This window comes from Dermochelys coriacea, chromosome 7, assembly GCF_009764565.3.
Source record: "Dermochelys coriacea isolate rDerCor1 chromosome 7, rDerCor1.pri.v4, whole genome shotgun sequence".
Lineage (NCBI taxonomy): Eukaryota > Metazoa > Chordata > Testudines > Dermochelyidae > Dermochelys > Dermochelys coriacea.
The window spans coordinates 62,798,410-62,942,588 of NC_050074.1; the positions used below are offsets into that span (position 1 = coordinate 62,798,410).

Consider the following 144,179-nt stretch of genomic DNA (forward strand, 5'->3'; position numbering starts at 1 on the left):
TGTTTCAAAACTAAGCAACTTCTGGTTTAGAAAACAGTTAACTGCTAGTATATTAAAACATATTGGGACTCATCTCTTTGACTAGGAAATAAGTCCTGTCTTATTTTTGCAGTTGACAAGAAGAGATAATGCCTCTCAATTTCAGCTGTATTGAGCCCTTGGCTCAACTGTGGCTGATTGCAGTTGCTGCTTTTGTGGGGGGAGGAGGATGAAATCCTAGGACAAGTACATGGGCAGAAGGAGGAAGATGGCTTTCTGCTCTTAAACTAAGGAAATTTCGAGATAAAAGTCTGTTTGTATGCATAACTTAAAGATAGAAATCCTTTCAGGAAGGTTGCAGTTTGCAAAAACGCACAAGAAAATTTAGTTAGAATTAAAAACTAATGAGAAATTCCAAACCCTTCATGCATGCAGTTAAAGGTAGCTGAGTTGCTCTTAGTCTGCTCCATATCAATGCCCTGAGAAACTCAGACTGCTTTATCCATCCGTTTACAAACACTGTTATCAGACACTACTAAAAATAGAATGTTTTATTCTTAATTGCCTCCAGGTTGTGCCGCCTTTACTCAGCAAACGATTTTACTACATTCATACTGTTTTCCTAATGAGGAACTGGTACTCACTCCTTATTAAGGGCCTGATTCTGTCTAGTACAGAGGGTTCCTTATAGTTCTATGTGCAAGTGCATGATCCATGTGACAGATACAGCATGTGTACAATGGAGACATCAAACCAGTGCTATGTACGGCACACTTTCAAATTGAAAGCTTTATAAGTACATTGGCTGTTCATATTGCATGCACAGGCTGGAGGATTTTTTTCTAAATCTGTGATCCAAAACACCACTATGTCTTGCGGGGGGAGCAGAAGTACACCAGGGAAATTGGAATTGTTAAGCAGGGGGCAGAGTTGACATAACTTAATATTTAACTGTTCTGTATTTCCAAATATTTGGGTTTCTTGTAGATTTTTAACCTTGCAGGTGACTTGCAATCGACTGGGAAAAAGAAATGGGCTTTTTCCTGTGTGCTGCTTTCTGATGCATTAAGAAAGCCTGAAAAGTTTTTGGATTTTAATGTATTTTTTTCTGGCTTGCTTCAAAATGCTTACTGGATCTCCAATTAGAGAGAGTTATAAGTCCACTCATTCGTGTTAGCATTCCTTTGTTCTGATCAAGGTTTTGGGGAAGGGAGTGAAATCTAAATCACTTTCAGTATATGGGATCTTCATTTGATTTTATTAGGGTAGTCAGAAGGGACTTGGTAGCTTACTGAATCTGGCCTCTTTCCCTACTGAGATCCTTGTGGGCTCAGACAAAAGAATACTTGACTTCCATATTCTTTCTCTCTGTTAGGGGGAATAGTTTTAGTCGATGAAAATAATAAAAATGAAAATAAGATGGTCTCTTTCATTCTTCACTGTCTTCCTCCAAAGGTCTTGTCTCTGATTTTACTGATTGCTCTTTAAACAGCTAGGATTAAGGTAGCTTCATTTTCAAAATTGCACATTTTTTCTCATGTTTATGGCAGTTGGTCTGTTTTGGGCAAAAATACATCTTGTGCAGTATCTCTAATCCTCCCTCTATCTTTAAGGGGGGGGGAAAGCCATCATCGCACTTTTCCTAAATGGCTATCTCACATACATAGCATATTTTTTGCGTGCGAACTACAGTGCGGGAAAGGGCTCATTTCCATATTAGTTTGAGTCAATAAATGATCTCGTAAGTCCAGTATATAAAATGTGCTTCTTATATAGAATTTGCATGTTTTTTTTTTTTTTTTTTTTTTTTAGTTCCATGTGAAGCGGTTGCGTTTTATATGCCCCCAGATAGTCATTTTGGTATCTACAATTGTTCAGCTTAGTTTTGTACAACTTTCTTTTAAAAGCTGAATGGAGTTGATGTACGTAAGTGGAAATTGCTTTAGAAACTTGCTTTACTATTGAATTACTACCTTGGAAAGAGAGTATAATTGAACTTGGACTTGTGATTGACACAATAGTTACCACTTTCAGATTACATGTTAACACAGGATTGTTTTAATCTTACAGGTGTGAAGCTTACACTCTCCGCCCTGGTAGATGGGAAGAGCATCAATTCTGGAGGTCATAAACTTGGTCTTGGTCTGGAGTTGGAAGCTTGAAACTGCTGCAAGGAAGGGATATCAGAAGAATTCGGCCTTAAAAATGTATTTCCAATGTGATCAGCAGGCTTTTTATCCCAAGAGGGATGACCTAGAACAAGAGCTGTATTCAAAGTATTTTAGACAGTTACTTGTTAGCTGGTTTCTAGTTAAATTGGTTACCTATCTAGTTATCAATTCTGCATTAGTGCAGTCACTTATACATTATTTAAATGTATTGAGCTGTTTAATGCGCTACCCACAAATAATGAAATAGACCTTTATGAAAACTGTACAATTGTGTGCATGTTTGTTTTATGTTCCTTTTAACATTTTGATATTGCCATTGAATGAGAAATGGATCAGTGGATGTTTTGAAATGAGGTCAGCAATTTTGTTAATTCACCTTAATTAGGAATACTTTTGGTATCCCAAGACAACTCAAATTATGAATAAAACAAATACACACACACACACTTGTGCCTCCAAATATTTTAAGAGTTTAGCTATTGATAGGGCTCAGTGAGCTTTAGTTTACTTATAAAATGGTTGTAGTGCCACACACCTCAGCCATCAATGATCATGAGCTTCCATTATGGGCCCAGTCCTTTTGACCACATATTGAAGCAAGGATGTTTCTGCTGAGGACGATTGGATGGGAACTCCTTTAGGAGCCAGTGAACCTCGCCCTTAATCTATTGCTATGGTACGACAAGGCCCTTTTTCCCTGTTCTCCTGTCCCTCTGTGAACGAAGTGAACTTTGTCCAGTACTCTGTGCCTACTGGTCTGGAGAGTACAATACACTCCACCATCTGACTTGAAAAATGCCCCCTACCTCTCCCACTAGTGTCTGGCTGCAGAGTGGAGGCCCACTCAGTACAATCAACTGGCCATGTGAGCAGGACTATGCTAAGCTTCTATTTAGAATGTGTGAAAGATACAGTGGCTTACTTTTAATCCTTAGAGTGAGAAATAGAAGATAAAGTTTGCATTTTCCCTTTGATGTTACCGTTCTCTGCAAGTATCAGTGATTAAATGTGGTAACTCCTGAAGTTGTTGCAGTAATGCAAGTGCTAAAAAGATTTCCTATGTATTAAAATACAGCTCCAAGTGGAAGAGAACCTTGCTAGAAGGGATACTGGAAATGAATGTGCAGTGATCCGCCTAATGTGGAGATGCAAAGTCTGACTTTAAGGTCACAATTCTAGTTCTGAATTTGACGTATAAATAAGGTAAATATATATACATATATTTAAAAAATGCAGTCACATGCTGCTAAACAGACAGCCCCCATTCAGGGGGCTGTCTTGGGGAAATTCTTCCCCTTGCATACATTTTACATGCTTTGAACTATATAGCCACGTTGGTGTACATCTGAATTTACACTACTAGATGGGAGGAACAGCCTGGAAGACAGCATCTGTTCTGGGGTATTAAACAGCAATGTGGTAGACTTTAAGCTATTTAGATATTTACTAGCATTTCCTACCAGTCACCATTGACAATAGGGTGGTTTCCTGGTGGCTTTTTTTTTTGGTTGCACGTTTACTCTTGTGATAAGAGTATTTTACATTGAATATTACCTGGTATGAAAGGTGAAAGGGGGAAACGATAAAACATCAGATTAGAGCTGAACAAAGGCGTATAACTTGTTACACTCTTCCCCAATTACTGTGGTGACTTAAGATGATACACGTAAGCCTTGTATTTTCATTAAACTGGTTTAAAGACTGACTTTTTTGCAGTAATTCTTTTAGCTATAGACCAGTGTACACAGAGATCCTAAATGCCAAAACGAACCAAACTCAAATCTCAGATGCACTTACCAGATATTCAAGCTAGCTTTTTGAGAAGTGAAGAGTTGCCCCTTCAGTGTGCATTGGGTTCCCTGCTCCATCCATAGGCTTAGGGAAAACAGACTAAGCTCTTGGGAGTACAGTTCTCTCTGCTGGATAATTTTTTAATCTTTTTACGTTTTAATATACAAAGTTCACTGACACTCCAGGATAAATACTGCCCTCATGAATACCTATGCAACTCATCATGGTGTCAATGGGATTTGTGCACATCTATCTAGAGTGATAGAGATGATGTGTGAAAAATCAGGATGGGTGTGTGTAGAGGTAATAGGTATAAGAAAAAACCCTGAATATCTGGACTATCCCTATGACAGTGGGACATGTGGTCACCTATATATATATAATATATGGAACTTGCAACATTTGGTCTCCACCTCCTAGAGCTGGAATGGAACCTGTTTGCACACCATAATTCAATAATGTAAGGATGTTCACACTGAAGGATGAGATGGTAGGTCTTGCGTGGCCTAGAGTTAGTCTCACACCTGAAACTATTAGCGATCACGTAGTTTAAAATTTTCAGAACATGACACTTCTAATTATATATGGATGGGGGGAAGGGAGGCTAGGTGTTAGGGCCTCATCTCTGCTTTATCCCAACCATGGCTGTTGCTGAGCATTCTTCACACAAGGCAGCTGTCGCAGTGAGCCTCATACCCCCCATGTTCCACTGGTGACCATATGCTGCTTATGGCAAACAGTAGCCTACCAGGCACAGTGGTGGATGTGAATCTATTCTAAAGTGGTTTTATTTTTGTAGTAATGAAAGCGGAGCAAATTACTACAAAATCATGCATACAAATCAGTGTTTGATTCAGCATGCTCATTCACTTTTGTAGGCCTGGTTCTTTCACAGAACGAGTTGGGGAAATGGGCATTTTTGCTTGGGAGCAAGGGCATGAATATAGACATTTATGTCAAAGGTTCTTGCCCTCCTATTTCTAGTGCCACCTAAAGAGGAAGTGGAAGCAATACATCTCACTGAAAGGACCATCACATGTCACAAATATTGGGCCTTATCAAAGTGAATTAAGTCCCAATCAGACCATTGGCGGCTACGTGTTAATGCCACTTATCTGAAAAATTAGAGATCAAATTGGCAAAAGCCAGAGTCTGGATTCTTGAACAGGAACAAGTGCTAAATGTGTTGGATAAAGCATTTACTACACATTATTTTATCAGCTGTAGTAAAATGGTTCTTGGTTTTGATACCTTCATTCTTTTAATTTTGGCCTCACACCTGGGCTCGGAGTAAAATAAAAACTCAAATCTAAAAATTGAGTTAACTGATTTCTTTTGCTGTATGTCTAAGTTCCTGTGATTGCAGGGCAGTAGTTGTTAGGATCTTCAATTCTCAGCTGCCTGTGTGTAAAAGTCAAACAAAAAGCAGTAAAATGTTGGGAAGCTTTTGATATTCTAAGCCAGCCCATATAGTTATAGTTTTAGTTTCTCTGTAGATTGTTGGCTTTTTGCAGTTTAATAGTGACCCTTGTGCACAGTTAGGCAACTGTTTACATGCTGTAGTCCTGTTTGTGAATTATTTCCAACTTTGTGGTCTTCTAAACACTAAATGTGCCAAAATGCAGGGAAGTGTTTTTTTGGGAGGTGAGGGCATGGGGAGGGGGGAAGTTCCCATATGAGCCAATGGAGAGAAGAGCTGCTGCTAGATGTGTTTGCAGGTGCAGCAGCTGTGGATTTGTGGAAAATCGGGCTAGTGTCATAGTGTGTATTTAATTTTTGTGCACTGTGGCATTCGCCATTTCTGAGCAACCTGCTATGCTTGAAATGGACACAAGACTGTCCACATGTAGCTCCTTTCATTCAGGCATCTCTGAGCATTTTAAGAACACTGAGCCTCAAACATCCAGTGGGCTGGTGGAGCTGGGGATAGACTTCAAATGTCCAGCTTGCTATTCTAACTATTAAAGGACGTTTCCTCCCCAAGAGTGTGAAGCCCATGGGTTAAAAATGTACCTGTTAGCAGCTGCAGTGGAACTAGTGAGTTGCACCTTTAAAATATGATTTCAGGCTTGCTCGGCTTTCTTCCTGGACTAGTTGCTTAACAATATGAATTTGGATTGAAAAGTAATAGCTAGGTTTTATGGTCTTGTCTGTATGACTATATAATGCTGACCTGGAGATCTAGGATGTGCATGGCTTCAGTTAACAGCCGCCCCAGGAGCAGGTGCTGAAACTACCAGCAAGAGGCTGCAGCTGTTTTTACCTGATTCTATTCCTGGGTGAACCAGCTTGTGCTTACTGCAAGGGGTGGAACAGGAATGCTGCTTCATCTCAGAATATGGCAGCGACCCTCAGTGTTTTCTCCATTGATCCACGGACCATAAAGAAGCAAACAATTATACAGCTGCAATTTCATCTTGGATGTGGGGAGAGGGGAAGTTCTAGAAATATTGACTTAAGTCCTACTTCTGCAAAGCCTCACTGCATGTGCTGGAGGTGGCCCTACTGAAGTCAATAAGCTAACAATGGGACTATGCGACAGGGCATAACGTTAGGCACGTGTGACGTTATTTGCATGATCTGGGAATTGCACTTTGGAGAATTGCTGTCATCCTGAAAAGTGCTAAAGTGCTTTCTAGAAGCTAAAGCAATAACTTCACCTGCTGTTTAAGACGACTCTCATACTACTTACTGCTGAAATGCAGCCACCTCTGTGCTGGAAAGGAACTGTAACACTATACCCAACACATCAGGAGATGAAGAATACAAACCAACTAAAACTATATAGAAAAATTTAGGTAGACTATGTAGTTACATAAATTTAGAATTTGGTTAGGATGCCATGGTTACACCTGTTCCCTTAGCTATTTGCCTTATGAAAAGTACAGAGGGATCTTTAATGACCACAAGTGGTTAGGATTTGTCTCCCTGCCAAATATTTGAGTATTATTGTTCTTTATGGGCCATATCTATCCATCCATTTTTTTTTAAAAAGCAGAATTTTCCACTGAAATCAACAGGGAACGTTGCTCTAAAAATCTGTGAGCTGATGATCATAGCATAAATACTCAATAGCCCCAGAATTCATCAGTTTTAAAAGGTGCACTCACCCCGGATCTGTGGGCAGGACCAACAGGCTCAGGTGGTGGTTAATTGCTGAGTTCCTGTAGTATTGCTTGACACTGGGTGATTATTTTACAGCTAACAAGTATATTCAAGCATGTAAAACAATCCAGTACTATACCAATTCTCTCATAAAAGTTCAAAAGCTGGGTGTGCTTCACTGAAGGAATCTAGGCATGTGGCATTCTGCTGGTTACAAACGTTGCATCTGCAGCCAAGATTGTTCACGTGAGTTGGGTGAAGGCAGCAACTTGCAAGGAGCTAATGAACTTTATCCCCCATAGGTTTCCATCCTAGTATTGTTAAAAACCAACCATAATCATGTCTTTATTTGATATGTGTATTTTTGCTGTCAGAATCCTACTGAAGGCTACATGCAGTGTTTAAGGAATAGATATTATGTTGGTTTGGGGATTTTTTTGAAGGAGTTAAGGCACCTTTCATCTACCCTCTGCTAAAGCAGCATTTTTTAAGTGGACTAGTCAGTGATTGGTGATGCCCCTATCTTGCATGTTACTCCACGGCTGGGAGCCCCCTCCCCCATTGAGGTTGACAGGGGTCTGTGTGGGCATGAGCGGGCACTTGCACAGATCCGATTGCAGGATCTGGGCCCAGCTGCACTCTCCTGTGATTGTGATACTGGGACGGTTGATAGGTCTACACTGCAATTAGACATTCATGGCTGGCCCATTCAGGCTAAGGGGCTGTTTAATTGCAGTGTAGATTTCTGGGCTAGAGCTGGGACCCTTTCACCTCAGACATCTACACTGCAATTAAACAGTTTCTTAGCCAAACCCAAGTCAGCTGCCACAGGCCAGCTGTGCATTTTTAGTAGCCATACCTGATAGCCATACCTAGTAGCGTAGCCATATCTGATGCGGGCAGGAGCAGTCACTTGCAGAGAGCCGATTGCAGGTGCAGGGTCTGGCTGTGCACTCTTGGGAATGTGACACACTTTCAAGGCTTGCAAAAAGAACAGGAGGACTTGTGGCACCTTAGAGACTAACACATTTATTTGAGCATAAGCTTTTGTGAGCTACAGCTCACTTCATCAGATGCAAGGAGCTCACGAAAGCTTATGCTCAAATAAATGTGTTAGTCTCTAAGGTGCCACAAGTTCTCCTTTTTCTTTTTGCGAATACAGACTCACACGGCTGCTGCTCTGAAACCTTTCAAGACTTGGGAATTGGCCCTTCTTTTTTTAGAAGTAAAGCTGGTTGCTACAAGGTGCCCACACCGCTTTCCAGCTTGGCTGTATGGAGCAATTGTGCCATCTGGTGGCCGTTCAGTTTTCCCTTTTTGACTCTCCCTCAGAACTATTCTAAAATGCTGAAGCAGCTTTTTTCTTTCTGTGGCAGTTTGCTGTTGCTCAGGCACCACTGCCTTGGTCCGTGAGCTTGTTGAGTTATTTTTAAACAAACATAGTTTGCTTTCAACATAGTTAAGCCAGATCTTGAGCGAGTGGCATCAGTTTTAATGTGGCAGGGGAAAAAAAATGACCCTAGCGAACAAACACTTCCTGCAGCTTTAGTCTGGGGAGGTTTTCTTTCAGTGCCCATTTCCCCAGGCTTTCACATTACCCCATATTATTTCTTGGATAATGCAGGAGACCATGGAGCTCAATGACACTATCCAACCCAGTAGTTCTGGGCTTGATGCTGTTTGCACAAGCTGATACCTCACCCTGCAAACGTAAGGTCTGGATCTTGTGGTAAGCTCCATGTACGCGATTGAATCCCTGTGTGTGAAGGGACCCTGCCCACACAGAGCTCATTGAAGAACTGGGGTTCTGGTTTGGAGTATGCTAAAACATCTCGGGGACTGTGAAGACAGCTCGTGATACTGCATTGCAGATGGGACCTTGTTGCCAACTCTCATATTTAATTGCAAGCTCCGTGATACTTGGTGTTTTTCTTTGATGCTCCAGATACTGAAATCAAGAGATTGCACAAGCATTTCAGTTTTCATTAAAAAAAAAGAGATTGCTAGCCCTCTAGGGTGTGGAGAAAAGCTTGCAAATGTGAAGCGAGTGCACCCTAAAGACTCAGAAACGAGAACACAACATTAATTGCTTTAAAAAGATTTTTAAACCAATCTCATGATGGATGGATCCTGACACCTGAGTTTTGAATGCTTGGGGTTGGCAATACTGCACAATGGATAGCTCTCTCTCACACTCTGATCTAAGTGCATCTGGTGGTGGCACTACCCCAAAAGTGTGGCATTGCCCAGGTCCGGCATGGCATTGCAACATAAGAACTGACCTTCATCCCAGCACAGCTGTACCTGGTCTCGAAATATTCTCAGCAGTGACCAATTTAGGTCTTAATCCAACAATCAGCTCCTTGGGGGTGCAAGAGTCTGCATAAACTGGGATTTTTGATTAGGTAGCAGTGTGTGCTCACTCCCATCACTCAAATGTGTCTTGAGTTTTAAATGTCATGGGTCTACTTCTTTGGGACATGGGCTATTAATAGCAACTAGCTCCACAGGCATAAATATTTTCATTAAAACCACTTTTTACATTCACAAACTGAAAGTGATTACAGTAAGTTTTCAAAATTTTGCAACATTTCCCATAGCCTATTTGGTATTAAGATGAAATTTGCTAATCTGACCCTTTTTAGCATTGCTTTTTTGAATTTGAGCACATTAGGCAGGTTACAATTGACCATAAAAATTACATGGTGTCATTTCTGGTTCTCTGAGGTTATCCCAGGTGGTCAAGGTGGGGGGTAGCAGAAGCCATTCTGACTTTCTTTCTCAACAGGAATGGTTGTTTTTTCTCTCTGTCAGACAAAAGCTGTCTGCAACAGGGAATGGCTTGTGGCTGGTCATTGGGCCATTGCTTATGTGGGGACAATTTAACATTGCACCCCATGAAGGGTGTTCAAGATTTTAGGGAGCAGTAGTTCTGCCTTATCACCATGAAAATAGTGAGCTGGATTGTTGGCTGTACATATGGAAGGAGGTGGCAAGTCACTGGTCCTTCCTTGGCAGAAGACAGCACCAGGTAAGGTTGACTGGGTATCTGAATGGGTCATTAGTGTTTCCAGTGTGACTGAGGAAGTTTTTAGGAGAGTGCATTTAACTAACAACAAGCAATAAACAAACCATTAAACTGTGGTTCTAGCTGGCTGTGTTCTCTTGGCCTAGTATTTCAACTGGGTCCTTTCTGTGTGTTTGAGAGAGGCCAAGGGAAATCTGGCAGAGCATTTTGTCTTGCAAGAGGTGCAGTACTTTTCACTTTGAACTGAGGCTTAAGCTTTTGCAGTACAAGGTCCTCTATAGTTTGGCATTCAAACTGGTTTGCGGCTGGCTTTTACTTATAGTTTGGCTGGAGTTTGTATGTTTTATCCTTACCTGTTTGTTCTTCTTCCTAGTGCTAGTTCATAGGAGTGCTCAACGTGTGGGGGCTTGGGAATTAAGCTAGCTTATCTATTGCTACATCACAGCCATGTATCCTCATGCACTGACAGAGCGTGAGGTTCACGCAGCTTCTCCTTACACTAAGTTTGCCGTACGGGGCCAGATCTTCAAATGAGTTCTGAACCCTCAGTGAGGGCTGAATTCTCAGAATTGCTCTGCTCCAATACGGCACCAAAACACATGGCCAGGTTTTCTAAAAAGTCCAGGTGAAAATCTTGAAAGTCTGGGAAAAATGCCACGAGGGTGCGGAGTCTTAGCGAAAGTCAGGCCCATTAAAAACACACATGAAATGTGCCATTTAAGATCTTAGCCACCAGAGGGCGGCCCGTGTAATTTTTCTTCCAATGCTCTTCCCTCCTCCATTTCCACAGTGGTCTCTGCTTAGGCTCCCTGAATTTCTTCTTCAAGCACAGAATCTGAGTGAGAACATAAATACAGCACCTCACCCACCTTAACCAGCAAGCAGATACAACTGTTCTGGATGCCACACTGCTAATGTTTAAGATTTCCTTTCAAAATCACTGTTGCAGTATGTGCTGCCCAGAATCCACCCATGTCATCTGCTCTAGTAGAGCAGGGGGGAGTTTGGGATTTGACTTTAAAAAAAAAAAATCATATAGGATAAAATGAGCGAAGCGCATAGCTCCGTACCTCACTTGTGCAGTGGATGCTTTGATTTCAGGAGTTGCAGGAAGCAGCCATATAAATCTTGGGTATATTAGGAAATGTTCTTGGTCTGATGAAACTAACCAAGCTCATGTTTGTCAGAGTCATGGGTCTTCCTTCTGTTTCAAAAGTGAGAGAGAGAAAAATGCAATTGGAAACAGTATTACAGCACTTAAAATGTACATATTCACTCAATGCTTTTAGAAGATCTCCTGGTTGTTAGACACTTCAGCTTCTGATTTGTATATAAGGAAGAGATTTCTGTGTCTGGAATGTGGTCGGTTTTCTTCCTCCCCCTAGTGAAAGCCCAAGGTCTTCCTCTCCACAAACAAAGAAGAATTTCAAGTGGAATGGCTTAATTCCAAGAACTAATTAGTTACCAAGAAATTAGCCAAATGGAACCCCAAAATGGAGCCACTAAAAATGCATTTTAAATTCTTATTCCAGCACTTTGGACAGACCTTAGTTCCCCCCACCCCCAATGCAATTCAAAAGTAGGGATGATAAAGCTGAGGTGAAAGCTAGGCGGGAGATCCGTGACCAGCAGCAGGGCCATCGCAAAGCCATCTTGCACCAAAGCACAAAGCCTTCACCAGGCATCGTATGAGTAGTTTGGGGGGTTTGACCTAGGGGCTATTCCTAGTTTATCTTTAGCATGACGAGGTGGCCTGCCTTGATTGTGCAAAGCCTGTCGTAAAGTGCCTTTGTAGGGACCTTACTAGAGAATACCAGGGAGCAGATTCGTGCCCAGCCTTCGCTCCAGCTAACTGTTGATTCTCAAACAGCTAGAATGATTCCTAGAGGAGGGAAAGGACATAGGGCACTTCTCCCCCAGTCTCTCCAGACAACCTCCTGCAGGCATCACTGTTCTCTGATCCTAGAGAGTAAGAAATTAAAAGATGTCTTCAAGTGGTGAAGTGACTTCAGGTTCAAGGAGGCAGCTTAAAAACAGCGGTCCTATTCTTTAAAGCTCACTGAAGTCACTTAGGAGTCTTTAAATTGACTTCAGCGGGTTTTTGATCAGGACCTTTGACCACTGGTTCCTATTGTCTGGTCCAATGAACCCCAGCAGGTCCACAGCAAAGCCATGAATCATCACTCATCTGCAGAGCTGTGTGGCTGCATGGTGCTGGCTGCTTCTCCTTACATAGAGCGGCTAAATTGCATGAAAAGAAAACTCGGCATACGGTATGCACTATCGCCTTCAGCCCCCAACTAAAACCTCTCCAATGCATCATCAGGGATCTACAACCTATCCTGAAGGACGACCCATCACTCTCACAGATCTTGGGAGACAGGCCAGTCCTTGCTTACAGACAGCCCCCCAATCTGAAGCAAATACTCACCAGCAACCACACACCACACAACAGAACCAGTAACCCAGGAACCTATCCTTGCAACAAAGCCCATTGCCAACTGTGCCCACATATCTATTCAGGGGACACCATCAGAGGGCCTAATCACATCAGCCACACTATCAGAGGCTCGTTCACCTGCACATCTACCACTGTGATATATGCCATCATGTGCCAGCAATGCCCCTCTGCCATGTACATTGGTCAAACTGGACAGTCTCTATGTAAAAGAATAAATGGACACAAATCAGATATCAAGAATTATAACATTCAAAAACCAGTCGGAGAACACTTCAATCTCTCTGGTCACTCGATTACAGACCTAAAAGTGGCAAGTCTTCAACAAAAAAACTTCAAAAACAGACTTCAACGAGAGACTGCTGAATTGGACTAAATTTGCAAGCTGGATATGATTAACTTAGGCTTGAATAGAGACTGGAAGTGGATGGGTCATTACACAAAGTAAAACAATTCCCCCCCACCCCCCACTGTTCCTCAGACTTCTTGTCAACTGCTGGAAATGGCCCACCTTGATTATCACTACAAAAGGTTTTTTCCCTCCCGCTCTGCTGCTGGTAATAGCTCACCTTAAGTGATCGCTCTCGTTACAGTGTGTATGGTAACACCCATTGTTTCATGTTCTCTATGTATATAAATCTCCCCACTGTATTTTCCACTGAATGCATCTGATGAAGTGAGCTGTAGCTCACAAAAGCTTATACTCAAATAAGTTGGTTAGTCTCTAACGTGCCACAAGTACTCCTTTTCTTTTTGTGAATACAGACTAACACGGCTGCTACTCTGAAACCTAATATAGGCAGTGGCTGTCCCTGCCACAGGGGATGCCATAAAACTGTAACTGGTTGGGGAGACAGCCCTTTTCCAATACCTGAGCCAGAGGGAGAAAGTTAAGGCTGAGGGTCCTGTCTTCATTTTCCAGGACAAGTGTTCAAAATCCATGTCCTCTGTGGACTGAATTATGGACAAAGTGGACATGAAGGGGGAATATCCCACCGAAGGAGGCTCTCTGCTGGACCCCACTCCAGGATGGGGGACTCTGGAAAAAGATCTGGGGTCGTGGTGGATAGTCAGCACTACATGAGCTCCCAGTGCAACACTGTGGCCAAAAGAGCTAATCCAATCCAATAATAATTGGATGTAGAAACGGGGGAATCTTGAATAGGAGCAGAGAAGTTATTTGACCTCTGTATTTGACTTCTGGAATGCTGTATCCAGTTGTGGTGCCCACAGTTTGAGAGAGGTTGATAAATTGGAGAGAGTTCAGGGAAGAGCCCAAGAATAGTTAAAGGATTAGAAAACTTGCCTTATAGCAATAGACTCAAGAAGCTCAATCTATTTAGTTTAACAAAGAGGAAGGCTTAGGGGTGACTCCATCACAGTCTATACATATCCAGGGGAAAAAATATCAATATTTGATAATGGGCTCATCAATCTAGCAGACAAGGATACAGCATGATTCAATGGCTGGAAGCTGAAACTAGACACATTCAGACTGGAAGTGGTTATATCAAAGGCTTGTAGAAACATTCTAATTTTCTATTAAACTCTATTGGGCTTTTCCATAGGAGAGGAGGGGAGAGACCTCAAACTGGGGTCTCCTGCAGTCCAGTGGCCTTCCCTAGTTGGGGTCTGAGGAGTCTCCCCTGTAAACTTCTGAGAGTTTGGGAGAGAAGAATTTCAGCCAGACTGTAAATTCTATAGCGCAGGGACCACCAGTGCCTGGCAGTGTTTGGGCCTGATCTCTGCTGGGGCCCTGAGGAGCTATTGTAATACAAATGATGCAGTATTATTATTACTCTGTATTTATTTGCATTACAGCGGCACTATGGCCAAGCCCCACCAAGATCAGAACCCTATTGTGCTATGTGCTGTATAGAGATCTAGTAAGAGACAGTCCTCTCCCCAAAAGCTTATAATCTAAATAAGACAGAAAAGAGTGGGAGAGGGAACAGTGGTGAAGTGACTTGCCCAAGGTTACTCAGCAAGTCAATGGCAGTGCTGGGAACAGAGCTGGGTCTCCTGATTCCCAATCCAGTGCCCTACCCATTGGAGCACACTGTCAGGCATGTACATACCTAAGTGCTGATTTTTGGGCCCAATCCTGTTCCTACTGATGTCACAGACAATGTGTCTGGCGATTTTAAGGGCTAGAGACTCAGATCCAAGAGGTGGGATTTTGGTGTCTGGTAAAGGAGCTCCCATTTGAAAGCTGAGCTCCTCATGTGGGTATCTTTCTGCTGGTGGATTTTAGTCAAACTCTTAACACTTTTAACATGCTGCAGGTTGTTATTCTGGTTAATGAACACTATATTATTGTAAGGATATGCGACACCTAGACATAATATTTACTGGTGACATCAGTGAAAAGATACTAACTATCTTCTGCAAATCTAATGCTGCAATGTCAAAAAATGTTGCAAGTCTCTGATGGTCAAAAAATCTCTACCCAACATAACTCATAAAACCACTGTAAGAAAAACACTGAATTTCTTTGTTTTTAGTAGGTAAGTAGAAGTAAAATTATGAGCCTTTAAACTAAAACAATAATTTTTTCATGTAGCTTGAGACCCGCTCAATCAATAATCTTTCTGCTAACACTGGGGAGAATTTTAGTTGTTTTCATAAAATGTTTTAATTATTTAAAATCATAAAATATAAGTAGGCACAATTTGCTTGGAACTCATTAGGGAAATAGATGAATAACAGGAAAAGATAATGTTTGCTTCTGCATTAATTTAAAGCAGTCTACAATATGAAATCTTAATCTGGAAAGCAGTGACTGATCATCAATGTTTACTTTTCATATAATAGGAATAAATATTAAAGTAGCTAGTTATGTGCTTTTCCCTACAGTATTGTGCTGAGGCAAAGAAGTAGATAAATAACTTGTTTGAAATCATACATTAATTTCCTTCTTTTACATGTTATATGTTTATTCATTTCCTCTTTCAAAGTGGTACCTTTAAAATTATTATGGTAAAACAGGTTATTTAGAACCCACGAGTAGCTGCAAATGCATGGGACCAATTTCCGTGTGATTGGAGTTATGCAGGAGGAATGCTTTGTATTTATACAGTAACTTTCATCCTGAGTCAAATCACAAAGAATGTAAAGTGCAGTACATACAGCACTAATGAAGTACAGCTACCTCTAGGGTGGCACACAGCAGGCTAGGGAACAGCTGTGCACAACAAGAGAAGAAACAGAATTTTCACCTTTAGTTCCTCTACTGCTGTAGTGGAAGTTTGCCAAACAGCTCTACAGAAGCGTGTGTTTTTACTGTGTCAGGTATGCACCTTCTTGTACTTATGACATAAGCAAGATACTGTGCCATGGATAATGTGAAAAGGCAGCAGATAATATTTTACCCTAACTCCTGCATTTAACCTGCTGAGAATTAGATGGTCTGGAACAAATCCAGCATAGCATTTGATTTGGAAGTGAATTCACTGCGTATTTGATGTTGTCTGATTGTTCAGAGACAAGACAATAAATCTTTCCACCAGTACTTTAATTTATTCCCCATCTCCCTGTTGTATTAACATGGCCCAGGTTGCAATCTCAGTCCAGATTTACACCAGCATGACTAATTCCATCAAGTCCACAGCCCCTTGATGGGACTCTCAGCCATGTCCACCACTCTTGCATCTGAAAATCCGGTGAGCACAGACTTTGTCAGTTACTGTCTGATCCTTCCTGCTTGTGATGGGGCTGGAAATCTCATGAAAAGCAGAGGAACTGGTAGCAGGTCATCTGTTCTCCCACAGTGCAGCAGCCACAAAGAGAATGAAAAACAGTGAAAGCAAAAGTCCACTGAACCTTTCTGAGTCTGGGTTGGAGCTCTGGGGCGTGAGTTCTAACTTCATCTAATCTAACCAGTTTGCTCATCTGTAGATTGACACTGGATGCTACTGTTTATTTATGTAGCTAGAGTGTTGGGGCGAAGAGTGTGCAGGGTAGAAAAAAGCAATTCTTTTGGGGGCCCACGCCTGGAGTTCTGAGCCTGGGACGTGTAGGTTTCCTCATATTAGTTGAGGTTTTTATTTCAGTCACGCTGAGGCTGCTTCCTTAAATATACAATAGTAAGGGCCCAACCGTGCCCCCTGTGACTCGGGTATTGTGGAAGAGAACATGAGGAACATAGAGCCAGCTTCAATAGCCAGAGAAGTCCATGGGAGTTTTGGGCATTGGATGAGCCCCTTACTGGGTTTGTCTAGATTAGGAAGGGAATGTGTTCTAAAATACACCACGGCCTACTCCACCTGCCCATTGCTGCTGCAGGCAATAGGGCTGGATTTCTTCCCAGCACTGGAGAGCATGCAAGAGGCACCCCCAGCTAGCAATGCACTGGCCTGTGTGTCATATCCCCAAGCTGGAGCAAACTGCTGGTTAGATTGACCTGGGCCATTAACTCGTTCCTATGTATATTAGAACTAGCAGTCAAGCTCCTTTTAGCCTAGCAGCAAGGACTACACCCCTGTGTGTCTCCTCTCAGCCTGCCCTGGAGGATCCTGCTGGCTAGGGACTCCAGCAGCAGGTTTCTATTAGACAATACTCCATTCATTGCATCATTAGGGGCTCTTTCATTTTAAGCTTTCTCACTCTCCTCACTCAATCAGCTTCTATGAGCAGCAGCCCAAATACAACAAAGCAGAAAGTCACGTGATAAACATGTGCAGCCATCAGACAGGCAAAGAACCTGGCAGGCGTTAATTGAATAAAGAGAACACGGCAACCTAACCTAACCTAGCAACCTCAAGCAAATGAGAACTATCTTGCTTCTAAAGTCTCCACCCAAAGAGCAAATTCCCCCTCTGATATGCACCATTATTCTCAGTCCTGTATGCTGTACTTGGTTCAGTGATATCAGTTCAAGGGCTGGATTGTGACTGGCTTAGGAACGGGTCCTGAGAATGAGAGAGGCCCAGCGTGGCCTGGAGAGGAGAGTTTTCCTCTAAGGTTTCAGAGTAGCAGCCATGGTAGTCTGTATTCGCAAAAAGAAAAGGAGGACTTGTGGTACCTTGGAGACTAACAAATTTATTTGAGCATAGGCTTTCGTGAGCTTACAGCTCACTTCATTGGATGCATTCAGTGGAAAATACAGTGGGGAGGTCACTTTTAGTTCTGTAATCGAGTGACCAAAGAGATTGAAGTGTTCTCCGACTGGTTTTTGAATGCTCCAATCGGAGAACACTTCAATCTCTTTGGTCACTCAATTACAGACCTAAAAGTGGCAATTCTTCAACAAAAAAACTTCAGAAACAGGCTCCAAGGAGAGACTGCTGAATTGGAATTAATTTGCAAATTGGATACAATTAACTTAGGCTTGAATAAAGACTGTGAGTGAATGGGTCATTACACAAAGTAAAACTATTTCCCCATGTTTATTTTCCCCCCCACTCATCCCCCATTGTTCCTCAGACGTTCTTGTCAACTGCTGGAAATGGCCCACCTTGATCATCACTACTAAAGGTTCCTCCCTCACCCCCCCCCCCCCGCTCTCCTGCTGGTAATAGCTCACCTTAAGTGATCACTCTCCTTACAGTGTGTATAGTAACACCCATTGTTTCATGTTCTCTATGTATATAAATCTCCCCACTGTATTTTCCACTGAATGCATCCGATGAAGTGAGCTGTAGCTCACGAAAGCTTATGCTCAATAAATTGGTTAGTCTCTAAGGTGCCACAAGTACTCCTTTCCTCTAAGGTTTGGAGCTGTTGGTTTAGTTCTTTGTCTTTTCCAAGCTGCATATAATTGTGAGTTTCTAGTGTCCTGTGTCTGGGCACAGCAGAGGGAGCCATAGTGTCCTGCAAAGGGAATGCCAGCTGTGCTGCTGAGATAGATTACTTCACCTTGATTCATTATCTCGTTTGGTAAAATCTGTAAGACTTTGACATTCCAGTTCTATTTGTACAGCACCTAGCACAGTGAGGCTCTGAATTCCGCTGAGTAAGGATTGCAGACTTTTTACTCTTGGGTGCCAAACCACTAAAACCACAGTCTGCTCTTGTGCCCACTGATGCCAAGGACATAACTCCCTTGACAGCACCGGGATCTTTGCTCGTGCAATGATGCCCCTGGTCAAGTCATCCATGGGGCCTGAACTCCGGACCTTGTGACCCCAAAACATGCTTCGACTGCCTGAGCTAAAGGATCAGGGTTGTTGCCTTACAGGCAGTAGAGGGCTCTATACTCCCGCTAGAGGGGGATAAAAGAACCATGCTTTTCATCTCATAATCAAAGTGCAAATCCCCATTGCCCCCACAAATTCCCCAAAGCTGATTTACCACTTGAATTAAACTACAATTATGTGTTATCAGCAGTCACTTTATAGTAAGGTTGCAGGATTAAATGCAGTTAGCTGTGATGAATTCCAGACACACAGGACAGAAGTCTGAAGAGAAGGCCAGGCTCTGAATAACTGGAAGGTAGAGTGCAATGTATTCTAAATATTTGATTCAATTAAGCTTCCTTCTGCTCTTTGTTTCAGTTTACAGATGGCTCATCAATCTACAGTTCAGGGACACACCGCTGTTCTTTCTAATGGTAATTATGTGATCAGGATGGAGACAGGTTTGATTAAACACTTGCATGATGCTCTGCATATTTTAAATGGAGCAGCGTCCAGAGCAGAGGCGATACACTGGCCTTGTGCATGCAGATTTAGCCTCATTCACGTAGTACACCCCATCTGAGCGAAATGAGTGTCTAGCTCTGTGTGCTGCTCCTGTGGGCATGAGGGGCCTTTGTGGGTGAAATGAGGTGGTTCCTAGGTTCTAAAAAGAAACTACGGGAACTGCTGAAAAGTAGAGTGAGTGGAAAAAACTTCACTTGAAATTATTTTTTTGAATGGCTGGACTAGTAGACAGTCTCTTGAGGAAGGGTCATGGTCCACAAGTCACACACAAGTCTCTGACTAGTGTGTGACAAATCGAATGATGAATGTAGCCAGTAGCAATAAGTACCTAGATAGCTAGAGCTTCACGAGACCAGTTTTGCTGGAAAACTGTAGGATCCTCACAGTAAAGTAAAAGGGGGGGGGGGGGGAGTCTCCTCTCTGAGTTGCTCTAGGCACAAATTGAGACCAATGTTCTGGAACAGATGGGTACTGAGGAAATAGTTTCTATCGCAACATGCATGAGACAAGCACCCGAGCCTGCCAGAAAGCGCAAGCTGTACAGCAGTGGTCTCCAACCTTTTTATGCCCAAGATCATTTTTTGAATTTAAGGGCAACCCAGGATCTATCTGGCCCCTTCCCCAAAGCCCTGCCCCACTCTCTCCTCCCACTTCCCCCCCAGTTGCTTGCTCGCCCCCATCCTCACTCACCTTCACCGGGCTGGGGTTGGGGTTCTGGAGGGGGTGCGGGCTCTGGGCTGAGTCTGGGGCAGGGGATTGGAGTGCAGGCGGGGGTGAGGGGTGCAAGATCTGGGAAGGAGTTTGGGTTCAGGAAGGGGCTCTGGGCTAGGGCAGAGTATTGGGGTGCAGGAGGGGGTACATAGTGCTGGCTCTGGGAGGGGGGGTCAGGGCTGGGGCAGGAGGTTGGGGTAGGGATGCAAGAGGGGGCATGGGGTGCTGACTGGGAGGGGGGTCAGGGCTGGGGCAGTGTTTGGGTGCAGGAGGGGGTACAGGGTGCTGGCTCTGGGACGGGGGCTCAGGGATGGGGTGTGGCTTCCTGCCGGGAAGCACTTACCTCTGGCAGCTCCTGGTCTATGGTGTAGCATGGCTGCCACTAAGGCAGGCTCCCTGTCTAGCCCGCCCCCACACCACTCCCAGAAGGGGCCAATGCACCCCTGTGGCCCTGACGGAGGGGTGGGGGACACATGGCTCTGCATGCTGCCCCCTCTGTAAGCACCACTGTTCCTGGCCAATGGGAGCTGCGGGGGCGGTGTTTGCAGACAGGAGCAGCACACGGAGGGAGACCCCCGCCCCTCTGGGGCCACACTGGCCACTTCCGGGAGCAGTGTGGGGCCAGGGCAGGCAGGAAGCCTGTCTTAGTGGCAGCCCCACTGCGCTGCCGGAGATAGTGATTGACTGGTTGGTGACCACTGCAGTGTACAAGGGGATACTGTATCAAGTACTGGGCATGAGCAGCAATGCTACAGGCTCCATGCTGTTTGAGAAATTGATCTTACCGGGAGCTCACAGCCTGATTACACAGTGCCCATCTCTTGTTTTCTTAAGTCTTCACAACCTTGTATGTCACTGCCAGCCATCATTTTGTACCCACTGCATCCCCACCTCTTGTTCAGCAACTAAGATAACGAGGAACAGCAGCACGCATCTGGCTATGTCCTCTGCATTGTTTAAATCAGCAACACTAACACAACTGTAGAGTGGCAATCCTCTAACCAGAGTATGTGTCCTCCTACCTCACCAGTCTCCCGGCAACACTAATGTTATGCTACCTTCCATTCTTCGCTTTGTTGCAAGCATGATCCTTTTGCTCTTCTGTCAGTGGCACACAGGTTTCATTATGCTGGGTTACAGCTGCTTTCCTCTCCTGGTTACTCATGCTGCTTCCTGGCTTCATTTCTAGAGTGATTTACAGGGCCACTCCTAAGAGATGGTGAGCACTGTTGAATCCCTTTCAAGACAATGAAAGCCAAGGAAAGAAGGTCTTTTGGTTAACACACTGAACTGGGCCTGGAGACATCAGGACTCCAGTCCTGGCAGTGCTACAGATTCCCTGTGGGATCTTGGGTAAATCACTTAATCTTTCAGTGCTTCAGTGCCCACCCTTTGTCTGTCTCGCCTGTGTAAATGTAAGCCCTTTACAACTGGTAATGTCTGTATCTCCTTCAAGGCAATGAATGACTTTATTATTTGTATTATGAGTGGGCCCTGAAGGAGATTCCTTCCTTCTTTCTTGTCTCTTACAAAGACAACCTACTGTGGGTTTTTCTTTTTATTATGATATAAAATTATATTCAATTTTAATATAAATCTTTTTTTCTACCGTTGTACTTAGATACCTGTGGTTTTTCTGTTCATTTCAAGGGCTGTTTTCCCAGCTTTCTGCTATTCTGCTGAGACACAAGTTCACAGCACAGCTGCTCCTCATGCTCCACCTTAGTTTTGCCTGATGATTTGGTGCTTCTCCGTCTCCCTTCCATTGCTCAGCATTTTTCTCCCACTACAGCTTGAACGCTAGTGTCACTCCATCCCCCATGGGGAGCATGCTGATATTGACCCGTATATCTCGGAAGATCTTCTCATTGAGGTGGTGGAGGCTTTGGGTTTCCAGATCGTTCTTGCTTGGCTTCAACACTTTCCCGTGCCATAAAACCTAGTGTAAAAAAAGAATCACGTGCACACAATCACCCTCGTGTTCAAGGTGCACACTACTTCTGACCAGGCTGTGGATGGCACTGAAAGTCCAAAGGGAAACGTAGGGTCAATGTAGGGTCAAGAGAACTTTCTTATTAGAGTTTACAAGACTATGGGTTTCTCTACGTGCAGAGTTGTAAATGTTTAATTAAAAGTGTGATTTTTAAACTGATTAAGTTAGTATAATGCAAAAGGTTGTGTGGACAATCCAGATTGATTTCAGTTTATTTTAAACCCATTCAAAAGAGGTTGGAGCTAAACCAACATAAGCCTGGTTTAAACTCATGTAAGTCTTTCCACGCAGCCTTTTTACAAGCATGTGTTGACAACCCCTTTAACTGCCTTTTGTTAGGCCTTGTCTACACCACAAAGTTTTGCTAGCATAGTTATGTTGGCTAGGAGAGGAGGGGTGGGGAAGCTAAGCTGGCAAAACTCCCACTGTAGACATAACTATGCCAACAAAAGAGTGCTTCTGTTGGCTTAGCTAATGTCACGCAGGAAGGTGGTATAGCCATGCTGGCAGAACTCCTTCTGTTGCTGTATACTGTGTCTCCAATAGGAGGGTTGGCTGGCATAGCTATCCCAGGCCAGGCTGTGGTAGTATAGAAAAGCTCTTGATTATCACAGTGTATCAGATCACAAAGTAGTTGGACAAATCAGGAGTTTGGTTGAAGAGTATTATAATATTTTGCATTTATACTGATAACGCACCACACAGAGGCAGCATACTCCAGTGGGACTGGAAGTCCAGAGTCTAATCCCTGACTTTGTGACTTTTGGCAAGTCACTTAATCTTTCTGGTCCTGATTCAGCAGTCCATCCCTATTCAGCCTACCACTTAAGCACATGCTTAACTTTGGGCATGTGCTTGAATCTCATTAGTGTCAATGGAACTTAAGCTTAAGTGATAGGTTGAATAGGGACAAACTCCAGTACATATGTAAATGCTTTGCTTAATTTGGGCCTCTCTGTTTTCACATCTATTTATTGGGGACACCTATACCCACCTACTTTCATAGTGTGCTTTGATATCCTTGGGCAGAAGGTTCTATAGAAATGCAACATATCTCAGAGCTCTTTGCAAATATTAAGCCTCAGATCAGCCCTTATAAATAAGTTAAGCCTAATAGAAATAGGTAGACATATGAAAATGTATAGACAGTCCTAAAACAACTAACACTGATCCCTCTCTCTTTTTGAGATATACACTTCCATAGTTTCTCTTAAGTATTTGGAAGTCACTTGTAACATGATGATGAATAAAGAAAATGTAGTTTTAGGTATTATGAACAATTTACAATTGTAGAAGGATATAACTGTTAAATACCAATATCCTATAAAACATTCTTTAGGTAATACATGAATAGCTTGATAAGATGTTGGTATTCTACACTTTGGGGGGGGGGGGCTGAAGTGTACATATATACAGGTTAATGCAAGGTCCTTTTAGTTGCTGCAGATATTAGCTGTGTGTGTCATTAACAGGTAAATAGAACAATCATGTTGTCTTTTTTTTTAATCACCTTTATATAACTTGGAAAGTGAATGCTGTGTTTCGGATCTATGTCCCCTGGGTCCAGGTTGTTACTGGAACTATCTAATGTGACTTAAAGTGGGGGGTCCCAGTGGGTTAATACTTACATTAGCAATAGCTATGATTCCCCCTTTCCTTACGAGACGTAAACATTTTTCATAGTACTCATTGTAACTCTGTTTATCTGCATCTATGAAAGCAAAGTCATAGGTCCCAGCTTCACCATCTGCCAGTAGTTCATCTAGACAGGAAACAAAGTGTGTTGTGATGCCCTGGTTTAACGCTGAATAAAGGGATGAGACAATCCATGTGTGTCAAGGCTCAGAGTCTATAAGGGTCTGGAGAAGCTATCCAATTTTAAAAGCAGCCAGAGCCATAGTGTAGACTGTAGACATGATACTCCTAAATTTGGATGAGTAAGAGCAGGTCAGGATCCTTTAAACTGGGTTTACACTACTTCTCCTGTTAGTTTTAAAATCAGCTTGGCTGAACTGGTTTAAAAGCTGGTTAGAAATTTTCTCCCTGTAGAAAGGCCCTGGATGTTAAATGAATTTTCAGATTGATCAGTCAACTGCTGACCACAGTGTTGTAAGTTGGGTCAATCAGAATTCTTACCTAGAAGGCCTTTGGTGGACTTTGCCTGAACATGCATAACCTTTGTGTAATCACAGATGGCAGCAGGTGGTGGTTTTCTCAGGAGTCTCTCATTCCATTTTCCCTTTTTTGGGCCAAAACAAGCAGAACTGGGGTCTGTTAAAACTTTCTTATGCTGCATTCTGGCTGACAGCTCCAAACTGGAACTGTCAGCTGCAGAGACAATGGCTCTGATCCTCCTGAGGGCACTGGAAGCTGAGAGAGAAGTACTTGGCTGTTTATAGCCACACCCACCATCGTGTGTTTTGGGAGGGGACCCCATTTGGAATCTCACTCCCCATTGCAGCATCTCAGTAGGGACCTCCACAGAGGAGAAGGGGAAGAGAGGTAGGGTGTTGAGAAGGTATGAAGGAGCAAGGAGCTCATGCAAATTATCTGCCCCTCTCAAATTGCTCTGCACCCTCTTGTTTTGGAGAACAACTCATGAGGCCTTTTCTGCATGGGGTTAAAGTCAGCAGACAGCCCTGTTGTTATCAGAGTTTGTATGGGTACGCTGGAGAGCAGAATGTGGCCCAGACAGGGCCAGAAGAGAGTGGGTGACAGACCGCATTAGTCTAGCTACCAGCGAGGACAGCAGCATCAGTCACACTAAGAAGACACTGCCCCATGTGCTAGACTGCTGCTGGACAGTTATTTCTCTTAAAGACACTTCTTCTGAAAAGCTGTGTCGGCAAAGAAGCAGCATCCGCTGGTGGAATGGTTCATTGACATTCACAATGGGAATAAACTGCTTTTCTGACAGAAACTTTCCCTTCCTAATGCTGCTTCCCTGTGAGACAGTGCTTCCTATTATACAAACTTGCTCTGCATCTGCCTCTTCCAAGGCTTTGCTTCCTCCTGACCACGAATACCAAACTTCATTTCCCCAGATCAGAAATGTCCTGCCCCTGATGCAGAGGGAGTTGAGAAGCTAGTGTACAAGCATCTTTCGCTCCTCGGAGAAGACTTTGCTTGCCTAGAATAAACTGATAATCACTTAGAATAGACACTTCATGGGAGAGAAATTGGGCTTTGTCCAATTTAAATCCATCTTAAGCAGCTTTCCCTGTGATAGAAGCAGCAAGACAATACCTCGTTTAATATTAAATACAGCAATGGGTTGTTTGGGTAAGTGACCAATCTAACAACGGATGGTGGATGAACAGTTATCCTCTCTCTCTCCCTCCCCAGTATCTGGAAACAGCTGAACTCTTCCTAAATTTCCTTTATATAACAGAGAAGCTGCCCACTGTGACAGAAACTGTGTGTTCACCTTTGCTATATAACTCCCAATCTCAGACTTCACTCCTCCCCAGCCTAGGTCTTCAGCCTGTACTTTTCATATTTATTATGTTACCTACCAAGTGTTTGAATTGCTGGTTTATACCGCAAGTCTATTTTATGCTCCACTCCTGCCTGAAACGAAAGAGGAAAGGGATTTGATGAAGTAGTTGTGAAATATCTTAAAGTGGGATGCACTCAGAAAAGTCACCATAAAATTGGAGATCCCATACCTACTCTCCCTGTTATTTCGAGAATTCGTATAACATTTGGTCGAACAACAAGCCAAGTTTACCAAGTTGCCTCAACCCTGCCTACACTATAGTGCCTAAAGTGAATGCTCACATTCCATGACACTTGGATTTGGGTGGATAAGTTGGGTAACCCTCTAACTACCTGATTCTTTCCTGCAGCTGCCACATATACACATCTGAGACTTAGAGGGAAACAGAGTTAAGCCCTCCTGGAACATACTCCTACAATTCTGAGCACTCCTACTCGGAGCATGCAGCATTTAGGGACGGGCAAAGACTATTTACCTCTTTCCACAGTGGCTTTCCAATACTGATGTAATCTTCATTTATATCGCAGGCAACGACTTTGCCATCATCTGGCAAGACTAATGCCATGTTTAAGGTATTATAGCCTGTAAAAACACCTAGGAAAGACATGAGAGAAAGACGTAAGACTCATTCGACCATGAAAACTGATTTAACTGTGAACAAGAAGGGTTTTTTTATTAAATAATAAAACCCCCCAGAAGAGCTGAGGATCCCACATCACCCATGAATTAATGCTGTCCATCCCATTACCATGGTAGCATTGTGTAGCTGCTGAAGCCCAATGGAATAGTGGTTGTGAACTCATTAGTTCTCTAGCTAAATGAACAGCTTACATCTGTCAAGGGTCTCCTGGCCCCAGAGTACCATCCTGTATGGCATGAATTTGACTTTAGGGGGATCTCTGAGGGGGAAAAAGGAAGAGGAGGGGAGGGAGCCATGGCCAGCATGGCACACTGAATCCTCGTGGGCTGTCTGTTGTTCTCCACCTGCAGTAGTTGGCAGCTGCAGTGGATTCTCTAGTCCTGAAAAACAGGAGCTTGAGAATCCTTCCCTTAGGTCCATCCAAGCCAAGCGCTTTCACTTGGGCTTTGCTTTCTTCTTCTGTTTTTGTCCCATGGTGCTTTCCACGTAAGCCGCTCACACTGCTGTACGGTCAGTCTTGAATCAGGCTTCACCACACCCCTGAGAGGCTGGTATTATCCCCATTGTACAGATGAGGAAACTGAGACAGGGAGGTCAGGGTCAACACTTTCAGGAGTGGCCACTGATATTAAGTACCCAAACTGTGTCCCCTGGGGCCTGATTTCCAGAAGTGCTGAGCACTCGCCACTGCAGTTGATGTCAGTGGAGGCTGGGGATTTACAGCACCTTTAAGAATCAGGAACAGGTGTCTCAACTTGGTCACCCAATATCAGTGGTCACTATTGAAAATTTGACTTGCCCAAGGTCAGAGGCAAGAAGTCAACTGAAGAGTCCTGCTCTGACAACCTCCCATCACCCTTGGTGTTCTTTGGTAGGCTTGGTGAAGCAGGGAACTATGTTGATATAGCTTCCAAATGATCGGTGTTGGGCCATGCCCTAGGAAACGTACAGTCTTACCTATTTCAATAGCTTTCTTGGCTTTGATGAGTTTGGCCAAGTTTGCCATAAGCTGGGCCTGGTCACAAGACACCATCATTCTACTCCAGGGATGGTCCAAGGTGAGCTAGCAAAGGAAATGATACAAAATTGAAAGGAAACAGGAAAAGTAAAACTACCCTGAAGTTGTTCTTTCAGGCAGACCCCAAGAGCCCAATGTGATCCTCAGGGTGAGGACAGCATTGGGGTTTATTATTACTGTTGATCTCAGAGAAGCAATTTCTGTTCATTTACCAAAGAAGATACATGTATAAGCAGCTACCATTGTTGTGGGCAAACTTAACAGTGACGGTAAGTAACCATAGGAGCAACTTACGTAGGGATAGGGGGCATTCTCTGTCACTTGAAGTCTTGAAATGAAGATTGCTGTCTTTCTACAAGTCATGCTCTAGCTCAGCCAGAAGCTATGGGCTTGATGCAAGAATTGCTGGCTGGAATTCTATGGCTGCCTATGACTAGAGGATCATAATGGTTCTTTCTGGCCTTAAAATCAACACATTTGTTTTCTTTTTAAATATTTTCTATAGGGAGCAATGCAATGATTATGGAGGGGTAGTTTGGCCCAGTGGATAAGGCACTGCCCTACCCTGGGACCCAGGAGAGCTGGGTTCTATTCTGGCCTTCTGGGTGCCATGGGGCAAGCCACTTCAGTAGTGGGAATCAGGTACTTAAAGAGCTTTGAGACTCTGGGCCTTAGATGCCACTACAAATCTGCATACCAGTGGATAGAGAAAAGGCAGTTCTTTAGGGACTAGTAGATCTATGTACTGGGTACAGACAATATTGAAATGCCTCAATCTATTTAGCTTCACAAAGAAAAGGTTAAGGGGCGACTTGTTTACAGTCTGTAAGTACCTACGTGGGGAACAAATATTTAATAATGGGCTCTTCAAGCTAGCAGAGAAAGGTCTAACATGATGCAATGGCTGGAAGTTGAAGCTAGACAAATTCAGACAGGAAATAAATCATGCATTTTTGGCAGCCTAATTAAGGATCAGAACAATTTACCAAAGGTCGTGGTGGATTATCTATCACTGATTATGTTTAAAATTAAGTTTGGATGTTTTTCTAAAAGAGCCACTCTAAGAATTATTTTGGGGCAGTTCTCTGGCCTGTGTTATATAGGAGGTCAGACTAGGTGATCACAGTGGTGGCCATGGACTCTATGGATCATGGGACATTAATAGCAGTACTGTATACACACCACGCTCCACAAAACGTATCTTGAAAAAAACACTGACCAGTCGCAGCTTCTTTAGGACTGGATGCTCCCGAAGAGAGTGATTCAATATGTATTGCCATAGTGGGCTCCCTTTTCCAAGAAGAGTCTTGGATGATCGGGGAATTCCAAAAGCTAAAAATGGATATTTTTTACCTAGAAAAAAATTAAGATATTAAAAGGTTTTGCGCGTCAATGGAAAAAGTTTGCAATGACCAGTTATGCCTTGAGCAAATAAAGGCCAAGAAAACTGCCTCTGAAGGCTAACAGAACCTTGCTCTGCAAACCCCCAAATGAAGATGGTGAAGGGCCTAGACAGCTCAGGGGATTGGCAGCAGGATTAGAGGTTTTTCACCTCTAAAGCGTCTGTTCAAGTCCAGCCCGCGTCTGCAGTGACTGTAAACTGATGCTGATGTCGTTCAGTGGCTGATTTTGCCATGAGATGGCACGTTGAATTCAAGGATCTCAAAGCATTTTTTCTAATGTCCCTGCTTTACAGAGGGGCAAATTGAGGCACAGAGAGGTCTGGTGACTTGCCACGATCACCCAGCGAGTCAGTGACAGAGCGAGGGACAGAATGCGAGCATCCTAATCCCTGCTCCTCTGCTCAGACCCTGCTTCCTCTCACCCCAGATGATGGGAGAAAACTATCACCTGCTCCTCTCACCAGAAGAAAAAGCCAAGACCAGGATGCTAAGATGGCAAATGTACTTAGGAGGATACATGTCCGTCTGCAGTCAACCTGCAAGGGGAGGGCTGAGACAGCTCACAGCAGATTTGCTAAACCCTTGGCCTTTTAATCCTGAGCAGAAGAGCTAGTGGGAGGTGTGCTTTGCAGCCTAGTGCAGTGCAGTGGTGTAGTGGGTTATACAGGCAGACTGGGCCCTTAACAGCATTGTATATTTACTGCCAGAGCTTAGTCAAATCCTGGCCTATAACCCAGTCTTTGTGTTCAGTTCTTGCTAGAAAAGGTCTTTTGGAGAGGACACTCTATCTTGCTATTCACTCTGAGTAGGTTCCCATGTATACATAAAAACAAGGAGTCCGGTGGCACCTTAAAGACTAACATTTATTTGGGCATAAGCTTCCGTGGGTAACCCCCTCCCTTCTTCATGCATCTACATGATGATGCATGCATCTTCCTGCAACCCAATCTTCTTCATGCAGCTACCCCTCTGATACTTGGCACCATGTATACATAATGCAACCACAAAATGGGGTAGACGTTTGCTTTTATTGTTCAGCTTATTGAGAACAGACAGAAGTACAAACTGTGAAGCTAAAGCTCAGATCCTGATTTTCTTATACGGGGTCTGTTTGGAGCCTGGATTTTGGCTCACGATATTATGGAAATAGGCGCTAGTTGCAAATTGTTGATAACTCTTGTGAGTTTCACAATATTTGGTCTCTTTCCCAGCTGCAATCAGATGATTCCAAGAGAATCTCAACTTTTTTTTTTTTTTTTTAAAAGAAAGTTTAGCTCTTATGGTTGCAGAGGAAGAAAAAAAAAACTTGAACATGGGACTCCTAAAGGATCAGAACCCAGAAAGCAAATAGAACCCAAGTTTTATTTTTCTGCAAACCTCATGATTTGTAAGCCAAATCTCACGATTTTCAATGCTTGGGGCTAGCTATGCTGCAGGATGTGCAGCATGCAATCTTGCCCAATGTGCAGAGGGTTTGCCATGGATTTCTATAAATGCTAATCCTACAATGAGATCTGCTAGTGCAAACCCATGCAGAGTCCTAAGACAGGCAAAGGAGTCCACGCGGGCCACTCTCATTGCAGGATCAGGATTTTATTTGGTCTCCTGCCTCAGGCAGTGGCCAGCTTCTGACACAGGAAGGTGAACCAGCCAGCATGCCCCTGGCCAGTGCTTGGGGACTGGAGTAAGGGGAATTGCTTCCTGAGCCCATGCCCAACCTGGGAGCTGTCAGTTTGTGACCTGAAGCATAAGATTCCATTATTCTCATTAAAAAGGATATTTCAGAGTAGCAGCCGTGTTAGTCTGTATTCGCAAAAAGAAAAAGAGTACTTGTGGCACCTTAGAGACTAACAAATTTATTTGAGCATAAACTTTTGTGAGCTACAGCTCACTTCATCGGATGCATTTGGTGGAAAATACAGAGGATTTTCTGTATTTTTCCACCAAATGCATCCGATGAAGTGAGCTGTAGCTCACGAAAGCTTATGCTCAAATAAATTTGTTAGTCTCTAAGGTGCCACAAGTACTCCTTTTCTTTTTGCAAAAAGGATATTGTTATTCTCCAGGCCTTTTGAAAAATTTTAAGCACAACCTTTAAGTCTAGAGAAAGCTCTCTCTCTCTCTCTCTCCCTCCCTCTCGCTCCCTATACAATATTTTACACCTTCACTTGGCTAACTTTCTAGAAGCCAGCAATCTTAATTCCAGCATCTTCACCCTTTTTCCTCTCCCCTTCCCCCAGCATCTAGTAAATTACTTTCTAACCCACACAAACACGCACACACTTTTTTTTTTTTTTAAATGGGTGGTAAAGTGCAGCTGGCTTGAGCACAGTTGGTGATTGTGCTTTGAATCAGACTGCTGCTTCCTTCTGTTCAACGGGAGCTCACTTCTGGCCATGGGTCTGGGAATTGGGAGGGTATGTTGGATTTTATAGATCAGAGAAGAAAACAGCGCTTACCTGCTAAGACTCCAGTAGCAAAAGCAACCCCTAGGACTGCGGTTCCAATGGCTATTTCTTTAGTTATACTGGAAAAAGGCATTTTGGGTAACGGAGGAAGAAGAAAACAGCAGCAAGATTCAAAATGGATGTTGTTGGGTGCTGCAGCTTTAAGACCAATGAGTAACTCACTGAGTGGATTAGGGTTCCTTAGCTAGTGAGCACCACGTGTTTGCAGGGCCCAAGCAAGCATTGCAGCCACCTGATGATCACAAACTACAGTGGGGAAAGAGCAACATCTACAGGCAAGAACAAACAGGCCTTGCTGTAATTCTTTTTATTTATGAGCATTGGCATCTTACAGTGGAGAAGTGAGGCACTCTGAATGAGGCATGAAATCATCATAAACTCAGGTTACAAGTCAGTGCTTGCAAAATTAGCATTTAAATGTTCTAAGGGAATCCAAAGCAATCTCCACTGCAATAGTGGAATTTAATTTTGCAATTACTGGGGAATCTCTGGTTTGGATTACAACAGCCTCAGGCTCTGGGAGATGTAAAAATAGTTAGCAGCATGACTATAAAGGTCTGCAATATTTATTGTTTTATAGGCAGGGTGTTTGTTTCTGTTAAGATGAATAAATAACTTTGCACCTAGAGGTTCTCAAAATTAAAGAAGATGGTGTAAAATACTTCCAGGGTCTGCAAGACCCAGCTACGTAGGGGCAGTGCGGTCGGGCCATTGGACTCAGAGATTTGGGTTTATTCCCAGCTCTACAACGACCTGCTCTGTGACCTTGCACAAGCCACTTCTCTTTGTCTTTGCTTCCCCTCCCACTCTGTGTCTGTCTGTTTTGATTGTAAGCTGTCTGGGGCAGGGAATCTCACACCACTTGTATCTAGTCCAGTGGGGCTCAGACAGAAACTGCAGGTGCTACTGTAGCAGGTATACAAATAATAAATAATGCAGCACCTTTCATCTGAATTGCAACTATATCAAGAAGTACTCTGTAATAGGGTGGCCTGCTTTGGTAAGGCCAAGAGGCCAGGTTCTGGCCAGCCCTCTTCAGTCAGCCCAACCTGTGCCATTCTTAGTTTCCTTCCATTCTAAGGGGACTGGACTAATTGGGGCCAGGTGACAGCCTGAAACTCTGGGCCCTCATAAAAGGGCTCAGAAAAGTCTGTAGAACTACAGGGAACAAGCTAGGCTCTTAGGGAAAGCCTGGAAGTTGGGTCTGGAAGGACTCCAGGGAAGAAGCTTGCAAGTCAGGGCTTTGTCTCAGAGGGGCTGAGTCTGTGAAGGGGGAGAGGGCTCCAGGGAAGTAACCTGGAAATTGGGCCTCCATCCTGGAGACTTAAGGGTAACCCAGGAGGGGCTGGGAACGGAATCTGAAAATGAGCTCAAGTAGGGTGGAAGAACCTTTTGTTGGTATAGGATGTCTGTTCTCCTGGAAGGGGATTGAACTCAGCCAGAGGGCTGAGCCATATGAATTCCCTGGAGAGACAGAAAACCTTGGTGAGGGGAAACTGAGGCAGGGAGTGCCACGATTGACCTGTAGGGGATGCTCCAGGGCAGGTATACCCTATTACATACCCTTTATGATCCCATTTTACAGGTAGAGAAAGTGACATATAGAGAAGTGGTGTGATTTGTCCAAAGGATGAATCAGCCTGAGTCAAGACCAGAAATTGGGTCTGTTGATTCCCAGTCCCCTGGTCCCACTAATGTGATCTAAACCCCTCCAGTTCTGTTAGGTTCTCTGTTTTCTGTCCTGCTGGGCATAGAGCTATAGGTGACAACATCTGAAGGCAAATAATAATAATACCTAAAGGGTCAGAGGAGGTAGAAGGGACCAGCTGTTCTAATCCCTCATAGAAAGAGAGGGGAGGTGACTTTCTCTCTGAGGCATTTAATGGAGGATAAAGGCTAGTCCCATCTCACTGTTTAGCAAAGGTACTGCCCCTTATAAGCAAAAGCACAGGCCAGCATGCAGGGTTCTGCTCCTGGGAGCATCAGCAGGAACAGGGAAGGGCACCAAACCAGAAAGGGAAGGAAAAGGAGTCAGTGAGTGCCCAAGGGCCAGAGTCACTCCTGGCTTGTGCTAGCAGATGCTATGATGTATGCCACTTGGGAGCGGTTACAATGATGTCTGACAACCTCAACTTCGTTCTTCAGGGCGGGGCTGCCCACTGCCTGAGGAATGGCCAGGACTGGGGAGGCCGTAGGGCTGGCCAAGTTGCTAGAGACATGCATTGATTCTGTTTTTGTCAGGTTCTTAGCCCACCTGCCTCACCATGCTACCTGAGCACCTGCCGCTAGTGCATGAAGTGTCATGACTAACTTCTGTCACGTGTGGTTCATTCTCTCTCTTCACCTCCCTGGCAGAGACCTGGGTGTGCAGGGGAGTGGTTGGTGGCTGTTTTCAAATGCTACACTGATTCAGTGTAGCCTGGTGCTAGACTCTGTGGAGGGACTCCCAATGCACCCCTCCCCATCCCAGTGGAAACTAAGGCTAAGGCTGCCCTCCCTAGTGTAGCCCTCGAGAGAGCCACATGGGGACTGCTACCTATCCTTCCCTGTCAGGGACAGTTGCTCCCAGTGGGGTGCAATAGGCTTCACGGGCACAAGAAGGAGCCTGAACCTGCATGAATCTGATCCTGTATTATGCCTCGCCCCCTCAAGAGGAGAACAGAATTTCTCTTTAAAGGGGAAATAATTAAAAAACCTGACTGTGCTCCCATTTCATTGTAGGGTGCACATGTAGGCTTCTAGCATACACCAGTGCACATTAGAGATGGGCCTGGGAGCCCAGGCTTTGGGATTTGGAAAACTCAAAGCAAGGATGGCTCGGGTGTGTGATGTTATCCAGATAAGTGCTGCAGGGGCTGAAATCAGTGGCAAGTCAGGACAGGGGTTTGCTCTCACAGAGCCTGCTGAGCGATGGGGTCCTACAATGTGGGGGAGGGATGGGATGGGATGCAAGTTGGTAAAAGGTTACAGTTTTTGCACATCCCTAACTCATAGGAACAAAATAACTGACCATCAGTTCCTTAGTGTAGACCTGGCCTAGAAACTTTGGCAGTATAATATCAGTTAAGGATGTGATTTTTTTTTTTAAATGAGATTTTTAAACTGGCAAAAGAGTGCTTTCACTAGTACAGCTCGTTTCATTCAGGGAACTAGTATAAACTATACCAGCAAAAGCACACTTTTGCCAGTGGAAGCTGTCTTCACTAGGAGCATTTGCTGGTATAGCTATGTGGATAGTAAAGGTTATCTAGCATAGACTAGACCTTGCTTGACAAGGACTTGAGTTCAGAGCTCTGCGATTCTCTTACAACAGCTGATTGTTCAGGTGTTTGCCATAATCTGCTCTGCTTCACCACTTGTAGGAGTAACACAAGAAATCTAATCTTAGGTTCTTGGCAAACAAACGATCTTTCGCAAAAAGTAAAGGAGTACTTGTGGCACCTTAGAGACTAACAAATTTATTAGAGCATAACTTTCGTGAGCTACAGCTCACTTCATCGGATACATGAAGTGAGCTGTAGCTCGCAAAAGCTTATGCTCAAATAAATTTGTTAGTCTCTAAGGTGCCACAAGTACTCCTTTTCTTTTTGCGAATACAGACTAACACGGCTGCTACTCTGAAAACTATCTTTCGGCTCACTTTTAAAATGTATTTGATTTTCGAAGACTACACGAGTGTATATTTGATTTGGGATCTCACCACTTTCTCTGTGTTCATTTGCTTTTGGAAATGAAGGCATTTCAGTCCCTCTTTTTAAATTGCTGGCTTACCAAGGAAGCAGCCAGAAGACATCCTTTTCAAGGCAAGCAAAAGCATGTGAGGCAATCACAGTGCAACAAACTCCGCTGGGGCTATAAATCAGATTTGTGACTGTGTAGCTCCATCTAGTGGTTATTCTGAATAACTATAGGGAGAGATTTACTACCGGAAATACTTGTGTTTACATAGAATAGTCTGTAAATTTCAACACTTTCTGTATATGAGCACACTGGATTGTGCTTTCAGGCCCCATTTCAGCAGGGTACTTAATTATGTGTCTAACTTTAAGCTTGATGGTAGTTTCACTGAAGTCAGTGGGACTATGCATGGAATGGGATTACTTATGTGCGTTGTTAAGCATTTGCTTCAGTACCTTGCTGAACTGGAGCCTGAATGTTCTTACTAAGCAGTAATTACTCTCCCACCTGGGGGAGTATTGGCATTTGCCAATCTACAGGGTCTAGCAGTTTTTCCTTTGGTTTAGGTAGCTAACTTACATGCATCTAAACTATTGGCTGTCACTGAAGTATAGAAGTTTGAGGTATAGCTCAATCGCTAAAGAGTTAGTTTCTAAACTGAATAGAAGGCAGCCACCCACTTTTCTGAGACATAATTTCCATTTTACGTAGCTCAGTGATATGCCAACTGAACAGGAAACGTTAGCTGTCCAATGTGCCTGCAGTTATCTGAGCACTCGAATGTTTTGGTAGAAGTCTAGCAGGAGAGGAGTGTAGGAAATAGGTACTGAACTAAGGTTGGCTGGTCTGTTCAGATAAATACACTAGCCAGTCTGAACTAGACTTGAAAGCAAAATCTGCCCTCGTTTATGTGCAATCCTACTGCAGTCAACTGACTGCCCCATGAAGGACGTAGGGTTGCACAAGTTGTAAGCAAGTTGTTCCCCTGTGTATTTAGTTTAATAGATATAGTGGTTCAATGCATGTTCACTGGGACCAGTTCCTGAAGCACAAGGTAGCCTGAGGACTTCCCCGACTGGAAGCCACCAAGAGTCCATATTCCTGGAGCATAGAGAGCAGGCGGGGTTTGAGTTCAATCACGGGACAGTAGTAGAATTTGTCCTTTTTTGCTTCTCTTGTTAATTAGTCATAGGGCTACTTTGTCTGGGATATCTGATCATTTCTTTGTTAGCCATGAAATCCTGCACCTGTAGTGAATACAACAATCCATGTGTGGGGGGAGAGTAGGCTGCTTGACCACCATCCATGCACCCCTGCAGATAGGACTGGGGAAGCATATGCCAATGATAAAGATGAAGGGCATCACATCTGATCTTCTGGGGTTTCACATTCTTGAGCAATGGGATTCCTGTGGCTGCCCCTTAACCTGGATTTCCAGCATGGCACAATGTTACTTGGTCACTGAGCCACCAGCAGAGAATGTTAAGAGAATTGCAATGGGGTTCGCTTCTAGCTCTTTTTCATTCTATTATTCTTCCATGTATCAGTTGCATGAACTGAATCCCAGAATGCAATCAGCCCTTTCCGAGACACTAATACTGTTCTGTGACTTCTTCTAGGTGTTGCTAAAGGGTAAGATTGTCACCTTCTCAGGTCTCTTATGGCTATAGCTTAGAGATGCAAGACCTTTGTGGTCTGCTCAGTAAGGACCAGTCCATGCTATGATTGAAAGGATGCCAACAACAATCATGTTTTAAATATAGATGTTGCTAGCATGGTTTTACCAGACCGGGTGGATGTGGATGACTCTTCTGAGAATGGGATTGTTACTGTATTTGAATATCATTACATACTATAGACATCCTTGAGGGGTCCTATATAGCACAGCTCGGGTACCACGGCTCATAGAAAATAATCCTTATCCACACTCTTCGAGGCTAACTAGGGTCTTGAGCCTGCAAAGACTCCAGTGGGACTACCTATGGTGTTTGATGCTAGCATGTGTGAAATTTGTTTTCGTTCTGAATCTGAACAAAACCAAATATTTTCAAAATCTCCAATGAAATGGAAACTCTGAATTTTTGTTTTAAAAAGTCAGTCATTTTGGGAAAACACTGTTTCAAAACAAATTTGTTTAAAAATTTATTTTTTATCCTTTTAAAAATATTTTTGTTACACCATGATATGCCAGTAGTAATAGTGCATAATGTCATACTATTTGCAGTGGTGGTGTAGCTGTGTTGATCTCGGGATAAGAGAGAGATGAGATGGGTGAGCTAATATCTTTTATTGTACCAACTCCTGTTGGTGGAAGGGACAATCTTTTGAGCTCCACAGAGCTTTAACCCTTCATTGTCTTATGACTGCAGAAATTACTCACTTCATTATTCATTTCATTTTAAGTGGTTTCCTACCACACGTGTGAACCCCTGATGCTTAACAATCTATCCCACCTTCTATTTAGCATGGGTATTCTGCTTTTCTTCTCCAGATCTGAAAAAAAGCTCTGTGAAGCTTGCAAGTTTGTCTCTTCCACCAACAGAAGTTGATACAATAAAAGGTATTACCGCACAGAAGTTGGTCCAATAAAACATATCACCCATCTTGTCTCTCTCATGTCAAAATATGATGGATGTGAAATATCCTATCAATTTATTTTATTTTAAAAATCATTAATGGCACCTGCTAGTTAGTACTGATTGTAACATCTTATCTTTTCTAAATCAAATGTCTCCTGTTTATGTTGTAATGAGAGTTTTTGCATTTTGAACAAGAAAAGGAGATAAGTACACAGTGTACTGATTAGAGGAGTAGCTCTGCTCAGTATCCTTGTGTTAGCCTGGAATGGTTTTTTAGGGTGCTCATTACAAACAGAAGATCTTCTGATCCAGAAAATAAGAGGTCTCCACCAGTAATAGGTAGCAACTTAATGATTTTAAAAATAAAATAAACATATAGAATATTTTGACCAGGATAATATGACATCAGTAGTGCATAACATGACTGGACTTGAAAGTTTAAGTTATATTATGCACCATTACTACTGGCATGTCATGAAATAATGGAAGAAATATAAAAATGACAAAAACACAAATTTCATCCTGAATCAAATTTTTCCAAAACAAAAAACAATTTGTTTTGAAATTTTCCCCAGGACATGTCATCACAATCAATAAGATTTTTACAAACATGGTTGAAACATCATTTTCCAAACACATAGAAACCTGCTTCTGCAAAAAAATTTCCAACTAATTCCGCTAAGTATAAGATTAGAGACAACAGGTGTATACAGACAGACTGATGGAGCACAAGGGAAACAATGAGACAATATTTGTCAGCTTGATAGGCAGTGATCTCAACACACCAGCAGCCTAACCGTGGTCAAGCTTTTCCGTAGGCATGATGGAAGAGGAGAGTTCTAAGTGGGGATTTGTAGGAGGATAAGAAGGTAACTTTGTGCATGTTTACAAGCTCCTCCCAGGTGTGAAAGATGCTGGTTTGAAAATCAGTAGCCAGATGCCAGCTTCCAATTGGAGGTGAGAGCTGGCATTGTGGTAGTGAATCAGAGATGATGGGGAAAGAAGGTGGGGACAGGTTGTGAAGGGCCTGGAAAGTGAACACTATTGGTTTGTTTGGCACAGTAGAGAAGTGGGAGGGGGAGCCAGTGGAGGGGTTCACAGAGAAGAGTGATGTGGCCAAAATGATGGGCTAGAGAAGTGATCTTTGCAGCAGCATCCTGAATGGATCTGAGCGGGACAAAACTGCGTTTTCCCGGCCAGAGAGAAGGATGTTTCAGGATGGTGAGAGCCTAGACAAGAATTTTAGTCGTGTGGCTGGATAGTAAAGGCCATTTCCTAGACATGCGCTGCAGAAAAAATTTACAGCAGTTAGATATAACCTGGATGTGAGAACCTAGAGAGAAGTCCCAGTCAAAGATGATGCCCAGTTTACAGGCTTTAGTGACAGGTAGGGTAGCGGTGGTGTCCACAGAGATCAGGGAGGGAGGTTAGCAGTCTGTTTTAGTCATGTTGACCTTGAGCTGCTGGCTAGACATCCATAATATGTCAGAGAGAGAGAGGACAAGATTTTAGTTTGGACAGAGGGAGCCAGGCCTGGAGTAAAGAGGTAGATTTGTGAGTTGTCAGCATAGAAATAGTGGTTGAATTGTGTTTGTAGGTGCAGAGGAAAAAGAGAAGGAGATCAAGGTTAGATACCTCTTCCCTTCAGAAAATTCTAATAAATTCACACGCAATCTAACGCATCAGTAAAACTCAATATATATGCCAGAAGACTTTACCTGTTCTGTTACCTTTACCAAAACAGATTTTCACAGAAGAATCTGGTTGGTTTGAATTTAGTGTAGTATACTTTTATTTACTTTTTTTGTGTTTGTTTATCAGTATTCAAGTTGTTGGTATATTCTATACCATACATGTATAGTATAACATTTCTTACACTTTTCTGGAAAGCTTAGGTAAGAGTTTAGGATAGCAGGGTATGTTAAGATAGTATATGAAGTCTATATTTTTTCATGTAAAAATGACTTAAGATGAGAGAGCCTGTATTCTATTTCCATTCCAGTTTGTGTTATAGTATTTGACATTTCCAGCTGTATGATCATTTACTGCATGAAGTACACTCAACAGTTCTTCTGGATCAATGGTGGGTGCTGTGCACACGTATTTTACTTTGTGATGCAGTGTTTGCCACTTACTGGTGTCTACACACAACGGCTTTCCTCTTAAATACTTACTTCACGTTTTCTCTGTCATATAAACTTTTAATAATGGCTGTTCATTGAAGGGTCCACATTTTGCCATCTGAATACTTAACAGTGGTAAGAGTGTTATGATCTTACCAATTGGTACGGAATAGAATTACTGAGAAAGTATTCATCTGATAGCTGAATTCACTAATTTGAATTAAGTCCTGATACCTTCCCCAAATGCTTATCATCACTCGTAAAGGCATCTGGAGTTATCAGACAAACTCTAAGAATCAGTGCTTCCTTTAATATGTTTCCTGACCCAGACAAAGTGTCATTCCTATCACAGAACTTGGATGTGCACAATGACTCAAATTAAGCTGCTCCTATTACTTCCACCTGGTCCAGCCACTTCTCTGGCATTCAAACTTCCGGAGGAGCTTTTAAAAGTATGTCTTTCCCTAATGACATGTAAAGGGTGTTGTGCTTTCACATCCATTTCAAGGCTAAGGTATCAACATTTCAAATGCTGCTTGCTAAGAAAGCTGGTGATTCATGAGCCCATACACCTTAAGCCATTAAATTTGCAAACTGTGCATGCTTTAGAAATGGTTTTCAGCTAGAAGCATTTTGACATATTGGTAAATATTTCCAGGTCTTACAGGTTTAGAGGCCAACATTTTGAATATATATGACTACTTTTATGCCATCTCATTACAAGACTTGGTTTCCACTTTGGATGTGCAGATATAGTAGGGGGAAGAGAGCTACCGCCAACCAGAATAATTCCCAGTGCAAAATAAGCAAATGGATCCTCTGAAACCAACCTACAACTATCAAGGACTGAAACCCACAAATTGAGTTTGACTGGGGAGACCCAGCCAAAAAAATGGTTTGATGGTTCAGCTTGACAGATTCATTGAGAGATGCAGCACTCCTGACAAGGAGGGTTTGTTGCTGAAGGATATGGGTCAAGCTTTTTATTTTAATTACTCAAAGCAGCTGATGAGATTGCAATGAATCATCAGCATACTGCATGTGCGAGGGCTTTGAAGCAATTGCATATAGGTGTGACTGCTATCATGAGCACAATGCAGTGTTGGACCACTCATAGGGCCAAATCCATACTTGGCAGAATCAGGTGCAACTCCATGGAGTCTTATTTAGATTACAGAAAGCTTTGTAGCAAAGTTCTAGATGTTCTAGTTTAAGCCTAGAATGAACAGTCCGGAGGCAAAATGTGACAAATCCAGCCCCAAACTGCTCTGATACACATAATAAAACTAACTATGCAGCCAAGCAATCGCATATAAGAACAACTCATCCTCACTAAAGACCGAACCCAGGCCATTACCTCTCACCTCCATCCCAGAGCCTGAGAAAACACACCCGTGTTTTGTAATGAACCCTGAAGACGGTGTCTGTTTCACATCAAATGAGGGAGTGAATTCCTAAGAGGATGGCCACTCTTGGAGAACACCAGATAATCTGCCTGCCTTCTTTCTGAGCTGGGGGGGAGGTGGTTCCCACTAGAGAGGCTCCACAGATCACAAATGCAGCAGCATCACAAGAGAAGAGGAAATGTGGGAGTAGGGCTTCTCAGCTAATTAGGTCCCAGGCCAATAAGAGCTTTAAAGGTTTGGGGACACTCATACGAGAACACTTAGATCTCTGCAGAGTTACAGGCTCAAATCAGTACTGAGGTCTGTGAAGTATCTGTTTTAGGCATGTAAGTGTCGCTTTAAATTAGAGAAGTTTTTGAGCTGTGAAATTCAGGTGTGAATTCTGAATATCCAAAGATTCAGGGCAGTGTAGAAATCTAGAATGGGCGGGGGAAGGAGAAGGGGCAGATTTGTTTAGGCCCATCTCTCACTTAAATGCTCAAACATAGCCTTTGATGCTTATATTTGAAAACTAAGGTTCAATTTGGTGTAACCCTCCCTCTCTTTCCGGGGTTACTTGGGAGCAGGCAATGCTCACCTGTGTGCCAAGGAACCTGATCTTGTCAATAGAAAAGGAGATCCAAGAATTCCAGTTCTGATGCTTGATAGGTGGAAATCCTCTATCCACCCCTCTGCCACAGTCCTTTTAGGTATAAGCAAATTAATCTTGGTGATGTTTGCACCTGGCTAGGCCCTGTACACAGTCATGGGTGTGCCTTGGGAACCTCCAGGAATAAACCTGAGATAATCTATGCAGTGAGTCTAACTCAAAAGTACCAATTATAAACAATAAACTCTTACGCTGGAGTTAACACGCTTTTACTTAACACAGAAAAATCTGATATAACAGACTGGCACAGCCACATTAAGTCAGAAGGGGCACTTGAATAAATCAATTAATAAATGCAATTACAGTAGTAAACATGTAACTAACTTACATTTACACTGGCCCCAATTACCCCTCCTCTGAGTGTGCATGCCTCTAATTTCCCAAGTTCTAGACGCTTGCTTGTATGGGCACGCTTGAAGATCTTGAAGCTGGGGACAGCACTCTGTGGGCCTGGTCAAGTAGTCCAACCAAGTTGGACCAGGGGCAAAGCGATTCCAACTGGGGATGAATCCAAGCTGCACGACCTCTCTGAAGATGGGAGGTGCAATAACTAGGAGGTCAGTAATCCTGGATCCGGGTTAGGTCAGTAAAACGCTTCTTCACTTCTCAGATGAAGGGAAACCACTTAAAGTTCTCTTTGCAATTCCCCTTCCCTCGAAAGCATTTTTCCAAACAAAATATTGTGATTATTTTCACTGCATGCCAGCCTCAGTCAGTTTTGGTCACAGCCACAGCCCTTGGCCTGGTTCCCATGAAGCCCAGCAATAGCCACCTTGGCTCCCTGCTGGGTCGAAGCCGCACCAGTTTCTTAGCAGTGGGTACTGGCTTTCTAGCAGCAGCTTAGCAGTAGCTTCTGATGTGGACCGAGCTCCACAAAGCAATCTCCTGTCCATTGACTTGGGGAGCGGTAACACAGTCTCAGCTCCCAAGTCAGAACAGGGGACCACGGAAGCAGGCTGGTGTCCCACTTGGATGGAGCTCAGAGAAGACTCCTACTCATTCAGCAGCTACGCTTTCTTCACCACCCACAAAATGGAGCACACCACATTTGAGCCTCCAAAACGAGGCTCTCACTTCTGGCAGCAGCAGTCTCTCTCTTCCCATCACAGCACTCAGGATCCTCTTGGCAGGGAGATTTAAATTCAGAGGTTCCTCCAATAGAGGGTGCCTACATTGATTAATATTACAGTAGAACCTCAGAGTTATGAACACCTGGGCATGGTGGTTGTTCATAACACTGAACAAACATTATGGTGGTTCTTTCAAAAATTTACAATGAACATGACTTAATACAGCTTTGAAACTTTACTATGCAGAAGAAAAATGCTGCTTTTAACCATCTTAATTTAAATGAAACAAGCACAGAAAGAGTTTCTTTATCTTTGTCAAATGTTTTAAACTTTTTTATTTTTTAGTAGTTTATGATTAACACTACTGTACAGTATATGCTTTTTTTATCTCTGCTTCTTGAGGTCTGTTTGTAACTGTGGTGTTCATAACTCTGTGGTTCTGCTGTAACAACAATTTTAGTCGTGCTTCTTTATTCTTTCAGTTTTACAGCTCTGCTGTCAGTTTAAAAACTGCTCTCACTAACAAAACACATTTCCTTCTTTTGTTACTCACATCCTTAAAATCCTCAGATAATTTTAGACCTTTAAAAGGCAGCTTTGATCTCTGCTGTTTTTGTTTTTTGCGTTTCTCTGTGCTTGGCCAGTGAAAAGAAATTAAACCAGCTTCACCTTTTTGCTTATATTGATTTCACTTTCAGTCCACAGTGCTGCAATCTTTGGGTTGCAAACAAGACCGGGGGATGTTTTTTTGCTTAAAACCATGGAAATATTCTCTTGGTCTTACGCTTGTTTTAAAAAAATAATCCAAATTTGGGTGAGCTTTGAATTTCTGAACTTTGAGTGTGCTGTTCATGATCTAAGGGTTCTCAAGACAAACCCATATAAGGAAACACTTATTTGAAAATAATGAATTTCATTTACCTGTTTCCCTTTAGCATGGAAGATGAGTTCTCCTCTGTGTTGTTCACTTGAATCATAGTTTAGCTTTTTTTAAAAAATAGAATAGGTAGAAAATTTGCTTAAAAAGTCCTTTTCTCTTCATTCATTTATAGCCTGGGACTGTTTTCATAAGAATCTCTGAGCCATAACTAGCTTATATAATATCACTTTTCCTTGAAAGTCATATCTACTTCAATGGCCAAGTTTTGTCATGTGTTAGATTAAGATGCTCTGCCTAAAATCAATATGCTGGGGTAACAACATTGGTTTCTGCCAGGCTCTCGATTACTTTCTCAGTTATTTGTCATAGGAAGAATATATGATCAGCTGTTTCCCCTGGCTGGCTATAAAACCAGCTGTTCTTCTTTGATCACTTCTGCATACTTCACTTTTACTCTCCTAAGTGTAACAACAGATTTTTAGAGCCTTGGACTATGAAGTAGCAAATGATTCTTCTATAGTCCATTCGCAAAGGATAATAGTGTCTCTGTATAAAACATCATAAATATCCCGGACAACATTCGACTCCTTTTACCTTGCACAGTCTGTGTGGACTCGTATCCTCAATTTGCCAAGCTCTATGGAGAATGTATTGTCCCTTTTACTTCACATCCTCCTCTCCTAACCATTTCCCCTTCAAGTATTCCTGTATGAAGTGCCTTTTTAATATTCTCTGTACCAGTTTGACAAGTGGAATCTTTGGTATATGTTCTGTGACACTCTTACAATGTTTTTTGTGTATTGCAGGCTTCACATTTTTAAGGTTTGCAGGGGCAGCCTGCCATTTTGTTCTCAGAGTTTCTGCAGCCTGCTACAGAAGAGAAATACACTGTGCTGTTCCATGGGGACTTGCCTTTTGTTCTTCTTTCCATTAATCTGAAAAAAATTCTTGGAAAGTAACTTTATGATGGCTGGACTGTCAGTCTAGCAATTGAAGTTCTGCTGAGCACGGGAAAGCATAAATAAACCCTCATGCATGCCTCACATGATGACTATGCCATTTCAGTCTCCCACTGAGGCAGCAGCAGCCTGCTACAACAAAAGTTCTTCCATCCATCTACAGAGAGCACATACTCAAGGGAGGATGACCACAGTGAACAACAAAAACTGAAGCTGAGGTCCCATTAGTTCACTGACGAGAAGCTGCTACTGTTGTCCCTGGTCCTCAGCCATGTCAGTGGGTAGATATTATTATACCTATTCCTTAGATGGGGAAACAGAGGAAGAAAGCAGAAAGTCAGTGGTTAGATCAAGGTCTTCTGATTCTCCAGGCTCTAACCATTAGATCAGAACTCACCATGCTAGGTTGTATGTGGGAGGCGGGGGACTCAGTTTTGTGAATTTTAGGACATACAGAATATTTGAGCTTTGCCTGGCAAAACCCAATCACATATTTCACATTGCTGGGTAAATTTTGTGGTTAAAAAGTTATTTTCCTAATAGGGTATTTGTAGTACATATAAACAGTTACTGTTGTAACTGAAGCTTAGACTACAATTCTTATAACCCCAAATGATGCCCAGCTGGTGGAAACTTTGATTGCGCTTTTCCTTTGTCTTCTGCCTGATTTATCAAGGCAATGGTGGAAAAATGCCAGCGTCCTTGGGCAATGTGCCAGGAGGTGGGTTGATGTACAGCTGGTCTTCTGTCTCGCAGATTGAGAGAACATAGGTAATTATTGTGCACCGAACACCTTCCTGATGAACACTTTTTGGAAAATCAATGCTATTGTTCCATTCCAAGGCAGAGACCATTTCTCTGACCAAATGAGGATAGTAACTCTTTGAACCGAGCGGCAGAGTCATTCATGAAATGTTTGCCTATTTGATGGTTATGTGTGCACAGAATTGTTGTATTTCTAAAGCAGGGCATGAAATGTGGAATCAATGTTTTTTGCACAATTGGCGCAGATGTAAAAGGGCAGGAGACTATACAGCCTTAACACCTGGTCCATTAGAATCCTAAGAAGTTGGCTATTCCTTTCATAGTCCCGCAAGCATTCCTTCTGAGAATACACCCCCGTGAAATTCATGGATGAAAACACATTGGTGCTGAATCAAGCCTCAGATCCCCCATATCCCTGAAAATGTAGGGAAGTTTTGATGTGGTCCAGATACTGTATCAGACCTGGTTCTGGTCTTAACATATATAGAAATTACTGTTCCTACTAGACAGGCAAAGTCATCAGGGAAAGAGGAGGCATGATGAGACCAGAGAGGTTGAAAGAAGTTTCCTTTTAGTTGAAGCCAGATGGGCTGGATTGAAAGGGAATTCTGGCTAGAAGATAACAGGGGATTATGGCCCATTACAGAACAGCTCTCTGTGCCACCGAGCAGAGTTTGAATGGAACTTTGGAAACCTGATGGTAATCAGAAGCCTAGAACCCCTCGGAAACCCTGTTGCCACCCAAAGAATGCTAGTGCTTTCTTTAAGCTGTTCAGAAGCACAAAAGGCTTGGTTATAAATCTCTGCATTTGAAAGGTTGGAATTCTCCAGCCTATGGGGAAGTTGCTTTCCACACTACTATTGCTTGTGGATCTGTGATGGACACCACAGGTTTCTTAGAAGTAATCAAATATGGCCAGTACTTTCTCACCGTTTCTCAGTGCCTAGCCAAAATCAGTGGCTGAATGAAGAGCAGCTGGCCTAAAGCTGAATCCAAGCAAGATAGAGAGGATGCTGGTAGGAAAGAGGAAAGCCCTTTGAAGAACTTGCCTTCTCTGTAGCAATAGTGTATGGCCATCAGATTGTCAGTCCACAGCTTCAGCATCCATCAACTCTTCTGTACCCATGGATGCCCAAACATCCATGATAGCAAAGAATGCCCATTTTTATCTGGGTCTGTTCACAGTGATCCATGTATTTGTGACCTCCTGGCTTGATTATTGCAACTCATGATTGCTAGGAAAGAAGCAAGACACCCTAAAAAAGCTCTACTGATACATAACTGAACTACTCATCCTCTTAGCATCTACAGTTGCTCTGCTCTCCCATTGAGCACAGAATCCAGTTCAAGGTCACTATCCTGATATCAAAATACTTCATGGGTTTGGGCCTACCTATCTGGTGATTGCCTCTCCTTCTGCAACCATGATCTCTTGTGATAACTACATTCCGCTGAAACCAAGAAACTGTTGACCAGTATGGGGAGGCTGGCAAGCACGTGAGCCAGAACTTTTAGAAGAGCTGGCCCAGAACTCTGGATCTCGCTCCTGCAAAAGATAAAAAGGGGATCTCAGGATTCATGCTGTCAGAATTCAATGCAAAACTCTCCTCTCTTTGGCTTGGGTTTCTCTTGCTTTTAGGTTGTTTATATATAATGCATGTAAACTATCAAGCCAGCCATGTCTTCTAAAGGCTGGGGTGGAGGGTGGGGAAAGGGAGTTGGCAATTTTTGAATACTGGGGAGGTCTTCTGGTATTACATACAAGTACAAGTTCTAAGATCGAGATGATGACCATTGTGGTCTGAGGATTTTAGTAAACTGGAAATACCAGTTAGGATGAGTGCAACATTGGTTTTGTAGGCAGAGGCATATGGTGTGAAGATGGACATTTTAAAGTTACAAAGAGCTCTAGCAGTTGTGTTGCATACCCACGCAGATGAAATTCTGCCCTCCTGCACCTATGTGCCAATCCAGAATAACTCCATTGGTGCCAATGGCCTCAATCTGGATTTTTACACTAGCATAACGAGAAAATAATTTAGCTCCAGGGCTTTTAAGGTGGCCAGATTTGTTGTCTAGGCTGAAAATACTCATTTTCTGACTGGGACACAATAGGTCAAATTTGGCTGTTACTTTGTAAGAAGTGGAAATCACTGAGGGAGCAAAAACGCTAAATATGGTCGGGATTTGGCCATATACCAATCTAATGAGTTCATAAAGCATGTACACCTGGCATCCATTTCACTAAATAAATATTCCATTAAAAATGACTCTGTAAATAAGTTCTACTCGGAATCGGTCCAGTGTCCCAAGCAGTTTTAAATCATTTTGAAATTTTAGCAGTTCACTTCAAGAAGTAACTTTAAAAGCCCCACTTATCTGTTTAACAAGTGGTTTTGGTAAAAGTATCTAGATGCCATTTTTATAGTCAGGCTTGGAAATTTTTATAACTTGTAAAACCCAAAATGAACAAAATCTGCGGTAACGTCCCTTGGTTTCTTCTTGGAAGCAGCTCTTGCCGTCCTTGAGGAGGTCAGGGCAGAGAAAGGATGGCCATTCTGCATCTGCTGCACTGACAAGCAACCAAATGTACCTTTTGGCCAATTTGAAGGGCATTTTGGCAGCAGAGAGCTTCCAGCTCCCCACCCTTCTGGGGTAAATTGCAGAGCTGTTCTGTATTGCTTGTTGGCATCCAGGTTAAGTACATAGGCTGCATCTGCGTCAATGCATCTGAAGTTATCCTTTCAGCTCACTGCCCAGTTTTCTAACATAACCTTCTTGGAACAGCGCTTGGCATGCACTTCTCCCTTTCTCTTGGCACATAGGGCTATTTTTTTTTAAGCTGTAATTTCCTGGTGTGCGCTAGTCATCTTGAACAGTGACACCGGCATCTGAAAATGAATGGCCAAATTGCAATCTGGAGGAAATGGCATGTCTCTGTGGGGTGGACTTTGATTGCTGCAAGTTCTAGAGGGGTGTGTGCGTGGGTTTAAATTGGTCTTTGCTGTAAGCAGGCATGGAAAGCTGAGCAAGAGCTATGTCCTTGCCTTTTCCAGGCCTCTGAGAATTAAAGAAGCCAGTAGCATAAAGAGTGGAGCCAACTGTGGGCAGATAAGTGCCTTTGCCTGTTGTAAAATTCAGAGCCGCCTTTCAATCCCTGTATCCCCTTATACCCCCACTGCTGAGTCACTCTCCCACTGCTAAGAGCTGCCTGCTTGCAAGGGCACTGTGGAGCATCTGAACCTCCTTATGGTGAGGGCTGTATTGCCATGCTCCTGCCTCTCCTAGACCAAAAGCCTGATTCATGGTTTCTGTACAACCCCTTTTTGTTGCTTGTAAGCAGCTGAGTGCAGTTTAGACCAAGTGCGGTCCATGAAAACGCCTTTTTCCTGTACCTTACCTCTCTCTGCTGTCTGCTTCATCCCCTAGTTCCTCTTTTTTCAATGCAGGCTAATCTCTTTGGGGTCAGGAACTCTCCTCCTATATGTGTGTGAAGTACCTGGGACAATGGGGCCGTGTGCTGGTTTGGGCCTTTAAATGCTACAGTAATACAAAGCTAACCCTGAGTGGCTGTAACCAAACAAAGCACAGAAGAGGCTTAAAATCCCCTTCCTTTCTCTCCCTGTTATTTGGTGAAGGACCTGAAGCTCATCCAGATGCAAGAATCTGGACCTGGGATTTTGATGTGGGGGACAGGGTCAAGGATCCTGGAGAGGAGAGATTTGGAGGGATGCAGGGGGTGGAAGAGAGCTGGCTTTTGGGAGCTCTTTTTTAGACTCCATGAGAAGCCCCAGTTGTAACCGGAACTAAGTTGGGAGAGGATGGCTGGTGCATTGTGTGACTTCTCTGAAAAGAAAAATGACAACGAGTGAGGCAACTTGGATTCTAGGATACAGAGCCTAAAAGTCCATAGTTCAAATCTTGCCCAGGGCAGCGGCAATGGAAACATCAGTGCTGTCTGATAGCTCTTTGGTCTCAGTCCAGTTGGTAGCAGTCTCCACAGAGGAGGCAAGAAATGTGTAGGCATGAAGAATTTGCCCTTGAAAGTGATAGCTCCACCACTGGACATAAGTTCATAGCCTGGGCAGCGTAGAAAGTGGGTGCTTCTGCCTGTGTGGTGTGTTTTCTGTTGATATGAAAGACTGCCTTGGAGTGTGAAGTTATCTGCCACCTTACACCAGTTTCTGGTTCACCTAAAAATGAAGGGAAGGGAAAGAAATGTCTTGTTCTGAATATGCTGCCTCATGTGGGCTTCCAGATGGGCTACAGGCCTTGCTGATGGGTGTTGCTTAGCAAGTGTCATCATCTTGCTTGTAGTGAGAGTGTCATAGAATGTCACTGTTGCCTTCTACCAGGTCCCCAAGGAAGTTCTCTACCAATGGTTCCAGCTCCACAGAAGATGCTGGTTCAAAAGATGCATAAAATGAAAACTCTGCTAACTGCAAGCAACCATAAAAAATGCTCACAGCCTGATAATTTCCTCCTGTGTCCCAGGGTGAGGAATGCCATTATGACCGGCTGCAGTTCTAGCTCATCCAACTCAGATGTGGTGGAAGAATGGTCCTATGGTGAAGGCAGTAGAGTATGAGTTGAGAGTTCTGTGTTCAGTTCTGTGTTCTGCCATTGACTTCCTGGATGATGTTGGGTAAGTCACTTAGCTTTTCTCTGCCTTAGTTCCCCGTCTGTGCAATGGAGATACTAATCCTTCTTCTCTCTCATGTAATTACATTGTAAGCTCTTGGGGACAGGTCCTTTTTGGGATTCCCTCTGAGACCTTTCCACTTGACTGATCCAGAACACCTTGAAAAGCTCTGGAAGAACAGTTCGTCCAGTTGTCTGGGACCAAAAAACACAGTTTGACTTCAGCTCTTTACTCAGGTAACTTTTATTAGGCATGTGACAGCTCTTTGCCTATGCTGGCCGGACCCAGACACAGCAGGTTTAGGTGTAGGATGATACCACAGTTCCAATTCAAGTCTCACACTACCAGTTTATATACATCTTTCTAAGCTACTAAACTCTGTACTTCTCACATGTAAGGACCAGTCATTTTGCAGATTGGGTAAGGCAAGTTTATCCGTTCAGTATGTTTCTGCCTATGTTTAATATAAACATTCCCACAATAGTTAGTTTTGGTTAGTTTTTGCCTCCCCTATTTACTATAAACATATTCACGATAGTTAACTATTTCAGCTTAATTTGGACCTGCTCAAGCTAAGTTATCTAAGTCAGAGAGACAAGGTGAATGAGGTAATATCTTTCATTGGACCACTTCTGTTGATGACAGAGACAAGCTTCAGAGCTTACACTGAGCTCTTCTTCAGGTCTAAGGCCTGGTCTACACTGTGGGGAGGGGAGGGATTGATCTAAGTTATGCAACTTCCTATGTGAATAATGCAGCTGCAGTCGACATACTTAGAGCTACTTACCGTGGTGTCTTCACTGCGGTAGGTCGACTGCTGATGCTCCCTTGTCAACTCCACCTGTCAGCTCCACTCTCACTCTGGTGGAATATCAGAGAGCGCTTGGCGGTCAATTTATCGCATCTTCACTAGACGCGATAAATTGACCCCTGTTGAATCGCTTGCTCTGGAGGTAAGTGTCATGCCCTAAGTCAGCTAAGTTATCCCTACACCCCTGTCTCTTATTGTGTGTATGTAGAGCATCTAGCACCAACCTTGACTAGAGTCTCTGTAATACAATAAATAACAATGGAGAAGAAATAGAGGTACTGTATTGTCAGCCCTTTCCTCTGACCAATGGGGACAGCAGCTGCTGCAGCTCTTGCTTTGCCTGTGGGCTCTTCCACGTTGCTTTTGGGGGCTGACACAGATGTGGCAAAGTCGCTCAGTTGTTGTGGGACAGGTGGGAGGAGGAGGGAGCTGGTGTCTTCTCAGTGAATGATGATGTGGAAGCTGGACTGACAGCTTTGATGTGCTTTTCTCTGAGAGAAATGCTGCCATGGAGGATGAAAGCCCAGTTTGCTTGGCATTTGGCTGAAGGCGGTGCTGCTTAAGGGTATTCAAAAGACAAGAGGAAAGGTTGCAGCAGCAATCTCCTTGGACTATTGTCTTGTTCTTGAAGCAGCAGGAAAGTGACGGCAGCATGTAAATGTAACAGCCTGCATATTTCATACTGCGGGGGATTGCACAGGGTGCCCTTGGTGTAGAGCAAGGTTCCATCCTGCTACAGTATTCTTAGCATCTAATGACTTGTCATTAGAGGAAACAGGACTTTTTATGTTATCTGGAGCCTCCCTCCTCCCCCTGCTTACTTAACCCCTCTTTAAAAGCCTCATTCCAACAATAATGGGTAGTTCCTTGGGTGATCCTGCAGGAAGCAGGGTCAGATTGGGTCAGTATCGGGTGTTGCAGGAAGTGATGTGGTTGTTTTTGTAAGTGGCTTTCTTGCCCTGTGTATCAGTAGTGATTCAGTTGCCCCGGCATTGTGCTGCCAAAGGGTGCTGTTCTGCTCTCTTTCCTGAGAGTTGCTACGCTGAGGACTCCATCAGTTGTGGCCATTAACACGTGGTGCTTTTTGGAAGTATGCATGTGGGGGTATGTGCGTATGCATGTGCGTAACCATATTCCAGCTTGGTTTATTACATTCCCTGAGTTCTGCCTGCGTTTTCAGCTGGATGCAGCATCATTCTTCATTTGCTGGTTAAAACTGCAGTGTAGCGTTAAAGTGCACCATTAAACCATGGCCACATTTCAGTCTGTGGGAGGCTGCTTTCCAGTGGTGAATGAAGTGCTGGCTGTATCTGGTTTGTATATCAATTCAATTTTGTGAGCTGCCTTGAGACGTAAGGTGCCATAGTATGTAGGGCCTTGATGGCTAGGTGGCCTAGTGGTTATCGTCCACTCAGCAGGAGAGCTCGGGCCCACCCACTACACCGGGTTCCAACCGAGGGGCCTAGGAGGGTCAGCAGCGTTGACCTCTGGGGAGGGGCGGTGCACCCTATTGTGTTACGCTCTTTGGATCACTTCCAACCACTGCTCTCTCTGCTTCTGGTCCCCGATAAGGAACAAGAAAAAATAGAAAGGAAACCAATCAATCAGCCCCAATCGGGCTTGGCATCAGTGGCGTAGCTAGGAGTGGAAATTTGGGTGGGCCCCGACTTTTGGGTGGACGGGCAATGACAGACCATGCTAGTTCAGCTTCTCCCCTGATGCCATGCCCTCTTCCTAGCCCTGGTGCCCCCAGACACAGGGCTTTGCCTGCCAAGCTGGGCATGTGCATGGGGCGGCTCAGAAAATGGCAAGGCAAAGTTGCCGGAGTGTAGCTTTCTGAAGGGCGAGTGCAGAGGTCCGTCCTGGATTTCAGGTGCCCGAGTGATGCTCTGGACCACTGTGGCAGCACTACACCCCTGCTCAGATTTGTGTGGGCCTGGATACTACCCAGGACCACCCGTGTCTACATTCCTGCTTGGCATCCAGCCCTAGTATATCTCAGAGGCATGTCTAGCCCCTTGTGCAGGAGCCTGCAGGATAGGTCTGCACTCCTTCCTCAGTCTGAGCTGGGTTGCTCCCTTTTTAACCCTATCCCCAGCTGGAGCATGTTCTGCAGGGGTGGAGAGATGGGGCTAGCTGGGCCCAGTATTGTCTTTTAACCCCTTCTGTCCTAGTGTGGGGTTTGTGTACCCCTTCACAATATGTGATATATTATTATAGTGTGTTAGTGAGGCAGACTACACAGAGATGTTACTTTCTGCAGAGGAAATTTTTTTTTTTTAATCCTCTGTGCTCAGATGGAGTAAGCAGGTAACAGTCATGAACACTAATGGCAGCCTTAAGTCTCTACAGTTGCTAGGGAAAAACACCATATGCCTTACTCCAACCTGGAGAAAGACCAAGGTTTTTGAAAGTTTTAACAAGCTGAAGAGGGAAATAATCATCCCAACTTGCTCTGAATTGCCTTATTTTTTTTTTCTAACATGGTTCCTATATAAAGCCTAAAGAACACTGCTGGGCTGTACCTCTGCATTGATTAGGCAGCATTGTAAACTGTGGGTTTCAACTGGAGTTTTACAATTGACTTCAGTGGGAGTGGAGTGCTTTGGAAAATCCTGCCATGGATGTCTTATCTGCAGTCTCCAAAGGGTTAATGGAGCAGAGCAAATATTCAGTAATACAGACTAAACAATCACATACTTAATAGTGATCTAAGTGCAACTACAGAACTAATATCTCAAGCCTCTATTGGCAAAGGGCCACGGGATACAACATGAAAAGTGTCTCTCGGTACCTCCTTATTTATAGAGTTACTTATGTATTAGCAGTTTGTACATTACGACACACAATGAGTGCATTAGGGCGTGAGATGCTCACCTGAATACGAAGGGTCTCCTATGGATAGTGTTTTTAAACACCAGCTACAGAATCTGAAAATCAATATATTACCTGCCAGCCAAGTGCTGCTGATTTCTATACAAAGGGAGATGTTGCAGGTTGTTTGGCTTTAAACTGAAAACCAGGCCTCTGAGTTTGATAAACATTGCAATGTGTGAAGAGTGGCTTCGCTGCAATGAGGTGCAAAACTTTCCAGCCAGGAAAGGCCCACCACAGCAAAGATTAATCTTGTAGGAGAAATATACTGGTTGGAGGGGATGGTCTAGTGAGCTAAGAGTGGCAGGGGGCTGTTTTGTGGACTCCATATGGACTCTAACAGCTCAAATAAATTTGTTAGTCTCTAAGGTGCCACAAGTACTCCTTTTTCTTTCTTTTAACAGGATGTAGGCTAGAGAGAGACATGGAGACAGACAGCTTAGACAGGTGTTCTCTGAACATAATACTGAGTACACTACTAAATAACAGGTAGGAAATCTGTGGCAAAGCCAAAGAACTCAAAAGCCATGACTCCCAATCCCCGGTTCTAAACCCTAAAAATATTCCTTCTCTCAAAGAATATAATATGAGACAGGAAAGGAGTGTGCCTTTATCATCTTCTCCAACACAGTGACCCCAGATCCAGGAGTTCTGTCAAATACCAGAATAGGCAAAAATCAGATTTCTGGTGCCAAATGAACATAAGTTATTGCTGACTCACCGGAACAGTGAGGCTCAACTTTTCTGGAGACATGCAGGCCACACCGAAAATTCCATATTAATAAAAACAAATGGATGGATTAAACTTAATTTTTTCATAAAATGGAACAAGGCTGAAACAATCCCCATCCCTCATAGTGCAAAACTTCAGGATGACCTGTACTCCCAAATGCCTCCCAGCAGAGGATCTCAAAGCACAAACTAATTAAGATTCGTAAAACCTCTGTGAGGAAGGTTACTTGCAGATAAGTGACAGAGATACCGAGGGGTGAAATGAATTGCTTAATGTCAAGCACAGACTATATGGAACCAAGGTCAGCAGAGACTCACTGTAGCTGTGAGGCCATCATTCCCCTCCTTTTGCAAGGGACTGGCAGGGAAGCACTTATTGCAATGCATGGGAGGGTTTATAGTCTATAAAACCGTGTAAGTGCTGTAACAACCAGGTTTAATAATCTGTTCAGAGTTTTCCCTATACTCATGGGCTTATTCCTAACTCAGTGGTCAGGCTGTGACTTGCTCTTCATACACGTAGCTGGGACTTGGGTTAAGAATGAAGCAAGTTACTAAGAAGAAAGTGAATACTCTTTAAATACCAAAGCTACCAGTGGGCATGTTCCATCTAGAAAAGAGATGCTCGCGCCTTGCCAGAAACATTCCAACCTCTAACTGAGGGGCAGCTATACCACAGCCAAGCTGGCTCTGGAGAAAAGACACAACTGTTTGATCTCAGCTGTGTTACTACCTGTGTCACGCCAGAAAAGCTAAATGTACCACTAGAGCTCCACCTACAACGGATTTTTATTTCTCTTACTGAAGAATGAGTTGGTAAATGGCTGATGAAATGAGGGAAGCGGTGAGCAAGCGGGCACCCTACCATAATCCCTTCTTCTGTTTGGAGTGACTAAGCCTGGCACCATTTAAAGAGATGCTGCTTTGTAATAACGGCAACAGTATGAAAGTAAGGCAATGGCCAAGTTCCTACCATTTGAAATAATAGGATGAAAATCTGATCTGCAGCAAAGGCATTTGGAACCAAGAGCAAAATGCCATTGCTCAGTGACTTGCTCTAATGTTCTTCACCTCTGCGGGCTAACCGTCAGTTCTGAAAGACCCTCCTTAAACATAGGGACTTAGAGGGGATATTTTGGTTACAATGCGGCAGAAATGCAATAGGAACCCATGTGTTACAAGTGACTGTGAAAGGGGAAGCACAGTGCTGGGCATTTCTAGGGGCAAATAGGAGTATGAAGTATCAAAACTGAAGTAAATATTCACACTATCCCAGACTCTCACCTCTGTTTTCTGCTGTCACTAAGCTGGATATGTTCTCCTCTAGGCCCATGTGCCTTGTGTTAAGGGGCTGGTTAAGTGGACTCTGCTTTGCTCAAAATCTAGTTGAAGACTGCAGTGATTCCTTGGGTTAATGCATGCGGCTTCTGACTGTGAACAAATACAGTATGTAGCAGCCTGATCTATGAAAGGGGGTGCTAAAAACTGTGAATTGAGAGCAATAGCTAACTGAGCATGTGGCCGTTAAGACTGCCACATGGTAATGAATGAGTGGCACTAAATTAAAGGACTCTTTTTTTTAATTGAGTTCATCAGATCAGATTGCTCAATGGCATATTACAATCTACAGGAATCAATAACCTAGGGACTTTGCATACTGGCTCAGAAGCCAATTCTCGGTTGAATTCTCTATGAAATCCCCTCATTGCCTATGGTAGCTAATAGCATAGGTAAGAAGAATATTAATAGTGGGGGATAACGTGTCAGAGGCCTTAAATTATTGAAAATGTACCTGACAACAAATCAGTTAAAAGTCAGCCATGTGGGTTTCCCCCGCAGTGTTTCCGTGTAAGACAGCAAGCATAATGGGAGGGAAACCTCTTAGTCTTCTGAAATGACCTACTTGGCTGGTATAGGAGCAGTGTTTATTAAATTTGGGTGTGAGGGGTGATGTACCCAACTAGAGCGGGTGGAAAAGTTTTCTGTTGAAATTGTTTTTCAACAGAAAATTGGGTTTTCAACTAAAAAAGATTCACAAAAGATTTTTTTTTTAAACTTAGCCTTTTTTCGTCCAAAAGCTGAATGCCAGGGAAACTGAAATATTTTGTCTGAAAACTAAAATATTTAGATTCTGAAATGCTGCCACAGTGCCTTATGTAATTGTAGTTTGAGCTCCTGCGGCTCCCATTCTTCTTTGTGGACTTCCCATCAGGACTTCCTCTCCCAAGATGCGCTAAACGTTCCCTGGTCGACTGTCATGATGCATGCCCTTCCTCACCAAGAAGGGAGACCATGGTGAGAGAGGTAGTCGAACCAGAGAGCCTGGGCTGGAGAGGGGATAGGAATATGAGCAACCAAATTCCAACTCTGATGAAGCACCCTGGTGTAGCACTTCCAAATCAAAATACTTCTGTTTTCAGCCAAAATATTTTGGATTTTGATTTTTTTTTCTCCTGACAAGTTGTAATTTTCCATGGAAAACGCTGACAAAAATATTTTTATTTCATTTGCATAACATTTCCGTAGTGGGGAAAAAACATTTTCTGATCAGCTCTTCAGCAGTCCTTCTCAGGTAGGACAGATGTCATGACAAAGGATCTGCAAGGCTGAGAGAAGTCACAGGATCTCAGAGTACTCCAAGTCAGGGTAAGTCATCAAAAGATATTTAAGCGAACAATAGGGCAGCATTTTGATTTCTGTATCTCTTGTACTGGTGAGCAAAGAATCAAAAGCGGGTAAACTCTCCAGAGAGAAATGAGGCAGACTGGAACGAAGGAGAAGGCGGCAAGGAATCCAGTTTTTCCTCGCTTCCTTTAAAATATATAGTCAAATAGATTTCTGGTTGGTAACTTGGTTCCACTCTTTCTTACCAGGGCTCTGCACAGGACAAACATTCCCTGCTTACTGATCATGTACCACGGTCATAAGAGTGGAATTAGCAGATAGTGTGGTGAGAAAACAGCATTTCCAGATGTGCCTTAGAACAGGCCGTTCTCACCTCTTTATGTGACCAACTATAGCATATTTCTGCTCAGAGGCACTTAGATGGTAAATGAATCATTTGACTGAATGGCTGCTGGCAAATCTAATGGGTCACTTCAGTCTGTTTATTGTGGGCCAAAGTCACCATTTTTGCTTTTTGTGTATTGACCATAAAGTGCTAAACTCTTCTTCCAAAGCTCCTTTTATATAAACCAAATACTACAACCAAAAACATGTCTCTCCCCCTCCTTCTCCTCCAGCCCATGGAAAAGTCTGATAGAAGATAATCAGGATGAAACTGTTGAGATTTTATAGAAATTACTGTAAAAATGCATAGTGTTTAATAGAAGTTTTCCATATTTTTTGGACCATCATATAGAATTCTAGAGAGACATTGTTTCTATTGCATTCCATAGAATTACACAGATCGGTGTTTTGGAGGTGAAGGAGGTACTCATTGCAACACTCTGGCTGTGGCCGAGGGGGTACGGTTGCTTAGTTTCTCCCTTTATTAAAGAGAAAAGTAAAAAGAAAAGCAAAAAAATAAAGCCCCCAAAATTTGGCTTGTGGAGTTTGAGTTCCTTGAATTGCAGCAGTGCTATAGCTGACACTACTAAGCTAAGATTTCATGTTCACTGTTTCTGTCCATTAGGACTGGGATTGCCAAAGGGGCCTAAGGGAATTAAACACTCAACTTCCATTAAATTTAATTCCTCTGGAAATCCAAGTCTAAGCCTTCTATGGCTTGGCTAATCCAGCTCCTGAACCTTGGGTGTGTTTTGAGTTATCTGAGTTCCTGGTCAGCACACATGTAAAATGTTGTGAATCATTATGATTTTACTTGAATAATTCAAAACGGGCTGGCTAACTTTGGTTGTAACTTCAGCCTGAATGGAATTGTCTGGAGAAAGCAATGAGTAACCAGGGAACCCACTGCATGAATCATATTTCTTTGATAGCTATGTGAAACAAATAACTTGGGTGTTGGAAACAATCCAGGAATTGCTCTCCTCTCTGGTGATAAAAGGCTTGACTTGCTATTACCTATTAGTGTGGTGGCTGCCATGTAACAACCTGGATAGATAAACAGTATCTAACCTCTGGGCTGGGATATTTTAGGTCACCAGCTTGTGGCTGGATCTTTGGCCCATGTTGCTTTGCTTTTGTTGTTCTGTACAGCTAATGTCTGAATTTCCACATGCTAAAGAAGTTGCATTGCGTAGTTACTGTACACATGAAATCATGTCTTCTGTGATGTGCCACTTTGGCTTGGTACTTTACTCACATCCATTTTCCCCCTCTGAAGTTGCATATTTAGCATTCCCTAACTGCAGTGCGGCTCAAATCCATCTCTGTGAAGATGAGCAATTGAACTTGATGGCGAGTGAATGATTGACGAGGTGCAAGTATTTTTGTGTCAAGGCTGTGCCGTGTCATTTGTTGAAAAAGCTATTCAGCTGAACACTGTACTTGTCTGGAAAGCTATTCAGCTGAACATGTACTTGTCTGGAAGCTGCCAGTGAGGAATATGCCAGATTCCTGAAAAAATTGCTACTTGATGTCTAGTGGCACCATTAGTGACACTTTGATGTTAATGAATAAGGGAGCACTTTCTGCTATGGAAATTACACTTTTAAGGGTCAGAAGAGGATACTTTATGTCCATGCTACACAGTTGTCACTCTTAGAAACTTCCAGTTTTGCCTTGGATCATCAGTGAGCCACAGACAATCACTACATCATCTGCAGAATACCATATGAAAAGACCACATGAAAGATGGCTACAATAGATTAAATAATTCCCTGCTATGACTTTTCCATGTAGGCAGTTGCTCTAGTTGTTACAGGAATTGTGACTGGGAGGCAGGAGTTGTCAGGGAGACAATCTCTATGTTAAGCTGTAGTTTGCAGAATGAAAAAATTAAGAATTGCTGGATAAGTTGACTTCAATCTATAGTGAATACCTATAATGTTGCAAATATTCAGTAAGATTATTCCGTTGTCGAAAGCATTATGGGCTTGAGCCAAAATCCATTGACTTCAGTGAGCTTTGTGTCAGGCCCTAACTGAAGCAACTGGCAACTTTTCAAGCATGACCATTGTATATGAATTTATTAACAGGAAACGGAACAGCAAAATTTTAGTGTCTCCTCCTGAATATAATTGGTATTTATTCTCATTTGTCAGATTATGACACTTCCTTTCACATTTGAGTGTTCTCCAATAGTTACCTTTTAATAAGATGACTTTTACCCACAGAGGTATCTGAGATGTAAACATGAGAATGACCATACTGGTTCAGACCAAAGGTCCATCTAGTTCAGTATCCTGTCTACCGACAGTGCCCAATGCTAGGTGCTTTAGAAGGAATGAACAGAACAGGTAATCATCAAATGATCCATCCCCTGTCACCCATTCCCAGTGGCCAGAGTGAGATTCTGAAATATATTTAGAATAAGAAATAATTGTGGTATTTGATTACATTGTGTGGTGACTGTGGTTTTGTTTTGACTTGATAAGAGTGATTGCTGCAATCTGATGCAAGCGCCCTCAGGACCATGTTTGTAGCTGGCATAGATCAGAACTGATTTACACCAGCTGAGGGTTTAACACTGAACTATGAACAGTGATATGGTGAGGTCTTAATCATCTGCTGCTACATCTCAGTTTGTCGAAATGGAATAGTATGACCAGCTTTCTGACATCTCTGCATGTGGAGAGGGACTGTGAAGGAGAAAACCCTGTTTGAAAAGGACCGTGTCCACCCTCAAGTTAACTTTAAAAATACAACTTTCATTACCTGCGTAGCATCTCCTTGATTATTACATCTGAATTCGTTGTTTAGATCCAGTTCACACTTCACCATTACGCTGCTTATCGGACTGATGGAAGCTGGAGATGTAAAGGTTTCTTGGGTCACCCTGTCCATCTCACAGGGCCCGGTTCAGGATTGATCCCTAGTACATTTTTACTAGTGCTTGTCTAGTCTTGTTTTAAGTGTGTCAAGCAGTGGGGCTTCCTCCTCTTGCCTTGGGATTCTCTTCATAGACCTCACCAGTAACTCTCCTTGTCATGCTTTCATTTCATTATGTTGGGCCAGATTCCCCAGTCTCCACCGAGAAAACACATGAGAGAGCAAATTGTGCAGTTTTCCCTGGATTGTTCTGCTGGGGACCAGGACTTGCCCTCTTGCAGAATGAGTGAAGGTTAACCCCAGTCCTGATGGATTTCCTGAGAGCTTCAGTGGAGGCCAGGGGTCATCTGTGCATCTGATGGGTGTGAGGCTTCCCTTCCCTTCAAAGCTCCCCAGCACTGCAGCTCCAGTAATAGATCTAATCAGTTATCTTCAGGTATTTGTGTAGTGCCCCTCTCTGTAGTATCTAAGCATTGCAAGTAGTCTGACTAACAAGAGCACGCAGAGAATGAAAGACCAGAGCACTGACTATGCTTATCCATAGCCATTGCCATTCCATTTGATGAATGCATATGCTGGTTGCTTTGCATTGGGTGGGTTGGAAACAAAATCCATTAACATCTTTTCACTGCTCTTGTTTTCAGAAAAAAACAAACAAAATAAAACTCGTGTTTTGTCTCCCCAAATTTGCTGGTGGTAACAATGGCTGGCATACCAGTGTCAAAAATGGCAACAATGTAAGTGATTTTAAAAATAGACTTGAGTATGTTGGATCTCTTAAAGGGACTCTGCCCTTTTGGTTTTGGCCCAAGGTTTCTGTTTTGTTACCGTCAGTCATGCTATCTCTCTTCCAAGTTATCCTCCAAATTGGCCAGTCCTGCAATTTGGTTCAATATGTTTTACATATGGACAAACATTCTTTGAATATAGATGCAATATGGTTTTATAAAACCCATTAAATAGATGATTTATTTGTCTGTGTCTGTTACCATGGAATTGCTGTGAAACTAGCTCTCTGTGTTGGTGTCGTAGTCCTCGTATTTAGTCCTCATGTTGTCAGATTACCAGCCCTGAGTCCCGATAAACCTTTGAGAATATAGCCCTGCTCTCTCCTTCTCTCCTCCAAGCTGCCCCACTGACTAGGAGCTTGCTCCTCTCCCCCTCCCCAAAATGGCTCCCACTCACTCAAAGCAGCACCGCAGAATGTGGTGGGGAATGGAAGCAACACAGCCCCCGTCCTCAAAATGGCTCTGCTCTCTGGGCACCCTTGAAGCCTGTAATAACTGACAGCGTTCAAAGGAATGAACTGAATTTTTAAAATGATAAAACTCTCCCAATTTCCCCCACCAAAAAGCCCTATGGCCTGAGCTCCTCCTCTGCTTATAATTATCTTGGCCTGCAGTCTTGCACCTAGGGACTTTTGGTTACTGCTCCTCCTCCACAACCAATACCTTGAGGCTTGGAGCAAAGCGAGTAAGAGTCCTGCCACCAACCCTGGGAGCAGAGTAGCTGTCAGCATATGCGCAATCTTCCCAGCCATCTGATGGCGTCGTCATCAGCCAGGCGGAGAGCTGCTAGCCCACCATCGAAATAAGTCAGCGGGCACTCATCAAGGATATGCAACATCACCGATTACGTCAATACTCTGACGAGTGATCACAAGGCACTACTGATGCTGCGGTTGGCTGCTGACCGGCCCTCAACGTGAAGCTGAAGAATTCGAAGCGCCAGTCCAATAGCTTGAAAGTCAAAGGATGGTGATACACTGGGGTCACAGTCAGATGGCACTTGACCAGGATTCATCACCAAATTTGATCCGCTGGTTGGATCATTAGCTTTCTCAGCCCGGGCTGGGTACTGATGGGAAGAGCGACATGTACGTTGCTCTGTTGAGGAGCAGCTGTGGGCTAGCAGTGACTTCAGCAGGGGGCAGATCGTCAGGAGGACTGAGTTCCATTCCCAACTGCCTTTGGCCTTGGGCAAGTAACTTAACTTCCCCAGTCTCGCCTTACCTGTATGTCGTTCTTGCTCCCCTTTGGGCAGGGCTTAAAGATCTGCAGATGCAAAGCACTAAGCTAGTGCATGTCATGGTAACGGGGCAGCCTGGAGAGTAGGCATTGTAGGAACATGACTCCCCTATGCTGACAGCTAGTCTCACGTTAGTTTCTTCCCATTTCTCCCCCACCGCGCACACACTAATTGCTTCCTTCTCCTCTTCTGCTTTATTGCCTTTCTGCAATGTCATTGCTGCTCTTTGACATATCCCATCTCTTATATCACTTATCACTTCCATCTAGGCCCTCTGGCCTCTCCTTGGCCTGATTTCCACTTGTCTAGGCTTTTTTTTTTTATTAATATTATTTTCTTGCTGCCATCATTTTCCTCCTGACTGAGTCTCCTACATTGATTTTAATTAGGGCCACACCTGGCAAGCCTAGGTGTAATGAAGGCTTCCTCCAGCTCTAGCTAGATCTTGTCCACTTCAGTTCTCCAGAAACTTGACGCCACATTGCTCTGTGCTGGGATCCCATCGGATTTCACAGTCGAAGTCAGTCCAAACCTGGTCAGTATTTAAATGGAAGATCTGCTAAGGGAATCCAGAGTACTGCCATATATAGTAGTGGAGATTCAGTAGGTAGCCCTCTTTTTCTCCTAATTCAGTTCTGTACCACCCCAGCAAGGGGCAAAAGGTCTTTGAACTGTGGCAAGTACTGCCTTTTCAAAGGAGATATCCACATGTAGTCAGAACTTGAGTTTTATATTAAAATCCGTCCCTTCATCCCCACCATTGTCCTTCCAGAAATAGCTATAGTGGTAACTATGCACTGTGCCTCTGTGCAGTTTCAGCTGGGTATGGTATTTTTTCTGTGTTGTAGTGTTAACGTGTGCCTTTCACCCCAGAGGTAGCTGCATTTCAGTGACTAGGGAAAGGATTCCAGTGTTTTAGGATCTTTTGAGGTTAAAGTTGCAATATAATATTTCATATGCAAGCAACATTTACCCTTCAGTGATCTGAATGAGCTATTGCATTGTCCCCATTCAAAACATAAACACAAGAACTGCCATACTGGGTCAGACCAAAGGTCCATCTAGTCCAGTATCCTGTCTTCCGACATTGACGAATGCCAGGTGTCCCAGAGGGAATGAACAGAACAGGTAATCTTCAAGTGATCAATCCCCTGTCACCTATTCTCAGCTTCTGGCAAACAGAAGCCAGTGATGTCATTCCTGCCCATCCTGGCTAATAGCCATTGATGGCTCACGATCCCCATGCTATGGTAAGATATGATATGTTCCCCTGGGGCCATATAAGAGGTCACTACAGCTCAGTGGTTCTCAACCCTTTTTCATTTTGAATAAATTTTGAATGGAGGTAGACATAGTCTGCCCACCCCCAGAGGTCCATGAACCACTGCTAAAACCACTGATTTACCCAGACACCCATGACACCTAGAATGGGTTAACTGGCAGCACTGGGTTCGTTGCACTATCCAGGATCATTCTCTTTCATTAGTATTTCAGGCAGAGAATCTCTCTTGTTTTATCTCATGGAAAATGGATGCAATTTAAAACAATTAGACATTCGTTCACATAATGAATAACCTTGAATTTATCAATTTGCAGCTCTATTTTCTGCAATTTGACAAGTTTAAATGACATTCAAGTAGCTTTTTATGTAAGGTGTCACTCTGTTTCCTTACCAATGCCTGAGCAAGTACCTTGCCTATTGTCAGATCGTTAATTCTCTGTTAAGTACTCAGGTGCTTCTTCATTGAAAGTACTGTCAGTTGCTGGTGTGGAATAGTTTAGATTTAGAAGCCAACCTTTTAGATGGTCCTCTGCTTCTCCATACGCTCCACCAACTGGATGAGAATCTTAATTCCAAAAGTTGGATTTGCAGAGTTCCCCTTCCTCCCATGTCTTCCACCACTCCCCCAGCCAACCTGTTTAAAAAAAAAAAAAATCCCTGTGGGGAAAAGGACTCCACACACTAGCTGGCTCACCCATACAAATCCTGTCCGACCTTCATTTGCACTTCACCAGTTAGTAACTTACAGTTGGGAAGCTGTTCAGTTTCCCAGCATTTAAAATATTTTCCTTCTGAACTATGATGAGATACTGCCTAGCTTACAGCTTAGTAGGGGTCAGCTGCTTGACTGACTTGATCTAACATGAGAGGAGGAACCGTCTCGTGGCTGAGGCAGTCAGCAGGTCTGAGTTAATTTTCTGGATCTGCCAAAGACTTCCTGGGTGATCCTGAGCAAGTTGCTTCAGTGTCTGTGCTTCAGTTTTCCATTTGTAAAATGTGGATCATGTTACTTCCTTTCTCCCAGCTTTTGTCTGTCTTGTCTATAGAGATTTCAGTAGAGCCATAGCGATTTTATACCAGCTGAAGAACCAGTTCTATCTCCACGAGACTGCGTTGGCTCAGGGAAGGGTTGAGCTGTTTCTGGTTGGCCCATGGTTGCGGGTCATGATTCAGCTCTCCTTTGCCTGCCCATTAATCAGCAGTAACTCCACTCCATTAAGGAAGTCAAACTGGTGTAGAACCAGCATCTGTGTGAGGAGAATCAGGCCATACGTGAAGCTTGACTCTAAGCCATAACCTCCGCATAGTTGTTTTGTATTATAGGTGGGCCAAATTCACCATTGATGTGACTGCACAGAAGTCAATGGAGTTACACCAGGAATGAATGTGGCCTCAGGTGTTTAATTTTTTTTCTTGCCCTCTATCGCTCTGACAAAGCTCCTTCTCTGCTGGTGAAGGTTACATGTCTTAGTTCCAGAGTGACAAGTACACTGCCAGAGCTGGGAGAAATGTCAAGAGCTCTATTTCCCCCCAGTACGGTTTCCCACCAGAGCTGGGATTACACACTCTTTGCTCCACTTGGTCTCACTTCCTACCGTTTGTGTGACTGCTGCTCTAACAAAGGGACCCCTGTCTGGGAAAATGGAATGAGAACAGGATGGTTGGAATTGGTGGTCAGTTACTCAAAGGAGTTTCATTCCATCACCCACATAATACATAAATATAGGGGACATGTGGTGTCTCAAAAAAATCTTAACTTGGAAACCAGTCTGGTTAGGGTAGTAGTGACTAGAGCTGGTTGGGAATTTTTTCAATGAAACTTTTTTCTTCTAAAAATGCTGATTCGTTGAAAATATAACAGTTTGTAAACAGTCAGTTTCAGTGAATCTTTCGACTTGAAATGTTTTTTGTGCGAGGCGAAAATATCTGTTCTGACTTGCTTTTCACTTTGAAATTTAAGCTATTTATACTGGGGGGGGGAAGGTTTAAAAAAAAAAAGTTGAAATAAAAACAAAATATTTGGAAATCATCAGAACAAAACGTTGCAGTTGACCTGAGCTGAAACATTTTTAGTTCACACACAATTTTGAGGTTTTGACTTTCTGTCCTGATTGTGACAGTAAAAATTTGTGAACTCTTGAAAATATTAGCAGGTCAGGAAGATGGTTTCCCACCCAGTTCTAATTGTGACTTCAGATCTGGGACTCTTTTTGGCTTTGCATTTTCCTACCTTCGTAAACATACCGTAAGTAATCTTGCAATGGGAACAAGTGCATGCAGATGTCAAATCATGGAAGTCCTCTAATGCCTGCATCTGCAGAGTGGCTTGAATGAGAGGCCAAGTTTTGTATCTAAAAGCCTGCTAATATTTTCAAGAGTTCACAAATTTTTACTGTCACAATCAGCTTGTGTATGTTACAGTCCTATACCAGAGTCAGTTAAATTCCATTTGTTGCTCATTAGCTGCATAAGAATAAAGTTGCATAGGGCAGAGAAAACTTTTAGGGATATGTGTGGAGCATTTAATGGGGGAGCTGCTGTATCAGTCCTCAGTTAAACATCTATGTTCCCCCCAACCCTTTTTACTCATAAAAACAGAGCAGGTGTATTAACATATTTCATCCTGAGAACCTCTGAAAATCAGTTGGTTAACATCCAGTTCTAAAGTTTTGGTACATCAGCTAGTCTCATTGGTTAGGAAAGTCAGATGAGAGTGCAGTGCGGACTGTGATTTACTGATGGGGCATTTTAAGAGGTTACAGATTAAGCCCCTAAAAGATTACAGGCAAAGAGTAAAATTTGGAGAAATGAGAATTCCCTTTTACACCTTTCTAGATGGACTGGACATAAAAGTCTGGATCCAAAGACTCCTGAAATTTGGATCTGGATCTGTATGGAATAACTCACACATTTTTAGTTCAGAGTGACAAACATGCTTTCACTCCACTTTATTTAATAAACTTGACTATCTGTTCTCCATGGGAGCCTATCTGAGTACCATTATATAGCTAGGGAACTGTTGTGATTGTGTGCTACAGTCTCACATTTAAGGTGTCTGTCTGCTGGAGGCAACTGCCATTCCAGTTTAGTTAAGATGTAGCTTGTTATAGAAGAGAGGCACTCTGCTTTCTTATCGGGGGCTTTAGTTTTTGTTGGTTCTTGTTTTGTTGTTTTTCCCCTTAACACAAAATCTTTCAGACTGAATGCAGACATTTGGAAACATAAATAAAAGAGAGAATTTGTATTTCTAGGTTGTGTACTTGTTTTTAAGGATAGGTGGAATCCCTGGCTGGTGTATTAATTTGGATGAGCTATTTCACATTTGGGATCTTAGATACTGAGGATGGTGACTTAGGTAATGTCATGTGATATACAATAAATTGGCAATCTGATGTACCAGGTAATGTATCAACAAGATACATGAAGCAAGATATTTGAAATTTATTCAATTTACTGAATAGGTGATATTTCGGAGATGCAAAATACTTTAAAGGTATCTGGATCTTGCACTTATTGTTAACACCTCTTACGGTTTTCATTTTTGAGCAAGCACTATAAAAATGGCTGGATATTCTATCTTCCTTTTGCTTTTTTGGACTAGCAAATAGTGGCACTAGCAAATAATAGACAGCAGTGGAACAAAATCCTTAAGTACCAGCTTGAAACTGATAAGGAACCTGGCATATATATATTTTTTTTTAAAAAAAGGTAAACAGAGGCTCAAAGCTGTTAGTAGGAGATCTGTATCTTTCGGGACTATTTGAGCCTCAGTATATGTGGATATGGGAAGGGGATGAGGGTTCCAGCTGGTGGTATGGGCTATAGAGTGAGCCCTGAGGGTTGTGGGAGAGGCTCTGGGCTGGGGCAGGGGGTTGGGGTATATGGGCTCTGGGCTGGGGGGTGCGGGCTCCAGGTGGGGCCAGAAATTAGGGATTCAGGGTATGGGAGAGGCTCCAAGCTGGTGCAGGAGGTTGGATGGGGGGGTATGGCTTTGTCTGGGGGTGTGGGCTCTGGGTTGGGGATGAGGGGTTGGGGTGCAGGAGGGGACACCAGGCTGGGACAGGGGATTGAGGTGCGGAGTCCTGGCGGTGCTCACCACGGCTCTCAGGAAGCATCCGCCAGGTCCCTGCAGCCCTAGGTGCGTGGGCCGCCAGGGAGGCTCCATGCGCCGCCCTCGCACCCGCAGGCGCTTGCCCTGCAGCTCCCATTGGTTGCAGTTCCCAGCCAATGGGAGCTGCGGAGCTGGCACTCGGGGTGGGGCAGCGCCTGTAGCCTCCCTGGCTGTCCATGCCCTTCTGGGAGCCATGTGGAGCCAGGGTAGGCAGGGGCCTGCCTTAGCCCTGAGCCCCGCTGTGCCACCAACCGGATTTTTTAAACAGCCCAGTTGGTGGTGCCGACCTGGAACTGCCAGTGTCCCTTTTCAACCAGGGTTCCGGTCAAAAACTGGACACCTGGAAACCCTGATCTGTGAGGATTAGTTATATTGTACAATGCTTTAAGACCCAGGGCCTCAGCTGGAGGAGCTTGGGGCTCTGATTTCTAACCTTCCCACTTCCCTGAACAGCTCCCAGTATAATTTACAGCAGCCTAAATGGCTAAATGCGGAATTGTGAGTTAGGAACCTGGTTTCCTTACCAGCTAAGCTTCTGCTCTGCTGTGTGTGACCTTCTGCCTGCTTTGCCAGCCAAGGAAAGGCCTTTGCAGAGAGTGTGTAAAGCTGCCTACATCCAACTGGAATAGGGGCCAAAAAGCTGACCTGAAATGTACTGTACAAATACTAAACATCGGCATAACTTGTTTTCCTGTCATAGTTCTTCACAGCTTTAGGTTGTTCTTAAAGCATCTTTAACTCCCAGGACATAATGTATTTGGCCCAGCAGTGTGGTGAGTCAAAGCACCTGCCTATGGAGATAGTTACTGAGTTAGGGTCAGGCTGGGCTAGGATTCTTTTTAAGTTTCATAGCCCTCTGGAATAGGAAAAATGTACTGTTCACTTAAAAAGTTAACACAAGATAATTTAGTGCTAATTGGATGGACAGATTTTATTTTGGTGCCAGAGGGAAATCTTAATGCTAGACACACAAATTCCAGTGAAACAATTTGTAAAATCAAATTGCAAACTGACAGCACAGCATTTGCCTCTAACATTTACCCGCATATCAAATTACTTTCCCACGTCTGCCCTCCATTTGATCTTCTCCCTATGATAGGAGATTGCAATGGGAGGAGATGGGCTAGGGCTGGGATTCTGTTCTGTGGAAGCCCTTCTTCAAAAGGAATGGCCATGGCATGAATTCACTTAAAAAATCAGCTGATCTTGTGTCAGTGTCATGGAAAGTATTGTGGCCTACATTGTGCAAGCACAGCATCTGATCCAATTAATGGATCCGTCAGCACAGATTAATTATAAAACAGACAGCCTCACTTGGATGTTAGGGTGCTGGTGACCTCTCATCCAGAGAGGAGTAAGCTGGGTTCTAACATGGCTGGTGTGAGCACTGGGGCACAGGACTTTACCCCATTTAACTAACCAATTCCCTGGGTGCCTCTTGGAACAATTTTAATCACTTTTCATTTGTGAATACATTGGAAATCTGTAATACTGAACTAATTGACATCTCTGAAATCTGTTTCTCATCCTAGATTCACTCTATATCAAAAGAATTTGTCAGTCTAATCATCAGCACATTATCTATCATTATCTTCATTAGTGAACCTTTCCTACCGTAACTTACTGAGCTGTAATAGCGTAGACAAAGTTAATTCTTTTAGCCCTCCTCCACACTGCCAAATTCTAGTCACTGGCAAAGCAGGGAAATTTGGTCATCTCACTCTTTCGCACTCCCCACCCCGCAATATTTATAATTGAACTTAACACTTGTGAAAGGTGCCAAATTAATGGCGCAATTGTCCACAGAAGAGGTCAATGGTACATTGAGTGGTGGATTAGGTGATACTTTTTAGTTATTCTTCTGTAACTTTTATATTTGAAGACTGGATTCCCATGTGTTAGGTGCTGTATAATCAGAATGAGAACCAGTCCTGTCCTGAAGAGCTCACAAACTAAACAGATGAGTGTGGAGTGTAAATGGAGGCATGGGGTGGTGAAGTGACTGCCCAAGTCAGTGACTGAGCCAGGAGTAGGACCAGGCTACTGACTCCCAGTTGGTGCCTTTCCCACTAAACCATTCGACTGGCCCATGTGTCATAACCTATATCCAGAAATGGTTTCACTTCCTGGTGGCTGAAAAACAGGTTTGTTAATTCTATTCAACAACCCCTATGTTGTAAATGATGACTGTGTATTGTTTCAGAGTAGCAGCCGTGTTAGTCTGTATTCGCAAAAAGAAAAGGAGTACTTGTGGCACCTTAGAGGACTAACAAATTTATTTGAGCATAAGCTTTCGTGAGCTACAGCTCACTTCCGATGCATCCGATGAAGTGAGCTGTAGCTCACAAAAGCTTATGCTCAAATAAATTTTAGTCTCTAAGGTGCCACAAGTACTCCTTTTCTGTTTGTGTATTGTTTGTAAGCCATCATTTGGAGACATTGCTACAGTATTGACCAAATTCACTATTCTTCCAGGCATATCTGAGTCATTCCCAGCACAAGCCTGCATAGAACATTGATCTGTTCATTTAAATGTACCAATTTCTTTAAAGTTCATGTTGTTGGTAGATTCAGTGTCCTATAATAACCTGATATATAAATGCACACGCCACATGGCTCTATAGGGATACTAGTAATGACAGCTTCCCCATCACATCTGGCTTGCCTAATATTGAATATTCTCTTAAACCAAGTCCCTCTGAGGGCTCAGTTGTGCCTTGGGGAAACACAAGGGAGAGAGCCAGCCCACAGTAGAGTCATGCCGGCTGCTCTACTTCAGAGGACGTTCTGCTAGCCAATGTGTAAGGGGGTGGGGCTGTGGTCTTATCTCCTCCATGCCCCCCCTCCACTTTCATTCCATGACCCCACATCTCCCCTGGCTCCCTTGGCAGAGACCAATGCCCACTGGGGGCATGAAGAAGAAATGGTTGCAAGGACTGCGATTGTGCTGCCCTCCCACCATGTAGGTGTGCAAGGGAGCTCAGGACCCTCTGTGTGATGGCTGGAAACAATCTGACTAGTTAGACTAAATAGCACGACTGTCATCTCTGCAACCTCTCCTCACATGTAAATCCCACTGTCATTCTAATCATCTCTTTGGGAGATCCCAGTCTCAGGGCAATCCCTACCCATATGCAAAGTACACAGCTGCGTAGGGCACCAGGAAATTTGGGGCACCAAATTTCCTGGTGCCCTGCGCAGTTGCGTGTTGCTCCAGCCCCTGCCTCTGCCCCACCTCTTCCCCAGGGCCCCCCATCCCTGCTCCACCCCAGCCCCACCCCTTCCCCAAAACCCCCGCCCCTGCTCTGCCCCAGCCCCACCCCTTCTTGGCCCAGCCCTGCCCCCACTCCATCCATTTGCACATTTATGCAAGTTAAATTTCATCTGCCACCATGTTGCCTGGTCCCCCAGCGTGTTCAGTACAACTGGAGTAACTCACCACCCACTGTAGGCTGAAACAATTCAGTGGTATTGGCAAACTTTGCCAGCTCACTGTCCATGTCCTCCTCCATGTTGCACTGAGGCCAGTGAGACATTGGGCTCTGCAAACCAATCTGCACTTTCTCTGAGAACATGTAAGCCAGGCAGCGATGGGAAAGGAACCGAGTAAGAATGCAGCATTAAAATAGTGTCACTTTACTGTAGAACACTTCTGTATGGGAAAGGCATGTTCACAGTGACATGTTCCCTTTTGATGGCTAGTTTTTAATATTTTATTAAACCAGACTAGTTCAGAAACATAAATCAGCCTTTTACTAAAGTGATTTTCTAGAGCAGACTTGGCATAATACATGTAGGCTGGGTCCAGCCAGTAAACTGTCAAATTCCCCCCCCCACCCCATTTTCACTTCTTTAATAAGCTAAGACACATCGCTCTTCTGCCTCAAGGCATCCCGGGAAACCAGGGATCCCATGTTAGTGAACTGGTACAATGACAGACATTTCCCCTAAGATTAATCTAGTGAGGCTTTACTGTCTTTCAACTGGTCTAGGGAGGGGAAAAAAACCTGCCTTGCCTCACTGCACAAAAGTGAAATCGTGCACAGCTGTTTACAAATATCTATGTATTAAAAACATTTTGGATCAGATGAAGATTGCATGATGACCCAGCATGAGTGCATTGCTTTGATTATAAAAACCCTAATGCAAGATGTACAAGCCACCTCCAGTGGAATATAACAAGTCTTTTATTGCAAAATTAATTCCATCAGAATTTGAGTACCTTCCTAATACGATAATTTCCATAGTAATATTGCAGTCTCTTGGTGCACAAACTGCCCTTTCCTAAGAGAGGGAGCATTGTTAGAAAAATAATGGTGAGATTTACCTAATGCACATGCTTTCTTTATTACCACTTGATTAGCTGTGGGGCATTTCTCTAACCCCCTCAGGTTGTGCCAGTTACTTTATCCTTGAATTAAGAATGCTGAAATTTTTACCTCTTCCTCAGAAAAGTTTCTAATTCATTCTTCCTCCACCACTGAACAAGAGCCAGCTAAACGTGGCCCCAACTGACCCAGAATGTGGGGTACCAGTGGAATGCAGAGGACTAAAACCCAATCTCTTGCAATCACTTAAAAAAACCCTTGATGTGGCCCCTTTGAAGCATGGACCCTGGATCAGCTGGTCTATTTGATCTTGCCTTAATCTGTCACCAAAAAGAGATCTTAAATCCAAATTTCTGACTTTTCAGTACCCATTCCCCAAATATATTACATGTCAACATGCATTACATATGTTTTATATTATATAAAATACAACACACCCTCCAACAAGAAATTCACATACTGTAGCTTTCCTGCATGGGCAGAAATAATCACAAATGATCATTACAGCACTGTTAAAACACCCTATAAACTTTGTTACACAAACATTAAGGTTCAGCGACAGCAAAATTATATCAAGGAGGGAAAGTTTTTTCCTATTTGAATTCTCCTTAGTGTATATCTCCCACCACTTGAGTACATTTATCAGTTCCTTATCCTGAAATGCTGTAGTGTCCATGAAGGAGCTGGAGGTGGGTGAGGATCCATGACTGCTGGAGAAGTGGGAAAGAGTCTGATTGGCTTTGTAAAGCCACGGTTTTCAGGCTATTGCTTGTTGCCCCCAAAGGGTTTGCTAGCCGTTGGCTATGGAATTGTGAGCCTGTCCCAGGTCTTCTGCTGAAATAGATTCTCTTGGCTATTTAGAACCGAGTCCTCATTAAATGCCAGGAGCATCCTATAAAATACTGTCCTAGTTCCTTTAATGCCTTTCTTGAAGCAACACAGGAACAAGCAGAAAGGAGTCTGAGATGCATCAGGATAGGATTGATGGCAAGTGGGTCACGATACAGAGTCACCGTCTGAGAAGCCATCTGTTGGGGTTCAGGCTCAAACCTGTGATCCCTATTTCAGTCTCTCTATGGGCACTTCTAAGTGAAAGACCTATACCTGCACGTCACTGAGTGGAGCCCCTGCAGTCTTCCCCACTTTTAGAGTGGACTGACCAGGCTACCACACCCCCTGTTTACCAACTGTATTTACTACCAGAGGGTCCATCTGGATTGGATCTGTGCTGTAGAATCTTCTTTGGGAGCTGTGACCCAAGCTGTTAAAAAATAGTGACAGAAAACAGCTTCTTCGCAATGGTATGTGATTTATTTATCCCAAAGAAACATCACAAATGGAGAGAACTGGATTAAAATAACAAAAACCTACACGGGTATTGTCTTAGCTAAACTGGCAAGGACAGGCAAAGGTTAAGTAGGTTTTCACTTAAGCAAGAGACCTTCACTCTCCGCTCCCCCTCCCTGCAAGCATTGGGGCTGGGTGAGATGGGTTGCCCCCTGGCTTTGCTGCCTCTGGAAAAACTGACACTTCCCTCTCCTCCTACCTCCCCACTCTCAGTGTGACCCCATAACTCTCAGGCTATCCTTTCCAAAGACTTTGTTCAAAATTTCAGTTCCTTTGTCTGACTTTGGGGTATTTGAAATCCACACTCCAATTTTTTGGATTGGCCCCAGTTCTAGCTCCAGCTATCATCAGCTGGCATATAATACCTTGAGGATTGTTTCCAGCTAGTGCAAGTGCATTAGAGTAGAAGTAGCCTAGGGCAGAGAATCAGGAAGCTGTAACTGGTGAGAGTTCCTCTGTTTGGGGAAGAGAAACAATCCTTTGCTACTCTGAAACCAATCCTTTGCTAGTTGCCCTTCAGGTTCAAGGAGAGTCAGTTAGGCTCCCATCCTGCTCTTCCTGGAGGTCACACAGCATGACACGGAAGCAGGCAAGGGAGTAGCCAGAGCTACTCTTTCCTTCCACCCCTGTAATGAAGGAGGCAGCCAATGGTGGAGCTGCTAAGCAGCTGTAGCAAGGAAGGGACCAGTGTTCAGTGATCCCAGCAGAGCTGCTGCTAGAGGGCACTGCTTCCTCTGCAGTCTTATCTCCTACTGGTAGCAATGGAGCAGTTTTGAGCCCTTCATTTTAAAAGTCACATGGCATGGTTCAAGGTGCATGTTTTCAAGTGTGAACAAATACAAATGTTTTGCCATTGAGGGTTTCAATTTAGAGTCTTGAAGAATTCAGTTGGCTACAAGCTGGACATCACTGATCTAAACAATATTAATCAGAGCTCACATTTCACTAGACCAGGAGAGTGTACCATTTGTTCCTTTATAGATTTTATAAAGTAGGTCAGACATAGCTTTTCACATGTAAAACATCTAACTTACATTAGAGAGGATTGTATGCCATAAACATGACAAGGACCTTATTAGGATATTCTGCAGATTGCTTATGCTAGACCCAATGAAGTTCATAGATATCTGGCATCCTGTTCTAAACACAATGTACCAAGTAAAACCACATGCGCAGTAATTCACTGCAGTCTATAGATTTTACTTTGCAACTCAATGAAAGTCATACTGGTAGGGTGATAACCTCTTCAGTGCTTCTGTACACACAGCAACAGGTCAGCAATGCAAAACTCAATCACAGCTGAATTCTGTCCTTAGGTGCAGCTATCTAACTCCCACTGAAGTCAATAGGAAGTGCATTCATGCCTCTGAGGACAAAATTTGTCCCTGAAAATATCATAATTTTGGTATCACTCTTGCCCCCAACCTCACATCTATTCACATCCTTCTTCCTTTCAAAATGAATGTGAAATGGGTGCACAAATCCCCTAGGCACCTTTAGAAAATCCTATGATTAAAAGTTCTTTGTCATTACAGTATCCTGGAAATACTCCCATGTCATTCTAACTCTACCATACCATGTCGTATTGCATAAGCTATAACCTCAATTCTTCCAGCATCAGAGGGGACATTGAGTATGTTCAGATAATCAAGGATTCAGATAACCATGGTAATTTTCAATGGTGTCATTAGTGGATGGAAGGGACAGGACCCTGTTTTTGGATAACCTAGTGTTTCAGAGAGAGTCTGGATAATCAAGGTGTGCTCTTTCAAATGTATCTATATTTTACCTGGCTCTTCAGTAGTGAGACTCAGACCTGTATCTAGGTTTGGGTTCAGAATCTCCCCTCCGTTCACAGTAGTGTGGATGTGGCATTTTCTTTTGGCCCCACTTTGAAGCTAGGGAAGCTGTGGGGTTTTTACTCCGAATGCAAGAATATTTTTAAAAAAATCTGTTGCTTCAAGTTGAGGATTTTGTGGCTCTGTGAGCTTGCTGCGGCATTTAGATTTGGGGTGCTGGAGGCTTTGGCAGCTTCACCGTTTTATGGCTGCAGAAATAGTTAAAAGTAATGACCAGGATTGGGCTTTGCCAGGAGGTGACGTTAATGCAAACCTTTCATCTCCTTTGCTCACCCAGGTGTCTGAAAGGCCATAAGAAGCACTTCTTACCATGTATGAACTGTGAAATTCATTTGCAAATGGCACAATTGAGTGGGTCTAGGGTGGCCATCTTGATAAAACATGACATTGTCGTAACAGTGTTTAGTTTTCAGCAAGAGGGTGGCCACTACAGTCATACGCTTGGAAATATCAGTTCTTATTAAACACCAAGCTACTATGCAGGATCTTCCTAGAGACTAGAAAATGCACAGGCATCTTTTCTGGGGGTCACATTCATCTGGGTCCCCATAAAACCCCAAAAGTGTGAAAAGTCTCATCTTCCCCTCCTTCCCCCCATGAAGATCCTGCCACCATGGACAGCTCCATCATGGTAGGAAGACACCATTTGTGTGAGGAGTCCCATACGGTATGACGATCCACCAGTAAAAGGAGTGCTGGCCCCAAGGGAAGGAGCCCATCAGTATGGGGAGCCCTGGCTTGACTGAAGGATCCTGCCAAGGTGGAGATCTCCTACACCTATGAAGATCTGGCCAATGTGGGGAAGCGTAGTTCTGGGTTTCTCAGGATGGTCTAAAGAGTCTGATAACCTTCCAGTGTCCATGACTGACCTGGTGTGCCAAGCCTATCCAAAAATCCAGAAGTGATCTTGTAGGAATGCTTTCTTTTGAGATTTCCAGTCAGTTTTCCAGAGTAAAGGGATAAGTCTGGATATACTTTTAAATAGGCATCTAGAACCATCCATATATTTATCATCTGAATGAAATCTCTGGAGCATTTGATGTTCATCCATTACTGACATAGATACAGTAAGGGTATTGTATCCACTGGCTTTCACTATGAGAGCATTCCAGATCTTCCTATAATCCTTCTGTATCTCCCGCTTGATTTATTGTACAGGCCCAAAACCTGTTTTAAATACTCTGGAAAAATTCCTGTTGAAGCCAAAGGAATTTTTGCCCTTGTATGGACTGCAGAGAAAGCTCATAGGGGTCTGATACTGCTGTAATTGAAGCCATAACAAAATTCCAATTGATTTCAGTGATGCAGGAGAGGGCCTGTGTCGAACAAGAGTCATCCCTTTTGGTCTCCATGTATTCACTAACTATGAGCCTGATCCAAAGCCCTCTGAAGTCGGTTTGAAGGCTGCAATGGTCTTTGGATCAAGCCCTGCAAGAGGAGATGCCCCTCTCTTTATTAGATCCAAGAATAAGGCACGACGACTAATGTGTATGCCTCAGAACAGGGGCTGATTGAGTATTGCCCCTGTTGTAGCTTCCGAGCTGAAGTCACAAAGTACTGTCTGCCATGGAGTGTTCTGATTCCAGTCTAGCAGGTAGAGTTTCTCCTTTTTAAATTTAATCCCTGGACCAATCAGTCATGGGATAGGAAACATGAGCATGGTGACATAGCTCTTGACAGATAGAAGTGATAATTTTGGTGGGATAGAAGGGGTCAGAATGGAATGGAAATGGAGGGAAATTATTTTTAGCAACCTTGCATTGATCATCCATTGCTGTATAAAGACACTAATGGGGCACTTCTGATAGAGAAATGGGGTAGAGGTGGGGAAGGGTATCACAATGAAGACTTTATGGCTAGGCATTTGAGAGACACGTCTGCAAAAGACCATGTTATGGAATCACTCAATAGCGTGCCTATAGTTAAGGTCACAATTACTACTGTAGGTCAACATTTCACTTCCTAACAGCTGAAACAGTCATTTCATTTCTCATTTAGAGGAAACTGTCTTCCTCTTGCATTAAATACAACTTTTTAAAATATTGAAAATAAACTTCAGATCATTTTATATCCTACACTTCATGAGGTTTTTATGTAAATATTCCCATCACATGCTTCATATCTAACCATTTAGTTAAAAGAATACATGAATGATTCATGGTACTCCTATACATAATGCATAATTAAATCATGGACTGATGGAGTGGAATTTATTAATTGTGAAGACACATGTGTTACCATGATACTAATTTATTTCTTTCAGTTTTATTGGCATATTGCTCACTCGTCTGTGATTGCCTGCTTTGTTGCATTACCCTGGAACAGTAATGTGTTGTTAAAACAAATTATCTGGACATTTGGATAGGCTGTTTGTTCACTGATGGGAACAATATGTATTTAGCAAAAAGATTTAATGTAAATTATTATATATGCAGCATTATCTTAACATTGTACCATTGCATTAAAGCAGCTCTGATGAGCCATATTACCCTCCTGTAAAGGCAACAAATTTTAAAAATAAGTCTTTCAAAAGAGAGACCAGAAATGTTGCAGCAATATCACAGAAAATGAACTTTGAAAAATCACATGATGCATTATTATATCTTAAACTTGTATAACGAGCTAACTCAGGAATCTACAATATTTGTGCTAGGTATCTCCCACAACTTAGAAGATGCATCAAAAGTGTCTCAAATGAGTACCTGCAAAAATTGATGGAGATGAAAATTAACTAAGGGTTCTTGAACAAAATTGTATGAGAAATCTTAGAGGCATTTTAAAGTGTAGCACATTGACAAGGTATTTCAACCTTCTCCAAAATCCTACTCCTGCCTAAATGCTGTCCTTGTTTCCTCTCATGTCTCTCCCTGCCATCTTTGCTCTACCAGTAATACCAGTCCCACCACTCCTTGCATGGAAAGAGGAAATGACTGTCTTGCACCATCTTTTATGCCTCTGTTTAGTAGGGATGCGGTGGATTCTTCATCACTTGCAGGCTTTATGTCAAAACTAGATTTCTTGCTAAAAGATAGCACAGAAGGTATGGGCTTGTTGCAGAAATTATTGGGTGAGAAAAATTCTTTGATCTGAATTGTGCTGTATTAATCACCACAGTCTCTGTGTGGTGGAGACGGGCAGAGACAATAGAAGGGTCTGAGCTGGAGCTGAGCAATTCTTTGAATCCAGACTGTAGAGGAGATGAGAAATCCATGTGTACCCACTTCTGCCATGGACCTCATCATCATTCGTGAGGATGCATAGTCAACATACAAGGGCATACGGGCTAGTAGATACCTATGGGCCCAGACAGAAGAAGGTGAAGATTTAATCCAGTGGGCTAATGAATTTAGAAGGGCAGGGGAATCTTCACTACCTGGCTAGTTGCTTTAATTAGCAACAAGTGCCAAATACAAGAATTTAGGCTTATCCTCAGTTCAGCTTTGGTAGCTGTAGGCTAATATTGAATTAAACTGTGGTAGCCTATTTCCTCTTTGTGCTTTTTTTATCCTACCTTCGATTCAGAGAGTTTGAGGGCAGAAGGGACCATTAGATTACCTAGTCTGATCTTTTTACATATTACAGGACATTACATTCCACCCACTCACCTCATACTGAGTCCAATCATTTTGTGGTTTTGGCTAAAGAGTATCTTCCAGAAAGACATCCATCCTGCCTTGTTTGGAAAACCTCAAGAGGTGGAGAAACCACAGCTACTTATTTGTTTGCCTGGACCTCTCTTCTGTCTGGTCAGCTATTATACCTGCTGCATCAGGGATGGCAGATTTGTGATATGATTGGCGTACTCTCTTCTAGAAGCTCCACATCTGTCACCATCAAACTCACTCAAAATCCATAGTGCTGAAGATCCCAAAACCGCTTGTCCACCTGGTTCTTCTGTACTGTAAGTATTTCTTCCTTTCATTATGGACCAAATTTTGCTCCCTCCTCTGAAATTGCAGAGCATCTTGCCCCAGAAGAGACATTGGAGAAAGGTGGGGTGAGATTTGATACCCATGCATGGAGTCTCTTCTCTCTACTTTTATGGGTGCTCCCTGCCTCTCATCTCTCCAAGAGGCTTGGTGAGTGCCAGGAAAGGAGTGGCAGTGGGGCTGATGAGTCCACAACTATGCAGATTTGTTGGTCACAAGTGGTAACTTCTCTGGGTTTGTAATTTTTAGCCTCCAAGATCAGGGCCCTTGTAGTGCTAGTTACTGTACAGACTCACAGGAAGAGACAGTCCCTACCCCCACAGAGTTTACAATCAAAACAGAAAAGACAATGAAAATACATGAGAAAAATACTGTCTCTCTTCTACAGGTGGAGAACGGGGGGCAGAGAAATGAAGTTGACAGGTCCAGGAGTCATTAAGCTTCATTTTAGGAAAGCTTAAATGATTTGGTCATACAGGAAGCCTCTAGCAGAGCTTGGAATTGAACCAGGTCTTCAGAGTCCTAACCCAGAGCCTTAACCATGATGCTGTCTTTTGAAGGAGGGGTGCCTGGGCTGCAGGAGATAAAAGAGCTGGAAAAATATTACTGTCACTGCTTCTGAGATCCGAAACCTTCAGTATAGTCCCAGCTAAAGAAAACAGTCTGTGGCAACTTCCTGAAATATGGAATCATTGTTCTAATTCTGATTTGTAACTTGTCTGATATGAAACCTGGTGTCAGCCAGTTGATTGCTAAAACTTCAGCTTATCAAAAACTCGTTGATTCATATTTACACAGTATACAATTATCTGAGTTACGTTGATGAGCAAGCTGATTTCTGATTTGCCTGAGCTTCAGAACAATACCATCTCCAGGCTTATCAGCATGCCCCTCTTCAATAACAGGATGATGAGTACCTTTCACTGTACTGAACCAGGACCCATCAGATAAAAGGTACTCTCTACAGTATATTTGTCATTCAGAACAAAAGGGGAAAAAGTCACTGTAACCAAATTGCCAGAAGATAAATATTTTCTGCTTTAGAATTAATCAGCTCAATTTTTCATTAAGAATTATCTCTGCTTCTTGTTTTTCTTGCCCAGCAGATCATTAATCACCTTGTATCGTATTATTATTAAACTGCTGTTAAATTAACCCTGCAGATTTTTTAAAACTGCGGGCCAGATTCTCAGCTGCTGTAAATGGCCATAACTCCAGTAGGATCTGAGAATCTGGGCTTGTAGACTTTATGCTTCAGCAGTTTCAAAAAGTCTCTGGCCTTTCTCATGCATTTTAAATGCTTAGCTATGTTCCCCATGCATCATACTGTGTCATCAGACTAGCCTTCTTGCTAGGACAAATCAGCATAAAACACCAGCTCTTATGGAGAACTACCAACTTGATTCCTTTAGGGAGCTATTGAAATAGTGACAGTTATTTCTAAAACCTTTTGAAAATCCATTTCCATATATCTTGCAGTATGTCTGAGTATCTAAAATTTTAGGTATAAATATATGTATTTAGTTGAGTCATTGCACAGTGCAGTTTCTGTTCTCCAGCACGGTTGATTCCTCCCTTTGACTGGTAGTATAGTCATTTAGGCCCCAGATCAGGGAAGTAGGTAAGCATGTTCATCCCTATTCAGGTCATGCTTAGGTGGGTGCTTAGATACATGGGACTTAAGTGCTGTCTTTAGTGGGGAGGCATACCTGCAGAGAGGCCTTAGGCCCAGGTTCAACAAGTACTTCAGCACATGCCTCACTTTAAGCACATGAGTAGTCCTGTTGAATGCAGTAAGACTGATGATGAAGATGGAGTCTCACGTCAGTGTTGATATATGAGGATTCAGCAAACAGTATAGATGAACACACATGTACATGAGGTCTGGCCAACGCGAGAACCACAAACGCAGTTACATGTGGGACAGATGCGATTAGTCATGACCATTGCAGGCTGTTGTATCCTTGCTTTGTGCTATTCATGTTTTTCACATTGGGTGTTGGCCTCTTTGAAGTGAGGCAGATTAAGACAAATCTGTTGCCAGCTTGCTCTGTCATGGGCTATTGCTTCCCAATTGTTGGGGGTCAAGCTGACATGCTTTCAGGTTTGACTTCAGTGTGTCTTTGTTGTTTGTACTGGCCTCCAGGAGAAACGGATGTGTTGCTTTAGCTGACCATAAAAATATAGCCCTGGGAATTCTCAAGTTGGTCATATGAAGGAGATGCATGGACCGAAGCAGGTGAGCTTTTATAAGCATACTTTGAATGCCAAACACCTAACAGCTATTTATGATTTTTATATTTGGAATCTTGTCCCACCTCTTGACGATGCGAACTGATCAAGTTTCCCAATGTGGTGGTGATACCTTATCCATGCCTCACAACCATATGAAAGCATTGTAAGGATGACTTCCCAATAGATATTTAGCATAATGCTTATTTTGATGCCCCAATTGTTCCATAGGTGGTGTAACAGCATTCCAAACGCAGAGCTGGCCTTGCCTATGCAATGGATAATCTCAAAATCATTTGTGACACTGTGACAGCATATTCCCTACGTAGCAAAACTTCTCCATGGACTTGAGAGGAGCATTGCTGATCTTAGTAATTGGGTTTACATGCACACCTCCCAGCACAGGTTGGTGCAGTATTTCAGTTTTCTTTAGGCTGATTGTGAAACCAAAAAGATTGACTGCATGAGCAATGTGATTACTTATAAATTGAACGTCCTCAATTGAGTGAGCACATTTATAGAGATGAATAATTTGGCATCCTTGAAATCTCATGACACCAGCTCTTGTCCCCAGATAATATGGAAGAGCCATGTGAGGTGCCTTGCAGTGTGGTAGCCGCCCTGCTTAGAGGTCTCTGTCAGAATGCCATCCAGTCTGGGTGCTTTCCCTTGTGACATTTGCTTGATTGTCATAATGAAGACAACAGGAAAACTTGTGCTTAAACATAGGCATGTGCTTAGAGTTAAGCAGGTGTTTTGGTTGCTGAATCAGGCTTAGAAACTTTGTGTGTTCATGTATTTGTTTGGTGGCTTGTTCCCACGTGTTTTGTAACAGTTCTCAAGTATTCTACTTAGAGCGAATGCTAATATCAATGTTTTCAAATGTGAATGCAGAAGATTAGGCACCTAACTGTCCATCTGGTTTTTTTTAAGGTGCTTAGCTCCCACTGACTTCAGTGAGTACATAAAAGTGACCATACACGCCTAACTTCAGGCTCTCAGATTGAAAATGTTGGCCTAGAGGTCTTAACTGAACAAGACTTCGTTGTATCTGATTTATTTCTCTTTTGAATTAGATGGAGGCCTAAACCCAATCCTGCCTCAGTATTCTAAATTTTGGGATGCATTTGTGTATCCCAGAATCCAAACCCTGATCCAGATCCAAATTTCACAGCTGATATTTTTAAATATCTTCAGATTTGGCTGATCCAAACACCTCCTATACCTTCTGGGGAGTGAAATTCAGGACTGGACCCAAATCTAAACATTTGTGGCTCCACTTCTTTTATCTTTTATACTGTGCATCAGTCATGACGGTTGCTTGGTGCATTTGATTTAAACACATTTTTAATTAAGGAGAAAACTCTTACTTTGACTGCTTGCGCTGGAGATGGTTTAGCCTGAGGCAAAGCCGCAGGCAAAGGTATTTCAATTGTCCAAATGCAATTTCAGTGCTCACTTAAAGCCATACTAGCCAACAGATATCAGTCTTTGAACAAATACTTGGATACCGAGTACAACCCACTTAAATCGGTGCTAGGAAGAAGGGAGCCTAGTAATGCATGACTTCCCTTTAAAATAATAATTAATAAATAATAATAATATAGAAGGTCACAGGATAAGTAGAAAAATAAATAAGGGACCAGCCCCTCAGTGAGTATAGATGAAGTAAATGGAGCTAAACTGGTAGGCCAGCTGAGATACAGGCCCAAGGTGTATAATTTTAAAGATACAGTCATCGGACCTGGCAAGAAGTTGTTCCCAGTCTTGTAACGATGGCAGCTCATACAATCAGGGGAGATGGAACAAATGGCAGTACACAAAACAGTGGCTCAATGGGATACGAAGAGCGATGTATTAGGCAATTTGGCAGTGTTGCTAATGATTCGGATTTAAATGCCTATAATGGCATTTTGGTCTCTGCTGGAGTCCATCTGGTGATGTTGCAGGAATCTGAGCTGGCAATTACCCAAATAATCAAAAAAAAAATTGTTTGAATTGAACTGAAACAAAAAAATTTCAAATTTCTCAGTGAAAGAAAAAAGTAAAAATAAAAAAACTTTGGATTGAGCTAAATATTTTATTTTACTTGAAACATAACTGTTTCATCTCATCTCATCTCTTTCTCTCAAAAAAAGAGTTCCACAAAAAGAGGAAACTAGGTCAAATTACAAAGGATGAATATAAACAAACACAAGCATGTCAGTTCAAAATTAGAAAGGCCGAGCCACAATACAAAATTAAACTAGCTAGACACATTCTACAAATACATTAAATGCAAGAGGTTAGGCCTGTTACTCAATGAGGGGGAGAAAACAATAACAGAAAATATGGAAATGGCAGAAGTGTGAATTGACGTTTTTGTTTGTTTTTCACCAAAAAGATTAGTAGCACTTGAATGTCTAACATAGTGAATGCCAGTGAAAACGAGATAGGATCTGAGGCTAAAATAAGGAAAGAAAAAGTTAAAAATTACTTAGACAAGTTAGCTGTCTTCAAGTCAGCAGGGCCTGATGAAATACATCCTAGAATACTCAAGGAGCTGGCTGAGGAGATATCTGAGCCACTAGTGATGATTTTCGACAACTCATGGAAGACAAGAGATTCCACAGGACTGAAAGAGGGCAAATATAGTGCCAATCTATAAAAAGGGGAATAAGGACAATCCTGGGGAATTACAGACCAGTCATCTTAACTTCTGTACCCGGAAACATAATGCAGAAAATAATCAAGCACTCAATTTGCAAACACCTAGATAATAAGGTGATAAGTAATAGTCAACATGGATTTGTCAAAAACAAATCGTGTCAAACCATCCTAACAGCTTTCTTGTAACAGGGTAACAAGCTTTGTGGGTGGGGGGAAGTGGTAGATGTGGTATATCTTGACTTTAGTAAGGCTTTTTATACTATCTTGCGTGACTATCGCATAAACAAACCAGGGAAATACAACGTAGATGGGACTACTATAAGGTGGGTGCAAAACTGGTTGGAAAACCGTTCCCAGAGAGGTGTTATCAGTGGTTCACAGTCATGCTGGAAGGACATAATGAGTGGGATCCCGCAGGGATCAGTTCTGAGTCCAGTTCTGTTCAATATTTTCATCAATGATTTAGGTAATGGCATAGAGAATATATTTATAAAGTTTGTGGATGATACCAAGCTGGGAGGGGTTGCAAGTGCTTTGGAGGATAGGATTAAAATTCAAAATGATCTGGACAAACTGGAGAAATGATCTGAAGTAAATAGGATGAAATTCAATAAAAGACAAATGCGAAGTATTCCACTTAGGAAATGCACACACAGAAAATGGAGAATGACTGCCTAGGAAGGAGTACTGCAGAAAGGGATCTGGGGTTATAGTGGATCACAAGCTAAATATGAGTCAACAGTATAACAGTGTTGCAAAAAAACCCAAACAAACACAAAAAAAAAACCCCAAACACTATTCTGAGATATATTAGCAGGAGTATTGTAAGCAAAACACGAGAAGTAATTCTTCCATTCTATTCTGAGCTGCTAAGGCCTCAACTGGAGTCTCATGTCTAGTTCTGGGTGCCACATTTCAGGAAAGATGTGGACAAATTGGAGAAAGTCTAGAGAAGAGCAACAAAAACAATTAAAGGTCTAGAAAACATGACCTCTGAGGAAAGATTGAAAAAATTGGGTTTGTTTAGTCCGGAGAAGAGAAGACCGAGGGGGGACATGATGATAGTTTTCAAATACAGAAAATGTTACAAGGAGGAGGATGAAAAATTGTTCTCCTTAACTCTAAGGACAGGACAAGAAACAATGATTCTTAAATTGCAGCAAGGGAGGTTTAGATTGGATGTTAAGAAAAAATTCCTAACTCAGGGTGGTTAAGAGCTCAAACCAATTGCCTAGGGAAGTTGTGAAGTGGCTGTTGTTGGAAGTTTTAAAGAACAGGTTAGCTGTCCTGACCAGATGCTGCGAGGTTCCCTTTTCGACCAGACGATCCGGATGAAAACTGGACTCGTGACAACCCCAATGGGGGGTTTGGAAGCCTGAGTTTTGAACCAGGCCCATTTCTACTCACATGACATTTACCATTAATTTTATAATTAAGAGGGAAACAATAGCTTTCTCCCTCTTAAGGTGAAAACTGAAGTTCATGTATTGTGTTTCCTTTAGTAAATATCCCTGGCTATGCTGGGGGAAGTGAAAGCTGATCTTGAGACTATGCTCAGAAAGGAGGGATAGTCATACTCTGTCTCCCGAATGCCTGTTGCTACTGCTAGTCTGCTGACAGCTCCCGCTCCAATTTAATCTTACCTTTCTGCACTTTCTGCTTCTGGCATCATCAGGTACTGGTAAAGAGCCCGGTCCTGCAAACTCCCACTGACACCATTGAAGGTGGGAGCAGGCCAAAATGTGGAGAATCCAAAGATGCATACACTCTGTGTTCCTTTGTAGGAACATTTACTGCCTAAAGGGAAAGCACATTCATAAGATCAAACACCACAACCATATCGCGAGAAGAAGACCTAAGGAAAGCCTGATTTTTCAGAGATTCCAAGTGCCCAAAAATTCCATTGAATTCCATGGAGCTGTGGGTGAGCAAGTCCCAGGTTTCAAAGCATGAGAGCAGAGGAGGCACAGAACACACGCATGTATTTTGGCCCACTTTTTGGCAACCGTAAATGTAAAGGGTGTATTATTAATGAATGATTGTTTATTTGTATTGTGATAGGGCCCCAAAGCCCCAATCGGATAAAGGCTTCACTATGTAAGGTGCTGTACAAACACAAGAAGTCATAGCCCCTGTCCTGGAAGAGTTTACTGTTGACCAGCCTTAAATAACAATCCTAATCTGCAGGTTACCTCATGTATGGAGGCAAAAATGAGTGAATATGAACTACAGGAGTTCCCCAGAAAGAGTTGCAATCTGCTGGTGGGTCATGACATCACAGAATACCAATGTACAATATATGCACATCTGAATTTATCACTACATTCCTGATCCAAAGAGCCATATTGATATGTGTAGCTCTAATGCCGCAGGTCTCACATAGAGGGGAGATCTCCAAGAGCTGGGAAATGGAAGCTGGCAGGAATAGCACAGTACTGAGTAGGCAGCTGGAGAAGGAGCCCCTCACATTTGTCCTCATTTCAGGCAAGAGCCTGATTGCTTGGACAATAGCTACTGAATAGGGTTGCCAACTTTCTAATCGCACAAAACCATACATTCCTGTCCTGCCCCTTCCACGAGGCCCCGCCCACGTCCCGCCCCTTCTCCAAGGTCCCTCCCCCGCTCATTCTGTCACTCGCTCTCCCCCACCCTCACTCACTTTCATTGGGCTGAGGTTGGGGTGCGGGAGAGGGCTCCAGGCTGGGGTTGGGGGTTGAAGTGCAGGGGGGATATGGGCTCTCGGCTGTGAGTGTGGGCTGCGGGTGGGGCGAGAAATGAGGGGTTCAGGGTGTTGGAGAGGGCTCCAGGCTGGGGCAGGAGGTTGAGGTGTGTATGGGGGGGGGTGAGGATTCTGGCTGGGGATGCAGGCTCTGGGGTGGGGCCAGGGATGAGGGGCTTGGGGTGAAAGAGGGGGCTCTGGGCTGGGGCAGGGGATTGAGGTGCAGGGGAGGGAGCGGGCTCTGGCTGGGGGTGTGGGTTCTGGGTGGGGGTGGGGCTGGGGATGAGGGAGTTGGGGTGAAGGAGGGGGCTGAGGCAGCGGGTTGGTGGGGTTCAGGCACCAGGAGAGGGTTTGGGTGTAGGAGGGGACTCCAGGCTGGGGCAGGGGGTTGAGGTGTAGGAGTGGGTGAGAGGTTTGGGGTACCTGCGGCGCTTATTGCGGCTCCCAGGAAGCAGCTGTCAGGTCTCTGCAGCCCCTAGGCATATGGGTGGTTAGGGAGGCTCCATGAGCTGCCCTCGTGGTCGCAGCTCCCATTGGTCGCAGCGGCCAATGGGAGCTGCGGGGCCGGCCCGTGGGGCAGGGGCAGCGCACTGAGTCTCCCTGTCTGCCCATGCATCTAGGGCCTGCAGGGACCTGGCAGACGCTTCTAGGAGCCGCACGGAGCTAGGGCAGGCAGGAAGCCTGTCTCAGTCCCGGCCCCCCACTGCACTGCTGACTGGACTTTTAATGGCCCGGTCAGCTGTGCCCAACAGCGCCCCCTGGGTCCCTTTTCGACCTGACATTCTGGTTGAAAACTGGACGCCTGGCAACCCCAATGGACTGACTTCCTGGTGTCTCCTCTAAACGCTTCCCTCTTGCAACCTGGGCCCCTCTCTGCAAGTTCTGTGCAGGTTGTAACAGAGGGATGTATAGCTTTCCACCTTTACGTTACCAATGCAAAGTCAAATCCAGCTCAGGTCAGTCGTGACAAAAACATGTTACCTCCTGATGGCTGTTTTATGGTCTGTATTAAGAGGTGGTGGTCTCAGACCAGCTAACAGTGAATAAATGTCCATGTCTTAAAAACCAGTATAACTGATTGGCACTAGTAGACACTAAATAGAACAAAGGTTGTGAGACCCGTAGAGACTTGACTTAAACTTCTTGCCTTAGATGTGATCCTTCTGGGTCAGAGTGGAGGCACGTTGGCAAGAGAAGTTTGTGTAAAATATACCCAGGCTGTAAATAGATAGAGAGCCTCATCGTTGGTGGCTCTTGATCTGGCACCTGTGTTGAGCACTGTAAATTCATAGTACAAATCGTAGTGGTGTTTCAGCACTATATAGCAACTCATCATATCCAACCATTCATTTTCTTGCTATCATACAGCAAGAAAATGTGTGTTGAAAGATACATTATAGATGGGCTCAAATGCCTTGATTCAGGGAAGTACTTAACCCTGTCCCTGTTCAGAAAAGAACTTGTGTGTAGTTTTAAGCATGTGCTTAAATCTTATTGACTTCAACTGGATTTCAGCTCATTCTTAAATTAAGTGACAGGTTTCAGAGTAGCAGCCGTGTTAGTCTGCATTCGCAAAAAGAAAAGGCGTACTTGTGGCACCTTAGAGACTAACAAATTTATTTGAGCATAAGCTTTCGTGAGCTACAGCTCACTTCATCGGATGCTGTAGCTCACGAAAGCTTATGCTCAAATAAATGTGTTAGTCTCTAAGGTGCCACAAGTACTCCTTTTCTTAAATTAAGCACATGCTGAAATGTTTTCATGAATCCGAGCTAGAGCCCTCTGGGCACATGCTGGCAGCGGGTGGGTTTTAATCACATAACAACAGTTAGCCTGCGACAACCACTCAGACCAAGAAAATCACATTTTTCTATGCATTGGGGTTTTCTTGTGGTAATGAACAGAAAAGTTGATCGTAGCAGAGTTAGGTTTAAGCTTGAGGTGAAACAAAACCTAGGGCTGTTTTATGGAATTCAGAGATTGCAGTTTGTGATGTATATCACAGGTGACTTTTCTTGGAGGGTTGCAGGCTAGGAGCTGAGTAGCTGTCAGCAATTGAGAATTTAGGAACAAACCAGTTGTGTCTCCAAACAATATTATTTTCAAAGTGGAGTGTGTCGTCCTTAGGGAATTCCCCCCCAATTTAGGTTTCTATTGGTGTAATCTCACAAGAAAAGCCTGGCTTCCTTTGTAAACTGTTCACACCAGATGTCTTGTAAATCTTTCCCTTTATTCCTTCTAAGTGATTGGGCTTTGACCTTCGCTTTCTTAATGTTATTTAGCCCACATGGAATATCTATAAAATAAGAGCTGCAACTCTATTAAGAAAAGCACATATGACCTCCATTTGTAATACCAGAATGCAATTAATGTCAGGCCTGTTTTGATGATAAATTGGGGGTAACAAATGGCTTTTGCTTTTTCAAACACACCAGAAGAAAGAAAAGGGAAAGATGAATTTTAAACTACTTACTGAGATTTTGAGAGTGCTTCACCACCCCCACTCCCGCCCCCGACCTGAAAAAGTAATCCATAAACCCAAGGTTTTTATCATGTTTAATTTGGTCTGTATCTTTTGTAGACAAACTAAAGAAAGTGGTGTAATTAAGAATAGGTTTATTTTAACGTGACTATCGGGAAAAGGTTCCCAATGGTCAGACTTGTTAGAATGGTTACTTAGGAGATGTATAGCAGTAGTCCCGAGCTGTTCCCTGCAGAGACCCCCCTCTCCCTCATGCAGAATGCGCCGCGCCAGTGCATTCGGCTCTGTGAATGTGGCCCCTGCCTCAGAAGACTGCAGTGCATGCTGGGAGTGCGGGAGCCAACCTGCTCTTACCTGCTGTCATGGGCAGTGGGTGAAGCTGCCACTGGGGGGGCTAGCTCCCCAGCCCACCTCTTCTGCCTGTGGCTCCACCCATACTCCACTCCTGCTCTGCCCCAGGCCCCGCCCCACTCCACCAAGGCCCCGCCCTCTCCCTACTGTCTCCCTCCTCTCTTCCCTCTCCCACCCTGCTCACCTCCTTCCAGCCAAATCCATGAACGTAAATGAAGCAAATGACATTTGAAAAAACCACTCTTCTGCAATTTCTTTCTAAAGAAAATGGATCATATTTTCCATTGCATGCCAGATAGTGAAGACTGGACATGCAGAAGGTACCTAATTAAAAACACTAAATTTGGGAATAAAAAATGTCAGTCACAGATTTTTTGATATGCCCTGAAGTTTGTCAGAGATTTATTTGCAAAAACTTTGCAGTAAGGGCGAGTCAGCTGTCTTGCTGAATACAACATTAAATATTATGGAATAATTGATGCAGCTCTTCTCTGTTTTACATTTTCTTAATCAGTATTTCTAAGATGATTTTATATTTAAAATGTACTCTTAAGCCTTCATAAAGTAATCATTCCAGATTACTACATATTTAACTCACAGAAACAAAGATGTTATTTTAAATTAATCAGACACAGAGGTTTAGTGTGTTCATAACAAAGTTCATTGCTTTTAGAAAAAGGGAACACTATTTATTTTGTGTGATCTCCATAACAACAGACATGTTTATGAAATTTCACCAACTTTAAAAATATGTTTCCACAGATTTTAAGCATAAAAAAGGATTTTATATCTTACTAGGTACTGATTTTGCTGGAGGGTTCTCTTAAAACATCAGCTAGTCAGAAGTAAAGAAAGGGAAACTCTTTGTCCAACTATCTGGAAGGAAAGGGGTGTTGTTCCTTTAATGGCTCTCTTCAAGGGGTGTGGGTGGTGAAGGGAGAAAGGGATGGACAGAAAGGACAGGAAGACTTTGAAAGCAAGATTTTTTTTACTATAGTAATTAAAATTAAAATGTGCATTTTACATAAGGGTGGTCTTTTGAAGGATTTATTTTAAAAACTATATGTCTGAAGATCTGAGCATTTAAGGCTAAAGATGATTGTGCATCTAAACATCTATGGAAGGATTTTTTTAGAGATGTGACTTTATAATCTTCACCAACTCACTAATGAAATATTTTCAAATCAAATTTTAAACTAAGGTCTTGTAGACTAACATGTCCTGCGTAAGTATTACAGGAATGCACAACAGTTTTTGTCAGTAAATTCGGAAATTGACAGTATGTACCTGAGGGTTGGCAAATGCCTGTTAAATGTCTACCACTTGAATGGCTCTTTAACAGTTTCAATGTTGTGCTAATAGGTCTGGCAGGCTAGAAGGCTTTTTCACTTTTAAACTACTAGATCCCCTCCAGAATAAGTCACCAGGCTGCAGCAGCTAGCTGTGGGAGCCCTCAGGGAGGGTCAGAATAGGGATAGGACGACCTGGGAGCGTGGACACTAAGGCGCAGTGGTGCCCCAAATTTGCAGGTATCCTATTCAGCCGCATATTTTGCGTATGCCTAAAGACGGCCCTGCTCTCAGACGATTGTGGGAGTGTTTGGGAGGGAGGTTGAGAGTGGGTATACTTTGCTGTTCTTTCTGTGTTTCTGCTAGGGAAATGGGTTGCATATCTGTAGTTTTGTGGTTGTTGTGGGTTTAATTTCAGGATTCCTTTTGTTTTAGCAGGGTTTTGTTTGCTCTCTGGACCGCATGGCTGGCAGGACCAGCCAGGGGGAAAGAGACCTAGGCTTGTTGTGGATTCTGAGGGTTAACCCATGGCCATGGGTTGGGGATTTTGCCTCGAAGCTCTTCCTTTGTTTAAGAGTGTGCTCTAGCTGTGGGGAAGGTGATTGGGTTTAAATATGTGAGATATGCCTCTCACATGAGCAAGGCTGTTGTGTTTGTTGCCACGCTTAAGGTGTATCTACGCTTAAACCACTGTAGAGTTTCAGGGTAGACACTACCTACATCAATGGGAGGGGTTCTCCCATCAGAGTAGGTAATCTACCTCCCCGAGAGGCAGTAGCTAGATCGCCAGAAGAATGCTGGCCTAGCTATGTCTCTCAGGAGTGTGGATTTTTCACACCCCTTTTACACATAACTATGCCAACACTATAAAAAGAAGGATTCTGCGTGGACTCCTTCTGAAGGTCAAACAACAGACTGGACTTCTACATAGAGTGTTTCCGCCTACGTGCATGGGCTGAAATTGTGGAAAAGCAGAACACAATGCCACCCACAGTCTCAGGAACAACTCTGATATCATAATCAAAAAGGCTGACAAAGGAGGTGCTGTTGTCATCATGAATAGGTTGGAATATGAATGAGAGGCTGCTAGGCAGCTCTCTAACACCACATTCTACAAGCCATTACCCTCTGATCCCACTGTGGGTTACCAAACGAAACTATACCATTTGCTCAAGAAACTCCCTGAAAAAGCACAGGAACAAATCTGCACAGACACAGCTCTAGAACCCCGACCTGGGGTATTCTATCTGCTACCCAAGATCCATAAACCTGGAAATCCTGGCCACCCCATCATCTCAGGTATTGGCACCCTGACAGCAGGATTGTCTGGCTATGTAGACTTTCTCCTCAGGCCCTACGTTACCAGCACTCCTAGCTATCTTCGAGACACCACTGACTTCCTGAGGAAACTACAATCCATTGGTGATCTTCCAGAAAACACGATTCTGGCCACAATGGATTTAGAAGCCCTCTACAGCAACATTCCATACAAAGATGGACTACAAGCTGTCAGGAACAGTATCCCCGATAATGTCATGGCAAACCTGGTGGCTGAACTTTATGACTTTGTCCTCACCCACAACTATTTCACATTTGGGGACAATGTATACCTTCAAATCAGCAGCACTGCTATGGGTACCCGCATGGCCCTACAGTATGCCAACATTTTTATGGCTGACTTAGAACAACAGTTCCTCAGCTCTCGTCCCCTAACGCCCCTACTCTACTTACGCTACATTGATGACATCTTCATCATCGGGACTCATGGAAAAGAAGCCCTTGAGGAATTCCACCATGATTTCAACAATTTCCATCCCCCCCTCAATCTCAGCCTGGACCAATCCACACACGAGATCCACTTCCTGGACACTACAGTGCTAATAGTGATGGCCACATAAACACCACCCTATACCGGAAACCTACTGACTGCTATACTTACATGCATGCCTCCAGCTTTCCTCCAGACCACATCACATGATCCATTGTCTACAGCCAAGCTCTAAGACATAACTGCATTTGCTCCAATCCCTCAGACTGAGACAAATACCTACAAGATCTCTATCAAGCGTTCTTAAAACTACAATACCCACCTGCTGAAGTGAAGAAACAGATTGACAGAGCCAGAAAAACACCCATAAGTCATCTACTCCAGGACAGGCCCAACAAAGAAAGTAACAGAACACCACTAGCCGTCACCTTCAGCCCCCAACTTAAACCTCTCCAGTGCATCATCAAAGATCTACAACCTATCGTGAAGGATGATCCCTCACTCTCACAGATCTTGGGAGTCAGGCCAGTCCTTACTTACAGCCCCTCAACCTGAAGCAAAAACTCATCAGAAACCAAACACCACACAACAAAAACACTAACCCATCCTTGCAACAAAGCCCATTGCCAACTCTGTCCACATATCTATTCAAGGGACACCATCATAGGACCTAATCACATCAGCCACACCATAAGAGGCTCGTTCACCTGCACATCTACCAATGTGACATATGCCATCATGAGCCAACACTGCCCCTCTGCCATGTACATTGGCCAAACCGGACAATCTCTGTGCAAAAGAATAAATGAACACAATCAAACATCAAGAATTATAACATTCAAAAACCAGTTGGAGAACACTTCAACCTCCTTGGTCGCTCAATTTCAGACCTAAAAGTCGCAATTCTCCAACAAAAAAGCTTCAAAAACAGACTCCAACGAGAAACTGCAGAATTGGAATTAATTTGCAAACAGGACAGCATTAACTTAGGCTTGAATAAAGACTGGGAGTGGATGGGTCATTACATAAAGTGTAAACTATTTCCCCATGCTGACATTTTCCCCCCTACTATTCCTCACAAGTTCTTGTCAACTGCTGGAAATGGCCCACCTTGATTATCGCTACAAAAGGTTTTTTTCCTCCTGCTGATAATAGCCCACCTTAATTAATTGGTCTCATTACAGCTGGTATGGCAACACCCATTTTTTCATGTTCTCTGTGTGTGTGTGTGTATATATATCTTCCTACTGTATTTTCCACTTCATGCATCCAATGAAGTGGGTTTTAGCCCACGGAAACTTATGCCCAAATAAATTTGTTAGTCTCTAAGGTGCCACAAGTACTCCTCGATTTTTTTTTTATGCTGTTGTAAATTCCCAGTGTTGAGAAGCCCTTAATCTTGTTGAGTGGGAGGTTGGGTAGGGGATTGCTGTGTGGGGTGCTTTTGTCCCTGTCGTGCCCCTCTCAATACCCACTAATAAGTCACTATCTCGAATATTCTTCCTCGAGAGCTTGCTCATGTCGATTCCATTGCAGATGTGCACGCACCCATGTGTGCGGCCGTCGGAGATTTTTTCCTTAGCAGTATCTGTAGGACCAGCTGTGTTGCCCCTTTTAGTGCCACACTCATGTGCTAGTATATTAGGCGCTGCTGGCCCTATGGCCTCTCAGTTCCTTCTTACAGCCCGTGGTAGTCAGTTGGAATGCCTTTCCTTGCTCGTCAAGGACTTGCGGCTTTTCTTATCTTGAACTTTGTGCCTTTAGGCTTGTAGATAGTTGTCTTTAGTGTTAAGTACCTGTTAATCATAGTAGTTAGTGTTAGATCCCAGCAGGGACTTTGCCTCTGGCAGGGCACGCCCAGTCTCCAGGCTTTAAGCCCTTCGATTCCTGTAGCAGGCCTGTGCCTGTTAGCGACCCCCACGGCAGCTGCCTCAAGTGCCTGGGGGAAGTGAACGTTAAAGAGAGGTGCTGGATTTGTAATGCATCCGATGAAGTGAGCTTTAGCTCATGAAAGCTTATGCTCAAATAAATTTGTTAGTCTCTAAGGTGCCACAAGTACTCCTTTTCTTTTTGCGAATACAGACTAACACGGCTGCTACTCTGAAACTCTAAGAACTGTCAGCCTCACATGCAGAAGGAGAGGGATATCAGGGTCAGAGCTCTCGTTATGGAGTCTTCCCTCTGCCCGGCATCCGAGCCATCCCAGCATGAGTCGCCTAACACCGCGGGGCCTGCCCAGCACCGTTCTACGTTGCTGGTACCTAAGAAGAGGGCAAAGAAACACAGTTCCGATGTATCCGATGCATCCAATGAAGTGAGCTGTAGCTCATGAAAGCTCATGCTCAAATAAATTTGTTAGTCTCTAAGGTGCGACAAGTAATCCTTTTCTTTTTACAGTTCCTGCCATGACAGAAAAGGCCAGACGGCAGTGAGCAAGGAACCTGTCCCGGATCTGCCCACACTGGAACCCCACAGTTGGCCATCTCCAGCTAGGGCCGTTAGCCTGGGAAAAGGTCCTCCTCCGACTCTTGTGAGTGGGACTGGACCGAGCCACCGCCGGCACCGACTCCTTCAAGAGCTCAGGTGTCAACAGTGCAACTGGTGCCGCAGGCTTTGGCTAAGGCCCCCTAGAGGGCAGGCCAGTCAATAAGGCTCCCCAGGGAGTGGTGGAGTGCTGCCGATCCCTCGAGACAATGGCACACTCTCCACCTCCGCAACACCAGTATCATGGTCGAGATAGTCACGGACTTATCATCAGTCTCTGGCTCCGTGGTCGCAGTCGCCATCATCTTGACACGGTTCACCAAGGGGAAGGCGCCGACCCCCCCCCTATTATCAATTTTGATCGCAATCCTGGAGGTAGTCATCCTGATGCCATGGGAACGATCTCCTTCCCGCCTCCAATCTCCTCAGAACCGCACCCACTTACCGCACCGGCGGTACCAGTCCCCTCAGGTGGGGCACTGATCTCTGGTGTTGGTGGTCTTGAGGCAAACTCTGGCCTTGACAGCCCCTCAACAGTGAGACTGGGCATCCGAGCCAGCATTGGTGGCATCGGGACAGTGGCCGCCAGGGCAGTTGCCTCTACCCACATGTCCAGGAGCCGGTCCTCCCTTGGAACCTGAATCTTGTGCTGTCCAGGCTCATGGGTCCTTCCTTCAAACCCTTGGCTTCCTGCTTCCTCCTCCTCCTTTCCTGGAAGGTTTCTTTCTTGTTCGCTATTAACGTTGGCCCGTAGGGTATGGGAGATCAGGGCGCTCACTTCGGAACCGCCATATACAGCCTTCTTCAAGGACAAAGTTCAGCTGTGCCTGCACCCGGTGTTCCTGCCTAAGGTTGTGTCCCAGTTTCATACTGGCCAGGATATATTTTACCTGTCCTCCACCCGAAGCCCTATGTGTCAGATGAGGAATGGAGGCATCACACCCTGGACATCATGCAGGCGCTACATAGATTATCTATTTCTACATAGATAGAATGAAGCCATTCCGTAAGTCAGCACAGCTGTTCGTCGCAGTGGCAGATAGATTGAAAGGTCACCCTATGTCCTTGCAGAGGATCTCATCCTGGATCACAGCTTCAACCCGTTACTGCTATGAGCTGGCAAAGGTACCCTGCTGGCAATTGTAACGCCTCACTCAACTAGAGCACAGGCATCATCGGCAGCCTTCCTGGCACAGGTGCTGTCAGGGCTGATTCCCCACTCTGGCACTTCGAATGCAGAAGATAGGGGCCCGCAAGGACTCTAAAATTAATATTTGCGACTCCAGACTTGTATTAAACTTCCAAGGTTACAGCTTTTCTCAGTACTCAGCTTTTTCTGCCACCACCCAAGTGCAGAACCCTTTTGAGAGACCAAGAAGGCTCACTTGGGAATTCCTTCCTGTGGGGAACCCTCAAACCCTTTCACACACACACCCCTGGGGAAGAGCTGAGGGGGGGGGGGAAGGAAATTAGCTGTTGCCACCAGCTAATTAAACAACGTACACCTCTTAAGACACACAAATCCAATTCTCTTCTTAAAAAAAGGTAAATTTATTTAAAAAAATAAAAAGGAAAGAAAATACATCTGGGAACTCAGCTATTGCTAGATTTTAAAAGAGCAATTCATAGATTCATAGATAGATTCATAGATACTAAGGTCAGAAGGGACTATTCTGATCATCTAGTCCGACCTCCTGCACAGCGCAGGCCACAGAATCTCACCCACCCACTCCTATGAAAAACCTCACCTATGTCTGAGCTATTGAAGTCCTTAAATCATGATTTAAAGACTTCAAGGAGCAGAGAAGCCTCCCTCAAGTCACCCATGCCCCATGCTACAGAGGAAGGCGTTAAAACCTCCAGGGCCTCTCCAATCTGCCCTGGAGGAAAATTCCTTCCCGACCCCAAATATGGCAATCAGCTAAACCCTGAGCATATGGGCAAGATTCACCAGCCAGATACTACAGAAAATTCTTTCCTGGGTAACTCAGATCCCATCCATCTAATATCCCATCTCAGGGGATTAGTCCTATTTACCCTGAATATTTAAAGATCAATTACTTACCAAAATCCCATTATCCCATCATACCATCTCCTCCATAAACTTATCAAGTAGAATCTTAAAACCAGATAGATCTTTTGCCCCCGCTGCTTCCCTTGGAAGGCTGTTCCAAAACTTCACTCCTCTGATGGTTTAAAAACCTTCGTCTGATTTCAAGTCTAAACTTCCTGGTGGCCAGTTTATACCCATTTGTTCTTGTGTCCACATTAGTGCTGAGCTGAAATAATTCCTCTCCCTCTCCTGTATTTATCCCTCTGATATATTTATAGAGAGCAATTACAAGGATTAAGCACCAAGAATAGTTTTCTTGAGGTCCAGTTTAAAGGTTACAAGCAAAACTAAAGCATCGGGGTTAGAACAGAGTAATCCACAAGCCATAAAGAAATAAAGGGATAAATCTAATTGTGTCTTCTTAGACATTTCCTGATCTACTTACATATCTGGGGTTTCAAATGAGTAATTTCTTGGTATGATACTGATGATTTTTCATACCTGGCCCCAGGTTTTTTACAGCATTGCTGTTCTGTCCCTCTCTTCCCAGGAGAATAACCACAGACAGACAAAGGGGAAGTTTTTTCTCAATTTTTAAAAAGTGCTAGCCTTCCCATTGGCTCTTTTGGTCAGGTGCCCACTGACTTCCTTTTACCTATGCATAGCAGTGAGACTTTTAACCCCTTACAGGTAAAGCAGTAGAGAACAGCTACTAGAGGGATTTTATAGCTAACTAGCTGTCTGGGTATCCATAATAGGAAGCTACCCCCCCTCATTTATCATAGGTGCCGATCCAATAAATCTGTCGGGCAGTGACTTGGGTCATCTGTCCACACATTTGCATCATGTGCTGACCCAGCAAGCTTGAGAAGATGCTGGCTTCGGCAGAGCAGTGCTACAATCTACAAGACTGTGAACGCCAAGCACACCTACAAGGATTTTGCTTGTGAGTCACTTACAATGGAATTGACATGAGCAAGCACTTGAAGAAGAAAAAATGGTTAACCACCTTTTCATAACTTGTTCTTCAAGATGTGTTGCTCAAGTCCATTCCATTACCCGCCCTCCTGTTCCTCTGTCAGAGTTGTCAGCAAGAAGGAACCAAGAGGGTGTAGGGCCGGCAGTGCGTGGATATACCAACGCATAAGCATGGCACTCAAGGGGGCAACACAGCTGGCCCTACAGATACCGCTAAGGCAAAAATCTCCAACGACTGCATACGTGGGCGCATGCACACCTATAATGGAATGGACGTGAGCAACACATCTCAAAGAACAACAGTTATGAAAAGGTGGGTAATCGTTTTTTCCTCCTTTTTTAGGAAATGAGCAGCTGGCTAGACACCCTGGTAAAATCACAGCCCTCTTAGGGCTGTAAAGCCCCAGAGGTTCAGCATATCTTGTCTTTTCATAGGCAGGTTCATAAGGTAAAAAATGCTTCCCAGGTTTTAGAAGTTTCCCTGAAGTACGGGATTGGGGAGTGTGACCTACATTGTGGCTGCTGACACTGAGGACATGGCCTGTTTTCATTGTGGGAGTCCTGACGCTGTAGGTCAGTCAGTGCCCTAAGACGAGACAGGCTGCCCTTGGGAATGGGGACCTTGTGCCTGGGAATGTGGGGTTTCTGAGAGTAAAGCACAGGATGGGGTGGCTGTGCAGAGACTCCAGATGTCTGTGGGGATGTTGGTTGGTGGGGGGATAGCACCCCTTTACAACTTGGGGAAGATGGCATCATGGGGTCTGTGGCTCCTGACTCGATGGCCTGTTGGCCTGAGCCTGACTGTGAAATGGAGGCTGAGCCTGTTGCTATGGAATCTCTGGCCCTGGCTGTGGATTCTGGCTTGCTGGCAAAGCCCCAAAGTACAAAACATTCGTTGGAGGGGGCTATAGTTTCTAAGGGTGCTGCAAAGTGGGCTAGTTGAGACGGTGCAGGTGGAAGCACACTCCTGAAGGTGGTTCTTTGGTTGGGGGTACAGAGAATTCTCAGATATTAGTTTTTCCCCCTGGGTTCCTGCAACACCCTCCCTCTAGCCTCTCTGAGGCTCTCCTCCTCGAGGTCAGTAGTGATTCTGGGTCTGAGTGTGCGGGATGATGAACTGCAGATTGTTTGGGTCCTGAACTCCCTGATAGACCTGGATGCTATTGGGATGAGACTAAGGAAAATGTAGCGTAGAGGTGGCAGACTGGTTTCCTGAACTAAATCTGTTTTTGTTGTCTGCTCAATGCACTATGAGACTTGTCTCTGTGTCTGAGTTTGATAAACAGAAGCGGTACAGATTGAAAAAACTGTGTGCCCCTCTTTGACCAGTGGAAATGTTGGGGTTTAATAGATATAGGAGAATTTGAGATTTCTTGGGCCGGGGAGGTGAGGTGGGAGGGGAGGTTCTGTGACTATCTTTTTCTTATTTTTTCTGATAAGTACTGGTCTGTTAGCTAATTTTATGTGCAAATGGGTGCAGGGACATTTTTTTTTTTAAAAGTCAGGCTTTTTTTCTATCTCAGAGAAAGGTAGACATTTCATTTTTCTAAGAGACACATATGGATGCAGGCATCCAAACAGATTGTCTTGCTGATCGGAGCAGGGAGATTTTCCTGAGTCATGGTTCTACTGCATGCGCATGGGTAGGGCCGGATTAAGGTTATGAGGGGCCTAAGGCTAATGGAAGGGAAGCACCTAAATTTGAATACATATTGCACAAAAATTATGAAGACATCAACCGTTATCTACATACATATTTACATATTATTTATGTATGTAAAATTAACAAGTTTATTCTACTCTCACTACACCCAATTCTTCAAACAAGCACATTTTTTCTTGCTTTAGCTGTGGCAAAGTCATGAATGATGTCATCATGATTCAAAGACCTGACTATTACATTCTCAATGCTCAAGAGGGACAAAGCACTGAGATGCTCTTGTGTGATGGTAGATCGGAGGACATTTTTGACCCTTGTTAGAAGAGAGAAGGAACATTCTCCGTTACAGCTAGTGATCATTAGTGACAAATACAGACCTAATGCAGTTTCAACATTTGGGAAACTTTCTATTGGATTCAGTAATAATCAGTACATCCAAATAGATTTGCTTTTATCATCTTCTCTCTATATCTGAGAGTGATATGAATTCAACAAATTGAAAAAATTCTTTAGTAAAATCTACTGGGAGATTGTTTGGGTACTTCTGACACAGACGTTTGATATCTTCACTGACTTTGGAACTTGAAATGTTAGGAGAAATATTGTCAGTACTCTAAAGGTTTTGCTAATATTTTCGTAAGCCTCGATCCAATGTTCTAATGCACTCTTTGGTTTGTCAATTATTGTGATGAAGGTATTAACTCTGATGGCCTCCTTGTCACTGAATGAGTGGGCAGTTGTATTGTCATATGTCTTCTGTCTTCTGCAGTGTTTGGCTGACTTATACTTATGGTAGCAGTCCTAACAGCCCCCTGAATTTCATACTCATCAAAACTATCCCGCATTTGTTGAAGAACAGTTCCAAGACTCCTCATTAGGTTTATAGCAGTGGAAAGGTCAATTTGAGCACTTGCAAGATTAGACTGCACCTGCTGATTGGCTGAAGTATATCATTCTAGCCCTCAATACCAGTTTCCAAATGTGCATTGCATCATTCAGGATCTTTGCATCTTTTCTTGTTGCTGATTTTTGAGATTCCTCATCCTTGATGCTCTTTAGCACTTCTAGGATGTTGGGTTATCCCAGAACAACTGCATTCACAGCTTCAGAATTGGCACTTCACCGTGTCCCTGAGAGTGATTTGGGCACTGGACATCCCTTTGGTAGTGAATTTCTAAGAATCATCCAACGACTGGTTGATGCAGAGAAAAAATTATAGAATTCTCGGACAAATCCAAAAAAACAAACGGCTTTAATACAACAATCCACAGCAGACTGGCCGACAAGATTGCGTGAATGTGTGCAGCACATGGTATGTAATCAACCAAAGCATTGCACCTCTTTTATCTTTGCCTGTATCCCTGAATATTTGCCACTCATATTCCTTGCATTGTCATAGTTTTGGCCATGACAAAGGCTGATTTCAACTCCATTTTCGGTGAGAAAATTGAGTAGGCATGAGGCAAGTTTCTCCCCTGTGTGGCTGGTGATGTTTATGAAGGTTCATGAAATGCTCAGCTGGTCTGCTTGGTCGCACATAATGCAAAATGACAGTCAGCTGATCTACACGTGACACATCTGGTGTTGAGTCGATAAACACTGAAATATCCAACATCTTTGATCTCATCTACAATGGCTGATAGCATCTTCTTCGCAGCAGTGCAATGAATTCATCACAAATAGTTTTGATAGATATGATGTATGGCCTTTTCCTATTCGTGTGTTCATTGATGTGCTGAGCTAAGAAAGGATCAAACTTAGCGATTAGCTCTAGAACACCAAGGTAACATTGTGTTTCGATCCAACAGTCTCATCTGAGCCATGGAATGACCTCGCTCAGGAAAAACTATGGTTTCAACTACTCATCTGAACACATTCTTCTAATAGCACCAGCTTCCAAAACTGGTTTTCCATTTGGGTATCAATTCTACCACCAACTTTTTTTTCGGCATGGTAGCTGCTAACTGACATTGTATGCTTCTCACTCGTTGCATGATTGGTAATGTATGTAGTATTCTTCCAATCACTGAAGCCTTCGCAGAACATTCCCCACATTTTGGTATAAGAAAATAGGTGGCAATAAAAAAGTACACTTTCTTCTTAAAAGGCAAATAGATGAGCCATTCTTGCTTGTCAATCTGTTTGTTAGGCTTCACATATTCAAACATTGATTTGGTCAGATAATGATTCTGATTGTTGTAGTCTCACTTTGTCAATGAAAAGTCAGCATCTAGATTCTGGCATTTCTGTGGGCCCTTCTCAGTCCAATAGGCAATAAGATCTTGAGAAGTCATGTCCCACTTGCCTGTATCATTGGAGAAGGATATTTTTTATTACTGTCACGGGGAAAGTCTTCAGAGGAGTGGGGTGAGACTGCAGTTAGAGAAGTCACAGGAGGCTGCTCATTTTCATCAGGCGCAGATGCAGAAGGTTCATTTGGGCTGGTATTTGCCTGGACTTCCTCACCACCAGAATTAGTAGGAGGAAAAAACATTAGGAGAGAAGGAGTACCTTTCAGCACTACATCTTGTCTTTGCTGTCTTTCTTTGGCCTTCTTCAGTTTCTGCCATCCTCCTTTTTTCGACATGGTTTCTATTGTTCAGTGTAGGCCTACTGTGTACAACGTTCAGTATTGCCTGGGCCCACAAACACTTAGCCCACAACAACAAAATCACAACCACCATAAATTGAAATCATAATCTTGATGGATTAATTTGTACAAAACAATATCTAATGAGACAAAAAATTTCAGATGGCCCCACTACCGTTGCTCAGCTGTTACTTCAGTATGGAATGGAGGGCCTACAGTAGGGTCTAAAAATAGGAGAGCCTAAGATATAGCCTTATTAGCCTATGGGTTAATCCGGCCCTGGCCCGGATTGCCATTCTCTTGCAGACAGGGTAAAGTCTGATTCGGTGGTTGTGCAGGAAGTTATTCCAGGATGAATATTGATGATCCAAGCTACTTTTGATGATACAATATCATCCTTTTTAAAAATTGATGACTATGCTCCTATGGTGGGGAAATGGGGTGTGTGTTTGTGGGGAGGGTGGGGGTTTCAGAGCCTGAGTGCTCTTTCAACAAATGATTTGACAAGAGATATTTTAATGTGGGGGGGAAGGGTGCAATTTTAATTGAACTCTTAATGAGAGATTGGATACAAATCATTTGGAACCACACCTGCTTTTTTTTTAATTGTTTTAAAAGTATCTCTCTCTCTCTCTCTCTCTGTGTGTGTGTGTGTGTGTGTGTGTGTGTGTGTGTGTGTGTGTATATATATATATATATATATATATATATATATATATATAGCCTACCATTTTATATATCTTTAAATTAGACTTCACTACATGGAATGTTGCTGTATTCTAGAACACTGCTGCCACCAAGTGGAATAGTTTTCTTTAACTCTTTACAGAATCTTAGAAAATCTTGTGCTTACCCTCCAACAGACTGTGAGTCAGTGGGATGAGAGTTAGCTGTTTGTTTTAATTGTTCAAATAATACAACCTTTTTTGCTGTACTTGGAGTTTGGTGACTTTGACCAAAGCTAGGACCATCAAGTAGTTAATGCTTCACTTGTCAAAAAGTATATTACAGTAAGTAATATGCTGTGAAAGTGGATGGGAGTGTTTCCTTCATGCATTGATGGGACTGGGGCACAAACAAAGACTGAGGCGTTTGTCTGAGAAGAAGAAGCAATTCAGAGATTTTGAACTGATGTTCTTCAAAGCTTTGAAATCTGAGCTAATATCTATGTTTAGACACCTCAGTTCCAGTTCACTTCAATTACTTCTCCCTGTGTCTTTTTAAATCAAGGATGACTCTAGTCCCTTTATATTCCCTTCTACCTTTAGTAAAGGTGCAGATGAAAAAAATAGATGGTTGCTATATAAAGTCAACTGCTGTTAAAGCTTCATTGTACTGATGTTATTGATAAATGAAAGTGTATATTCATAGAAGGCAGCGTCTCTAAAAACCGATACAATGTGGACTTTTAGGGTAATGCATTTGTTTATCCCTGTACAGGGGGATTTGTTACCTGTTTGATCATGAATCTTGAGGATTTCAGTGACACTTCTGCAGTCTCATACCGTGTGCGCCCCAGTGTTCCCACCAAGGTGATTCACAGACTTTTGGATCAAGGGAAGTATCATCAATACCATCAATAGACTGCTGCTGACAGCATTGAAATTGAATTTCTGTTTTCACAACATGCTTTTGCTCGCTACTGGACAATAGTTTTACTTACTCCAAGAATCTTCTGCAACTAGATCTGAATAATAATATATTCCAAAAACAGGAGTGTCACTCAGTAGCAGTTTTGGTAAAGCTTGTTTTGTCTTTATTTCAAAGATGAATGCACCTCTAAAGTATCAGGTCATTCCTCACCCTCAGCACTTCCTTAGCTGCCCTTTCTAAGGAGTCTTGGCTTCATGAAGCTGAGCAATTCCGTGTTCCCTGATGTTTCCTTATTTCATCTGCTTGACATATGCTAGTAACAATATGTGCAACCTATTCATTCTTATTCAAATGCATTCTTGAGATGTATTTCTGAGCCTTAAAGGAGGGCTAATGTCAGGTTGAAGGCTGTCTTCACTGAAGACTGGAATATAATACGCTGGGCTGGATTCCACAATAGCACAGAGAGCATCTTGAATTTAATTTCCGCAGGTGACAGAATTGTAATGTGCAGTCTTGAAAGTGCCAGTGTCAACATGTTTTGCCTTCAAAAGCCATTTCTTTTCTAATTTTTTAAGTGAATTTTAGTGTTGGTGAAAGGTGTTAGATGGAAACCCTTTGTGCAACTAAGCGTTTAGACCTTCTTTAAGGCAACTTCATGCTAACAGTGTGGTGTAAAAAAGCCTTAGTGAAAATGAGAAGCTGTCTCATTGTGTCTCAGTGATAGAACTGAGAATAGAACTTGGGTCTTCCTTGCCCTGTTCTCAATTTAAGACAAGACCAACTAAATTTCATTTTCTATATGGCCACTGCAACCACCTCCAGCTGATTTTGTAAGATTGTAAAATAATTGGAAAAAGTGGCTTGAACTTTTTGAGATATTTTGTAGTGATCTTTAAGCTTGCACTGAATTGAATTTAGCTTATTTAAAATAATCTTAGGCAATTTTCACAAAGGTCTTGCAAATTTGTGGCCATTTTACAAACTCAAAACAGGCCAAATATTCTTTAAAAATAAGCATGTTACTCTTAAAAGTTTACGTGAATCCTATATTTGGAATATCTGACCCAACACTAATAATATTGCAGATTGCCTTGATTTTAATTTGAGGATGGGTCTTGTATCATTGGGCTTGAATGTAATCTCCCCAAATCAATAGAATGTTGCTCAGAACTTGGGAGAGGAGAAGATATAAACCAACAAAGAAAACTGCTTCTCATGTTCTTTGTTTCTCATAATACCATGTTTTTTAATTATTGAAAAATTGCTGGCAGTTTTTAAAAGTCCCAAGTGAGCAACATAACTAAGAATGGCCATACTGGGTCAGACCAATGGTCCGGCTAGCCCCATATCTTGTCTTCTGGCAGTGGCCAATACCAGGTGCTTCAGAGGGAATGAACAGAAGACGCAATCATCGAGTGATCCATTCCCTGTCATCCACTCCCAACTTCTGAAAATCAGAGATTAGGAACACTCATACCAAGAGTTGCATCCCTGACCATCTTGGCTAATAACCATTGATGGACCTATCCTCCATGAATTTATCTAGTTCTTTTTGAACACTGTTATAGTTTTGGCCTTCACAACATCCACAGGGTGACTGTGTGTTGTGTGAAGAGGTATTTGCTTTTGTTTGTTTTAAACCTGTTGCCTATTAATTTGATTGGCTGACTCCTGATTGTTGTGTTATGAGAAGGAGTAAATAGCACATCCTTATTCAGTTTTTCACACCAGTTATCATTTTATAGACCTCTATCATATCCCCTCTAAGTCATCTCTTTTCCAAGATGAAAAGTCCCAATCTTTTAATCTCCTCATATGGAAGCTGTTCGTACCCTTAATCATTTTTTGTTGCCCTTTTCTGTACCTTTTCCAATCCTAATATATTTTTGAGATGGGATGACTAGAACTGCACGCAGTACTGAAGATGTGGACATACCAGGGATTTATGTAGTGGCGTTATGATATTTTTTGTCTTATTATCTATCCCTTTTCTAATGGTTCCTAACATTCTGTTAGCCTTTTTGACTGCCGCTGTACATTGAGCAGATGTTTTCAGAGAACTATCCACAGTGGCTCCAAGATCTCTTTCTTAAGTGGTAACAGCTAATTTAGAACCCATCATGATGTGTGTGTAGTCAGGATTATGTTTTCCAATATGATTACTTTGCATTTATCATCATTGATTTCATTGGCCATTTTGTTGCCCAATCACCCAGTTTTGTGAGATCCCTTTGGACCTCTTCAGTCTGCTTTGGACTTAACTATCTTCAGCAATTTTGTATCATCTGCAGATTTTGCCCCCTGACTGTTGACCCCCTTTTCCAGATCATTTATGTTAAATTTTAACTCCCCAAATGTGTGTATAAATAAAAAAATATATTTACAAAATAGTGCCAAGTTTTGCTTGTGCTCATCAAAACGATGAACACAATTACTCAAGAATTTGGCACCTGGGAAAGAATCCACTCTTTGTTGAGCTGTGAAAAGTATATTGACTTTTTTTTTAGTTTGTTTGTTTAGTTTCCCTTCATAAAAACTGTCCAATCAAAGCAATATCCTTTATTATCCAGTATTGATAACAATGAGCTCTTGAACTCCTCTGGTATTAATGTGCATAATAAATAAGAAATTGTTATTCTGTATAATTCTGAGCACATTATCAAACTAGGAGAGATCAAACATTATAAACTGGTTTAAACATCTCATTGTTTAAGGGGTATAGCTTCAGAGGCAGAAAGGGAACTTAGATGTGCGACTCCTAACTTCCCATTGCGCCTTTGAAACTCCCCTAATATTGTGAATTAGCTTTCCTACTCTTTTCCACTTACTTGCATCACTGTAAACCATAAGGTTTGTTCCTGCACTTCTTATTCAGGGTAAATTCCTTCTGAAATCAAACAAACCATTCTGTAGATGAATTTTTGGACATTATCTGCTATATGTTAGTAAGCGCTTGTCTACATTGAAACAAAACAGTGGCCCAGATGCAGTGCTGCAGCTGCTCCTCTATAGTGCTTCATGCAGACACTACCTATGCTGATGGGAGGAGTTCTCCCATTGCTGTAGTAAATCCACTCCCCAAGAGCGGTAGTTAGGTTGACAGAAGAACTCTTCCATGAACGTAGTAGTGCTGTCTACATCAGGGTTAAATTGGCTTAATTGCTTTTGCTCAGTGATGTGGATTTTTCACACCCTTGAGTGATGTAGCTGGGTCGACTTAACTTTTTAGTGTAGACAAGGCCTAAGTTTCTTGCAAAAACCATCTCCCAAAACTCCTGCTGTCTAGCTTAAGCTCCCAGATAAGGCCTGTTTAACTAGACCATAGAAACCATTATCAACTTTATGGCATAGGTGATTATTTTGATACTTTTAAATTCCTTGGGTAATGCCTAGTATCTTTCTTTAGTCTAATTTTTCATTAATTTGGTTGGAATGCCCAATGATGACATGGCTTGTAACCAAAAAGAATGTTTTTTTGGGTGTCAGTTCTGAATCCTCTCCATTTAAATGACTGGTCTCATTAGGATCTTCTAATGAAAACACTGTGTTTGGGTTTCGCTCAAAGTAGTAGTGTCCTAAAGTTGAATTTATTATAGGACCAGCCTTCTGTACAAAGTCAGTCCCAAGAATAAAATATTTGCTTGGCAGGATGACCAAAGTTTGTTTGGACTATCTCGCCCTATACCATTAGGTTAGTCACCATCTATTTTACGGTTTTGCACCAGCATGCATTGTTTAATGAAAAAAACCCATCAACCTCCCAAGAACAGTGAGCAATATTGGCTGCATTGCTTTAATAAAATGAAAGACAATCCATTATTAATTAACACTTTTACTAAACCATCTACCATAATGACAAGAAACTGTCCATGCAGGTTTTAAATATTACTTGAGATTTTTGGTAGGTCTGTATTTTTACCTATTTAAGAAGAACATAGTCCCAGATAATTTTTCTGCTGATTTCCAATGAAATTTATAGACCTGTCTGCATGTCAGGATGTCTGGGGATTGTGTGCATAGGTCTTGATTACTGTATATCACTTCCAAATGTTTTGCATGAGCACCAGTAAATTTGTCTGCTGTGGAACTTTCACACTCAGAAGCTAGATATGCATCTTGATGGTTCTTATTTAGAGCTTCCTGTTGACATTTCTAGCTCTCTCTTAGCAGCGGAAATGCTCTATTGTTGACATTGGCACAAATTATGCTGTACAAGTCACTGCTTGACTATGATTTGTCTACACAAATATGTAAGGAGCTACTAGCAATGGTTACTATTTGAGTGAGGTGTGTCAAGGGAAATTCTATATGGGTGGTCATGCTGAAGTATCCATTCTGTTCAAACTGAGGTGCTGTTTTATTCACTGATCAATGTCAGCTATAGTAGCAACCTGTTAGGAGGATGGCTCTGATGCCATAACAGCAGAGCTATCTGACCTTTGATCTCATAATGTAAACGAACTGCCACTCTGATAAGGGCTGTAAACTAACCAGTAGAGAGTCCTTAGTAGCTTTTGATTAATGAAAATGATCCCCTTCTAGCTACGATGGCTAGTTGTTGTTTAGAATTACACTATGCACTTTCCTACTTCTCCATGGCCTATCATTTTTGTGGGATTTTTTGTTTTGTTTTTATATTACTGTCAATACTCTGACTTTGCGAAAAGTTGGATGGTGTTGGAATATGATGATGAAATTTGTTAAATTGTGCTACTTTACTATCCACTATTATCCTTACAGCTGTAAACATACAATGCATAATTAAATCCTTTTCCGATATTTCATTTGTTAATTGTTTTATCAAAACAACCACACAAAAATAATTTTGAAAAAAGCAATTGTCTGAAGTTATTTCTTAATAACCCTTTGAAATGTTTTCAGGAATATACACATTTTCAGAGGTTACAAATATAAATATTTGTATCAAACTGAGCAATCACTTATAGCTTTTTACAGCCCTACAGTTTATCTTCTAACTGAGCTCATAACTCTTGATCTTCAGAAATGAATATAAGTGTTCTGTCAAAGTCAAGTTATATTCATAACTTAACAGCATCATCACCATAAGACCTTTTATTTAACATTAAGTGAGGCTTTGTCCCAAGTTTCCTAGAAGAGGTTCTGTATGCATGTTATAAATTGCACTGCTCATGAAAATTATGTCAGGATTATTCAGATACCACAAAAATATAAATGAAAAAAAATCAGGAGTAGAATATTGCTTTTTCCAGATTATGCAGGAGTATACAATTACTTGGCAGTAGAAAATATTACCCTCCATACATTTTCATCTGCAAATTCACTGTAACCTCTTCTCTGCCCAATTTGAGTCTCATCAATACATACTAAAAACATTTTGAGAGGTTAACCTGTTTTTCTACCCATTTGCAAGCAGGACGCTTGCTGGTCAATGACACATCTTAAAATGTATTAACATACAGGCCTTAATTCATCACTCCTTGTCTGTCTGCCTTCTACACAGCAGTCGAGAGAAGCCTTAAGTTTATAAAGTATTCTGTGATCTTTGGCTGAAATGTGCTATAGAATAATTAACTTTCCTCTCAGGGCCAGGCTCCAGATCCCCCTGTAGCTCCTTTGTGCCGCTATAGCAGTGCAAAGCCAGCCTAGCTGGCCAGCTGAGGACTTCCTTGGTGGTGCAAAGTCTGCTGCATCATCACAGCTTCTGACGGCTGGGTGAAAGGGGTTGTTGTCAGAGCAAAGTGGGACTCTGGCCATCTCTGGCTGCTAGAATGGCCCACTTGGATGGTTTGGAGCTGGGCAGAAATGAGAGACTCCATGAGGATGCTCTAAATTGCTCCAGGAGCTGAAATGTGACACAAAGTCACCTTTGCCTTCCTCCCTTTCCCTGCCTAGTGTGCCAGGCAGAGCTTGGTCAGACCCTGAGAATCATACTTTGTTCGGACCTGAGAACCTAAGTACTTTGTACACTTCAGAACAAGTGATACTCCACCCAGGTGCTAGTGCCAAAGTATTGCTGCAATCAAGTGAGTTGAAGTGTAATTTAAAGGTAGTTGTGGGATTATTTAAAAAATGACTCCTCCCTTCTCTTCAAATTTCTTCCCTTTGTATTCTTCCCTGTGACTTTAGTGGGGAAAGTATGTTTTATTATTCCTGCAGAGCCAACACAGGTGAGAGAGTGTGAACTGGATGCTGTTTCTTCTTGTGTAATCAACTAGATTATCTAGTTTGAGTGAATGGGCTCGTGTGTAGCACCGTTACAAACCTATTGAAGACTATGAGGTTGTATACAAACTCAGATTGATCTGAGGGACCTTAATTGCTAGTGATATACTAAAGGAAAGACCTCAGCTTGACTGCTGGAGCCGGGATGAGTTTTCAGGGCTGGCAGTAGAGGGGGAAAAAGTGTTTTTTATTTGTAAACTCATTCTGTTTGATCTGGAGCGATTGAGAGATATTGAATGTGGAACCTCACAATGGCATTATTCCAGTTACTTGTCAGGGTTGACTTGCACTCCAAGACATGAAAGGCAATGGAGGTAATGCTGCTAACATCGTGCGCACAAAATACACCTGTGGCCTTACGGACTTGTGCAGGGGTTTCCTGAAGATAAATATTTTGCTGTTGAGCAGATATATGCGGGCATATTCATTATGCCTTAGATGCCAGCCTGAGATAACTGGTGTATATCCAGAGTAACTATGAAGGCACGGGATTTACACCCATATAACGGAGATCAGAAACCGGTTCTATCCATTATCCAAATTTTAAATTGCATTTTCTTATTGTCCTAAAAGAATCCAATTGTTTTTCTAAGTCTGTTCCTCTCTTCTCCTGCTGCACTCCAAAGATTTGTACTAATATGTATTATTTTTGAGCTGGATGATCTTTATTTGTATCTGTGTTAGGTTTAATTTTTCCACTGGATTTTTTTTACAAAGGGGATGCCATTCTTTTTTAACTTTACTTACTGTGGTATCTATATTCACTACACTCTCTAATATCAATTCTGTATTATATTCCCACTAATTGCATCATTTATGGAATAAAAGTAAAAAAAAAGATGGTTTCAACAAAGTCCTACTCATTAACCTCATTTTTCCCGTTCAATCACATGTATTTCCCTCTCCATGTATTTTTTTTTAGCCAGCTTTCTCAGTGTTCCTCATGAGCTACCTTGGATCTTTTACTTCATTGTTTAAACAAGAGTCCATCATGTGGAATTTAATCTGAGGATTTCTGGGTATCCAAATAAATTATGTCATATGTAGTGCCATTATCAGCCTTATCTGTAATCCATAAGAAAAGATATTCAGGGGGTTTAGTGGAATGAATTTTCGTTGCTAAGTTCTTGATGGTTATCTCTAATAAAAACTGTAATGATTCCACTATTTCTCAAGTTAAAACATGTGAAGCTGATTTGTCTTTAGCTCCTTAGGTCAGTCGTCTTCCTCATACTGTTTTTGTTTCTTTAGAGGGAGTAGAAAGCATGGATAATCAGGCAAATGGAAAACTATGAGCTACTAATTGTTGGGGTCATAGCCACACACCTCTGTAAGGTTCAGAGCACTTGAGAGGAATGGAGATGGGGGAACTGAAACCATTAATTCCTATGCCTTTCAGAGTTTTATACCAATATACCAGCATCTTTGGGATTTCCATTTCCATTTGTAGGTGTAGGCCAAATTTTTGGGTCAGATCCTCAGCTGATGTAAATTGGAGTAGTTCCATTGACTTCAGTGGAGCTATGTTGATTTACACCAGCTGAGGATCAACTTTTAATCAGCTGCTTTTAGTCTGCCACCAGTATCTTGAATATAGGTGTATAATTGCATAAGAATTCTTTTATGAAGCTTCCAAAAACCAAAATCACAAGTTAATAAAACTATAAAGCCCTGAGTTAAAATCATCATATTGAAACCAGAGAGATACAATGGTAAGTGCTTGATCCCACAAGATGCTGAATGTCCTTATCTCTCTTTAGCTTGGTTGGAAGTTGAGCCTGCTTATCAGTTCCTAGGAGGCTTCCATCACCTTTCAGGATTGGGCCCTATCGCAGGACAGAGTCGGTGTGACTGGAAACCATACACTTTAATAAACAAGACTAGTTTTCTCATTTGGTTTATTAATGTATCAAAGCTAATCCAGAGCAGTATCTAGTATTCAGTGGAGTTTTTACTTTTTATCCAGTGCTTTGTTGAAGAAACAAGAAGACCAAGTGACTTTTCCAAGGTCATGCAGTAAGGGTCTATCGAGTTTAGAATTTGTGGTTTTGTGAAATAACTTGGGTTCATTAATACGATTGTAAATACTGCTGTAGATACTAGCACTCCCTAAGCATTTGTTCCTAACTCGGGGTAAACCACAAAAGTTTGTCAGGTAACAGATATTTTTGGAGCGCCTAAATTACCATGTACATCCATATTAGTTAACTCCAATTAATTGGCAGTCAGTTAATTCTTGCTAAAAGAGGGCCACAACTTCTAGCGTAGATGAACCCTACAGGGGTATGGTTTAGGATCTCAGAGCACTCTTGCTCCAGGTCCTGCACTCTTGACTCAGGCTTTCACACTAGCGTTGCCCTAATGAGGCCTGCATAGTCTAACTACTGGAGTTTTTGGCTCATACAGGTAGTAAAGAGGTAAGTAAAACTGGTTTTCTGATGCAAAGACTTTGTCTTTGGTTGCTTCATGGAGATTTACCAACCCTAACGTATTTCTGAAAAATAATATTTTGGGAAGGAAATGTCAGATTAAATTTTATGAGAAATCTCCTTCACAGATTTCATGATCGCAGCGTCATGGATACATTTTTGTACTGTAAAGAAGTGTTCAATCACTGGGTCTGACTGATCCCGGTATCCATCATAAACCTCCCATGTGCAAAGGGTTGGGACAAAGTCAGCTGCCTCCACAACAGCTTTGGGCCCTGTTTTAAATGGATAGGCTGGGGAAGGAGTGGACAGGTCAGAGAGTTGGCACATCATTCACCACTGATCCTGGGGAAGGAAGTTAGCACGGCTTGGGACTAAGTTAACTTTCCATGGCACAGAGGGAATCCCTCCTTAAGGGAAAGGGGGAAGCCCTTGGATCAGCAGGGGACCACATTGCTGGCATGGACCTGATGGATCCACAGCATGGAGAGCCTCTGTATGGATGGCTCTGGCTTCTCAAATTTGAAAGTTTGATTTTTTTTTTTTGGTTGCGTTTTGGATTAGACTTTACTTGAACTACTTGAAAGGCTAGTGATGGCACACTAGATGGGGCGGACTCTGAGTTATTAGAGAGAATTCTTTCCCTGGTGTTTGGCTGTTGGGTCTTGCCTAAATGCTTAGGGTCCAACTGACCATCATATTTGGGGTCAGGAAGGATTGGCAGAGACCCTGGGGTTTTGGGTTTTTTTTCCCTTCCTCAGCAGCATGGGGCATGGGTCATTTGCAGGTTTAAACTAGTGTAAATGATGGATTTTCTGTATTTTGAAGTCTTTACATCATGATTTGAGGACTTCAGTAGCTCAGCCAGAAGTTATGGGTCTGTTACAGGCGTGGGTGGGCAAGGTTCTGTAGTCTGCAATGTGCAGGAGGTCTAGGGTGACCAGACAGCAAATGTGAAAAATTGGGATGGGGGTGGGGGGTAACACAAAAATTGGGATGTCCCTATAAAATCGGGACATCTGGTCATCCTAAGGAGGTCAGACTAGATGATCATGATGGTCCCTTCTGACCTTCAAGTCTATGAGACAAGTGGTTGCTGTTAGTAGCACTTATTCCCTCCCCCTCACTCCCCTGCATACACAGCTTTATAGTATATTGGGTCAATATAGTCTAGATACCATGGTAATGGTTGAACAGTAAGGCCAATATTTTACAAACTGACTAGTGACTTAGGGTGCATCAAATTTTGGGTGCCCAACTTACGGCAGCTCAAAGGGATATGATTTTCAGAATGCGCTTAGCATCTACTCTTTGCATAGTTAGACCCTTTTAAGGTCTTCCATCCTGGATACCCAACACCACTAATCACTTTTGAAAATCTTGTCCTATTTTTGTCTTTTACCATCCATTGTTTCTAATACAGTTGCTTAGTTTGAAGATCATGTTTCTTTCCCCATTTATTTTATTCTTCCTAAAAATTTTTTTTGAACCAATGAAGGTGGTTCCTTCCTCGGTATGTTTTTATTTATTTATGCAAATTAACTTCTTGTTTATCAACAGCATCACTGAAGAATGACATGTGTATATAGTTATGGGAATGGAATCTAACAGTTAACATGAGCTCCCTTTGCTTGCTAACAACCCCTATCCCATTTCATACTATTGCTAAAGGTCAGCCAAAAGCTTGATCAACCAAAAAGTTCTGACATTTTCGCTGAGTCGTGGGGCTCCGCATGAGGTACTGAGGTCTAGTCAGAGAGAGGATGAAAGGGGTCCAAATTATACTGTTAAGAAATAGGATAACTTGGTGCCTGAATGATCAGTTCCTGCCTCCTACTAATGCTACTGGATTAGGATTTGGACAGTTCCTGCAATCCTTCTGTTCACAGAACTTTGGGAGTTTAATGTAAAAACAAAAATGGACAGCCCTCAACCTGCAGTAACCATAAACAGAACACAGTAGGCTTCAGAAAGTAGTTTGCTATACTGGTTTCTCTAGTTACATAGAGTCATCTCTTCTTGGATTCCATATCAAACCTGCTGTGAGGCTTGTCACAGAGGATTAGGACAAAGCCCTTCCCAGAAAGATTACATGCATTCTTGAGCCAGAGTATGGTTGAGTTAATTGCAGAAGGGGAAAACCAATGAGGACAAAGACTTTATTAGCCATCTAATTCAGGAGAAAACTGTTTTATCTAATCATGATTATTACAATCATTATAACTTTGATGAATATTTAGCAAAAAGCAGAGTGTTTATCATAGAATCACATAAATTAGGGAAGGAAAAAACCTCTGAGGTAATTTAATCCACCCCCCACCCAGGCCAGTATTTTACAGTACATTTTCTAGTGCCTGTCCAGTCTGGTTTCAAATGTCCCAAGTAAGGGGGGCTCTCTCTCCACTGATGGGTGTCCCATGACTAATATGGGAGTGGCTGTGCAAGTGAGATGCTGTAATGATGATATAAAAGGGGCTGTGCCTATGCCTATGTTAAGCTCCTGAGCACGTCCAGCATGGACTAGATCTTCCAAAAGGTCCTGAACAATTCTGTCTGAGCTAAGTGTTTTGTGTGGAGTCTGCTCATCAACCAGTCTCACTCCTGAGAGCAAGACTAAATATTACGTCCCCTAAAATCTCCCTTAGGAGGCCATTGCACAGCCTATTAGTTCTTGCTCTCCGGAAGCTCTTCTCTGATAGCCAGCCTTACTTTTCTCTCTTAATTTCATCTCATTACTCCTAGTTATACTCCCTTTTACTGAGCTAAATAATTCTTCTCCCTCCTTGGTGTTTACACCAGCCATATTTATAGACTGTTATCATGCGCCTCACTTAATCTTCAGTTAGCCAAGCTATTTATATTTGCCTCTCTTAATCTTTCCACATAAATCAGTCCCTCTCACCCCATAATCATTTTTTAGCTTGTATCTGAACTCCCTCCAGTTTCTCAATATCATCCAGTTAATGAGATGCTTGGAAGCAAACACCATGGTCCAGGTGAGGCGCAATTACAGTGGAGACATACAAAGACGGACTGTTATCTCCTCGCTCTGTGACGTAAATGTTGATGTTTGAATGGTGACCACTGTCCAAAAGGATTAATGGCAGAAGTGGAGAACAGAGAAAACTGTTCTCAGTGAGTAATTTGTTTTATGAACTACTATTCAGTATAGCTTTCAGAGTAGCAGCCGTGTTAGTCTGTATTCACAAAAAGAAAAGGAGTACTTGTGGCATCTTAGAGACTAACAAATTTATTAGAGTATAAGCTTTTGTGAGCTACAGCTCACTTCATCGGATGCATTCAGTGGAAAATACAGTGAGGAGATTATATACACAGAGAACATGAAACAATGGGTGTTATCATACACACTGTAAGGAGAGTGATCACTTAAAATGAGCTATTACCAGCGGGGGGGGGAGAAAACCTTTTGTAGTGATTCACAGATAGTAAGGTCAGAAGGGACCATTCTGATCATCTAGTCCGACCTCCTGCACAACACAGGCCACAGAATCTCACCCACCCACTCCTGCAAAAAACCTCACCTATGTCTGAGCTATTGAAGTCCTCAAATCGTGGTTGAAAGACTTCAAGGAGCAGAGAATCCTCCATCAAGTGACCCGTGCCCAATGCTACAGAGGAAGGCAAAAAACCTCCAGGGCCTCTTCCAATCTTCCCTGGAGGAAAATTCCTTCCCGACCCCAAATATGGCGATCAGCTAAACCCTGAGCATATGGGCAAGATTCACCAGCCAGATACTACAGAAAATTCTTTCCTGGGTAACTCAGATCTTGTGAGACAGGCCAGTCCTTGCTTACAGACAGCCCCCCAATCTGAAGCAAATACTCACCAGCAGCCACACAACAGAACCACTACCCCAGGAACCTATCCTTGCAACAAAGCCCGTTGCCAACTCTGTCCACATATCTATTCAGGGGACACCATCATAGGGCCTAATCACATCAGCCACACTATCAGAGGCTCGGTCACCTGTGCATCTACCAATGTGATATATGCCATCATGTGCCAGCAATGCCCCTCTGCCATGTACATTGGTCAAACTGGACAGTCTCTACGTAAAAGAATAATGGACACAAATCAGACGTTAAAAATTATAACATTCAAAAACCAGTTGGAGAACACTTCAGTCTCTCTGGTCACTCGATTACACACCTAAGAGTGGCTATTCTTCAACAAAAAAACTTCAAAAAACTCCAACGAGAGACTGCTGAATTGGAATTAATTTGCAAACTGGATACAATTAACTTAGGCTTGAATAGAGACTGTGAGTGTATGGGTCATTACACAAAGTAAAACTATTTCCCCATGGTATTCCCCCTCCCCCCCCCCCACTGTTCCTCAGATGTTCTTGTCAACTGCTGGAAATGGCCCACCTTGATTACCACTACAAAAGGTTTTCTCCCCCCTCCCCCCCGGCTGGTAACTCATCTTAAGTGATCACTCTCCTTACAGTATGTATGATAACACCATTGTTTCATGTTTTCTGTGTATATAAATCTCCCCACTGTATTTTCCACTGAATGCATCCGATGAAGTGAGCTGTAGCTCACGAAAGCTTATACTCTAATAAATTTGTTAGTCTCTAAGGTGCCACAAGTACTCCTTTTCTTTATTCATTATAGGTTTTTATACTACACTCATCAGTGTCATATCTGAGTGCCTTTCAGTAGTGCATTAAGCAACATGACTACACAGCTGTCACATGCTTCTTTTCTCATTGCTGCTCACAGAATATGACAAACACATTGTGGCTTCCCTGAATTTATTTATTTTCAAATTTGACTAATATTATTATTTTGCTGCATGGATTAATTGCAAATATTCAGAATTTGAGTTGTATGGCTTAGATGTGATTTTTTCATTAAGTCACATGGATACCTGACTGGATGAGCATGCATGGATTTCCCTTGTTGTTGTAATTGTCATCTAGACAAATCCCAAGGGTATGTAACCTCCTTGTAGATAGAGTGCCACCTGGATATATCTCTAGCTAAGTCCTTAAGATGGTCTGGCTGGATGTTCAGTCTTTGTCCACCATCTTATCATGCCATGAAGCTTTCGGTAACCACACGATCATCGGCTATGTAGAAAAGCCACTATGTGGCCAGGACTTCCATTGTGAATATTTTCAAGTGAAAATTATTCATAAATGCTTATGAAAACTAATAATAGAACTCTCCTTGTAAATAATTGTCCATACAACTTTGAGATTGAATTTCTGTGACCATTTCTGCCAGTAAATCCCAAGTGCAGGAACATCACTGAAGTGCATCCATAAAAGTGTGACCAAGTAATTTCATGACTCTCATGGTTCTAGGTCTACAGAGGCATTTGGAGGAGGAGGAGAGAAGGTTTTTGGAGAAGACGAGGGAACCTGTTCCAGCTCTGGGGATCTGCATGCTGGAGGAAAGAAAGACAAGAATGGGAGAACGAAGAGCAAAGAGATGGAGAGAGAATTGGAAAGAGTATAAGGAGGAAATGAGAGCAGATACGGTCTTCAAGATGCAGATGACAAGGTGGAATTTGATCTAGTAAGAGTAGTAGTGCTTTATTTCATTCTTCCCGGTTTACCCCTTTTTCCTGGTACTAACTAAGATTCTAAACAAGATAGGACCTTGACAGTGATCCCTGGCAATCTAGGATTTGGGAATGAGTCCATCTTTAGTTAATTCATTAATGTTTGTAAAATGCTTTCAGGTCCTTGGGTGGAAGGTGCTATGAAGCAATCTTCAGTGGGGAACATCTCTTGTGGTTGAAGTTATTCTAATGAGCTGTTCATGACTTCTGTATAAAACTCTGTCTGTCTTTGAAAGTTTGCTCAGCGGTTATCACTGTGTCTTCACTCATTAGTCTCTGATGGTGTGTGAGATCTTTAATAGGCTTCAGACTAACTTCTTATATGCTGTATGATTTAACTCTACTATTAGTCTGAGAGTGCCAGTAAAAAAAAAAATCAAAATGTTGAAGGCATGCAATCAAGCTTCTTCCTGTTCTATCTAAACACACATGGCCCTACTCCCTGTAGCATCTCAATATGTCACAATCATTAATGGTTTCTTATAATACCCATCCTGAGGGAGGAAAAACTCTACCCCCATTCTACCTGGTTTAGGGGCTTGAGCATTGGGCTAAAACTAAGGCACACTTACCCAAGGCCACACAGGAAGTCTGTGGCAGAGCTGGGTATTGTACTCTGTTCTCTTCAATCGTGGTGCAATTCTTTACACCACAGAGTGGTGTTTCAGGGTGGATGTTTCAGATCTCTTATTGCAAGATGAGGTTGAGAAACACTGCCCTATGGAATGCTTCCTCCCCTATTGTGTCTCCCTCATTGTTCAATTGTTGTCACTTATTTGAAAGGTCTGCATCACACACATTGTAGTTGGAGGTCTCAGAATTAGGGACCCCAACCCTGAATCGGTTAAAGTCAATGGGATTTCGTGTCATGAACTTCACTGGGTGTGGGATCATAGGAGCACAAATGCATTGTTTTGCTGATTGGGGGTTTGTCAGTTCAATTTTCTCACTTCCCCGCATGCCTAATGAAACCAATCCAAGCCAAAATAGGTAAAAAAACACATGAAGGAGTTTTTGTCACCCGGATCATAAATACTGACTAATGCAGCAAGCAGGGGTTTGAGTAGCTTCTATGCATAACATTTAATTTATACCAGTGATATCACCTAATCCATACTCTCCCTCTGGTGCCCCTATCAAAACCACAAGACCTATTTAGAAGGAGATTAGGACCCAGAGCTTTCACTCTATACATGACACTATCATGCCTTTGCAGGTTGAGAATACTTTACCTCTGGTAGTTCTGTGCTCATATGACTTTGCATTCTGGAGGTTGCATTCTCAGCAGCTTTCTGGCTGACTTTTCACACTGAGCTTAAGTGGTGGAAGCAGAAAATGCAATGAGTGAGATTGTGAATCTAGAATCTTCAGCAGGCTAGATTCTCTGAAGAATAGCTGCAAGCCACAGAAAAGAGCAATAGTAGTTGGATTAGTTACCAGTCCTTTACTAAACCATTGAGTCTCTTGGATCATGCTACTGAAGTATAAATTTTGTAAGAATAATGCACTCATACCATCTCTCTCTCTCTCTCTCTCTCTAAAGGCCAGTAGCAAGGCAGAGTCTGCTCTGCACTCGATTTTGGCTTTATCTTTTTATGCCATCTGTTGTTATGGTGTATTTTTGAAAGGTCAGTTTTGTTATTACACATGAGAGAAAATAATAGATAGGGCATATTGTGGTGATACAAGATGCCAAAGCATATGATGCATTTTAAATTAATTTTTAATAGAACGAAGATAATGAGGGTACCAGATTTGAGTGAACTATTAAAATAACACTGAATGACTGTGTTGTTGGAGATTATTGGCTTCTCATGATCATTCCATGGCTCCCAAAGTCTTTGGAGTTGGAGCACTTCCCCATCACCTCCAGTTTATGTTGGCTCTGTGCCTGCCCCTCCATGTTCTTACCTTGCTGTGGTGGCCACATTTCACCTGGTCTTTGTCCCTCCTTTCTCCCTCACTGCTGTCTACCTGTCACTTTGGCCCAAGATTTTCAAGTGTGACTAGTTATTTTGAGTGCCCCACTTTCTGGGTGTGCAATTAGAACTTTAGAGTGACCTGACTTTCAGAGTGTGGGTACTGAGCACTTTCTGAAAATCAGGTCCTCTAAGATGTCTCAAGACGGACACCCCAAAATCATTTGGGAAAAATCTCTGTTTTATGGTACTTTTTGTGTGGTTTTCACCTTCCAGTTTGCATTAATGTTTTGTTCTCATTGTTTTTCTCCTCTCTGATTTTTTCCCCCTCTGCTTCTTTCTTCCCATCTCTGTCTGTCTTTCTGCCCAATTCTTAACCTTCCTTCCCTCCCATTTCTTCTTTCTCCATCGCTGGTCTTTCTCTGTTCTTTTGTCTGGTTTTCTCTCCTTGCTTATCTTTTCCACCCATTCACAATAATTCACCTTTTCTGTTTGGTCCTATTCAAAGGATTGTTTGCAGGTAGGTACATGATCTAGTGTACAGTTGTGAACGTAGGTGGATGTGTAATAAGCACACCTATTGCTGTAGAGGTGAATGTACCATATGAGGAGTAACCAGTCAGGTTCATGTGAGCAGGGTAGGGTGCCTTGGTGAGCCAACTTACACATCTAGAATATGCAATATCCATATGCAATATTGCATATGGAATGCAATTTTCAGACATCAGCATGTGCTGGGAATGCTGGGTTCGGATTTCTACAGCACATTTGACTCAGAAACTAAGGTGTTTGCTCTCAGTCCTCATGAGCAGTCAGCTGAGAATGCTGGAGAAGGGTCGGTTGCTGCCTCTTTTTTTCTTCACTCTTGTGGGAGCAAAAACCAGGTTCGGTGGGCAGGCCCCTGTTTAAGAGAAACCAAGCAGGTGGTTTAAAAAGAGCTGTTCTCTTCACCCTCCTCCCTGCTTCAACACAAGGGAATGGTTCTACAGTGGGGCTGCTGCTCCGCTTCTTTATTCTCTGCTGGTATCTCCTGCTGTTCCAGCCACTTTTCCTCCCTATCCCATAGTGGCCAGGCAGTGATGGAGTAGGGGTTCCCCTGGGCTCAAATCTGTCCCTGCTGAAGTTGGTAGGACTGATGGCCATTGACTTCATTGAGTCCAGAATCAGGCCCATGTTTGTTTTCCAACCATTTGATTATTTAGTATTTGTATTACTGTCGCATCTAGGACCCCAGTCTAGGACCAGGGCCCCATTGTGCTAGGTGCTGTACAACATGGATTGTTGCAGGCTGGGTGGCACTGGCAGTGTGGTGCCCCCAAAGGGGAAATTTTCGTGGGCCCTGGACTGGGAGCCACCATAATTATGATATCGCCTATCATCATTTTCCTGCAAATCAAAAAAACCTCTAGATGCAAGATTGGAATGGCTGTGTTTGATTGGTTTAGAATAAAATAAATTATAGACAAAGAGGGTGGTCCTGTGCCTACGGACTAGGGCTGAGGGAGAGTCTGGCATTGACTTCTTGTATGACCCTGGGAAAAGTCACTTAGGGGCCAAATTTTTAAAAATTTTTAGGTGCCTAAACTCCCTTTAGGGCTCTGGCCTTTAAATCTCATGTGTGTCAGTTCCCCATCTGTAAAATGGAGGAATAGTTCTCCCACCCTGTATGCGTTGTCAATTTAGATAAGTCCCTGTCCCTGGCAAGCTTACTATCTCTTACCAGAGTACATGGCTTGGGGTCCTCTTATTGCAGGCATAATACAATAATAACACCATCCTGTATGTGGAGATATTTGTGAAGATACGTTGTTTAAACGGCCATATTTAGATTGATCTAGATATTCGGATAATGCAAGAACCTCTGTGAACAGAAGAGCGTCATCATTAGATAGATAGATGGGTTTGGGATGAGTGGGAGAATTGCATGGTGAATTACCTGCCAGGTGTGAGATAGCCATGACTGTCTAGGTAGCCAGTAAAAGCTGCTCCACACTTCTCTGCCAATCACTGTTCTATACTAGACTTCTTCCTTAAAATTTCCCACTATACAACGCCCTAGGCAGCAGTCATGGAGGGAGTTCTAGCATTGCAACTGCCATCTTGTCTAACCTTGCGCTGTATACAGAGCTAGGTGTCATGGGGGGGTCATCTATACCACCACCCCAGCATCACTAGCACCAATGGAGTTGGACTGGTAGCAGCAATGGTTGGAATGTTAAGGATACTTCTACTGGGGACAGGCATAAGTGTCTCAACTAGAGCTGGGCAAATAATGTAAAAACTGTTCTTCGAATATTCATTCCAGTTTTAAAACAAGTTCCCTTCTAATGGGTTCAGGCCCTGTCATGTGAATTTTCTGCAATTTTTTTTTAGAGATTGACTTGACTGGAAGAAGTTGTCAGAGAAAATGATTTTAAGCAAATATTGAGGTATATTTTGCAGAGTGTGATTATTAGAGACACCAGTGCCTGCTGCAACACAACTTTGATTATTTATAAAGATCAAAGATGGTGTTACAAAGCCAAAAAGTGAGCGATAGGAAAAGATGAATGCAAACAGCATGAAGTGTTTATCCTCTCCTCCTTACCTGGAATATCCCTTTAAATGTTAGCTGGTGATTTCTGTTCCTGCACGCCTGATTCCCTAAAGTATAAGGAGTACCTCTCTCCTCGTCGGCTTAATGTAGCTTTTATCCTGGAAAGATCTATGAGAAGACTTGTCCATGCCCATTGTTCCTGCCTTCCAGGAAAGGCAATGAATGCATAAATGATGTACTCTACATGCTGGCACTGAACAAACATGATAAACTGCTTCTCAAGTGAGTGCACTGGAATTAGATTGAAATCTGTAAACGAAAAAATTAAATAAGCCAAAAAGTGTTAAAACTCATTCAAAACTGGGCTAAGCCCATTTTAGAGGCGCATTTGGTGAATCTGTGGGGTTTTTTAATATCCCATACAGGATTGAAACTCAAAGGAAAGAAAATCCTTAGAACAGACAGGATGAACAAGCTGGCCTTTACATTAGAGCTTCCAAAGCACACCCAAGCTATGTAAAACTCACCAATAATACAGCCCTATGAAATGTGGGCCCTGTGTGGAAGGTATGGGAACACTGGGCTTCTGTGCTACTCATGATATTGGTCACCAGAATATAAAATAGAGGGCATGGTCTAGTTGAAGAGCCTTGGTGGAAAACCTTAGAGGTGACCTGCAAAGAAGAAAAAAGGGGGTTGGGGGGGCTGTGTGCCTTTCTGTTTCTCTTCTATGATGCATAAAAGAGGCTTGACAGACTCTTTGATACACTAACTAACTAAATAAAAGGAGGTGAGGGTAGGGCAGCCAGGGGAGACAAAGGGGGACGTTCTGCTTGTTTAGAGGAGGAGTTACATAAAAGTTCATGTCTTGTCTACCCTGGCCACGCTCTCTGTGGAGACTGGCGAACTAGTGAAATTATAACCCCACAAGATTCGGTGACTTGAAGGTGAGGCAGTTTAGAGGAAAAAGGGGTTTTAGTCTGTTTAAACATTTAATAGTTTTGTTAACACCAATACAATGCAGTGTCCAATGAACATTTTGGAGAAGTGATGGCTTTGTTAAATATTCAGTCCTCTCCTGCTTCTTCTGTGAGCATATGAGAGCTCATGGTACTCACTGGAAGTCTTCAAGAAGGACTGCAGCAAAACCAGGGAAGCTCAGACTTGATGTTACTGATATAGTCTAATCCCAGCATTTTAATTCTTTTCCTTAAGCGTATCTGGATATGAACTTGAACGTGTTTAGCCTGATGCTGTAGGACAGATGTACAGATAGGGTTGAATAATGCATGAAAATCTTGTAGTCACAAAAATGGCTATAGATGTCCTAAGTCCAGACACTCACATTATATTTAACAGCATGTTCTCCTCAACAGTAAAGAACAACGTCACTATATATCCCCGTCAGATTAAAAACTAATTTGAAAAGATTAATGTAGTCCATGCCTGTTAGCCTGAATCAGATACCGCTGTGCCTACAGCAGCACTGCCATCCTGATTATTGAATTTTTATGGCCTTGTAATTAATTGCAGATTCCCTGTTTGTTCTATTTCTTTTCTCTGACATTTTAATTTCAACAAAAAGCAAGCGGTCTCCATGCAGCCTCTCTCAGAGATCCTAATGGCCTATTAAAACAAAATGACTTATAGATATGGCACCCACTTCAGTTGGCTAGCGATTGTTTGAAACCTTGCTGATCATGCGGATTTAATTTTTTCCCTTCCTCTACTGTACTTATTTCTTGTCTATTAAATTGCTAGCTCCAGTGTCCTGACTAACAAATGGCTGTAACAAAGTGCCACCCTTCTGTAATACATTACTGTTGCCACATGCAAATTTTTTCTTAAAAAATTGCAGTTCATTTTATCTAATTATAATGAATAAATGACTCTTTGCACATGAATAGAATATTGGTCCTTGAATCTGCATAGTGAGAATTTTCCATTCTGGCAAATCACTTGGATTTATTATAAAATGTAAAGGATCAAACATGTTTAGATTAGTTTGCATTTCCTTACCCCCCTCCCCCATCACTCACCCCCAAAATACTGGAATGTTGAAAATGATTTATTTCTTGCTATCGAAAGGCATGTTTGCATACTCACCATCTCCCAGTGAAACTCCTATTACTGAAGGCGAGTAATAATGAATTATTATTCATATCACAGTAATGCCTAGAGATCCCCACAAAATCGGAGGTAGTGTTGCCGAGTAGATAAGGCACTGGATGGGACTCTGAAGACCTGGAGTTCTCTTTCCATCTCTGCCACTGGGCTCTGAGTGAGCTTGGCCATTCCCTTCACCTCTCTGTGCCTCATTTTTCCAGCTGTAAATGGGGATAAAGGAGTGCCTCCTTTGTAAAGTGCTTTGAGATCTACTGATGAAAAGCACTAGAGAAGAGCTAGGTGCTGTTATTAATTATTATTATTATTTCGCTGGTGTGGTACAAAACACACAGTAAAAGACCATCCCTCCCAGAGAGCTTACAGCCTAAGGTCCTGATCCTGCAGAGACATAAGCATGGGCTTAACTACGTGCTGTGAGTAGTTCCATGTCACCTCCATGGAAATACTCAGAGCGCATAAGGTTGAGCACATGCATAAGTCGTCACAAGATTGGAGGCTAAATTACAAGACAGACAAGGATCACTCCCATTGTGCCTCGATTTCCCCTTTCATGAAGAGAAATTAAAGTCCCATTCCACATCATAGCATTTATTAACTCAAGCACATGCTTATTTAGTTGTCTGCTATCTGTGGCAGGGACTGTCTCTTACTATGTGCTTATACAGTTCCTAGCACAGCTGGGGGCCTCTAGGTGTTACCTAATACAAATATAAGTGTTTGGCTGGATCAGAGCTTTCAGCTCCTTTTGTCTCCGTTCCCCACTGTAAAATGGGGACAATCATACTTCCTAGTCACTTGCCCAAGATCCCATAGAAGTCTGCCATGCCTATGTAATGCCTCATTTAGCCATCTCTGAATGGTGGTATAATAGTAATTAGCTCAGACAGATTCCATGAGTACAGCCAGTGTGATTACTGCAAAAAAAATATCTTCCTGAAAAATTCTTTCCAATCAACCCTCTTCATGTTTTCTTTGCCACTATTCAAAACTCCTATTATTGGCTTTCTGTGAACAACTGTCTGAGCAACTGTTTGTTCACACCAATGCTTGGAGAAAGTGTAACACATGCTTGTGCAGATATGGAATTTGATGCTGGAAGCATTTTGGATAGCCGTCTCCAGAGCTCTCTGTGGTTTTGGAGTCATCCAATCCAGGAGCAGAAACAACACTATGTGACTTAGTGAACCATTACAGTGGCATCAAGTAAATTGGCAGCGCAAACAGGTCAGTAGTTGCAGTGAATAAATACATGAGCAAGCCACAGGCTGAGTTTTATTTTTTATATAAATGCGTGGGGGGAATCCTAAAATCAAAGTCTCAAAAAGAAAAGAGGGCTAAATTCTGTTGAATAATTGTTCTCTGTAAACATTTTGCCAGTTCTAGTTGTGAAGCTGAACTGATTAGTGTATGTAAAGTACTTTGCATTTGTATAGTGCCTTCCATCCATCAGTCCTCAGCGTATTTTGATTATATTTGCTTCTGCTTGTGTAGATTTAAAAAAAAATCCTCTGTTTGCTACTTACCAAGTTTCAGGTCAGATACTTAGTACCCAGATATAATACCACTGAGAGGACAACTCCTAAAAGACAGATGGAAAAAGTAAGATACAAGGCTAGCTTGAGAATCCCCCTGACTGCAACTGCATGCACTTCTGGCCAAAAGCCCTAGGTAGGTACAGGCCACAGACCTGAGCAGATAAAAAATGGGGCTGGATCTATAAAATATTCAGACCACGGTGCACTTAAACATCAATGATTTATTTGTGCAGTTGCTGTAGAAGGTTTTAGCAATCTCATACTGTATTTAACCAGACAAATATCTACTTCTAAAGGATTATATCATAGGGGAGGAAGCATAGCTAGCAATTAGAGCAGTGGCTTCGGAGTCCACAGACCAAGGTTCTAGCCCCAGACTATCCTGTACAGTAATGGCAAGTTACTTAAGCTCCTTGATGGGATTTTCAGACTTTCCTATTGACGTAGGAGCACAAATTCTATTGACTTGTGCTCCTGAGTCACTTAGGCAGTTTTGAAAATTCCACCCTTGTACCTTAGTTTTCCCAGCTGTATAAAGGGGATAATAATACTTACTGATTTCTAGGAAGTGCGTTGAAGTCCTCTGATTTGGTTCTTATTTTATCCAAAGCAGTTTCCTATCTCCACTGAAAATGTAATCTGAAACTGTTCTTCTGCCCAGGGTTTGGTATATTCTATCCAGCTGTCATATAGTTAAGCAAATTTTTACTTACACATGGAAAAAATCCTAGTTAAGAGGTCCCAGTTAAGAACAAAAATACTTAAAATCCCCAACTTCTTCTCAAAGTTTATTAATTTATAATCTATAGTACCCAAAAGTAAGCTAGGTGGTTAACAAAGGATACAGGAAAGACTCCATCCATATCCCCAAAGTGCTTACAATCTCAGTTTTGGTTTTGAACGCAACAAGTGAGAGTGAAAAGCCGTAGGAAGGAGGTACAGCAAGGAAGGATGAGGCTTATGACAATATTCTTAGCTGGTAACACCAATGGAGCTGATCCAGAGCTCACTGAAGTCAACAAGAGTTTGGGTTTATCTACATGGGATCTTAGTGCGCAGCAAGCCAGAGTGCAAATCTACAGCATACTGGCTTGCCACACAGTAACATCCCATGTGGTCACTGCTACAGTGCACTAAAAGATGTGCAATTCAACGAATTCCTTTTCCATTGACTTCAGTGGCTTTGGTTCAGGCTCAGGTACAACGTGCACATCTTATGGGTCTGCTCAATTACTGAAGTAGAATATACTGATGTTTTCGACTCTCAAACTGCAGCCATTGAGAAATTAGGGAGCTTTTAGGAGGGATTAAATGAGTTAAGTGCCTGGGCTTGGCAGACCAGAATAGGAGAGGGCATTCCATCAACAGGTGGCAACTTGAAAGAAGTTGCAGAGATGCTTGTGAGTGAAACGGGACAGTTGGAACAGACAATCTTCAGCTGGTATAAATGGCTATAACTTCATTCAAGTCAATGGAAGTTATGACAAATTATACAGCTGAGGATCTGCCCTGGAGCATCTGGGCTGTAATAATTGAGCAGAAAAGACACACAGATTATGTGGTAAAGGACTAGGTAATATAAAGTGGGGAAGGGGAAAGCTACGTATGTGAGGAAGTCATGGAGTTTGATCTTCAGCTACCAAATTTCTCAATTTTAACAAATAGCAGATTTTGGTGCTAAAAAGACTGAGGGAAAAGTATAGAATATTTTCTTCAAAATAGTCAAAACAGAGGATCTGAATCTCAGGACCTTACTTCCAAAGGTGAATATACACAGGAGGTGATAGCAAACAAGCATATCATGTCAGGCAATTCCTTATGCATAGAAAAGGGCTACACATACAGGAGATTAGTTCTGAAGTTAGCAGGGGCAATTTCTCATCCTAGATCTCAAGGGTTGGAAACTATAAAGTTTTGCCATTATGAAGCATATGTCAGTTTCTTCTGCTGGGTGAGATTCTGGCTGTCATTTAGTGCAAAGCACGAATAAATCCATTGAAATTGTTACCTTTATACCAGTGTCAATGAGAGAAAAATTGGTCCTCTATCCAAGATCAGCTCTTTGTTTTCAGCTACATTGACTTTCTGCTTTTTGATCATGCCCTCCACGTTTGGATTGTTAAATTGGGGGAATTGTGTTGGTTATTGTGGGGGTTATGAATAGGGAAGAAGTTGAATTACTTAATTTGAATGGGTTACTATACCATCTTAATTTCTGTAACACCTTTCATCCAACTCATTTTATTTCTGTGTAAGTTCTACATGGTGGGTTTTTTTTCCTAGTGTAAACGGTATGCAAGTAAATTTCAAAGATAAATGAGCCTTTGCACTCCAATATATTTCTCTACAATACTATGTCTTATTTATACATTCTGAAAATAGACAAAATGGTGATGTTTTGGCTCACAGAGCCTTCAGAGTCCGATAAATAACATGTATTATTGCATATAAATTATATTGAGTGCAGAGGCTCATTCATCTTTGCAATTTATCTGCATAGTTTAGTGTTTCCATGCCCAACTGCTTGAAACAAATCTGGCACCCAGAGTAAGTAAAATGTTTGCATGCCAAACAATGGCACTATCACCAAGCTGAAAAAGTGCTACTAACCATAGGTAGAAGGGGTTTTCCCCCATCCACCACACATTCAAAAGCATGAATTGTCTAAGCAAAGGCATTGAATGTTGATCCTAATGTTATGGGGATAAACTCCTTCCCAAGACCAGTGATTTTCAATTCTAGAGCCACTGATCAGTTTTCCAGCAGTACAATTAGAAGCGAAGACCACCCTAAATGAGACCCTGTACAGTCAGCGTTTCCAATGAAGCACAGACATCCTCTCTCCCAAAGCTATGATCCCCTCGTCCTTTTGTACATTCATCAAATGTATTTATTTTTTGTCCTGAGTACTCAAAGTAACTACAGAACTAAAGCCAGAGTCACTCTGCCAGGTGCAAAGGGTGGCAAATTGTCTTGATACCTGAATTAAATCTTGTGCCCGGCAGGAACTAAAGCACAGACACACCACCCTCATAGCAATCTTCCGTTCCCACTGGAGGGGGCATGTCTTTCAGAGGTCTGTGGAAAACATGTAGGGACAAAGTGTTGCATTTAGCCACTGGTCTGAGTAGTAGGTCAAGGATGAAGTGGAGCTTCATCACTGCAACAGAGCTCTGAAAGGGTCTTTGCCTTAGAATGGGGCAGCCATCCAACTGTGTAGGGTGGGAAGGAAAACAGAACATGCCTCTGCCTCTGCCAGCCCCTCTGTTCCTCACTGGCCATTTGGACACTATGCAGTCCCCAGAGGCACAGCCAGGAAAGAGTTCCTGTACTGCTCTGAGTACAGAGACACAATTGCAATAATTCCTTATGGAGGTTGTGTGGGGCAGAGTCTGTTATGTTGAGCGATCCTGCTAGCAGGTATTTGAAGATCCCTGTATAAAGCACTACTACTTCTAGCATTTGAAAGCCCTTGCCAAGCCACCTGACAGCAGTTTCATCAGCACAATGAAGGGCCCTAAGGCCACCATGAAATCCAGTCAGTTGACACTTGTTGACAACATGCACCATTGACTAATGGAGGGCCACAGTGACAAAGCGGGTCATCATGCAGACCCCATGTGTAGAGACTGGCTGTGCATATTCCTTGGCTAGTTCAGAACCTGTTCAGCAGAGTCCAAAGATATTGTGGCAGGTTCAAATCCTGGTGGTTGAACAGTCGGATCAGTGACAAGGAAACCAAATGTCTTTAGCTGACCACTCATTGCACCGTAGGGTTGCTGCTGACAGATTCTGATCGGGCTGTTGAGACCATAATGGACAGCCTCAACATAAGTCATGCTTTGGGGTGACTGAAAATGTCTGTGTACAGTGGGAGACCTGGACTAGCACATAGCTTCTCCGCCAGGTCTGGCAGTAGACTCTTTGCGACGCATGTGTGGAGGGGCTGTGTCAAGGTTCCTTCCCCATTCTGAACTCTAGGGTACAGATGTGGGGACCTGCATGAAAACCTCCTAAGCTACTTTTACCAGCTTAGGTTAAAACTTCCCCAAGCTACAAACTACAGACTTCCACTGCCACCACCAAACGTCCAGGTTTATTTTTGAGAAAGCATTGTTTGGAAATGTCTTTCCCCCCAAAATCCTCACCAAAACCTTGCACCCCCCTTCCTGGGAAGGCTTGATAAAAATCCTCACCAATTTGCATAGGTGGCCACAGACCCAAACCTTTGGATCTTAGAACAATGAAAAAAAAGCATTCAATTTCTTACCAGAAGAATTTTAATATAAGAAAAGGTAAAAAGAATCACCTCTGTAAAATAAGGATGGTAAATACCTTACAGGGTAATTAGATTCAAAACATAGAGAATCCCTCTAGGCAAAACCTTAAGTTACAAGAAAGACACAAAGATAAGAATATTCATTCTATTCAGCACAGTCCTAATTCTCAGCCATTTAAAGAAATCAAAATCTAATGCATATCTAGCTATATTACTTACTAAGTTCTAAGACTCCATTCCTGATCTGTCCCCGGCAAAAGCATCACACAGACAGACAGAGACCCTTTGTTCCTCCCTCCCTCCAGCTTTGAAAGTATCTTGTCTCCTCATTGTCATTGTGGTCAGGTGCCAGCCAGGTTATCCTAGCTTCTTAACCCTTTACAGGTGAAAGGATTTTTCCTCTGGCCAGGAGGGATTTTAAAGGTGTTTACCCTTCCCTTTATATTATGACAGTCTATGTTGCTCACAACTGGTAGCCATGGAGATAAAAGTGGGGCATGATGATATGTATGGTCAAGTTCAATTTGACATTGACCAATTTAGTATGAGGCAAACGACATCATGCAAGGGCACAGCATTTCGCTGAGGAATAGCGCAGGGCCAGAGCCGCCATGCAAAGTGTCTGTGTGCCTGCACCTAGGTGAACCAGCAATTTGCTGATTAGATTATTCCTGGTCCTGACTTTGGCAGCAATTTTTTTAAGATGGTTGTGGAAAATCAAAGAGCAGTCCAGTGTGACAGCATGGTAGACCCATTTTGCCTCATGTTTCAGTCATTTTCTGTTGAGGAAGACGTCTAACTCATGTTTAGAACTTTGCGTTGCGGAGGTGGGTGGAAAATGTTCAAACAGCCTTGGCCATACTTGGTTTGGAGGCGCCAACTGCTACAGTAGGCTGTCCTCTTGGCTAGGTCGGCATTCGAGAATGTTAGATGTTATAAAGTACTGCATGCTGCTGACTCATTGTGACAGGTGCAGCTTATTAACCACAGGGAAAGTAGAAAGCAGTGGATATGAGCCCCTCCTCACAGGAAACCAGAGATAGAGTCAGGAGATTCTGCAGGAAATGGTAGAGACAGCCTGGCCTGGTGAGACAGCTCAAACTACATTTTAAGTTTTGTAATTGGTTGAGTTACTAAAAAAGCCAGACCCCAGGGAAGGGATAAGTTAGACCTTGTATAGTGTGTCTAGCATTCCCAGGGACAGGCTGAGTAACAGGATAACAGAATTCACTAACGTGCATACATGGTAGTCCTATGTGCTCCATTCTTGTACTTAGTAACTATTCTATCAGACCAAGATTGTGCCCTGCTCTTAATGCAGCAAGGTGAAGGAGTGGGGGGCACATGAAGAGCCTTCCCCCTCTTTGTAGATCAACAAAAGGCAAAATCTAGGGCTAACCATGATTCTAGATTCATTCTCCCACTCTCCACCCCCCCATTCTCTCCTCTGCCCAAGTTGGTATGCATGGGAGCTATGTGTTCTGTCCACCGAGGTGTGATAAATGTTACCTTTCTGTGGCAATGTGCCTCTATCCGTTTGTGGCTTAAACCCACAGTTTAGCCGGTGGTGCATAGCACTTTTCATCTTATCTCAAGACCATAAAGAGGAAAAAGGACACTGAAATCAGTGGGAGTTAGGGACATTTGAAAATCCCCCCAGGTACCTGTTTGCAACTTTGGGTGCCTACATGCCTTTAAAAATCTGGCCCCAAAGTGACTTTCCCAAGATCAAATAAGTGGCAAAGCTGGGAATAGAGCCCCGAGCTCCTGGCTCCCTGTCTCTTTCTTGATCCCCATCCTCTCTGTTTGTGAAAGTTAATTCCTGTATTCACTGTAATAGACAATAAATCCCACTTATGCAAAACCCTCGCCCAAAACAGGGAGGTGAAATAGCTTAGGGGAAACATCTCCAAAGTGAACCAAATGGACTATCTATGTTATGTCTTATTTTTAAATACTCTAAATGCATAGGTATTGGAAACTTTTTTGATCTCATTCGCTATACATTACACTATCCCATTAATAAGAAATGTAACAAGATGTTATCAGTACTCAGAACACCAGTGCATTAACATAAAAACACCAATATGTTCCCAACCTTACCATAAAACTGAAAATCCCTAATACGGGGCGCTGCAATTTGCACATACTAGGCCCAGTCATGATTGATGCATAATGTAATTGTGCCGTTGCGAGGCAGATCACACAAGATAATTTCCATTTGCTTTTCGAGGAGCTGATCTTTGAAGAGGTCCCTGATGAAATTCTGCTTGGCTCATAATAGTAGCCTGACAGACTGTTATACACTGCGGTGTGAGTGTATTTATACTGTCACCCTCTTAATTAAAAACTGAAAGTTCCCCCATAGCCACATAACAAAACTACTGCTGAAATGAGGACATCCCGGTTCTTGGAACTGACTGCACCAAACCTGACTCTTTTTTTTTTTTGAGGATGAAACATTCTTTGTACAAACTTTGTAATCTCTGCAAGTATCTCATTTTGGACAGTATGAAGTAGGGACACTGAACTATACTGTAGTGTAATGCTGAAACTGCAAAGGGATATGGATAATCAGAATACATTTGCACATTTATCTGGCCTCTGAGCCTTTGGGGTTTCACTGGCTAAAATGTTCAGTTAGCCAAACCCTCCATTCAGTCCTAAGACTTCTTATATGTTGTTGGTTTGATACTGTGCTCGTTTACATGCATGTTGCACTATTATAACTCCATTGATTGCAGGGGAGTTACTCTGACTGATGGCACGGTGAGAGCAGATCAGACGCTGACATTTCCACATAAAGGCCCACTTTTTTTCCTCTGTTTTTTTCCTTAAATCTTTCCTTGAAACTCTTTCTTGTCATGATACACGCAAGAAACTTGACAATGCTTAGGCGTCTGGTTTGGTGAGACCTCCAGTATTGTGTCATTGTTTCCTTGTGTCCCCCCATCAGTCTATGTCCATCACATCTCTTGTAGTTAGATTGTAAGCTCTTTGGGGAAGGAACCTTCTGTTTGTTCTGTGTTTATACACAATGGAATCCTGGTCTTTGATCAAGAAAGGCTCTTTGGCATTATCACAATACAGATAATTGATGATAATATAGGGGGGGAGTGTATAATATTTTGATTGCACTTACACCTACATAGACTCCTTTACACATTGGTAGAATAGGTGTTGAGAGTCTATGGGAATCTTATATGAACGTACAAGATTGTTAGTACAAGGGGTGTCCAATTTACTTCACTTCTGAATTTAGTCCACTCTCTCTATTAAGATGTGGTGCACACTAGTAAGAAGTTTGAGAAACACTGTGTTGTAGTCTGCAGTAGAAAACTTTTTTTAAAAAAGGTGCTTAAATTCTTTTTCATGTACTTTATTTTATTTACTTCCTGTAAGGCAGAAAACAATCTGTTGCCATTCAACAACCAGGCTGTAAGAGGATGGAAATGGTGTGGTCTTCTGAGCCACTATTGTGTTGCTATTGCATTTAAAGATATACAGGAAAACTCGAGCCTGATTCTACTGTTGTTCACAATAATGTAAATCATTAGCACCCCACTGAAGTCAGTGGAGTTATCCTGATGTAAGTGAGATCAGAATCAGGCCATGTCTGAGTTCCTCTAGATAGTTTTCTGCAAGCCAGACCAAGGAACCAGTTAGTTGCACTTTCTGAGTTTACCAATTGGGTCAAACAGATAGACTCGGAGCTGTGCTTTAGCCAATAAGAAAATGTACCAAATGAGTCAAGAAAGGAGCTTATTACTACTTCACTGGGAATAGCACTCTATCAGCTTAAAGCTATGTGAGTGGAAAACTAACTCCCATGGGAAAATATGTAGCCTGAACTCTAAACTATAATATTACCTGAATTGCAATGTCATAAAAATGTTGCACAAGGGTTACATGAGCTAAAGATCCCCTATATCAGAAATGAAACCCAAGAGGAAATGTATAAATACAAATAATTCCAGTTGCAAGTATACTATTTAAATGGAAATCCAGTTTTGTTTTATTTTATGCTTTACCAACTACTGCAATTACATTTGAGATCATGGTATAGAAACTGCAATTGAGATTCTTTACCACTGTGTTTGGGTGTGACTTACACTAATTTTTGTTGTTGGTGCAAGGTTCTTAAAGAGGCAGACAAACTTTTTCTTTAAAAATGGGTTTAGTGTACAAGTAGTTAATCCAGCACTTAAATAAGGCCATTTCTTTAGCATTATCTGCCTTCCACTTTACACTGTACACAGGTATAACTGAAGGCACAATTCATTAAGGTGCACAAGTGTAACTGATGGCAGCATTTGACCCTGCAGGATTATTACTGGTAGTTGTATGTGAGTCAGAGAACATCTTGACTCCAAAATGCCAGGCTGAATGTGCAGGGCTGGCACTTAGGGGAAAAATAATCTTTTACTTACTTTGAAAATCTTGGCATAGATTTATAACTAGTAATTTTGGGACCTTTGGTTTTTGGCTGCCCAAAGTGAGATGTTTTAAAGAGTCATGTTTTTCAGAAAGTGGGGAGCATTCCCACCCTCTCAAAATCACAGGTTTTCTAAGGTGTCCCAAGTTGGGCACAGAAGAATACTAGTCACTTTTGAAAATCTTGACCTTGATAAATTAGAAACACCGTAAACCTGCAACCCTATGAAGCAATTATTAGTTGCTTTTCCAAGTGGAACTGTGCAATATCTCAATGGCCTAACAACCTCTTATCATAAATCATTAGTGGAGTATAGTCTATTAAGTCTCATAATGTACTTTTTATTTTGTACCCAAACCTTAAAAGGGCACTGCCATATAATTTCGGGCACAAACTTTTGTCTTTGTCTTTCAAAAATTATTACACTGGAAGGTGTTTGGATCAATCTCTAGTAAAAGTTTCAGACACTATTATTTTCTTTAAGGCTCTCATCCTGCAACCCTTCCTCACGTGAATAGTCCTTGCACAAATCATCCCATGGACTTCTAAGGGGTGACATCATAAGTAAGGGGTTCAGGATTGGACCTTTAATTTCCTTATAGCCTTAGAAAACTACTTAGCAACTTAGAGTGAAGATTCAGTTGCTGTGAGCCTCTTGTGAAATGATACTCACAACATAGAAAACAAAGCTCCACTGGGGTGAAACTTGTCACCTAATATAAAGCCACCTAGTTCTGCATTAAATGTTTCCTGCTCCTGGAGACTTGGATATGTGCAGTTATGCCATAAATTGCTTATGTTCTGTTGGCATGCTGCAGGCGTAGGTGCTGGAACTAGGGTGCTGGGGGTACCCCTGGCTTGAAGTGGTTTCCGTAATATACAGAGTTTACATTTTGGTTCAATGGCTGTCAGCACCTCCACTATAAAAATTGGCCCAGCACCCCAGGCTGCAGGGCAGCCTCTGGTTAGCCCTCCCAGTGGGACAGGCCACCTAATGGTACAGGGGATCGGCACTTCTGCTTCCAAAGAGAGTGAAAAACCTTGCACGTGACGGAGGTAATAAGGAATTCTGTGTGTATTTATCATCCTACCCATACAGCATGAATAATTGACATCATAGTGATACTGTTCCATGTAGATGAGATGTTTTCCCATCCCAGTGTCAAATGCAATCCTCTTTCTTCAGGTCCTAAACTCTTTAGTCTGTTGATTTCAAACAGGAATGTAAATTAGCGGGATAGGATTTATGATGACTGAACTTGAATTAGGCACTTTTTTTACTGGAGGACATGAATTCAGACTCACATTACTGTAGGTGCCATTTTTAAAAGTGCTTACTCTGTCATTTTAAAACAGTGAGACAAAAGGTTTCATTGCACAGCCTGTTTCTCTGAGGCTCCTCTGCTCCTGCCAGTGGGTTTCACCAACTGGAGAGACTGTCCCACCTCTGAATCCTGTAACAGACAGCTGTAAAACACGAGGCCATGTCCTCAGATGATATAAATTGGTGTAGTACCATGACTATGCCAATTTACCCTAGCTGAGGATCTGGCCCTAATTCTACTGCAACTACTTTTAGCTGTTAATGTTTAGCTATTACTGAAAATATTTGTAATTAGTGGAGGTCTGTGAACCCTTTGCAATAAAAAGTGAAGCTATAGCAGTCACACAATATAAGAATATTGACCTTGAATTACATAATTGCTACTGAATCCATTTCCCTGCGAATTTCACCATGTTGTGCTTGAAAACAGGTCTCTTAGTCCATTTAATGCCTTCCAAGAGAAAGGTGACTTGAAAATTGGAATTTGAAATTTTGCATGTTGGGAAAACTAAAATATGTTTGGCAGCTTCACTAGGCTCTCTTCACCCCCCAAAACTTATGGGTGATGGCTAAGGACAAGTCTTGTATCCCCTTGTCAAAACACCTTTGTAAGTTGGTTCCATTCTTGCATATTTTGTAGGTGTGAGGGTAGAGAGAAGATGAGGAGTCACAGGGCAGAATGATTAAAGATACAAGGCCAAATTCAGAAGTGATGTAAGTGGTGTGTTAGTTTAATGCAAGTAATTTTGAGCCTGAGTGAGTGTAAATTGGTCTGATTTACACACCAATGGAAGTGTAGGATTGTAGCAGGAAATGCAGACCCCTGGCTTTAGCTGATATCTCCTTTTTAAGCTTTTCCGACTATAACATCACCTTCTATCTTTTACCAATCAGATGGATACCAGCTTACTAATGTGTAACTTGTGCCATTATTTAGGACACCTCTAACTTTGCCTCATTTTATTTTCACAATAAAAACTTGGGGACATATTCCCATTTTCCCATTTAAGTGGGAAATTGAGGTTTGACATGGACAGGCCCAGTGGCAACACAGAATCCCAGAATGAAAATAGAATTTGAGATCATCTGTATAAAGTGGTGGGATGATGGTTATGGTATGGTGCTGTGCTCTAGAAAGGATAATGTCTAGAACTATAGTCATATCCTGCTCCCTTTGATGTTCTGTCTCTGAATTTAATGGGGGCAGGATTGAACTACATTTTATTAATTAATCAGCCTGAATGGAAAGTAGGAGACAAGCCACCTTTTCAGATCTTTTCTAAGTCAAAAGATAGAATTCAACGAGGCTTAATGGGCCAGATAACTTGTATAAGTGTTACCAAAGTGAAGGAAAGACAGATCCTTTGGGTGTCTGTCAGAGGGAGATATTATCTGCCCAGGATGGGGCTACATTCTCTTCAGGGTTGTATCCCATGTCCATTTGTTCATGTTGAAATGTAGCACAAAGCTATTTCCGCTGTGGATCTTCTTTTAGGTGCAGATTTTCATCATTGCTTTTTGATGTGACATCAATTATAATTCTTGATCATTTGAGGAGCTATCTTTCTAGCACATTCTCATCTTTCAAACAGTGTGGTAGCAAGTGACTCTCTGTGATATCGGTTGTGCAGTCTCTTGTCTCTGGGTTTGTGCTGTTCTTTGGGCCTTCAAATTTCCACCTCAAGTTTACAGTCACTGATGCTATATTTTTCAAGAGTCTGCCTTAGTTTTGCACGTTTCACTGCAATGACATAGTTTGCTGTTTCAGGTTAGGGATCCGTAGCAGGCTAGCTTGTTGCTATCTTGAATTTGTTCTTCTCAGCAACTCCTATACCAGTGATAATCTAGCATTTTGACTCAGTCTCCATACACATTCAGAATGAGTTTATGCTATAGATTATGCAGCTTTAGGGGAAAAAAATAGAAGTAATTATTTTACATTGCTTTCCCAAGATCAAATATCACTGCAAGGGACTGATTGGAATGAAATTATTGAGACCATCATGTATAACACTCATTGACATAGAGACATTCTCCGGATGAGCAGAAGAAATGGCAAAAAAATAAAATCCCATTGACAATGTGATGCTAGAAATGGTGACTTTACAATGTAAATATTTGCCCTCTGTAAGACCCGTAACATTGCATTGAGAGAGTTACTATAAAGTTACTTAGCTTCTCCTTTGTACAGTTCAGATTAAACAAACAAAAAAACCCCCACAAGAATTAAAGCCAAAATCTTGTTGAAAAATTATCCTTCTAAATTTTGCCTGAGTCTATGTTCTATTAATTTAACCATCCTAAAATGTTTTGTGATAAGCGCCATGCTTCTAAACAGTGGAAAGGGAGATGCTCCCCCAGGCTTTCATGGAAATTATGTTTATAGTAGAAGATCGTGTTTGCTTCTCATTCCCTTAAGCGGAAAGGTCTTCACTTGTACATTTTCACTGGCAAAAATGTATATGTCATTTAAGTCATTACAGGTCTACTGCTCATTTGTTACAATAAACTATATCATCCTCACGAGGAGGCCAAAAGGAGCCTGTAGCCATGAATATACATCTTCCTAGGGTAACTCAATTCAAAGCAGCAGTATGCCATGGTAAAGTATTACTTAATTTATACTACTAATGTTTAACATTGATTCTGTGTGGGGAAAATAAAGCTCAACACATTTTGAGAACCTACATCAAGGTTTAATAATTTAGACCTAGTTAATGTGATAATGAATTTACTGACAACTAAAGTGCAGTTTCAGTACTTACAGTTCTAGAAATACTGACTCTGAAACTAGTTTTTCTAGGCAGAAAATGTATATTATAGGATTGTTTTTGTAATTTGCCCACCCTCTCCCTCTTTATCCCCACCATGAAAAATGGTTCTTTAACTATGTTCACTAACTCTGGAATACAATGGGTCTTTTACTCCATGCATCTGGTGAGCTGAAGGACACTGATGTGCTTTAATGGGATATTTGTATTTCAAAAATTTCTTAATTGATGAGAGCTGCTTAGCATTTCAAAAGTGTGGCCAAAAAAAAGAGCTAATCTGCAGCCTCAAATATTGTATTTGGCTGCTCTGCCCCTAATACAAAAACTGGGGGTATCTCTGTTATCTTTTTCTCTTCCCTGCCTGGAGTGGCTGCTACAACCATTCCTCTGGCCCTCACCACAGAGCATGTTACACAAGTGAGGTGTAGGTCACTTTAAAAGCCCTTGGAGGGGGAGGGGTTATTTATTTTTTAAATCTGACATAGCATGATTCCCTCCACCTCCCTCTGACCTTCCTGTGTCAGCACTCGGGCTGCAGCCATTTCCAACTGCCCCTGTGGGTGTCTTATATCAATCAGGCTTCCTTTCAGATGGCTGAAATAATGGGTGTCCTCCACATGTCCGAATGTGTCAAGGCTTCTGCGATATACCTTCAACTGGGAGTTAGGGGCGCTCCACGTCTCACAGGAAGAATTTCCTCAGCAGCTGGCTGGACTGGGCCTTATCGGAGCACATTTCTGAAGAGACCTCATGTGGGCCTTCAGCACCTTAGTGGACAGGCTAGTTTTTTGCAAGGCTGCTGTTTAAAACAATAACCACCAAGTGAAGGCTGTCCATTGTGCATTAGCAGGGACTGGTGGCTACTCCCCTAGACTAGACAGGCTGGTGATGCAATCTGGTTTTAGAAACCCAGTACTGCAAGGGGAATCCTCTGCTGTCGCAGGCAGACCCATCATATAATGCTGTTCATAAACTTAACCAGCTCCACAGGAAAACAAGTTAGGCTGTTTGCTCCCACAACTCCTATTGGAAGGCTGTTCCAGAGCCTCACTCCTCTGACACCCCTAGATTCCTCTATTGGTGTGAGCCAGCTAGCATTCATTCTTGGAAGTCCTAGAGAAAGCAGTAATTTTACAGTTGAGACTATAGTACTGTGAGAAATCCATAGCTACTCGGGGCCTTCACACTTTTCCCTAGGCTTCAGACAGTGCCCACTTGGAACTTCTTGTATCAGCAAGTATAAGGCTCAGATTCTCCCTCTCAAGGTCCCCTGCTGCTTCGGCCAGAGGAGAAACTGCTTCAGCTCTTAGCAGAATACTGCAGCGTATAGTGTTGGGGGTGGGCTGGGGGGTGCATACGAACACAGTATCTTCTATTAGCTGGCCCACACAGAATATAAGAGATCTGCTGCTAGTTTCGGCCACAGGAGATCCCCTTTATCTCAAGGGAGAGAGGCCTGTAATAGTGGAGCTGAATCATCGGGGTTCTGTTCTCTGCTCCCTATGAATAGGTATGTGCTTTATGTGGTAATTCTGTGCGTTATCTGTAGCACGCAGATTTGTGACTATAGGGCTTATCTGACGGTAGAGCAGATCTGATTCCACCCAGTAGAAGGTGATGGTACATAGATATATGCTACACGACCCAATTCTCCACAGTATCTTAAGTCATGGCTTAGAATCATGACTGGTTCACCTATCACTATCACCTATCAGAACCAAAATGAAGCTTTTTAGAAGTTTAGAAAAGTTCAGCTATTTTTTTCACTCTTGCATACCTCTATATTTCCTGATTCTGACCAGAACTAGAATGCAGCATGGTCTAGTGCAGCGGTTCTCTAACTGTGGGTCGGGACTCCAAAGTGGGTCATGACCCCATTTAAATGGAGTCGCCAGGGCTGTTTTAGACTTGCCTGGGCTCGGGGCCAAAGCCTGAGCCCCACCACCTTGGGCAGTGAGGCTCAGGTTACAGGCCCCCCTGGCTGGGGCTGAAGTCCTTGTTCTTGAGCTTTGATCCTTTCCCCGCCTGGAACGGTGAGGCTCAGGCTTTGCCCCCACCCCTCCCACCCAGGGCGGTGGAATTTGGGCAGACTCAGGCTTTGGTCTCCCCTCCTGGGGTCATGTAGTAATTTTGGTTGTCAGAAGGAGGTTGCAGTGCAATGACATTTGAGAACCGCTGGCCTGTGAACCGGGCATGGTACTGGCAGTTAGATGTGGTTCTATATCTGGCTCTGTCTATTTCATTTGTAAGCTCTATGGGACAAGGACTGTCTCTGACCCTGCGTTTAGAATAATCTCAATCTCCGTTGCTACAGTGATACGAAATAAGAATAGCAATAGAAATTGAAGGGATGGGGCAAAAATTTTGTGAGAAAGCCTGATCGTAGGAGGCATCCAGACTCAAATTGCAGACCCAAAGAATGCAGACAAGCACACGCACCATGGGGTGATTATCTGACCCAAAATGAAGATTCATTCCCTTTCAAGGTTTGCCCATCAATTGAACTAAAAATCCCTATAAACTACATTTGTGCACCAGGAGCTCCAATTTACCTGCCAAGATGAAATATCATTTCTGGAAGTAGAGAGACAAGGTGGGTGAGGTAATATCTTTTATTGGGCCAAATTCTGTTGGTGACCAAGACAAGTTTACACAGAGCTCGAAAGTCTGTCTCTCTCATCAAAAGAAGTTGGTCCAATAAAAGATATCACCTAACCTACGTTTTCTCTAATATCCTGAGACTAACATGGCTACCCCATCACTGCAAACATTTCTGGAAGTAGAATCTTAGTGCTCCTAGGGATCATCCAGTGAATTCATATTTCTGGCATGGAAACATAATTCATTGAATCCCAGTATCTGAGAGAGTAGTGCAGTCAATTCCTCTTAAGATGAATTGGAGTTGTCTGGAGAAAAGCCATTTCCCCAAACACAGAGGTTTCCTTGATGCCATGTTCTATCACTTTCTTAGGCTTTCATGAAAGTCACTTGTGCAATGTTATATGGATCTTCCAGGCTCCCTCTCCTTCTACGACCTGTGTCCCCACTGCCTAAGGGCTAATCTACATTAGAAGGGCTACAGCAGCACAACTGCACCAATGCAGCTGTGCCGCTGTAGCGCTTCTGGTGAAGATGCTCTGTGCCAACGGGAGAGAGCACTCCCATCAGCATAAAAAATCCACCTCTGCGAGAGGCAGTAGCTATGTCAGCGGGAGAAGCTTTCCCACCGACATAGCACTGTGCACTCCGGTGCTTAGGTCACTGTCACTTGCATTGCTTGGGAGGTGGTTTATTTACACCCCTGAGCTATATGAGGGTATGTCTTCACTAGCAACGCAGCAGTGCTTTAGCGTGGCTGTGTAGTCGTGGCGCCAGCCCTGGAAGAGAGCTCTCCCAGCTCTGTAAAAAACCCACCCCCCCATGAGGGGAGTAGCTCCCAGGGCTGGGACCGTGGCTCTCAGTGCTGGTGCACTGTCTACACTGCCACTTTACAGCGCTGAAACGTGCAGTGCTCAGGGGGTGTGTTTTTTCACACCCCATGAGTGAGAAAGTTGCAGCGCTATATAGTGGCAGTGTAGACAAGGCCTCAGTTATACCGAAGTAAGTGGTACTATAGACCAGGCCTAAAGCTTCCCTTTCTTCCTTGATCTGCTTTAGTTCTTATCCTACCCCCTCAACTCCCCCCTCCAGACCCGCTCTTCAAGTTTTCCCTTCTGATTGGGTAAACTGCCTTTACTTTCTCCATTTACATCTACTCTTTCTTCCTTGGTCTACCTCTGTCCCTGCTTCCTTTGCAATTTCCTGCTCTAGAAAAACTAATATTTACCTGAAATGGATATCATATGAGAGCAGCCATGTGACTTAAGCTGTCTACACAGTACTTCTAGAAATGGGTTCTGCTTGCTAGGAGGTAGTGACCTGGGTAACCAGTCCTTTCCCCAAGTTAACTCCAAGCTGGAGGTACAAAAATCTTTGCAATGGGTTCAAGTGACATCTCTGACCTGTGCACCAATTCCCAGGTTGTCTTTTATACTATGAAGTAGTTTCATTTACTTCCTGCTTCGCTCCATTTCCCAAGCATTGCCCTGGTAATTTTTGGATGTGTAAGGTCTTCAAAAAGCATTTTTCCTTCCATGTACTCTAAAGTCATGTTGTTTCTGTTTACAATCTAAGTTACCTGGGACGCTGACATTCAGGGCCAAATTTTAATCTTGCTTACAATAGTGTAAACTGGGAGCAACTCCACTGAAGTCAATGGAATAGCACGCTGGTTTTCGATTGGTCTGAACAGAGTCTGGGGCCCTCAGATTTCTTAGTATCTATCGCTGGCTGCACCAGATGTTACTGACATGGGGCTGATGGAGTTTTTCCTTTTTATAGCATTTGTTTCCTGAACACAACTGGCAGCTGCCTCATGAGTAGTTAAAAAATTGAGCTTGGGACACCCATCCAACACCATTACCATGTATGGTATTTCAAATGGCAAAAAAATCATACATTCATTTAAGCTAATCTTATAGAGGAGATGAATGTGTGTTTCATAATGTTAAACAATGTAATCATAATAGCGCAGCCAGGATGGTAAATTCATTTTAATTCCACAAAATTCATAATTGGTGACATCGCCAGTGGGAGCAATTGATCTCTGCTTTCCATTTGTTCTTAAATGTTTCCACTTCAATGAATTACAAGAATTGGGCTGTAGGGACCCCACCCTCTGCATGTTCATATGGTATATTATGCAAGAGCAATAGGCTTCGGAAAATTGCTTGTTATAGACAATTCCTGCATTAAATAAAAAGGCAGTATTTTAATTCTTTTCAGGTTTCTTATTGCCTTTCTGTTTTGTATTGGAGCTGAGGAACAGATGTAATTCAGTGTAACTAACCTGCATTATCTGAAATTAATGAGTTCTGTGTTTATCCTTGTAAATGAATACAGTTTCTAGTAAATCAAAAGAAAAGCTATGTGTGTTTGCCTGACTATTACCTATATGGGATTAATTAACATCTTGTGAAAGGGAAGTCATATGTCAAATCTGAGCTCTTATTGTCAGTCTAATGAAAATAATGTTGCTAGTGACCTGTATCATAACCTTTCTGATAGAGTACAAGTTCACTCATTCAAGATGCTCAAAATGCAGTCCTGGCCCTTAAAAAATGTACAGACTCTCTCTCTCTCTCTCTCTCTCTCTCTGTGGGGTTGACCCTAGAGGACACAGTGAATTTTGAAATGTGTATATCTGATCATGTCTCATATTTAATGTTGTTGGCCTTTGTAAATGAGCCGTCTTTGATTGCCAAAACCATCTGGCTTCATGA

At 42.7% G+C, this 144,179-nt stretch overlaps 2 protein-coding genes and 1 long non-coding RNA gene across 5 annotated transcripts in view; 2 read left to right on the top strand and 1 right to left on the bottom strand.

Annotated features, from left to right (window-relative positions):
• Positions 1–2,592, top strand: part of VDAC2 (voltage dependent anion channel 2) — a 20,821-nt gene extending 18,229 nt beyond the window's left edge. Inside the window, 1 exon segment of the mRNA XM_043519638.1 lies at positions 2,050–2,592. Coding sequence (XP_043375573.1) covers positions 2,050–2,141 — 92 coding nt within the window. The 3' untranslated portion in view covers positions 2,142–2,592.
• Positions 2,593–7,564: 4,972 nt separating this feature from the next.
• On the bottom strand, positions 7,565–31,069 carry COMTD1 (catechol-O-methyltransferase domain containing 1). 3 transcript variants are annotated; one of them, XR_006282744.1, is made up of 11 exons: positions 30,897–31,069; positions 28,254–28,387; positions 26,974–27,079; positions 25,852–25,970; positions 25,393–25,447; positions 23,506–23,639; positions 21,510–21,823; positions 11,879–12,036; positions 11,145–11,278; positions 8,234–8,994; positions 7,565–8,018 (listed from the first exon to the last, which is right to left on the bottom strand). XR_006282744.1 is itself a non-coding variant. In XM_038410486.2 (7 exons), the coding sequence occupies exons 1-7, from the start codon at positions 30,976–30,978 to the stop codon at positions 21,671–21,673; spliced, it is 783 nt and encodes a 260-aa protein (XP_038266414.1). In that variant the 5' UTR covers positions 30,979–31,069; the 3' UTR covers positions 21,430–21,670. The 3 variants fall into 3 exon arrangements, 1 of the variants encoding a protein (XP_038266414.1); XR_006282743.1 differs by lacking the exons at positions 7,565–8,018; positions 8,234–8,994 and having other exon boundaries at positions 11,103–11,278; XM_038410486.2 differs by lacking the exons at positions 7,565–8,018; positions 8,234–8,994; positions 11,145–11,278; positions 11,879–12,036 and having other exon boundaries at positions 21,430–21,823.
• Positions 9,409–118,390, top strand: LOC119858931. Its single transcript, XR_005294060.2, has 4 exons — positions 9,409–9,612; positions 49,510–49,660; positions 49,751–49,893; positions 117,673–118,390. It is a non-coding gene; the product is annotated as an uncharacterized LOC119858931 (long non-coding RNA).
• Positions 118,391–144,179: the final 25,789 nt, after the last annotated feature.

Coding starts and splice junctions, on each gene's coding strand:
- COMTD1 (XM_038410486.2), bottom strand. CDS start 30,978: ATGCCTTTTTCCAGTATAACTAAAGAAATAGCCATTGGAACCGCAGTC. Junction 27,080..28,253: donor TCCTAAAGAAGCTGCGACTG/GTCAGTGTTTTT, acceptor TTCCTTTGCTAG/CTCACCTTGGACCATCCCTG. Junction 25,448..25,851: donor GAAAGCCACTGTGGAAAGAG/GTAAATAGTCTT, acceptor CTTTCGTTTCAG/GCAGGAGTGGAGCATAAAAT.